The 103,905-nt window shown below is 34.6% G+C and overlaps 1 protein-coding gene across 8 annotated transcripts; it reads left to right on the plus strand.

Annotated features, from left to right (window-relative positions):
* The first annotated feature begins 8,382 nt into the window (after window positions 1-8,382).
* On the plus strand, window positions 8,383-93,665 carry SSX2IP (SSX family member 2 interacting protein). Of its 8 annotated transcripts, none has more exons than XM_074221784.1 (16): window positions 8,383-8,402; window positions 33,276-33,331; window positions 43,695-43,828; window positions 46,089-46,258; window positions 46,458-46,670; window positions 48,949-49,059; window positions 50,707-50,842; window positions 59,155-59,230; window positions 59,324-59,501; window positions 72,971-73,121; window positions 74,491-74,627; window positions 74,823-74,996; window positions 77,792-77,906; window positions 78,735-78,897; window positions 81,303-81,438; window positions 93,526-93,665. In XM_074221784.1, exons 3-16 carry the CDS (start codon window positions 43,786-43,788, stop codon window positions 93,604-93,606), a joined length of 1,884 nt encoding a protein of 627 aa, XP_074077885.1. In that variant the 5' UTR covers window positions 8,383-8,402; window positions 33,276-33,331; window positions 43,695-43,785; the 3' UTR covers window positions 93,607-93,665. The 8 variants fall into 8 exon arrangements, with proteins under 8 accessions (XP_074077885.1, XP_074077884.1, XP_074077888.1 ...); XM_074221783.1 differs by lacking the exon at window positions 8,383-8,402 and adding an exon at window positions 11,439-11,598; XM_074221787.1 differs by lacking the exon at window positions 8,383-8,402 and adding an exon at window positions 11,439-11,598 and having other exon boundaries at window positions 74,826-74,996.
* Window positions 93,666-103,905: the final 10,240 nt, after the last annotated feature.

Genomic DNA, 103,905 nt, shown 5'->3' on the forward strand with positions numbered 1-103,905 from the left:
CAAGAGAGCAAAATCGATTGACAAGAAAGATATCATGAAGGTCTGAGAACAAGTTTGAGAAAATGAGCTTGTTTGAAAGTTAGGAGTAAGGAGAGGAGTCTGTCATTGAAAGGAAAAAAAAATAGAAATAGGAGAAAACCTAAAGGAGGACAGTTTCAAGAACAAATGAGTTGTCTATAATAGAATATGTCTTAGAGATGTACAGGATAATAAAAACTACATAGATTCATTAGATTCAGAAGCTTAATGAGCAATTTTTTGCATCTTGGACAAGAGGTTCAAAGGCTTCCTCAGCAGATGACATTTGAGACAAAGGCAGTGGGAAAACCTACATAATCATTTGGTAGTTTGTGGTTTAATCCAACCCAATCCAACAAGTACAGATGAAATACCTACTTAGAACAAGGCATTGTCCTACAGTAAATGCTAGATGAAGGGGGAAATGGTGTAAGTCTTCAAGCAGCTGACATTGTTCTGTAATGTAATAGATATATAAAGATAGATAAATCTACATTTATTTAAGTAATGAGAGCACCAAGAACTAGAGAGAGATCTGGATAGGGTTTCTTTCTAGAAGTAACTGAGGGATGCAAGACAGGAAAGGTATGGAAGTAGAAAAAGTTGGAGTACTTAGTTCAATAAACAGTTCAGTTTGGCTAGTGAAATGAATGAAGGTAAGTAAAGTAAAATAAATCTGAATTTACGCTGTGAATATTTTGGGGTCCTAAACAGAGGAGTTTGTCTTAAGACTAACGGAGTGACATAGTTATATTTGTGTTTTAGGAAGATGATTTTGGAAGCTTTGTGGTGCTTAGATTGGAGGGTGAAAAGCCTGGAAATTGGAAGTTCCCATGCAAGAGCATAGGGAAAAGGCAATGAAGGTTTGAATAACTTCAGTAGGGTGGTAGCTGAGGGAAAGACAAGAAGAGGATGGATGCAAGAAATATTAAAGAAATTAACTCCTAAGACAGTAGCTGTTTGGATAAAGGAGGGGAGGGGCTGATTCCTAATATGTGAACCAAATGAACAGAGAATATTTCCCTTAAAATAAATAAGGAAGTTTGTATAAGGAGTGAGTTTGGGGGTAAATAATGCATTCCATTTTGAGCAAATCAATAGGATATCTAGGCAGAGATGTCTAAGAGACATGGAGCTGATTATATAGATCCAAGATATAGATAATTGATCTTATGAAAACTGGTGAGATCACTAAGAGGAAAAGTATAGAGAAAAAGGAAAGTCCTGAATAGAATCTTGGAGGGGCATTCATAATTAGGTATTTGGTATGGGTATCTATACAGCAAAAAAGACTGAGATGGAGCAGTCAGAAAAGTGGGGGCAAAAAAAAAATAAAAACAACAAATGGATGCAATAATGTCATGAAAGCTGAATAAGAAAGGAGTATTCAGGAGGGGAGGATGATCAATAGCATGAAAAGTCAAGAAGGATGAGGACTGAGAAAAGTCCATAGAATTAGGCAATTAGGCAATGAGTGATGAGGTTAGTCAGATTATAAGAGGTTAAGGAGGGAATAAGAAGAGAGGAGGGAGAACAGATAATTTTTTCCTAGGCATTTTAATAGAAAAAGGAGGAATGTGATAGAAGGATCAATTCCTATTTAACCTATTTTTGCTAGCTTGGAGCCAGCCACTTTTCTCTATACAACTTCACTTTTGTATTCCCTTAGCATGGTGGTAGATGAGACATAATCACAGGGAGGTAGTGACAGAGAGTCAGAATTATTCACTGAAGATCAAAGACGTAAAAAGGGAATGTGTGACCTATCCCACCCAGGCCAAACAAATGTATATCCCAGTAGTATGCTTCCTGTCACCCTCTGGGGAGGCAGTGGCAGAAGGGGTCTCACTGAAATAGACTAAAGAGATGAGAGTTCAAGGAGATGGCACTTCCACGCCAACTGGATGGTCCCTCCTGTCCAATCCCTATCGACTAGATATAGGGCAGGACCTGGTAGGCAAGCAAAGAAGCTGCCTTTTGAGCCCTCCACTTGGTGGAAGACAACCTCATTTGTGCTATACCTAGAGGTGTGACATACAATATTACCATCTCCTTGCCCTTCTCTGAATCTCAATTTGGGTGGGAAGCATGTAGTGTGTTCAAAGAACAGTTTGGGAGGGAGAATTAGAGAGAGGAAAGAGGAATTGCCTGGATTTTATTTTTCCAGACCCTAGTGGAGGGGCAACAGTAATTGAACTGAGTTTGCTAAAGGACCCCCTGAGAATTGGAATGTCTATTCCCTCCCCTTCATCCTTTAGTGTGGGATCCATATCCCAGGATGCCAATTTAACAGCTTCAAAATCCAGCCTTCTTGGGTAAAATTCCACTGTTCCCATCCTGATTATAGCTCTGATTAGATTTGGTTATTAGAATGTCAATGGTGATGTTGAAGAGAGCAATTTCAGTAGATGGGAAAAAAACCACATTTCTAATGGTTAAGGAATAAGTGGATGAAGAAGTATAGCAAAAGAAATTAAGTCGTAAAAGAAAGTAGAAAAATAAGATTGTTTGCTGGAATAGAGGATTTCTAGACTGAGAGCTGAAAGAAATTTCCAAACCTATATAGCCCAACCCCCCCTCTTTTTAAACAGATAAAGAAATCTATAGTCTGAGGAAGTTCAATCATTTTCCTAAGCTATCCAAGAAGTATATGTCAGGGTTGGGATTTGAACCCTGGGTCCTCTAAGTTGTAGAGTAGTTCTCTGTACAATCATCTGTATTTATTGTCATGAACTCTTTTAGCAGTCTAGAGAAGACTATGAACTCATTTTTAATTTAAATGTATAAAATAAAATACATAATATTACAAAGAAAAAAGTTACCAAATAAGCAAGAGGGAAAAAAGATTTAAGATGCAACAAGATTCTAGAAATGGAGAGCTAGAAGTGGTCAATAGCATAGGTGAAAGTGTTGCCCTAAAAAAAAAGGAGGAATACATGTAGAACTAATATGTGATTTTAAAAAAAATTGTTTTAAAGGTCTGGATATTTAATGATATGCAGAGGAGATGTTGATGAAACAGCCAGATGGGACATGCCTGGCAAAGGCTGGTATCATGTCTTATCTGACCTGTCAGTCATCAGCATGATCTAAAAACAAATGCATGCTCTCTTAGGTTTATGCCTCAAGAATACATACACAGGTACATGGCCATCTCAATGTCTGTCATCCCTTTCAAGATGCTTCTGAATTGTGTCACTGAGAAGGTTTCCCAGATACCTGAAAATGCATTTTGTATCCTTAGGTATTTATGGCTTCTAGGTGCTTTGTTAAATCCACAAGCGTGATACACAAAAGAGACTGAATAATGCCAGGACTATTATGAAAGAATGAGTCACTCACTCTACTCTTCAGGAGGAATGGGTCAGTCAGAGTACTCTTGCCTTGACTTTGCATCATTGTGGAGAATAGAATGCCAGGGCACTTCTGTACACATTCACACTGAATTAGAATTTGTCAGAATCCAAGTCTACTGATGATGGCAAATGTTTTTCTGAGATCAGTGAATATAATTTAGAACTTTATAAAATAGAACACAATCATAAAAAGAGAGTAATTCAGGCATAACAACTCTTTCTTATTGAATTGCCTAATTTTCTTTGTCATTTCCTAAAAATGCTTAGTCATGACAGTATAAATTTTGGTGAGGTATATGGGGAGATTAAATAATATATTCAATCTCTTTTTTTAAAATAAACTACTGATGAAATTTCTTAATTATCACATGTACAAGTTCCCACCTGACTTCATTTCCCTATTAGAATCCAAACTCTTTGAAAGCCAAGATCTGCATCATAGCTTTATTTGAATCCAAGGCACTTAGCGAAGTAAGTTGAACTTGGATTGGAAGGAAGGGGTGGGTAGGAGGAGGCATTGGTCCAGAACTATATTTTCAGCTGTTATACTTGGAAATAGCAAGACCTGAGTTTCAACCTTCACTCTTCCATTTACTTGCTACCTGTTTGACCTTTGGCAAATGGCTAAATCTTTCTGTGCCTTTCTTTCCTCATCTGGGCAAATAAAGAGTTGGGCTAGATGGTCCCATGATCTTATTATCCCAATGTGGAAATTCTTCCTGCTGAAGAAGATAAGAGTCAGCAGGCTTTCTGTAATGAATGTCCTAAGAAAGCTATCTGAGGAGGTTATTCACATGCAATTAATACATTTCTCAAAGAGGGTTTGAATGCTGTCAGATAGAGGACAAGTCTTTGAAAAAAACAAATAGCATCCAACCTTAACCAATTTTGTTAACTTCTAATGCAGGAGAAAGGATGAACATAATTTTTGTCTGTTTAATAAAGAATAACATTGATTTCAGAAATATTTTTAAAACAAATAACTGAAGGATAAAAATACTAAAAGTTAAAAAGAGAATTAAGAGGTCCTCAATAACTTTGAAGAATCTGAAAGGATCATCCAAAAAAGATTTTTAAAAAGTTTGAGAAGCTCTCCTCTAGCTAATCTTCATAAACCTTTCCAAATCTGGACTCTGTCCAACCTGTTATCACTGTTTCCAAGTTATCTATGTCTTTATGTAAGTCAACAATAAGAATGTTGAGCTGCACAGAGCCAGGAATGAATCCCTGGGGTCCTTGCCTAGGGAATCTTCCTCTAATCTGGCAATTCATTAGATTAGTAAGCATTAATTAAGCACCATGATGTGACAGATATTATGATAAGTACTAAGGACAAAAATAACAGTATTTCCCCCCCTCAAGGAGTTAGCAATCTATTGGCAAACTCAATGTGCACATTCACAATTATAAACAAACAGCTGCATTGTAAGTTTTGCAAAATTTATAGCTAGGTGGTAGAGTGGATAGAACATTGGGCTTGGAATTAGGAGGAATTTTCTTCATAAGTTCAGATACTAGCTGTGTGACTCTGGAAAAGTCACTTCTTGTTTGCCTCAGTTTCCTCATCTGTAAAATGGAATGGAGAAGAAAATGGGAAACTACTCCAGTATCTTTGCCAAGAAAACCCCAATGGGGTCATAAAGAGCTGGTCAGGATTGAAACAAAACAACAACAACCATCACCACCTCCACCTCCACCACCTCTTTCCAGGTATGGCAGGAGGAGGAGGAAGTGAACCGAAACAGTGCACTTTTTGGTGAGGGGGAAGCAAAGAAGCATTAGCAACTGGGGAAAATTAGGAAAGGCTTCATGTAGAAAGTAGTATATGAGCTGAGTTTTGAAGTAAATTAAGGATATTAAGAAGAAGAGATGAGAAGGAAGAAAATCCAGATATGGGAGACAGTCTTCTCAAAGATGGGGAGGAATTGTAAGAAGGTTGGGCTAAAATAAGGCTGGAAAGGTAGATTAAAGCCAGGTCATAAAGGATTTTAAATTTCAAAGATAAAAGTTTATATTTACTCCTAAAGCCCATTGAAAGCCATTGAACTTTATTGAGTGAAATGACTAGACCTATACTTTAGGAAAATGAATTTTTGGCAGCTAGGTAGAAGATGAATTGGAATAGGGAGAGAATTGAGGCAGGTCGTCCAGTTTAGAGACTAATTAGACTTATCTTTGTATCCTGTCAACCAATTCCAAACCTATCTAATTGTACTCTCATCTAGTCCACATCCTTCCATCTTATTGGCAAGCATATCAAGAAAGTGTTCTCAAATGTTTTTCTTAATTCTTAGTATACAATGTCTACAGCATGATGCTAATGTATCAATCCAATTATTCTTGTTAGAAAATAATATGAAATTAGTCTAGTATGACTCGTTTTTTGGAAATTTTTTTTCCTTTTTATAGTATTGACTGCCAAATTTTCACACACCATCTGCTTAAAAATATGTTCTAGATTTTACCTGTAATAAAAATTGGGGATATTTATGTATATAGTTTGTAAACTCCAACCTCATATCTATTTGGCACAGTTTCCTTTTTCCAGTCCTGAACATCTCTCAGTGATGACTGACAGTGTCTCAGCCAGTTCTTTAGGATATATGTCCTCTGGATCTGGTGACTTAAACTTATTAAGAAAATAAAAATACTTCTTTACCATCTCTTCATTGTTTTGAGTTTCTATTTCATTCTAATCATTTTGTACTATCCTTCTCAGGGCAATGAGACTTTCTTCTTTGGGACTTATTACTAAAAGCAAAAAAAAAATGGAAATGGAAAAAACATCAAAACAAACAACAAAATTTAAAAATAATCTTTTTTATATTCAGCATTCATGGCCAACCTGACAGTGCAGGACTTAATGGATATTAGTGCAGGTCAGCATTATTATTATGTATTCATTCTCAAATAACTCAGGTAATTTATTTCACCTTCCTTGGGTAACTACCTTTTTTCTAGTTTTTAGAATAGTTTTGTCTATTGCCTTCAGAATTTTATCATATGATTTGAATTAAAAATTCAATATACTTTTAAAAATGCATCTATTACATAAAACAAACTATTTTTGCATTAAGCAGCAAAACACAGGAAAAGGTCTCAGGATTTTCTCAGACCACTGTTACTCATTGAAAACCTCAGTCTTGGGTGGCTAGGTGGCACAGTGGATAGAGCACTGGCCCTGGAGTCCGGAGTACCTGAGTTCAAATCTGCCTTCAGACTCTTAATAATTGCCTAGCTTTGTGGCCTTGGGCAAGCCGCTTAACCTCATTGCCTTTCAAAATCTAAATAAAAAAAATAAAAATAAAGTCTATGATAAATGAGAAAAAATGTAATTTAGACAGCATTAACATATAATCTCCTATATATTCCAATTCTAATCAAATTTGGGCAGTTCAAGTTGTTCCCTGCTTCCCATTTTACCATTTTGCTCACTCAACACTATCATTTCAGCTTAATAAAAACTTATATTTCAATTCTCTTTCCTTCTACTGACTCACAGAATAGTTTCCACTGAAGATGCTGAATATGTTTAAACAGACAAATGCAATAGTCCACATTCAATTCAGTTTTCTTTATGATTGCCTGCCAAAGCTGACTTTCCTGCAGAGGTAGCCCAACCCTGGAGGCAGAATGACAAAAGCAGATATTCTTAAATGGCAATGACTCAGTCCAGGTTTCTAGTCTATTCTAGCATGTGATTATATATCAGAAGGTTGTTTGGTAAGCACTGAATCAGAACTAAAGAAGGTAGATCTTTGTAAGGGAATACCTCTCCTCCATTTACCTGCTCCTCACACTGGAAGGGTCATTAATGATAGACTCATTAGATGACATCATTTGTAATAGAACACAATTATGTATATACATTATTATATTTGTATATTCTCAGTAGCAGAAGCTGTAGTGACTGAAATAATTGCTGGGGAGTCCTAAATAATTGGCAATGGCTTCATTCATTGATTCATTTATTTATTTTGAATAAAATTTTACTGAGGAGATACTGTATACAAGCTCCCATGAAGAATGAATACTTGAATAAAACAGGCAGTCCTATATAAGTTGTGTATGCTTTACTAAGGGAATTAAGATGTTGACATTGGAAACTCCAACCTCAAATCTATTTGGCACAGTTTCCTTTTTCCAGTCCTGAACATCTCTCAGTGATGACTGACAGTGTCTCAGCCAGTTCTTTAGGATATAGGTCCTTTGGATCTGGTGAGAAGGAGCACATCAGCTGGCTAGCTGCTTAGGTTAGCCTCTAAAGGATGTCAGTATTTTGAAAACATTGTCCTTCTCTACACCATGGTTATTTTTTAATAGATAGCTGTCATGAGTCATTAAAATCAGAGTGCCCAGTGATTCTGCTCAATAAAGATGAGTTGGCTGGCAAAGCTGGAAAGATAGGAACCTTGGAAAGAAGTGGATCACTGTATCTTAGAGTTTGGAATAGTAAAGGAAGGACTATAGGACAAACCATACACTTGGAAGACTAGATTTCAAAGAGTTCAGAGAAAGGATAGGTGGGATCTTATTTCTTAAAATTCAACAAGGGAAATTGGGAACAAAAATGATGGGATGCTATTAAGAAAAAAAATCCGATGATACATACACTAGTGATTCTGAGGATAAAAGTGAAAAAAGGTCTTAAAAGACTGATATGGATGCCCAGGAAACTTCTGGACCAACTAAACTCTTAAGAAAGGGATAAAAGAAGTTGAAAGCAAGGAAAGTTTACTGAGGATGAATACAAAAGAGTGGCATGGTCCTACTTGAAGAGTACTAGGTATACTAAAGTTCAGAATAACCTAATGCTTAGGGGAAAGACTAAGGGATAGTATCATGGCTATGATAAAGGGAAAATAACAGATGATGGAGAGAAGACAGTTACTCAACCCATTTTTTTCTTCTTTTTTTTTTAACTAGGAAGAACAATCTCCAGTCTGACATGGTTAGAACAGAAATGATTACCAAGGAGCTGAAACCCAAGATAATTAAGGAAATGATGAGAATGCCTCCTTGCCCTGAGTAAGTTCATAATACCAGGAAAACTAGCAGGTATCATTGACCACTGAGTTGAAATCCCCCCACTAATCTTTTAAAAATTATGGTAAACAAGAGAGCTTCTAAAGGATTGGAGATAGATTAATGTCCTAGTTTTCCAAAAAAGAAATAGGATAATTCATCAAATGGTTGATTAGTGAGCTTTACTTGGATTTCTGGAAAATTCTAGAATATATTGATAAAGGACTGATTTATAAGTATTTAGAAAGGGAAATTGTATTCCCTAAAGGTAGGCACAGGTTTATCAAGATTATACCAAACTATACTGGGTTTCTTTTTATGATTGATTCAATGGATAAGCAAAATGCCATATACAAAATATGCCTAAATTTAGCAGGTATTTGGTAAAATTATCATGATTATCGTTCCGGATAAGATGGAGAAATGAGACACTAAAATCTGATGGAATAACTAATAGAATTTCCTTAGTCCACAAAGTATTTACAGCAGATATGAAGTTGGAGAGGGATGGGTGACACATTCAACATCAAGATTTTAAAATATTGACAAACTGAACAATGGGTCAAGATCCCATAAGTGAAAAAGTGAAAGTAAACATACATTTGGGTAAGTTTGAAAAAATAAGCTACAGAAAGCTCACATTTCTCAAACCACTATTATAGAAGGATGACTAGTCAACATTTCTGTGTTTTATTGGTCTACAGCTTCAATGAGTCATTAAATTGTAAGATACGACTGCTAAAAAAAGGCAATGTAATCTTAGGTAGCATTTAGAAAAGCAGAATGTAAAGAATATGGAGAATAATGATCATGCTATGCTCTGTTCTGAGCAATGTTAGAATATTTCGATAAGCTCCGGTGGAACATTATGCCTGATGGAGATTTTATCTATTATGGCAAGAAGACTAGAAACTATGTCATAGAAAGATAAGGTGAAGGAATAAGTATATTTAATTGAGAGAAGAGAAGAACTTGAAGGGACGAGAAATCTGTCTTCAAGGATTTGACAGGTGGTCATGTGCAAAAAGGGATTAGAATTGTCCTCTTTAGTTCCCAGAAGGCACAAATAGTAGTAATAGGTAAACTGCAGAGGCAGATTTTTGTATCTATGTGTTCCTAACAAATTTGTCCAATGGTAGAGGCTGCCTCTCCATTACTTAATAATAGGGATAGGGACTAAACTGTGATTTTAAATTGGTTTAAGATCTCCAGAAGAGGAAACACTCTTTAACAATCCTAATAGGTACTTTCTTGACAATTTATATCCTTGGAGAGTGGCCTAGAATGTGGAGAGATTAAATGACTTATCACAGTGTGGGCCAAAGACTCGAAAGTTCTGTCTTGTTGGTTTTAAGAACAACTTGCTATCCAATATGTCACCTAAAAGAATCACTTTAAAGAACTCAAATAGATTTTATAAAAACAAGGGATCCTGGAGGCAATCTCTCCAATAGGTTGACCATAGCTTCTTTTTGGTTTATCATTACCGAGGGGAAACTACGGGTAAATTCATGTATTGGACTTTTCATGCTTGTAGTGATTTGGGTATGGTAATATCTAATATGTTGGGATTTAAGAAAGAAAAAAGTAGCCCAAAAGAAAGTTCTAGGTGTATTTAAGGTGATTTTTAAAATGACAACAGGTAATGGTTTTGCTTTTTTTTTTTTTTGGTATCTTGAGTGCTTAGCACAGTGTCTGAACAGTGGATACTTATGGAGTGTGACTTTTGAAAACTGATGGACATGATTGATTGAGGTCTTGGTCTGGGATGAGTATTCCGGGGTACTTTTTGCCAGTTTTCCATTCAGCAACATTCTTCGGAGTAAATCTCCCGAAATTTTCTTTTTTTCCCCTTTCTTTCAATATTCTCTCCTCACCAAATAGGTAGTATGGGTTCCATTTCCCTCTCGGATCCCGACTTGTATTAGCCTTCTATTTCGGGAATGGTTTGATGATGTAACTGGACATTTCTCTTGCCCATTCCCAACATCGACCCGACCCTTCACGAAAGTTTCAGCCCCTTCAAATCGGAAGGTTTTTGGTTATGGAACTTGTCTTTTTCACAGCTCCGATTTCTTCTTCTCACTCTCCTCTGCCTTGAGGAGAAATCTTGGATTTGAAAAATACTCTGAGTCGGTTCTTGAGGGTGACAAAGTTTTGTTCTTGTCCCGATTAATTTTTTTAATGAGAGCAAACTGCCAAGAATCCTATTAAAATGTGAAACGTGTATTTTATGAAGTCTCCTCTTCCTTGCAAAGTCTTTTGGCTTCAATAAAAGTCACCATCCTTTGCATTTTGGAAAGCCATTCGGACTTTTTCTTAAAACTTCCATGTCGCCTCCTTTAAAAGTCTTTCTTCTTGTTTGTTTGGCCCTTCTGAGCACGAACAGAGGAGTATGTAAGACAAACGAAGTGAAGATCAGTTCACATCATCCCCGTTTTAATCTTCCTGGCAGGCCCAGCGCACGCGCGCTAGTCGGCACGTTTTGGTTGTTTCGGAATCACTCGGCCGTGCTGGTGCGCCTCGGGTGCGGAGGCCCGTCCTTCACGTCGCCCACGCTGTCTCCCCTTCGGGCCGCCCGCACGCGAGCATCCCGGAGCCTCCCCTCGCTCCGGAAGCCCACCGCCCCTGTCCTATCGGTGTCCCGCGTGCCAAAACTTATGGTGGGGCTCCAGAAGGCGGGGAGACCCTCCTCGCCTTGGAGCCTTCGGAGCGGGCCTCCCCGGCGGCGCCCCGAGCCGAGGGCCCGCGGGGCAGCGGGCGCCGGGCCGGCCCGAGGGCCCGCGCGGGGCGGGACAGGTGCGCGGCCGCGGCCCGGCCCGAGCCCGCCGCGGAGCGAGGGCGCTCTCCGGGGGAGGGGGAGGGGGCGGAGCCCACCCGGAGGCCCAATCGGGGGCATGGAGGCCGCCGTTCCTCATCGCCTAGCAACCGAGGGAGCCAATGGGAGGCGGCCCGGGTGGAGGCAGGCGCGGGGGAGGGGCGCGAGCCGCGCCGAGCCGCGGTCCTCGGGAGGGGGCAGGGCGGGGGCGGGGCCTACGCTGGGGAGACAGGCCGGGGGGCGGGGCCTCGCGCCGGAGCCTCAGCCCGAGGCGCCTCGTTCTCGGCCCGGCAGTTGGGGCTCGTCGCTGCCGAGGGGAGTCGGGGGTCGTGAGGCGAGCAGCCCCCCGCCCCCCCGCCCGTGGGGGGGGGGCCGTGAGCGGTGAGTGCCCCGGCGGGGGGCACTGTGACGTGCCCGGCGGGGGGCCCCGCGCCCGCGCCCGCCCGGGGGGCGCCCTCCGTGGGGGGCGGGGGGCGGGGAGGCATCGGGCGGCTGGGGATGCGGATGCGGAGGCCGGGCCGGGCCGGGCGAGGGGCCCAGGTGGGGCGAGCGGCCCAGGTGAGGGCGAGGGCGAGGGCCCCAGGTGAGGGCGAGCGGCCCAGGTGAGGGCGAGGGCGAGCGGCCCAGGTGGGGCGAGGGCCCGGGCCCAGGTGGGGCGAGCGGCCGGCCCGGCCCTGGGCGCGGCCCCCGCCCCTCCCCCTCCCCGCGGGGGGCCCGAGGCCCGGATGCGGCGCCGCGGGGGAGGGGCGCGGGCAGGTGCGGCGCGGCCGCGTGGGAGCCTCGGGCGCGGCGCGCGGAGGCTGCCGGGGCGCGGCGGAGCGGCGGGAGGCGGTAGTGGACTGCCGGGAGTCCTCCGGCGACGCCGAGCGGGGCCGGGCCGGGGCGGCCGCGGGGCTCGGCGGGGGCGCCCGGCGGCGCGGGGCCGGGCCCGGGGGGGCCGGCGGGGGGCGGCGGGGCGGCGGCGGAGCGGTGCAGGATGGGCAGGACTAGGCTGCTGCGCCCGAGGCCTGGCAGCCGCCGGGCAGCCCCGAGGCGCCGCCCCGAGTAGTGCAGGGTTAGCGGGGCCGCCGCGGCCGCGGCTGCCGGAGCGTGGCGGGAGAGGGCCCCGGCGTGCTGCCCGCGGCGCTGCCGGCCGCCGGGCCCCGGCCCCGCCGGCCGCTGCCCGCTGCCCGCTGCCCCCTGCCCCAGCGGCACCGCAGCCGGGGATAGCGGCATGTGCTTCTCAGCAGCTGTACCTGGAGCCACCTATCTGCGTCTACACCAACCCGTAGAAATAGGCTGATGGCAGTTTCTACAGGAATGCGCTGTAGACTGTTTTGTAATACATGCTTCTTAGTGTATATACACGGGTATATTACAATATGCTTATTGTTGTGATCTTTACTATCCTTGAGAGTGCTGCGAGGATACATTATAAGCTACTTTTGTAATAGGTGCTTCTTAGTATACACACACATGTATATATTGAAATACACTTATTCTAATATTTACTATCCTTGAGAGAGCTGCGATGATACATTATAAGCTACTTTTGTAATAGATGCTTCTTAGTATACACACATGTATATATTGAAATATACTTATTCTAATATTTACTATCCTTGAGAGTGCTGCGATGATACATTATAAGCTACTTTTGTAATAGATGCTTCTTAGTATACACACACATGTATATATTGAAATATACTTATTCTAATATTTACTATCCTTGAGAGAGCTGCGATGATACATTATAAGCTACTTTTGTAATAGGTGCTTCTTAGTATATACACACATGTATATATTGAAATATACCTATTCTAATATTTACTATCCTTGAGAGAGCTGTGATAAGACATTATAAACTACCTTTATAATAGATGCTTCTTAGTACATATACACATATATGTATATATTAAAATATACTTATTGTACTACTTATCCTTAAGAGTACTGCAATAATACATTATAAACTACTTTTATAATAGATGCTTCTTAGTATATAAACATGTATGCATCTGTTAAAATATACTTGTAATATTTACTATACTTAAGAGTGCTGTGATAAGGCATTATAAACTACTTTTATAATAGATGCTTAGTATACATATGTATATATTAAAATAGAATCATTAATATTTACTATACTTACGAGTGCTGTGGTAAGACATAAACTACTTTTATAATAGATGCTTAGTATACATATGTACATATTAAAATAGAATCATATTAATATTTACCATACTTACGAGTGCTGTGATAAGACATAAACTACTTTTATAATAGATGCTTAGTATACATATGTATATATTAAAATAGAATCATATTAATATTTACCATACTTACGAGTGCTGTGATAAGACATAAACTACTTTTATAATAGATGCTTAGTATACATATGTATATATTAAAATAGAATCATATTAATATTTACCATACTTACGAGTGCTGTGATAAGACATAAACTACTTTTATAATAGATGCTTAGTATACATATGTATATATTAAAATAGAATCATATTAATATTTACCATACTTAAGAGTGCTGTGATAAGACATTAAACTATTTAAATGTTAATATAGTATAACATAACAACCCACTGTATAAAGGATTAAAAAATATATCTTAATATTTCCTCAGTATAATTTCATCAAGAAAAGTAGCTTGAAAGACAGCCATAGGATTTTAAAAAGAATTGAAAGAATCAAGAAGTACATTTATTCATTTAGATGGATTACACAAAGCTTCATAGAAGCAATGGAGATATCGAGACATAACTTTTTCACCTAACTAATGAACAGCAGATTGATAACCATTAAATAATTTGACATTTGTTACTTCATGCATTAGCACACTTGGAATACCATCTGGAAAAAATTTAGAGTTAAAAATTTAGACTTTTGGATAAGATTTAATCAAATTATTTAAAACTCCCTTCCCCTTATGAACTGTGAAATACAACTACCAATTCCATATAGTAACTAGAAGAGAACATTCCAAAAGACTTAGTTATTTTAATTGGGTAATTTCAATGTGCTCATTGTGGACATGCTGTTTTCCTTTCTTAAAGAAGACCGTTGACATGACATGTGCATTTGGTTTAAATAACAAAACAGAATGGTACTCAGACTATTCCCATGTGTTTTCCAATTCCATCTACTCATTTTGTAAATGTTTCTGTTTGGGCCTCTGAGGGTAATAGAATTTTGGAGATTTTTTTCAAGAAAACTTGGATAATCTCACTTTATATAGATTATTAGGAAACAGGTTTAGAGAATTTGACTTGTCAGGGTCACATAGATAATAAAGAATTAGAGCTGCATTTCTACATCAGGTACTTAAATTCCAAATTCTGTTATTGCTACTGCTTTTTCTTCTCAAAAAATATTGTACTCATAGAAAAGGAGTCAATCAATATACATCTTTTGATGCTCATTTTAACTTGAGAAGAACAGTATTGTTATCATGACTAAAGTGTGTAGTTTTTTTTGAAAGTAATTCCCAGGGCTTTGTCTGACTTGGAAAACTCACACATACGCTTGAAGAAAAGTCACACATACAACATTTAAGGTCCTGAAGAAAAAAAGATATAATAGCAAAATGACTAAGTGACTTATAAAGTCAAAGTGGATCATCTAAATAATGAACACTTAAAATAGTTTTGTTGTTTAAAGATGACAAACTATAACCAAGTGCTGTTGTCAGCTTGATTATTCATTCAGTAGTGATTTTCTGTTATGTGGCTTCTTCTCAGTAGCTCCCTAATTACAGCCTGAATCTTAGGCTCCTGAAAGTAAAGGTCAACTAATGGAGTCAAGAGTCAACATGGATGAGATGGGATATCTGAAGCTCAATTAGTAGGGAGTCACATCATGGAAAAAGAGGAGGTGGTAGAGGATGTCTGTATGCTAAATAGAGGTTTTTAAATGATCTTTTGGGTGCCTTCATTAGTGTGAATAACTGAGTTGGATGGTGTCAAGTAGGAGATAATGGTAAATGCCCCTAATTATATAATACATAATCCTTGTATGAGAAGTGTAGAGTGCTCTAAGAAGGGTAGTGGTTCTTTACTGTCTGGGAAAGACTTTTGGAGGAGGTGGAATTTAACTTGAACTTTAAAGTTTGTCTAGGAATTAATTTGCAAATCAACTTGTTGCTAATCCTTCCAAGTTCAGAAGAAGACATTTTTAATGAGGAGAGACAACATAGGGAATTGCATAAACAAATGTATTGGAGGCTTGAAAATGCAGAGTATGTAAGTTCCATTCCACTGGAACAAGTCAGTACTACTTCCTACTGTATATTTTATGTTCAGAAGTAGAATGGATACCTTGGGGAGGTAGTGGGTTTGGGGGAGTTTCAAGAGATATATAGGACTGACATAACTTGTTGAAAAGTTGTATATGAGAGGGAAAGACAATGAGAAGAGTCAAAAGATAACACATCAAAATTTTGAAAGTAGGTCATTCTATGAATAGTGCTGCCACAAATAGAAATAGCCAGAAATCAGAATGGGAGGGAGCATAAGTTTGATTTTGGACCATTGCTGCATTTAAGGTATTAATGGACTAAATACAGAGATAGCTAGACTACAAAGTTGAGGATTCATCTGTGAAGATTCTTGGTTGATGAGAGTACTAGTCTACTGTTAAGATTATAGAGTAAGAAGACAAGACAACTGAACCAAGTATCCCTTTGGAACACCCAACATTAAAGGGTTGGGGAAATGATGTGGGGCCCATAAAGGAAACAAGATAGAGAAGTGGAAAAATAAGGCTATTTCTGAAGTCAGAGTATGGGAGTGCTCTGGTGGCCTTGAGTGAAATATTTTTGAGAAGTCAAGGGGAATAAGGATTGAAAAAAAGAGGGATTAGATTTATCATTTAAAAAGTCAGTAGAACCATGGAGAGGGTAGTTTCTATACAGTGATGGTGAAAAGCCAGACTATGGAAAGGTTGAGTCGGTGGGTGGTAATAAATGATAAATAACTCTTTGAAGGATGGCAATGAAGATGGAGAGCTGGAAGGGACCATTGTAAACATGGGATTGTGGAAAGAGCTCTAGTTTCACAGATGAACAGAGTGTCTAAGCTGCAACACTTAACTGTGACTTTGGAACAAGTCTTAACGTTTTTAGGTTTAAATTGTCTCATCTTTAAAGTGAGGGGTTGCTCTAGGTGATGTGAACTCCATGCATTTTATCTAACTTTTTATCATGCTGTGCATCTTTGGAGAAATCATTTTATCTCATTTAATGTCACTTTCCTATCTAAAATTGAAGAGACTACTTATTTTCCTCAAAAGGTGGTTGTTAGTCAAACACTTTATAAATTCTGGGTAAATGATTAGTGGTCAGTGGAAAGCTGCTTTAGGAGTGGCAGGAGTTGATCATACTTATAATAATAGCTAACATTTTTAGTGTGCTTTAGTGTTTGCCAAAGGACTTTACACATACAATCTTCTTAAATTTTCAGATGAAGAAACAGGCTGAAAGTTTGGGACTTGGCTAGAGTCACAAATAGTAAATTTGTTAGGTAAGGTTTTTTAGGTAGCTGTATGTCTGAGATAGGATTTGAAAGTCAGGTCATTCAAGTTAGAAACTCTTATTTACTCACTATTTCAAATGGGAAAAGGCTGTTGGAGAGAGAGCTTCCCCCTTATGGAGGGAAAAAGGCATGATTGCTGGAATAAATCTGATGGAGATTAAAGATAGGATTTGTTGAAATAAGTATGCTTTTTTCTCTTGAGACAGACTTTAACTGAATTTGCTCGTCAGAGAATTGTTACTATGAGATTCCAAGGTATTTTATTATCATAATAGTTTTAAAGACTGACTGTGGACTTGAACAAGATAGAACCTAATGAATTATATTTATGATTTCTATTCTTTGAGGCTATACAGACTTGCTCTGCTTACTTATTACCCTAGGTAAATGCCATCCTTAGTTAAAAATTGTTTTCCCCTGTGTGAGATTGAAAACTTGTATAAATAAAAAATTTGTTTGCTAATTACTGTAATTTGAGTCCCAAGATAAAGCCAGCACCTTTCAGAATGGAAGTATAACTCAAATATAACTTAGTAATAGACTCACTTAAAAGTCTTGATTTGGGGAGATTGAAATTTATTACTATCCCTACTTTTATAATAACAGTTTTGAAGTTATTTTACTATATGTGAAATCCCATACTTTTTCTTCTTTTACAAAATTTGCTCTCACCTATATGGGCTGACTTTTAAATAAAACCAACTTACATTGAATTAAAATAAAATCTCTTGTTCATTTCATGATTAGTAGCAAACCCAGTTTCCTTTAGAATCAAAGTTGGAAAGGCCTGGTTTTGCCTGGGATGGGAAAGAGTCCACCCCACTCCCCTCTTCCTCCAGAGGCATACACTTACCTCTTAGGTGATGAGTAAGTGTCCCCTGAGGTCATAGGGTGGGGCTTTACCCTGGAACTGTAATCTTGGATAGGCAGCTTTTCTTTAGGGCCTCCTGAAAGTTTCCTCCTGACAACCCCCAAATTGCTCGTGGGGCCAAGCAGAAACCACTTGCTCCTCTTCTGACAGTGTCATTCACATGTCATTACACTGAGTTATGTGGGTAGTTGTAGCTGTTGCTAAAAAGATGACTATAATACTAGTTTGATCCCAGGTAATAATAACTGTGTTCAATACCATGTTAAGTGAGGGGGGGGAAATGAAAGATAAAATAAAACTCTCTATTTGCCCAAAAGGAGTACGAACGTGTACACACACACACACACACACACACACACACAAATTAGGGGGAAAAAGCAGTACGATCAAATACTGTTTGTTCTTATATAATCCATAGATAATTTAGGAGTTCATAGAAAGGAGGCAAGAAAAGGACAGAGTTTTAAAACTTGGATTTAGAAACTCATTTTTCATTAGAAAAAAATTGAATTCAGCACCAGTATTCTATAAGGAAAAGTGATGGAGAATGAACATTTATTGAATATTGAGGGACATTTGATAGCATGGATGCTGTTAGGATTATTCAATAATAATTTAAATGTAAATAATAAGTTTAAATGTAAAATTGACTTAAAAATCACTGCACAGAGGTCTCACTGTCTCTAGAGTTTTACCCTGGCTCCTTTCCTCTGAATTGATTCATCAGCTTAAAATGACTTCAACCTCCTCTCTTTCTCCCCTAAATGGTATTTAAGGTCAGCAAAACCAAGGGTGAGATAGCATGGCATGGTAAATAGAAGACTAAATTTGGGTTTAATCCTTTTGTCTGAGAACATGAACAAGTTGCTTAATTTGTTTCTCCCTGAGAACTTCTAAAATCATAAGATTCAGCTGTTGAGAGTGTTGGCAGTCTTGGCCCTGGACATTGTACTAAGACTGACAAAATTAGAGGTTCAATCTGAAAAAAGAGTAATCTGCTATTTTTGCTTGACCATTATAATCTGACATGAATGATCATTCCTTTGAGACCATATAGTCCAGTTGTCCCTATTTTATAGATGAGGAAATGGAAGTCCATAGAAGGTAATGATTTGCTCAAAGGTCACAATGTAACTTGATAGTTGAGCTCTTGAGTTCAAATGAGGAAGTTTTAATTTGTCATCTCTGGATAGAGTCCAGAGGGTCTATGAATTTAAATAGGGGGGAAAATATTTTAATGTAATTGGTTTCCTTTGTAATTCTGTTTTATTTTGTCATTTAAAATTTTTAAACATTCTGAAAAGAGGTGCATAAGCTTCATCACATTTACAAAGGGATCCCATGACACAAAAAAATTAAGAGTCCCTTGTCTTACATGCATTAAAAAAACAACTTGATTGAATTAATAACAGCTGACATTTACACAATATTCTTTAGGATTTTTCAAAGCATTTTACTTACCTTCTCATTTGATCTTCCCAAGAACCTTGTGAGGAACAACAACTGGTATTATATAAGGATACTGAGGTTCGGAGAAGATATGAACCCAGGTTTCTCCTGATTGAGAGCCATCACTCTGGTCATTGTCTGATCCTTGAAGTTTAAATGTTTCTTTAATTCCATTCACAGTGATGCTTAAAACAACAACAAAACCACATCACCCCCCCCCCTTCAGTGTTTTTAAATTTCAGTATTTTTTAAAATGCCCTATAGAAATCTAGTCACTGCATCAGTTTGTTCTCAGTTTAAATTTATTTTAAAGTCTGATCTGATGTACTTTTCTGGAGCATTTTCTATTCTAAAAATTTTCTAAATATCAGGGACATCAATAATAAAATCCATTAAGTTTTTCCTTTTTAAGTTTGGATTTTTGCTTAATGAAATTCTGTTCCATGGGGTACTACATAATTTAGAAAAATGATGAAATTTCCTATAGAGTTTTTTTTCTCTAATCAATCCATGCACCAATTCCCTTACCAAAGAATTCATGAACCATGCTGCAAGGGTCCCTGCTTTCTTTGAACTCAGCAATCATCACCTACTCAATATATATAATATTCTAAAACACTTGAAGCTTTGGTATATTGTTTTAGGAATTATTTAAGAATTAAGATAATATAGGAGCTAGGCCTTCCTCAGTCTTCGAAATTAAAATGTTTACTAATTTTCTTGGAGGCTTAGTGTTTTTCATTGATTGTATAAAAGTTAATATTGAGTTAAGATTCTAAACTCATAATTAATAATATTTTGGTTATATATGTTGATATTATTTTAATAAGTTAAACACTATAAATATAGTGCTTTTTATATATTCATTTCTACCCTGATAATATCTAAAACTTTATTTGATCCTTTTAATTTTTTTGGAAGTAATAGATATATTATTATTCATTAATTTATTGCTTAAAGCCAAATTAGTTAACAAGAGTCTAGTCCAAAATCCAAATATGATAACCTCCCTCTCAAAGTATTAGTTTCACTACTAGTTGTTTATATAAATGGTGATTATCCCTAGAAAATTTTAAATCCCATACAGTTTATTTTTCCAACAACTAGCCTGGGTGCATTCAGACATGCCAAAAAGTTACCAGCACAATATTTGGAGAACTAGATCCCCTAAAAATATTACGTGTGTGTGTGTGTGTGTGTGTGTGTATGCTATTAAGCATACACGTGTGTGTATATATATATTACAAACAATATAATTGGATTATCTAGTATTTAGTTTATTTGTGCTATAGCCACTGTTCATTAGTGTGGATAACTGACAGCTATATTCTTTGCCTTTGTTTTTCACTATTTTAATCCTCTTAATTGTTAATTCAAAAAAATATATGAAGTAATTGCTGAACTGGACAGAATTCTAATCCTAGGAACTGGACATTTTTTATGATGCCTAGGGTATCTACCAGAATTAATAATTTCTAGGAGTAGGGATCCTAGTTTTGAACATAAGAGATAATGTAAATAAGTGCCACTTATTAATATCCCTGACCCCAGAGGCAGATTTAAGTTATTTTACCAATATTAAATCTTTCTGAGTTATTTCTTATTTAGGATCTAAATATAAAATATGCTATCTGGAAAGATAGACATTCTTTAAATTATATAGCTTCTCAACTTTTGACTTGGAAAAAAAATGAATCCTTAGCTTGTGATATTTTAAAATTTGATCAGTAGACCTTTTAAACCATTTAAACTTCAGTGCAACTTGATAGAAAATTTTATTTTTTGTTTTAAACAATTCTAAGATAAAATTTATTTACACTTTGAAAGCAGGAAAAATGAATTTTCCAACTACACTGAATGAAACATTTAGAATTGGATAGTGCTGCTTTTTGTGCTTTGATTTAAATAGATGATTTTTGTTTTTATTTAACACATTTAAGAGGTATTTTTTAGAGAACACTTAAAGCTGAAAACTTGTTTATTATTGTAGTATCCAGTTGGAAAAATGTAAGTTAACATGCATTTTTTTTTGTGCAGTAATATTGTAAAATGTTCTTGTATTGCTGTATTAAATTTAATTTTGTATATTCTGAATTAGTGCACTCTTTCAAGAATTTAGATTTTATAGATAAATGAATTTCCTATTTTTCCCAGTAAGTAACTGGTTTGAATATTTGAGCAAAGATTAATGTTTTGCTTTTTATGAAATAACCTCTGAAGTGTTTGGAGAGCCAGATGGTATAATGTGACTACAGTGCAGTATTATGAAATGTTATCATATGGTGCTTGCTTTTTGAAGTCCATTTTAGAATTAAAATTAAGTAGGCAGTTACTCCTACTCATGTTTTAAATTTTTTATTTATTCACAACAATGTGAACTTGAAATAAACCCTTAAAGCAGTGTATTTTATCCATTTAGAATAGTAATCAGGATCCTACTAACTATTGTACTGCTCTTTTAGTTGGTAGATGTGAGAAAAGTTTGAGCGCAAAGAGTACAAGAAAATTGTATGGTACGTGGAGGGATGCTGTTTTCCCAAGAAAGATTTAACCCAGAAGTTAGTTCTTTTTATTGTGCTATTTGGTGGTGAGTAGTTGGTTTTGTTTATTGGAATAGATAAGCAACATCACTCAGCATATATCTATCTGTTGTACACATTTTTCCCTTAACTAAACTATTAAATGTTGTGGGGCTTACAGAAAATGTAGAAGGGATGGTGCTAGATCCTTTGAAGAAACTTAAAAAAGCCAACCACTGGGAAACACTGAGAAAAGGAGTCCAACCGATTCTAGTTCTCCATGCACAGTAATACAGAGCATGCTGAGAACCTTCCTTACTGAACTGGAGGAAACTGCTGGAAAGCTTTGGAAAGAAGGTGATAGGAGCATGGTTAGGGAGGACTGTTGGTGGAGACTGGGATGAAGGTCTGGCAGCTGGGAAAGTCAAGAGGAGCTCCCCACTCCCCCACCTCCAGAGCCAGGGACACCTGTGGGGAGCAGGTCCTGTGGGGCTTTGACATCCAGGTAGAACTAGGGGTGCAGTGTATTACAACATAAAACAGTTTTGTTTTGTTTTTTTTACTAGTGATAGAAGCGATGGTGTGTGTGTGGCCTGGAAGAGAGAACTAGGTTGGAGGTGGAAGGGGCAGTAGTAACATGAAGGGAAATAGAGAGGTTTGGAAATGTTCAGTTTGAACTGAATCCAAGCAGAGATACCCTTTAAGCACCAGAAATAAGGTTAGAAACTAGCAAATGAAAGGATATAGGAGTTGTGTCATAAAGAGTGTGTGGCTAGAACAGAGGACCACAGACAGACTTGAAGGATACTCCTGGGACAGGATGAGAAGAAACATAATGATCCAAGTCTAAAGTCATGTCAAAGACCTGTTACAGAGGTCATTTTTTTTTCTCCTCTCCACTCCCAGCCCCTTGGTAAAAAAGAAAAACAAAACCCCTGTAACAATTTGTATAGTGAAGCAAAACAAATAGCCCAAAGTGGCCAGGTCCACAGATGGTATTTCTCATTTTTGGTACAGTTAGTAATTAACTGAAGTTACACAACAGAATTGGTTTTTTGCTAGTAAGTTTATGAACATATATTTTATCTTCAATGGGAACTACATCCATGCTTGCTTCTTGGAGAGACAAAAAGGAAAACCAGTGCTTTAATCAAATCTCTGTTAAATTTTTATGAAATGGACTTCTGTTTTTTAATAATCCATTTTAAACAGTGCATTGGGAAATGAGAAGTACTTTTTGTTTTAGTGAGAGGCACTATTTTAGACACTGCCTAAAATAACTCAAATATTTTCTAATTTATCTGTTTTAAGATATATAAATTCACATTTTTCTCCTACATTTCAAGCCAACTTTTGCTCTTAATTCATTTCTAGCATTAAGTGCTCAAAGCCTTTTGCTCCTGTCCTCAAGGAACATGCATTCATTCAGGTGAGGGGGTGGGAGTCCTGCTCACAGAAGTAGATGCAAAGTAATGGGTGTGGGTGCAGAGAAAGAGCATTAACCACTAGGAAGATCTAGAAAGGTCTCTTGTACCCAGAAGGGAGCTAGGGAAGAGTCTTTCAGGTTTTGAGGGATGAAGGAAGGGAGGGGAGAGCTGGATATTTCCATTCATTCAACAACTACTTCCTGAGTCTTATTAGCAAGCTTCTAGGATGCACTATATTCTTTGGAGAAACCAAGATAAGGTGGGGGGGGGGGGAGCTCAGTCCTGGAGGTGTCTTGGAGAGTAATTTTTATTCACATCTTCATTTTTACTCATCCAGTTTGTGACTAATGTCATATGAATTAATTAAAATTCATTTCTTAAGGACTTAACCATACTTAAAGCCCTAGATGTACAAACTGAAAAGCAAGGCAGTCCCTGTCTCATAGGACTCCCATTGTAAAGGGGTGGGGTGGGGTGAGGAGACCACAAGTTTCAATTTCAAGAAAAATGGAAGGACCCCTGATAGAATTCCAGATTTTCAAAGTTGGAAAGGGACATCAGCTGTCATCTAGTAGTCTACTCTTATTCCCAGGAGCAGTTATGGTTCTCCTCCCTGTATGGCTGCCCTGATAAATGTGGAATATGTATGGGGAAGAGGAAATCCCAGTCTCTTGGACAATCTCATAATCTTGGGGAGTCCTACACTTCTCTCTACAGTAGAACTCGCTGGCTCTTTTCATCAGTACTTGGTTCTGATTGTAAAACAAACTTGCTTGTGTGGAATGATTATCTCTTTATAACACCTTTCCATTCCTGCTAAATTCATGTGCCTAGGGCCAAATAAAACAAATCTTGGGGAGGAGTTACATTAGAGGTACCTTTGTATAATTTTAGAAAGAAATACTATGCCGAGTTTCTAGTTTATTTTACTGAGTACCTATTTTTTTCACCTAAAAATGTGCTAAATTTTTTAATGCGATGTTTTGATAAATAACCATATTTTTTTTTTTATTAAATACAACTTGACCATTATTGCTCAATTCATACCTGTTATTCTGAAATAAATGTTAAAGGAATCTAAAGGGTAATGAAAAGTATATTCTGAAACTACAAAAATGGCGGAACAGGACTTGGAGTAATTGGACTCAGTGAGGTTTTTTTGGACCTTATAGTTCAAAGATTTGAATCTCTATGTTGGAAAAATGCTTTGGAGCTTGGATGGTTATGAGAACGCTGTATTGCTCTCTGCAACCAAACCTTCCCTAGGCCGTAGGGAATACAAGAGAAAACTGATAACTTATTTTATGATTTCTTTGTAGGTTGGTTTTCCTTCCCTTATTGCCATTTCAAGCATAGAAAAAAGTTAGCTTGGGCTACCCACCTGTGTTTGAGTTTGATGAGGGAAATGATTTATATTTATAAAGGAGAATTTTGACCTAAGGACTTTTTTCATATTTGTTTGTCATTCAGATTTACTTTTATTTTTAAAAAATGACAACTTACCTTTAACTTAATAAAAAACCTAGTCTCACACAGTATTTCTTCTGAAGTTTTCAGGACAAAATGAATTTATGGCAGTGTTAAAACTTTTTAAAGCAAAGAATTTTTGTTGTTAAATTATGTTTAAAAATCTCAAGGTTCTAAGGAAAATATAATAGTAGAACCCTGTTATAACAAGCTTTATTACATCAGTTAGTATACATGTAAACATACTATCATTGCCTTGCAAATAAAATTGTATATAACGAATGCTTAGTATGATGTGATTAATTTTACGGTGTTTCTTCTGAAGCTTTTATAATAGAATGATTGTGTGATAGTAAGAACTTTTTTAGTGGAGGTTTTACTTTTTTGTTTGTTTGAATAATTTTATAATAATAAATTTTGAGTTCCTAAGGAGAGAATATATTAGAATCCTGCATATTTATTATTACATTAATATATCCATGTGTACATTTACGTGTATAGTACATATATATGTTAGTGTTTGTTTATACACACAAACACATATACACCTACCCACACACTTACCTATATGTATCGCCATGGATGTATGTATGCATGTATAAACAAATGCCTAAAGTTTTACAAAATCCTAAAGGTTTTAGGACAAAATAACTACAGGTGAGATTTTTGTTATAATGAATCTTGAGCTTCTAAATACAATTTAATAATAGAATCCTATTGTAAGATTTATTATTACACAAATTAGTGTATATATGTGTATATATATAAAAATATACACACACATAGAGCATCATGCCTTTGCAAATAAAATTTTATATAATAAATGCATAAATATAATTTTGACTAGCTTTTCTTTAATTATTTCTTTTGGAACAGAATTTTTTTGATTATTTTATAATGAATCTTTTAAGGAGAATACAATCTACTTTAACAACACTTGTTCTTAATATGAATATGTGAATATATATTTATTTATAAACACATGATGCCCTTTGCAAATAAAATTATATGACATGCTTAATATAATGTCATTAGTTTTTTTTACATTATTTATGAAGTTTTTAGCTCAAAATGATTTTTTGTGGCAGTCTAAATTTTTAAGCAGTTTTTTTTGGTTTGTTTGAATCATTTTACAAAATAATGAGTCTTGAGTTCCTAAGGACAATATAATAATAGAACTTCATTATAGTAATTTCTTCATGAATTAGTATATGTATATTTAATGCATATATAATACACATATGCTATCATGTCTTGCATATAACAAATACCAAATATAATGTGATTAGTCTTTTGCTTTCATATTTCTTCTGAAACTTTTAGGGCAAAAATGATATGACTAATGACTTTTTAAAAGGAAACTTTTTTTGTGTGTGTTTGAATTATGTTAAAATGAATCTTGAACTTCTAAGTAGATTAATAATGGAACCTTATAACAAGATTTGTTATTTCCATGCATTTGTGTATACATGTATATATAGTTGTATGAATGTTTCTGTTTATATACACATTGCATCATGCCCTTGTAAATAAAATTTTATAGAACAGATACCTAATATGTGACTAGCTTTTTAAAAAATGAGTTTTAAAAACTGTTTTAACATGATTTATTACAACATAAATTAATATATTGTGTGCATATATATGTGTTTATATATATATACACACAATCATGCCTTTGCAAATAAAATTTTCTGTATATCAAAAGCATGGTGGTTTTTTTTACATTTTAGGATAAAATGATTTTGTGGCAGTATTAACTTTTTAAAGCAAAGATTTATTTTGCTTTCAATTATTTTATAGCATTGAATCTTTATCTTTTAAGTAGATTATAATGTAGAATTATTATGAAATTACTAACTTGAATTAGTATATATTTATACATAAGTACTATTTTGCCTTTGAAAATAAAATTACAGCAAATGCTTTTTACATTCTGAATCTTTTAGGACAAACTGATTTTGTGACAGCATTAGATTTTTTAAAAATAGATTTTTTTGTTTGAATCTTATTTTAATATAATAATGAATCTTGCTCTTTTATGTAGAATATAATTAAAACTATTAAATTATTTATTTGTATGAATTGTACACATTTATATAATACTGTCATACTTTTAAAATAAAATTATGTATTACAGATTTCTAATAAAATGTGACTACTTTTTAAAAAATATTATTTCTTCAGAAGCCTTTAGGACAATAGGACTTTGTGGCAGTGTTACTCTTTAAAGCAGAAATGTTGTTGGTTAGATTTAGATACTTTTAAGTAAAATATAATAGAAATATAATAGAATTTGTTATAAATATAACCTAGTATAATGTGTGTGGAAATATGTATATTTATACACATTAACATTATGCCTTTACAAATGAAATTCTATATAACAAATGCCTACAATAATATGTGATTTGTTAATTGCAGTTTTGATCTTTTTGCATTTTGGCAGTTTTTCTTCTAAAGCTTTAGGACAAAATAAATATGTCAGTGGGAGCTTTCTAAAGCAGATGCTTTTCCTTTTGTTTAAATATATGTTATAATGCATCCTCAGCTTCATGATTTGTGGTTATATATCTTATTTACACCCTCATTTCTTTGCAAATAAAAATAACAATTGCCTAATATTAATATGTTTAGCAGTATTGCTTCTGAAGCTTTTATGATAAAATGATTTTATACCAGTGTGAATTTATAAAAACTTTTTGTTTGAATAAGGATTATGAATTTTGACATTCTAAATAGAATATAATAGAACCCCATTTTTTAAATAGGACTAATTAACAGGAATTAGTGTGCATGTGTATGAATTTATATGTTTATGTACACAAGTACAGACGCCATCATGCACTTGCAAATAAAATGATAGAAAACAAATGCCTAATCTATTGTAATTCATTTTATAATATTTCTTTGAAAGCTTTTTATAATATTTCTTCTGAAGCACAAAATTATTTTTGTGGCAATGTGAATTTTTTAAAGCAGATATTCTTTTTTTTTTTTGAATTATTATAGTGAGTTTTGAGTTTGTATGGAGAATATAATGATAGAACCCTGTTAAAACAGGATTTGTTTTTATATGAATTTATATAGTTTTGAACTTCTATATTTATGTTTATATATTTTAGTGTATAAAATATATTTGTGCATATAAATATATACACTTGAAAAATATATACCATCATTTTCTTTCAGAGAAAATTCCTAATAGAAATGTGATTAATTTTGATTAATTTTGCAACTTTTAGAAGACAAAATGATTTTATACTAGTGTTTAACTTTAGAGATTTGTTGTTGTAGTTGTATTATGTTGTAATAAATCTTGAGCTAAGGAGAATATAATTGTAGAACCCAATTATAAAAAGATTTGTTATTATATAAATTAATATGTATACATAAGTATACATATATGAAAATATATGCCTTGCAACCCTCAATCCCTTGCAAAAATAATATGTAACAAGTTTACAATATGTGATTAGTTTTAAATATTTCTTAAGCTTTTGTGGAAGCATCAACTTTTTAAAGGAGATCTTTTTAAAAATTATGTTGTAATTAGTAACTCTTGAACGTCTAAGGAGAATATAACAACCTTATTATAACAAGATCTGTTAACCTGAATTAATGTATGTTTTGTGTGTGTGTGTGTGTGTCTGTGTGTGTGTACTCAACATTTTCTTACAAATAAATATATAGGACATGTCTAATATGTGATTAGTTTAACAGTATCTCTTTTGAAACTTTTAGGACAAAGTGATTTTGAGGCAATGTGAGCTTTTAAAAACTTTTTTGGTTTTGAATTATGTTATAATGAATGTTTGATAGAAGGAAAACATAATAATAGAACTTTATAACAATTTATTTTCATGATTCAGTACATACATTTTTGCCTATGTAGGTATACAACCATTGTGCCCTTGCAAGTAAAATTATATAATAAATTTCTAGTTTTCTAGTATATTTTTTTTCTGAAGGATAAAATGATTTTGTGATAATGTGAGCTTTTAAAAGAAGAGAATTTTGCTCTAACATAATAAATTTTGAGCATCTAAGGTGAGAAAATAATAGGACCTTATAACAAGATTTTAGCTTGCATTAATTTCTGTGTGTGTATGTATACACTTATTCCCTTGCAAACATACATATGTATATATACATATATATATACATATATACATATATATGTATATATATATATATATCAAATGTCTAATATGGGATTAGTATCACTTCTGAAGCTTTTAGGACAATGATTTTATGGTAGCTTAATTTTAAAAACTTTTTCATTTATGTTATAATGAATGTTGATTGAAGGAAAACATAACAACTTTATAACAATTTATTTTCATGAATTAGTATATATGTATATCTGTGTGTATACATATGCATTTGTATATAAATTTATATCATCATATGTATACAACCATGGTGCCCTTGCAAGTTAAATTAAATATAACAAATGTCTAGTTTTCTAGTATATTTCTTCTGAAGGATAAAATGATGTTATGGCAGTGTGAACATTTTAAAGGAGAGGTTTTTCTGGTTTGAATTCTGTTGTAACATAATATTACTTGAGCATCTGAGAGAAAATAATAGAACCCTATTATAACAAGGTTTGTTATTTGATGAATTAATATGTACATGTTTGTGTATAATATTTATAAAATTTTATATATATAAAACATATAATGGGATTAATTTTACAGTAATTTTTTTCCTGAAGTTTTAAGGATAAAATGATTTTGTGGCAGCATGAACAGTTTAAGGGAGTGATTTTTTTTGTTTGAATTATGAAAAGGAAAATATAATAGAAACCTATTATAGCAAGATTTGTTATTGAACTAACTGATATATTTGTGTTTGTATATACATCATGTTCTTGCAAATAAAATCTTATAAAAATGTCATAGTGTAAATAATTTTACAATTTTCTGAAGCTTTTAGGTTAAAATGATTTTGTGATAGTGTAAACTTTTTAAAGTAGATTTTTTTGTATTATAAATTTGAACTCAGAATATAATAGAAGCTTAATATTTGGAGATTTGTTTATTGTTTGTATTTTATATATACATATATAGGTATGTAAGTATACAACCAGCATGCCCTTGCAGTAAAATTATATATAGTAATTGTCTAATGTAATGTGATTAGTTTTACTGTTTCTCTTTTGAAGCTTTTAGAATAAAATGATTTTGTGTTAGCATGAATTTAAGGGAAAGATACTGTTTGAATTAAAAATAAATTTTAGCTTAGGAGAATATAATAAAAGAATCCTATTATAGCAAGGTTTGTTATTGCATTAATTAATGTTTATAAGTTTATATACACATGTATATATAGTTCATGTTACTGCAAATAATATATATAACAAATGTCTAATAAAATGGATATTTCTTCTGAAGCTTTTAGTATGAAATAATTTTGTGGTAGTGTGAACTTTTTAAAGTAGTTGTTTTTTGTTTGCATTATAAATATGAACTAAGGAGAATATAATAGAAGTCTAATATTGGGAGATTTTTTTTATTACTTGAATATATATATATATATATACCTATAATGTATACAGCCAGCATGTCCTTGTAAATAAAAAATATAATTGTCTAATGTAATATGATTAATTTTGCAGTAGCTCTTTGGAAGTTTTTAGGATAAAATGATTTTGTGATAGTAAACCTTTTAAAGGAGAAATTTTGTTTGAATTATAATAAATTTGTGCTAACAATATAATAATCCTATTTGAGCAAGATTTGTTATATTGCATTAATGTTTATCAAATGTACACATAAACACCTGCATTCAACCATCATGCTATTGCAAAAAAAATCACATGTAACAAATGTCTAAAATAATAATAAGAATATTCTTCTGAAAACTTAAGGATAAAATGAATTTTTGGTAGTGTGAACTTTCTAAAGTAGTTTTTTTTGGTTTGCATTATGAATTTGAACCAAGGAGGAGACAGAAGTCTATTATTGGGAGATTTGTTATTGTATGTATTTTTATACATGACTATATATGTGTGTGTATGTATGTATATGTGTGTGTGTGTCTGTATACAACCAGCATGCCCTTGCAAATAAAATTAAATGTAATTATCTTAATGTAAAATGATTAGTTTTGCAGTATTTCTTTTGAAGTTTTTAGGATAAAATGATTTTGTGATAGAGTGTACCTTTGGAAGGAGAAATTTTTTGTTTGACTTATAATAAATTTGAACTAAGAATAAAATAATAACTATTTTAGCAAGATTTGTTATTGCATTGTGTTTAATATAACACATAAACACATGTATTCAAACATCATGTTCTTGCAATTAAAATCATATAACATGTCTAAAATAATATAGATATTTCTTCTGAAGTCTTTGGGATAAAATGATTTTTTGGTAGTGTGAACTTTTTAAAAGTAGATTTATTTTTTTGGTTTGCATTATGAATTTGAACTAAGGAGAATATTATAGAAGCCTATTGGGAGATTTGTTATTATATGTATTTTTATGTATGAATATTTATGTATATTTATGTAGACAACCAGCAAATAACATTTTATGAACCTTTTAAAGGGGAAATTTTATTTGTTTGAATTAAAATAAATTTGAACTAAGGAGAATATTACTCTATTTTAGCAAGATTTATTATTGCATTAAATCAATGTGTTTTTATATACACATACATGTACACATAAATGCATGTATTCAACCATCATGTTCTTGCAAATAAAATCATATAACAAATGTTTAAAATAGTATGGATATTTCTTCTGAAGCCTTTGATAAAATGATTTTGTGTTAGTGTGAACTTTTTAAAGTAGATTTTTTTTTTTGGTTTCCATTATGAATTTGAATTAAGGAGAATATTAGAATATTGTAGAAGCCTATTATTGGGAGATTTGTTATTGTATGTGTGTATATGTGCATACATATATATATGTATATATATACATACATACATATATATTTATGTAGACAACCAGCATGCCTTTGCAAATAAAATTAAATATAATTGTCAAGTGTAATATGAATAGATTTATAGGATTTCTTGAAGATTTTAGGATAAAAATGATTTTGTGATAGGATGAACTTTTTAAAGGAGAAATTTAGTTTGAATTATAATAAATTTGAACTAAGGAGAATATAATAGAACATTATTTTAGCAAGATTTGCTATTGCATTAATTAATGTTTATATATATATGTGTGTATATATATATTCAAGTATCACTTTCTTACCAAAAAATATCACATATAACAAATGTCTAAAATAATATGGATAATTTTACATTATTTCTTCTGAAGCCTTTAGGATAAAATGATTTTATGGTAGTGAGTACTTTTTAAAGTAGATTTTTTTTTTGGCTTGCATTATGAATTTGAACTAAGAATATTATAGAAGCCAGTTATTGAGAAATTTGTTATTGTATGTATTTTGATATTTGAATATATATTTATGGAGATAACCAGCATGCCTTTGCAAATAAAATTATATATAATTGTCTAATGAAATATAGACTTAGGATAAAATGATTTTGTGATAGTATGTACTTTTTAAAGGAGAAATTTTGTTTTAATTATAAGTTTGAGTTAAGGAGAATATAATTTTAGAAAATTAGAGCAAGATTTGTTGTTGCCTGAATTAGTATATAATTTGTATACAACTATCACAGCCTCTTAATATGAGTCTCACAGTATTTCTTCTGGAGCTTTATGATAAAATGATTTTGTGGCAATGTTAACTTTTTAAAGGAGAAAGGTTTTTTTGATCTGAATTGTATTAAATGAATCTTTAGAGAAAATAATAGAACTTTGACAAGATTTATCATTTCATGAATTAGCATATATGTATTTATCACATCCTTGCAAATAATTATTTTTATTGCATTAGTTAAAATGTATTTATATTTGTATACAGCCATCATGTCCTTGCAAATAAAATTATAACAAATGCCTAATTTAATATTAATTTCAGTGACACTGAAAGTTTTGGAATGAAATGATTTTGTAGCTATGTGAACTTTAAGTAAGTTTTTTTTTAAAGCTTGAGTTCTGTTGAAATGAATTTTGAGTTGAAGAATATAATAAAATCTTAAAAGGTTTATGTATATTCATACACATACATGTATACATACCCAATCATGCCATTGAAAATTATATTTAGCAAATGCCTATGGAATGTAATTAATTTTATATTTATATACATATGAACTTTTTAATGAGATTTTGTAGTTGAATTTTGTTATAAAGTGAATGAGCTTCCAAGGAGAATATAATAGAACTATTATAACAGGGATTGTTATTACATAAGTTAATATGTATATTTCCATCATACCTTCAAAAAGCAAATTACAAATGACAAATGACTAATATAATGTGATTAATATGGCAATTTTTCTTCTGAAGCTTCTAGGATAAAATGAATTTGTGGTGTTGGTATTAGGAACTTTTTTTAAAGCAGTTTTTTTATTTCAGTTTTTATTGAGTTGGCTAAGGATTTATCCAATATAACTATTTTCAGAAGTAAGAATTTGTCTTTTTGAATGAAATTTTAGATGAGTTAATATTTTGCTATCGTGATCTGTAATCCCTTTTTAGAGGGATTAGTTATAATTTTCATTTACTAAAACCTGCAGTGCAATAGAGTTTGTACCTTTTAACAAAAGATGTTTTTTGTACTGTTAGTATGTGAAACAAATGAGAAACCAAAATAAATTTTTGTCCTTTAAAGGGCAATTTGTAAAATGTAGTAAAGCATTTCAAATAGTATTGCTAAGAATGCTCTGCAATTTGATTTTTTTTCCCTCTTTAACAGGACTATAGTGGAGACATCATTTCTGAATTTATAGATATGGTAAAACAAGTTCACAGGTAAGAAAACTTTTAAAAGACAAGGTATCTTATTAATATTTGATTCATTGTTTTAAATATAAAATAAACCTCAGTTTATTGGCTTACTCTTTCTGGATATGGAAATGTTCACTTTCCTCCTTTGAGAGAAAGGGTTTTTTTTAAAAGTATTTTTTAATTTTGCCACTCCTGTCAGTCAAAATACTTTTGAGCACCATAGCCACCATATATAAATTTATCAATATTCTGTGTCATACAAATAGAAAAATATAAGTAAAAGTAAAGTAAGACAATATTTTTTAAAATTTAGTGAAGTGAAAACTTGTTCTCACAAAGGCACTTTTAATAATTTTTAGAGGGGAGTTAGGTGGTGCAGTGAATAGAGCACCAGCCCTGGAGTCAAGAGGATCTGAGTTCATATTTGACTGCAGGCACTTAATAATTACCTAGTTGTTTGGGCAAATCGTTTAACCCCATTGCCTTGCAAAAAAAAAAAAACTCAGCAAATTAATAATTTTTAGTAAGTTGTTAAATGATTGAGCCTTATTTTTGAAAATCTTGGTTTCACACTTTGGTTTTAAGTTATATTTATGTTTATTTTTATTTTTAATGTTTGTAACTGGAAAAGATAACTTTCTTCTACTGATTTGTGATGCTCATTCACTAAATATGAAAGTGTTTGAAATCTGAGTAAATTTCCTTTTTTTCCAGTGTTAAAATCAGTTGTACTTGCAAACTAATTGAAAGTTGTTGGATTTTTATATTTTTAACAAATGGATTTAACACTCCCCTTATCCTTCTTTGAAACAACTTATGTTTTGAAGATTAGATAATTTTTTTTCCTCTTAATGGTGTTTTCTTTTACTGATTACATGTAACAATAGTTTTCAATATTCATTTTTGTAAGATTTTGACCAAGTTTTTCTCCCAGCTATTTACCCTCCCCAAGACAGCAGAAAGTCTGAGAGAGGTTATAATGTACAGTTATGTTAAACATATTTCATATTAGTCATAGGGTGATAAAAAGAATCAGAACAAAAGGGGAAAAAATACAAGAAAGAAAAAATAACAGAAAAGGAAAATAGTATGCTTCAATCTGCATCCAGACTCCATAATTTGTTCTTTGGAGGTTTTTAATATTTCCCATAATGGAATTGTCTTGGTTCATTGTATTGCTAAGAAGAGTGAAGTCTGACAAAACTGATCATCTCATATTGTAGCTTTTAATGTGTATAATGTTTTCCTGGCTCTGCTCACTTCATTCAGTATGTCTTTTCAGACTTTTTCCTTTTCCTGTAAATCTTTCCAGATTTTTCTGAAATCAGTCTGTGCTCACGATTTCTTATAGTACTTCATTGATTAATATATCACAATTTGTTCAGCCGTTCCCCAATTGTTGGGCATGCCCTCAATTTCCAATTCTTTGCCACCACGAAAAGGGCTGCTATGAATAATTTTGTACGTGTTAGTCCTGTTCCCTTTTTTATGATCTCTTGGGGATACAGATTGAGCCAATGGTGTTGCTGAATCAAAGGGTGTGAACAGCTCTATAATCCTTTGGGTATAGTACTAAGTTGCTCTCCAGAATGGTTGGATTGGTTCACAACACCAACACCAACCAACACCACCTACAATGCATCAGTGTTCTAATTTTCTCAAATCTTCTCCAGCATTTATCATTTTTCTTTTCTGTCATATGAGCCAATCTTATCAGTGCTAGGTGGTACCTCGGAGTTGTTTTAATTTTCATTTCTCTAATCAATTGTGATTTAGAGCATTTTTCATCTGACTATAAATAACTTTACTTTCTTTATCTGAAAATTGTCTGTTCATATCCTTTGACTATACTCAGTTGGTAATTGACTTATATTGTTGTAAATTTGGCTTAGTTTTCTAGATATTTTAGAAATCATATCTTTATCAAAAACAGTGGCTATAAAATTCTTTCTCAGTTTCTGCTTTCCCTCTAATCTTGGTTGCATTGGTTTTGTTTGTTGCAAAACCTTTGTAATTTTATTTAATCAAAAGTATTCCTTTTGTATTTTGTAGTGTTCTCTATCTCTTATTTGACCATGAATGCTTCCCTTTTCCATTGAGCTGACAGATAAACTAGTCTTTGCTTTCCTAATTTGTTTATGGTATCACCCTCATAATTTCTATCCATAAACAATTGATATTTTTCTAATTGTTTACATTGTTGAAGTAACTTTTTGTGTAAAAAAATATTTTGTAAATACTATTCATATATTTCCCAGGTTTGTCTTGGCAAATAGACTCCCAAATGTTTTATATTGTCTACAATTATTTAGATAGGATTTCTTTTCATATATATATAGATATAGATATAGATATAGATATAGATATATATGATTTATGTGGATTTAATTTATGTCCTACACCTATATCCTGCTGAAGTTGTTAATTTGTTTGCTGTGGTTTTTAAGTTGATTCTCTAGGATTGTCTAACTATTTATACCATCTTATCTGTAAGGAGTGATAGTTGTTTTTTCATTGCCTTTTCCTGATTCCTTTAATTTCTTTTTATTCACATTGCTAAAACTAACCATTTTAGTACAATATTGAATAACAGGGGTGATACTGGGCATCCTAGAAACCCTGATCTTATGGGGAAGTCTTCTAGCTTATTATATATATGATTCTTGCTGATGGTTTTAGATAGATATATTTATCATTTTAAAGAATACTCCATTTTTCCTATGCTCCAAGCTGTGCTGTATTTTGCCAGAAAATTTCTGCATCTATTGATAATGAGATAATTTCTTTTAGTTTTGTTATTGATGTGTTCAATTATGCTGATAGTTTTCTTGATAATGAACCATTGCTACATTCCTGGCTTAAATCCCCATGGTCATTGTGTATTAGCCTCATGACAATTTGCTATAATTTCTTTGCTAATATTTTGTTAGAAATTTTTACATTAATATTCATTAGTGAAATTGGTCTATAATTTTCTTTGTTTTGGTGCTTCCTATTTTAGGTATCAGTACCATATTTGTATCATAAAAATAATTTGTTGTAAGACTCTGTCTATTTTTACAGATAGTTTATATAGTATTAGAATTAATTTTTCTTGAAATATTGGTAGAATTCATCTGTTCCTGGAGATTTTTTCCTTAGGGAGTTTATTGATGGCTTGTTCAGTTTTTTCCCTAAAATGGCGTCATTTAAGTATTTCATTTCTTCTTTTGTTAATCTGGTGCATTTACATTTTTGTAAATATCATCCATTTCACTTTAAGTTTATTGGCATACAGTTGGCAAAATAGCTCCTAAAGTTTTAATTTCCTCTTCATTGGTGGTGAATTCACCCTTTTCATTTTTGATAATGGAAGTTTGGTTTGCTTTTTTTAAAATCGTATTCAACAAAAGTTTTTCTTTTGTTTGCTTTTTTTGCATAAAACCAGCTGTTTTATTTATATTAGTTTAATAGATTTTACTTTCAATTTTATTATCCTCCTTAGATTTTCAGAATTTCTAATTTTATATTTAACTAGGAATTTTTAATTTTTCTTTTTAGCATTTTTAGTTTGCATGCCCAATTTATTGATCTCTTCTTTCTTCGTTTTATGTATGTAAGTATTTAGAGATTATAAAATTTCTCCTAGTAACTCCTTTAACTATATATCCTTTAAGTTTGGTATATTCTCATTATTGTCCTTCTTTTGGATGAAAGTACTGTTTCTATGACTTGTTGTCTGATGCACTCATTTTCTAGCATTATTTTTACTTTTCAGTTAATTTTTTTGTCTCATCTCCCCATGTCCCATTATTTTACATAACTTTCATTGATCTGAAAAGTATTCATTGACTATCTGCTTTTCTGCATTTGATTGTGAGGTTTTTATGCCCAATACATGGTCAGTTTTTGTGTGGATGTCATGTACCATTGAGAAAAAGGTATGTTTCTTTTTTAACCCTATTTAGTTTTTTTTCAGAAGTTTATTGTATCTAACTAAAAAAAATTCTCTTTACCTCCTTAACTTCTTTTTTTCCCCTTAACTTCTTTAATCTTTATTTTTTAGTTAGTTTTTTTTTGTTTTGAGGGGGAGGAGGTAGAGACCCCTTACTAATAGAATTTTGAACTTTATTACTTCCTATACCTCATTTAGCTTCTCCAAGAATTTGGTTGCTCTATCTTTTGGTGCATGTGTATTTAGCTTTGATAATTACTTTATTGTCTGGTACTTTTTAGTAAGATACAGTTTTCTTTCTTTTAACCCTTTTAATATTTGTTTTTGATTTTGCTTTTCTGAGATCAGGATTGCTATCCCTGCTTTTTAAAAAAAATTCAGCTGAAGTAAAACATTCTGTTTTCAGTCGTTTACCTGTATATTCTCTGCTTCAGATGTGTTTCTTGTAAACAACATTCTAGGATTCTGGTTTTTAATCCACCCTGATAATATATGAATGGGAGAATTCATCCCATTCACTTTAGCAGTTATGACTAACTCTATCCTATTTTCCAGACCCTGCTTATTATCTCTCCTTTTTCTTTTTCTTCCCCCTTTCCCCTCTTATTTCCATATAAAATAAATTTCTATTCCCCAACTGTGTATGTTTATTCCTTCTCTGAGCCCAATCTAAGAAGAGAATATTCAAAGAATGCTCACTCCCTCACTTTGCTTTTACTGTAATAGGTCTTTTTTTGCCTTTTTATGTGATTATAATTTGTCCTGTTCTGCCCTCCCTGTTTGCTCTTCTCCCAGTACAATCCCTTTTTTTCACCACTTGAATTTTTTTTATATCATATCAGAGTTATGCCCACACCTGAAAACTTGATCACTAATGCATTGTTGGTGGATTACCATTCTGGTAAGCAATTTGGATAATTAAACTGTGTATACCCTTTGTTCCAATATTACCACCACTACTAGGTCTGTAACCCAAAGAGATTCTAAAAAATGTATTAAAAAGATGTACAAAATTATTTATAGTAACTCTCTTTGTAGTAGCAAAGAATTGGAAATTGAGGGGATGCCCATCAATTGGGGAAAGGCTGAATAAATTGTGGTATATGAATGTAATGGAACACTTGTTCTATAAGAAGTCATGAGTGGGACAGACTTGAGAAAAATCTGGAAAGACTTAACATGCTGAGCAAAGTAAGCAGAATCAGGAAAACACTGTACACATTAACCAACAGCATTGTGTGATGATAAACTATGATGGACTTGACTCCTTGTGATGGAGGATGTCATCCATATCCAAGAAAAAGCTGGTATCTGAATACAAACCAAAGCATACTGTTTTCACTTTTTAAGACTTGTTTTTTTCCTTAACTTTTAATTTTCTTTTTAGTGTCTTTCACAATTTGACAAATATGGAGATGTGTTAAGCATGATTGTACATGTGTAACCTATATCAGATTTCTCCCTTTGCAGGGCGAAGAGAGGTAGAAAAATGTGGAACTCAAAACCTTAACAAAAAGTTGAATGTAGAAAACTATCTTTACATGGAATTGGAAAAAATATAATAAATTTAAAGAAAGAATTTAAAGAAAAAACTTATACCCACTCTGTCTATAATATAGTATTGCTATACTGACCTATTACAGATAAGTCTCAAGAGTTCAAATCTTCCTTTATAAGACTGAAAATAGTTTAATCTTGCCGAGTACCATTTATTCCCCCTCTTATTTATCTTTTCATGTTTCTCTTGAGTCTTATATTTGAAGATCAAATTTTCTGTTCATCTCTGTTTTTTCATCAGAAAAGTTGGAAATTTCCCTCTTTCATTGCATGTCCAACTTTTCCCTTTAAAGATTCTGCTCAATTTGCTGGGTAGTTAATTGTTTGTTGGTTGTAATCCAAGCTTCTCTGCCTTCTGGAATATCATATTCCAAGTTCTCCAGTCTTTTACTTAGGAAAATAACAACTGCTGACTATGGTTCCTTGATGGTTTGAATTTGTTTTTTTCTGGCTGCTTGCATGCAGTATTTATTTTTTCCTTGATTTAATAAATCTGGAGTGTTCATTTTGGTATCTCTTTCAGAAGGTGATTGGTGGAGTCTTATAATGACTTTTGCCTACTGGTTCTATGACATATCAGGAAAATATATACATTTCCTTGATAATTTCTTGAGAGATGTTCATTTTTTTGTTCTTGGTTTTCAAGTAGTCCAATAATTCTTAAATGATCTTTTTGAAGTCAGTATTTTTCTAATGAAGTATTTTACATTTTCTTCTTTTTTTAATTCTTTTGATTTTGTTTGACTGATTCTTGATGTCTCCGAGTCATTCGCTTCCACTAGCTGAATTTTAATTTTTAAGGAATTATTTCTTCACTTAGTTTTTGTATCTTTTCTGTTTGACCAATTCTGTTTTTTTCTTTTCTTTTCTTTTGATTTTTGCAAGACAGTGGAATTAAGTGACTTGCCCATGGTCACACAGCTAAGTAATTGCTAAGCATCTGAGGTCAGATTTGAACTCAGGTCCTTCTGACTCCAGGGCCAGTGCTCTTTCCACTGTGCAACCTAGTTACTCCAATTCTATTTTTTTAAGGAGATGTTTTCTTCAATCAAATTTTGTGTTTCCTTTTCCAAGCTGTTGACTCTTCCCCCCCCCCCAAATAATTCTCCTGCAATAATTCTCATTTCTTTTCTGACTTTTCTTCTGTCTCTCTTACTTGACTTTTAAAATACTTTTTGAGTTCTTACAAGAAGACTTTGGGCTTGAAATCAATTCATATTCCTCATTGAGGCTTCACTTGTAGGCATTTTGACTTTGTTGTCCTCTTTTGAGTTTGTATTTCGATGTTCCTTGACATCATAGTAGCTTTATATGATCAGGGCTCTTTTTTTGTTTTTTGCTCACTTTTTAAAGTTGAGTTCTGCTTGCTAGAACAGGATCTCTTTGGGTTACAGACCTAGTAGTGGTGATAATGTTGGAAAAAAGGGTATACACAGTTTGATTGTCCTTTGGAGTTCCAAATTGCTTACCAGATGGTTACATCGGTTCACAAATCCACCAACAATGCACTTAGTGATTGGGTTTTCAGGTGTGGGTATAACTCTATCCAAAGCTTCTTGTCATCAGGGGGTCTAGTCACTGATTGTGCATGTGCCTCAGCAGCTGAAGGCTTGCCCATTGCACCAATCCTTTTGGTTGGGCTGGGCTCCTGGGGCCTGAAGCCTGACCATTGGCTGCTGGGGGCCAGCCCGATAAGCTAGGGCCAAGGGGCCTCAGTTGGTGATTTCTGCCGTGGCTGGAGCCCTCTGTGGGCTTGCCCAGACACCCTCTGCACTGGTGCACTCCCTTTTGGGTCAAATGAGATGGACCTCCAAGTTATGTTAAACTGGGAATTGTTTCACTCCATCTTATTGAGATGTCTGTTGCTCCAGAATACATGCATGATTTAATATTGTTTGAGGGAAACTTGGGTAGAGTTTGGGCAACATTCTGGCTTTGCCTCTGCTGAGATAATTCTTTTTTTAAGTTTGTAATTTATGGGAGGGTTTTGTTTTTTTTCTCCCCTCAAATAAATGATACAGTTGTATAGTTTTCAGCTTCAAAAGCTTAGTTTCTAAGTGTTTTGCTCATAGAGTGATTTGATATAATCATTAACTAATGATCTCAGATTATTATATGCTTATGGTGAGTTTTGTAGTTAACGATAGTAGATATAAATTCATATTTTATATCTTGACAATTTTTTATTTTAGGAGCTAACTTGTCAGATTTGATTAGATTGTAATTTTTATATCTTAATGTGTTTGATAGGGCTCATAGAAACTGTTTGAATTGTTACCACTGGCATTTTCTTGATTGCATTTACCTTACTGTCTTCAGTTTATGGTTTCTTTTCAAGTTTTCTATTTCATGATGGTTTGTTTCTATGTAACTGGAAACATGAGTTGTGGTATTTCTCAGTATACTGAAAGTGAATGGACAAGTAAGGATTCCATCAGCCTCTTGGATTTGGAACTCTTATTCATTCCTCAGGACATTTATTGTTTGACATTTTATCTCAGTGTCAAACTGAAGAATAAATATTAGTAAACTTCATGATTTTTATTTTTAAAACTTTTAAAAGAAATTAAGTTTACTAATTTACTAGTTCCCATAGTAGTTCCTTTCTGACTTCCAGAAGAGCATCTTATATATTCCCTGGGGCATATACATACATATATACACACACACACACACACACACACACACACACACACACACACACATATATATAACTATACTTTGGAAACTTTTGGTCTTTGGGATTAAGAAAATGATCAAGGACCTGAAGATGTAAACATACATTTCTTTTCTTCTCATGTCATACTTTGTCCTGAAATCTAAGAAGAATATATTGAACTTTTTTGTTTGCTGAACATCCTTGTTTTGGAGTATCATCTGTTGAGTCCTGTTCTTTTGTTCTTGGAAGTCTCAGGCAAAAATGTACTGAATAGTTCTGCTACCTAACACCAGTATTCCAACTATCTTATCCTATTGGTTCATATTTAATACTGATTCTATAAAGTAAATTTAAATTTAGAACTAGGAAAATTGAGTTTTTTTAATCTTAAGATTATTATTTTCTCTTGCCACAAAGGTATTATTGAAGTAAAATGCTAAAGATTTTCTCATTTTACTTTTATATTTTGCTTACAAGGAGCAGGGAAGCACAATTATTTTGGCATGATGTTTGCATAGTGTTTTCCTTTTCCTGAATTGAAATAAAATTGGCTATCACTTGCCTTTCACTTTTGCCTAAAAGACAGATATAAAAGTAACTTGGATTCAGTAATAATTTAAAACTGTTAAAGAATAGGACTTAAAATGAAAACAACTCTGATTTTAATAGACTACTATTTTTGACTAGGACTATCTTCTCTTTATCTTGTCATTATTTCAGAGTTGAGTGTAGAAAATGGGGAGGGAGGTCAGCTTGTCTTAGATCTTCATGGCATTTGGAGCTCAATCTAGGAGGAATTTCAAGGCATTGGTTGACTAGTACTTCATTGCCATCCTTCTCATCAAACATGTTTTTTTTGTTACATACTAAGAAGTGATCTTGTTAAAAAAAATACATACCTGCCCTAGTGTCAGATTAACTGAAAAATTAAAATTTTGTTATTAATATTTTATATGTTCTCATTTTTATAAAGTGAGTAGAAAAATAGCATTTTGATAATAGGGAATTTTGTTTTTGCACTGCTGTAAAGAATACTTTTTTAAGGGATGTTAATATGTTTACACACACTTACATTATTACAAGTAGGGTCATCAGTTTGGCTCACTGTTTTGTATTAGTGTTGTAAATAAAATCATAGTTTAAATACTTAGAAAATTTGAAATTTCATAGCAAAGGGGAAGATTATTTTTGATTTAGTACACAGCATCAATAAAAACTCTTTTAGATTCTTAGACTCCTTAACTACCGTTCCAGAATAGTGTGGACTTCCTATGTAGAACAGATTTTCTGATCATTATTGTTTTTTAACCTCTGATGGACATGTATTTGAATCTAAGAAGAAATAAACATAAATTAAAATTCCATTTGTAGGTTGCATCATAGCCTTCAGAGTATGACCTTCCCCTGCATCAGGCATTCTCTAGGTGTTCTGATTTATCTCTGGACCCAGAGGCTCCAGAGGAGAAAATGAGGGCCCCCCCCCCGCCCCCGCTCAAATCCAATTATAGTCTAATTCAAGAATGAAAGACAAGGGGCGGCTAGGTGGCACAGTGGATAAAGCACTGGCCCTGGAGTCAGGAGTACCTGGGTTCAAATCCTGGTCTCAGACACTTAATAATTACCTAGCTGAGTGGCCTTGGGCAAGCCACTTAACCCCATTTGCCTTGCAAAAACCTAAAAAAAAAGAACGAAAGACAAACAATGCCAACGCTTTACTGAATGAAGGCATTTATCACAGATACCTGAGTGACAGTGTAACTTGCAAAATCTATAACCCCCCCCACCAGAAGGGGCACCTACTAGTGCAGGGATTGGGCTGTGCTTTTTAATCAAATAAGGATGATACTCCTAGCTGAGATGCACTGTTGAGCTTCACCATTATGTCTTATCTGAGCAGTGTCTCTGGTTGACAGATGAGGCAGATGTCCAGGGCCATGCTTCTTGTGTCTGCAGCCTCAGCGACCTGTCTGCCTGCAATTCAGCCCCTTCCAGCCCCACCAGAGGAGAATTCCACAGTTTGTCATTTATGTCTATTCTTGTTTTAAATAGTTGATGTTTCCCCTATTTTTTTGAGACTATATTGGTTCTATTGGATATCCACTTTCATCAGTTTTATGGGAGATGCAACTGATAGCCAGTTTATTTGAATTCATTTGAATTTTTTTTAACAAGATCATTTCTCTATATGTAATATCTTATGACTATTACTATTGTTGATCCATATGTTCTGTTTTTAGATGATGCCTACATAAAACATTTTCATAGCAATTGAACTGAATGCATTATTGCTGAGCCCATCACTCAGGTATCCTAGCTGTTGTGGTTGCTATGGGAGATTGGAAGACTATTACAGTGCCAATTCCATCATCAGGTAATTAGTTTTAAAAAAAGTAAAGTGTAGTATCTTGAATGAACTTAAATTCTTATCTGGCTAAAGAGATAGCTGACCAAGAGATGAATGTGACATAGTTTTAGACATGCCTAATACTAGAATCAGTTTTGCTAAACAATGCATTGTTCCAAGTTTTTTTTTCTGTTTTTTTTTTTGTTGTAATTCATTGGAGGACAAGGAAGAGATGAAGGGAAAAAATACATACTTTTAAGATATATAGTAAAATTACATTTTAAAAAATCATTTTGTACAACCTCAACTTGGCCCCCATTGCAGCCAAGTAGCATTTTTATTCCTCCCTCATTACTTGGCTCATTCTTCACAGAAACTATTCCAGAGCTTCCCTTCCTATATAATCCCTCCTATACCTATCTTTCCCCTCTTCCTCTCCCTCAGCTGAGGCCCTTACCCTTCACTGAAATAATTGAAGCCATTTAATAATCATCATCTTCTTTTCCAACATCTTCAATTCAGAACCCTTGGACATCATTTCTGCCTTCTCCTTTCCCCATTCTCTTTGCCCAAACCAAAATCTCTACATGTCCACTTGGGGCAAGAACTATCCTGCCTTCTTTGTATCCCCAGTGTGTAGCCTAGGACTCCACACAGAGGAGGTCCTTATTAAATGCTTATTGACTGACTACTTCTTTAGAGCTTTGATTTCACTAAGATTAGTACTCCCCCTTTCATGTTTGTCCATCTGGTATAGCTCTCATCTATTCCTTCCTGTAACTCCTTCTGTGTCCTTGAGGATTTTATCTAGAGCTCTTAAAAGTGCATCAATACCAGTGGATCACATGGGTTGTCAAATGCTTATCCCTTTCTCTCATTATATGACCAGTCCTTTTTTCCCCCCAATCCTAAATTATAACAGCTAAGATTCATATATTTTTTTTATCTCCATATTTATGTACGTACACACATTATGGGTGTGAGGTAGGTACAATAAACATCATCTCCATTTTTACAGATGGGGAATCTGAGGCTTAAAAGTGACTTGGTGATAGTCACACAGAATGTGTTAGATGGGACTTGGATTTCTTGTTTAATCTAAGTCCAGGACTCTGTTTTACACTCTGTGCTATGAATTAATCTAATTGTCATTTCAAGTAAAATTTAGAGGGTGTTCTATATTACAGTAAAAAGGTAGAGTTTGAGATTAATGACTAATTTTGGACATAAAGATATTTTTGAAATTTTCTGCCTTCTAAATACTCAGTGACTATATATCACAGTTTACTACATATATTACCTCTTGCTACTTCTGTTAAATTAACAATTCTTTAAATGCAGCATTCCATTCCCTAAAATGCTCTCTTCCATCATTTCTGCCTTTTAATTTTCTTTTAGGCCCAATTCAGACCCTACCTTTGACAGATCTTTCCCTATCCTCCCAGCCTCTAGGGCCTATTTTGTATGTATCTTGTATACATTTACCCATTGGATCAAGGCTGTCCAAAATGTGGCCCGCCTGTGGGTTTACTAAATCCTTTAATAAACAAAGCCAAGCTACTGCACAGCTCTCACTAAAATGGCAAATCAAAATGTATTGTTTATTGTTTCAATAAAAACTTTTTAAAAGTAAGATTGGACAGCCCTGCTTTAGATTATCAGCTCCCTGAGGGCAGGGACTCACACATACTTGATCAATAAATGTGTTGACTATCTGACAATTTTTATAAATTGTGTGTGATGTGAATTGAGTAGATTTTTGTCATTCATTAGACCCAAATTAAAGGAAAAGATGTGGTAAGGTTTTGTTGTTTGTCATTTGTTCTTGAAGAAGACCATGACATTAGGAATGTGATGCCATGACATGCAGTTGAATTGGATTTAAGCGTGAGTGGGGTTGAGTTGGGCATAGTCACCAGTCTCACTTTCTCCTCTGGGAGCCATCTGAGTCTTATGGCCATATATGGATCAGGACTACTGAAGATGACTCTGGATGCAGGAGACCATAGTGATGCAGACTATAGAATGAATCTCTATGGTATAGGAAGGTAATTTGTTAATAAAATTTACTTTATTACTCTAATGTAATGGTGGTTGTGATAGAAGGAGAGAGAATGATTTAAAAGCTATACACATTTGGCCATTCATGAAAATTAACATAATGATAATTTTTTAAAAACTCAAAACTATTATTTGAAAATACTCTTTAAAATCCATATAACTTTGAGTGCTTTTTTACTGACTATTCTAAATAATTTATATTAAGTATATTTTTCTTGACTTTCAGAAAGCAAAAATATTTCTCGGTTTACCTCAGAAACCAATATGTCTCCTTCAAGTTTATACTCACAACGAGTTCTGTGTCCTTCACTACCTTTGGCAAAGAGTGTGCACAATTTTTTCAGGGCTTTCTGCACAGAAGAGAATGTTGACCAGAGTATATCTTATCTTGATCAGGTAATTTTAAAAATAAAGTGATGGTAGAAATCAGTTTATTCAACCACAGTATCTAATATCTCTGAAAACAAATTTTATAGCAAGAACCAAGTATGTTATGCTGCTTTAAGTGTTTTGGGGTTAGTTTTGAAAGTCATTATCTATGTCTTAAGTTTGTTCAACAAATGCTTTTAGAAAAAAAATATTTTTCTCCTACCAGGAGCTGACTACTTTAGGTTTTCCTTCATTATATGAAGAGTCCAAAGGTAAAGAGGTTAAAAGAGACTTAAATATAGTTGCAGTTTTAAATTGTATCCATGAACTACTTGTACTTCATCGAAAGAACCTCCTAGCTCAGGAAAATGTGGAAACACAGAATATGAAACTGGGAAGTGATATGGACCATCTGCAGAACTGCTATTCCAAGCTGAAGGTAGAAATTATATTCAATCTGCATTCAAATTGTTATATAAATTAATGCTAGATATTTTCAATTGTTTTATTTGCCTGACATGTTAAGTAAATTTTATTGATAATTATCTTACTATTGTTGTTTGTGTATTAATGCAGGAAGGCAGTAATTTCTACATCTTAATATTTATAATGAAGATGTTTCCTTTATGAACCATTTTTGTGACCATCTGGATATAGCAGAAACAGTTAAAGAATAATAATGATGAAATTTTTGATTTTAAGGAACTTGTTTCCTAATAGAGCAGTTGACACTAATAAAAACAGTCCTTTTAAGAAGTTAGAACCAAAACCCTGAGATATCAGTATTCTTATTTAAAGGACATTTGTACCAAAGAAAGCCAGTGTTCAATGTAATAATGGGCCAGTAGTTAAAGTAATCATAGATAATCACCTATTTCTTTTAGAAGTCTCCTAGACATTCGAAAGATAAGATTATGATAAAGTGTTAGAGTAGCTTTACTTGTTTCTTTTTGTAACAGGTGAATATTTTTTTTCCTGGGTCATTGATCTGTGCTATCACAATAACAATTTGCTTAAAAATTGCTGAAAAAAAGATCTTTTGAATTAGTTGTATAGAGGCTGTCTCTTAAAAATCGCTCATCATTCTACTTTATTACAGAAAAAAATCTTTAGAATTAGTTGTATAGTGGCTGTCATGTATTTCTTTTATTATATAATATAATGAGAATCACAATATTTAGTCTGAATCTTAATACAGTCTTATGATCATCTTCTTTTTAAAGACTCCTGAACACCTCTTTTCTTTCTTTGATTCTTTTCTCCCTCTCTTTATCTCTCCCTCCCACCCCCCCACCCCCCCAAAAAAAAACCTTCCTTATATCTCTCTGGGGCTGTTTGCCTGCTTTTCTTGAACACAAAACAATTAACTTTTTTTTATACTCCTTGGCAGGAAAATGGTATACTATGTATATTGAGGTGGTGACTGACCTTTGAACATCAGAGAGACTGCTTCTTGCTTAGCTTCTAATACCTGCTGCCTGCCTGGTCTTTTATAGTCTAATAGTAATAGTGTCAGTTGCTTTTTTAGACCATTTTCTCTTGAGTTCAACTCAGTCACAGTAATATTTTTCTTTTTGTGTTACTTAGTTTTAAGAATATTTCCTCATTCTATAACATCCTAGAGACCAGTTGGGATATTTAGCTCAATGTATTAAGCTAATTGGACTGAAAAGTTCATAGTTTTAAAAGTACCAAAGAACCTTGATCAGTCAGCAACTATTTCCCCACTGGACTGCCAGAATGGGAAGTCTGGAGATATTTAGAAGTTTTCTAAAAGGTCAATTCAGAATCATCTGGTTCTGTGGTGCTAGAGGATATATGATAGTTAATTATCTAAGGAACTTCACAGAATGGAAATTTATGTGGAAGACCACAGAACTACAAAATAGATCCCTGAGTTCTCCTCCAGCTTTGTTTTCCAGCTTTGAAATTAGACAGTAGCTGCTATGAACTCAACTAAAATGCTTTCCTCTTGGACCCAGAACATAAAGGGGAAGCAGTAGTCTAATAGTTGCATTTCAAAGGATTTTCATCAAGTGGGTACTTAAGATGTGACTTTAAAGTACATTTTTAAAAACCCTATGAACACCAAAACTTCTGTACCCAATGCATGTTGTTCCCTCAAAGGTGGGCACTTTGGGTTGTGCTTTATTTTATTTTAGTCATGTTCTTGTGTAAAACATTTTTGTAATTTCTATTTAGGAAATTGCTTTTAGAGTTAATAATCTGTGTAAGAAAATGAGCTAAATTGCTTTATAGTCACACCTAATTTTGATTAAAAAACGTATCAACTGTCTTCAACAAATTTGACTTTTACTCATTTTTGCCTGTTTCCCAAACCAAATTGAACCTGAAGGAATAAAGATTTTATCTCATTTAAGAATGTTCAAAGACTGGGCATTATCTTTGAAGCCTATTCCAGGAGTTGGAAAAAAACATTTTGAGTAATGGTATCATTATTAAACTGTTGTCACCTTTGGAAGTGCTTCATTTGCAAAGGAAGACACTCCTTTGACTGTATGCAGTCTGCTGTTTAATTCTAGTTGTCTTCCTCATTTTTTGGCTTGTCTTCATTTTAAAGAGAAACTGAAAATAGACTGCATCTTCTATTTAGATAGCAAAAAATGTCGATGTATCTATAACTTAGATGCTTTATATTAAATTAGGTTTGAATTCTATGTGAATTTTACTTAAGGCTTTGAATATGGATGTTTTAGGAACAACTAGAAACATCTAGGAGGGAAATGATTGGGCTTCAGGAGAGAGACAGACAGCTGCAAGGCAAGAACAGGAACTTGCACCAGTTACTTAAAAATGAGAAGGATGAGGTGAGTCATAGCTATTATTGATCAAGTCTTTAGTGAAATTTTTTTTTCTAGTAGTGTAAGGTATATGGATTTTGTTTCTATTCTTTCCTAAAAGTAAAAAAGAACAAAATCTCATAGTCTCTCTTTGCCAGTTGGTGTGCCATGTTTCAGTTTACTCAATAAAGGTTCAATTCCAGATTGACCATCCTATTTATCCTAGCTAAGTGATTGCCCTCTCCTAGCTAACTGCTTTTTTGGCTTATTTTCACTTCCTCTGAGAGTTCAGTCTCAAATGTCTAATATCCACCAGAGATTTCCAACTCTCCTGCCCCATAGTCCTTTTCACCTAATGATTGCCTCAACAGTGCCATGTAGTAGTAGTAGTAGTAATTTATCAGATTTTAAGCGTTAGTACAAAAAATTACTGAATATCCTAAATGTCATTTTTGTCTCCAGGCATGTTTTAGTTCTAGCTTTGTATCTCTAAAGCTGATGACTTGAAACTTAAGTTTATAGAATTGGTTATTAGAGTTTAGAATTTTTATTTATGCATAAGAAAGCTAAAATAACCCTGCAACATAACCCTTGATATATTATAATTCAGAAATCCAGAATGCCTGTTTGTCTTCAATAATAGTACAAGATGAATTAAGTATAGTTAATTACTAGTTTGAAAGAATGTTTTAAAACATTTTTTGGAATAGTTTTATCTCAATAGCTGTATATCTAGTAATTGGGTGGTAATTTAACTGAAAATCATGTAATACTTGGAATTAGACAATTTTGTTGCATTTTGGCTTGAGGATAGTAGCAATCCAAATGATATTCTTATTTTGAGAGTGATTAGAGATAGAATATCATCTGTAGTCATAGGAGTCCTCTTCTTGACATATACTATACTAAAACTGATATGGACACAAGAGTTCTGGATTTTTTACCCCATATAGGCACTGGATTTATATTATAATTTGTGAGTTGTTCTTTAGAACTGGGGGAAAAGGTTGAGCTATTAATTGTGGAAAAGTCTTATTGAAAATAGGAAAACTGTGGCCTATAGGTGTGTGTGGGCAGGGGGTTGTGTAGCTAGAAGAACTTTATTCTGAGTTGAATAATTAAAACTATCTAGCACTTCTTCAACATTGAATAAATTAAAAAACTTTAAGGATTGTGATTCATCCAGGTTGTAAATGCAAGTTTATTAGTGGTTTGGTGAGTTCCTCTGGACAATGAATCTCTTCACCTAATGGCTCACCAGGCCAGGGATGAGCTCTTTGAACTTAGCCAGGCTGTTCCTTGGACAGTAGACACAAAGCCTGTTTGCATCTTTGTTTGAAGTCTTCATTACAATTATATGAATCACCTTTGAGATTCAGGCAGTCACCTGCTTGCCTTAATGAGACAGAATTTCATTTGATAGAAGAAAGTTAGGCTTACAACTAGTACAGTGTTTTGCACACAGTAGGTATCTGAATTATTTCTTGAATTGATGTAAGATTAATTTTTTTAATTAAGATTTGACCTCTTTCCAATTAATAGAGATTGGTGAGATAGTCCTCATCCAAAATACCCAAGGGAAAAAAGTCTTTACTTTCACTTTTGAAGTTATTAATACAAATGCATACATTGTTTAAAGGAACATCTATTTAAAAGCAAATGCCTTTTTTTAAGGTACAAAAATTACAGAATATCATTGCGAGTCGGGCAACTCAGTATAATCATGATATGAAGAGAAAAGAGCGTGAATATAACAAGCTAAAGGAACGTCTTCATCAACTTGTTATGAATAAAAAGGATAAAAAAACAGGTAAACATCTGACAAATAAGTGGTAAAGAGATAAAGAAGTTGTGATTAATGGGGGGATGTTTTGATTTGAGAAATCAAATATAAGGGACTATGCACATTAGAGTGTTGTGTTTTCCTGTTTTATATGTATATTCATGGTTTTAGGTGAAGAAAATCCATAAAGCAACCAGGGTATTGATTTATGGAAATGGAAAATTTCCTGCTTTGCCTTCGAGCAGCTCATAGTTGTTTATTTTTCTAACATTGAAGAGGAAGTATAGAAACATTAAACCTTAAACATAGTATAATATAAAACAGTCTGCTCTGAATTCATTTGGGTCAAGACCATTCCAAAGCATATTAGACAAGAAACCTTTATTTTCCTATTGTTCCATGGTCTTTAGAGTGAGTTAGAACGGGGTTGAGAGTAAATTACAGATTTGATAATGGGAAGTATTTTAAGGTAAATTCCATAAACACTAAGTGCTTACTTATGTGCCTTTCATTGGGATAGGTACTGGGGGAAATAGATAAGTGAAATATTTGTCATGTGCCTCAGGGACCTTATAATTTAATAGAGGGAAAAATATAATTTAAAGGGCTACATATTGAAATTTTAAAAGGAATAAAGGAAGAAATCAGACCAAATTGTTTTGTCTGAACAATTTCTCTTGCTTTTTTTTGTTGTTGTTGTTGTTTTTAATTTGTTTAGAAAGCATCTGAAAGCTCTTGTGTACGGCAGTATTGCAACCTTTTTTTATGATGTGGTTTTTCAAAAAGAATTTTCAATTAATAAAGATTCATTTTCACTTCCTCCCCCTTCTGCCCCCATCCCTGTTAAAGAACAAAAAAGAAAACGAAAACCCTTATAATGACTATACATACCTATTCAGACTAAGCAAATTTCTTATTGATCATGTTAAAAAATGTGTGATTTCCTTCAATGAGTCGTCCATCACCTGGTCATGTGATTCATCTGTAGTGATTTGGTATAGTGGTTTGTTATTGCACAGATCAGATTGTCTAAATTCTTTCAAAGTTGATTTTCTAATGTTGCAGTTGTATAAATTGTGTCCCTGCTGTTGCTGCTTACACCATTATACATCAGTTTATATACATGTTTCCAATTTATTCTGAAGCTGTCCATTATTTCATCATTTGTTATGGCACAAATAATAAGTTATTTGTTTTGTCATTCCCCAATAGATAGAATTACTGTTTTTAGTTTTTTTGCCATTACAAAAAAGAGATAATATAAATATTTTTATTTAAATGAATCTCTCCCTTTTGTCTTTGATCTGTTTGTTGTATAGCTGGTCAAACTATGTACAGTTTAATGACTTTTCAGATACCTTTACCAATTGTTTTCAAGAATAGTCATGTACTATTAGTATTCTTGTTTTCCCACAGCCACTCCAATATATCATTTTTTCATTTTTCTCATCTTTGCCAATCTGATAGGTGTTGATGTAGAACCATTGCCTTAATTTGCATTTCTCTAATTAGGGATTTTGAGCATTTTTAAATGGTCTTTGTGTTCTTTCACCCCACTACATATTCTTTGATTTACTCCAGGCAAATGACATAAATTTGAATCAGCCCCTTATATTTTGGCTGTGATAATCTTTATCAAAGTAGTTTTCTCCATTACTTTTTTTCCTTTTAGTTTTAATTGCCTTGGTTTTGTTTATGCAAAAAGTAATATCTATAACAGCACTTGAAGTTTTGTAAAGTGTTTACAAATAATATCTCATTTTATCATCTACACAATATTTTTAGATAGGTGCTGTGATTATTTTTGTTTGAGATAAGGAATTTTGTGTAATCACAGTTGTGCCTTTTATGTTTGATCCTATCCCTCATTTGACCATGGACTCTTCCCTTATCTACATATCAGAAAGATAATTTCTTTCTTGTTCGCTTCTGCTTTGCTGTTGAAGTCACTTTTTATGTCTTAAGTCATGTCTCTGTTTGGAATTTATCTTCATCTATGATAGGAGATGTTCATCTACATCTGATATCTGCCACATTGCTCTCCAGGTTCTATAGCATTTATTACCAAATAGTACATTTGGAGGTTTGTTGAACACGATGCTCCTGTGGTTCATTTGCTCTATTGTGTGAAACTAATCCACATACCGCCTGCTTCTGTTTTTTAACTAGTCCCCAATTGTTTTAATGATTACTGCTTTAGAGTATCATTTATAATGTAGATCTGGTACAGGTAGGTACTGCTAGATCCTGTTGTTTCATAATTTCCCTTGACATTCTTAACAGTTTGTCCTTCCATATGACTTATTTTTTCTAGCTCTATAAAATAATCCTTTGGTAGTTTGATTGATTTGACACTGAATAACTCAATTAGCTTTTATAATATTATTAAATTTATTTTACTGCCTCATACTACCTGTGAGCAAGTAAAAATCCAATTATTTAGAGCTGTGTTTATTTCTGTAAAGAATATTCTGTTGTTGGATTGGTAGTTCCCGATTTTGTCTTGATAGGTGGACTTCCAAGTATTTTATGTCATTTTAATTCAGATTTCTCTGTTTTTCAATGATTTTGGTAATAATATGCAGTAGTACATACTGATGGTATCTGTGGATTTATTATATTCTATAACTTTGGCTTTTAATTCCATGGACTTTATCCTGCAATTTTAACTTATTATTTCAGTTCATTTTGAGTTGACTCTGGGATTCTTAAATAATATAGTAATTATAATAATATAATACATTTATCATCTGCAAAAAATTCCATCTATGGTATTTCCCCCTTGACTGTACTTTATTCTCTCAATTTTTCTTTATCTTTTTATTAACTAGCATTTCTGTCAATATGTTATAAAACAGTGGTCTTAATAATGAATAGTCTTGCTTTTTCCCTGCTATAATTGGAAAGGCTTACAACTTTTCTCATTTACATTTAATATTTAGTTTAAATAGATTTTAACTGTTTGCTATGTTAAAGGAATTTCTAATTTAAAAAAAATTTAATAGAAACATTCAATTTTGTCTTAAGTATTTTCAGCATCTCTTGAGATATTATGTGGTTTTTATTATTAAAGTTATTAATGTGATTTATTATATTTCTGAGTTCCTTACATTGAATCTATGGCTCCACATTCTTGACAGAAATCCAAACTGGATATAGTGTAAAATCTTGATACTGTATTGTAGCCTGTTTATTAATGTGTTATATTAAGATTTGGCATTAATGTTCATAAGTATATTAGTCTCTAGTTTCATTTCTTTACTTTTATCTCTCCTTTATTTAGGTATAAAGACCATATTTGTACCATGTAAAGAAGTTGTAAGAATCTCTTCCCAATTTTTGCAAACAGTTAATTAATATTAGGATTCTTGTTCATTGTATATTTGATAAGATTTATTTATAAATCCAGTGAGTCAGGGAACAATATTATTGGAAGTTCATTTAAGACTTGTCTAATTTCTTTTTTGCTAGTTTGAATCTATCATTTTACATTTTTGCAAGTATTCACTTTACTCTTAAGTTAAAAGTTTTGGCATATTTTTATACAAAATAATTTGTGATAATTATTTACTCTTCAATTGTGAATTTTCCATTTTCCATTTTTTTCTGGCTTTTCTTTTTTAAAATAACTATCAATTTTATTAGTTTATTTTTAAGCAGTTTATCAAGATTTTTTAACCAGCTTATCAAGGTGGTTTTTTTTTATCTCTAATTTTCAGAAATTACTCTAGTTATTTTAGTTGCATGCCCAGTCCATTGATTTATTTTTTCTTTCTTTTGTTGTTGAAAGTTTTTAGGGCTATATTTTCCTCTAAGGACTGTTTTAGTTGCATTCTAAAGCATTGTATGTTGTCTCTATTGTCATTTTAATTGAAATTTTCGGGGTGGCTTGGTGGCAACAGTGGATAGAGCACCGGCCCTAGAGTCAGGAGTACCTGAGTTCAAATCTGGCCTCAGACACTTAATAATTACCTAGCTGTGTGGCCTTGGGCACGCCACTTAACCCCATTGCCTTGCAAAAAACTAAACATTAAAAAAATAAAAAATTAATTGAAATTTTCTATTGTTTCTTTAGTTTATTTCACACCATTCTTTTTTATATATTTGGTATACAGTTAACTTTGTGTTTTATCATATAATTTTTATTCAATTCAACATTCTCCTTTTTTTGATTTTTAGAGGTGATTTTTTTTTAATGCTTTGGTGTGTATGACTGGTTTTTGTTAAGGTGCCATATATTGATTAAAAAGTATGTAAAATCCTTTCTGTTCTCATTCAGAAATCTTAAGATTTACTTTTTTTAAAAAGTTCTATTCATATACCTAATTTATTATTGTTTTGTTATGTTGTCTGGGTCTAAAGGAGTCCATTTGAAGGTCCTCTACTATAATAGTTTTTTTACTGGCTAGTTCTTATGATTCAATTAACTTTTCCTTTAAGCATTTAGATGCTATGCTATTTGGTATTTATAATATGTGCATATATACATATATATATATATGTGTGTGTGTGTATATGTATATGTACAAATCTATGGTGCCTGTAAAACTCAGTTTCCTTGGTTGTCTCCATCATATCTCTTTGCAGTTTGTTTGTCTGAAATCATGTTTATTCCCCTCTTCTTTTTACTCCAACTGAAGCATAATAGATTTTGCTACTGTTCCACATTTTAACTCATGAATTTTTTACAGTGTTGTTTTTAAGTGATTATTAGTTGGTGTTATCTTGAAGCTTTTATGTTATTTCAGGTAACTAAAGCAGATTGAAAGGTAGTAATGGAAAATCCTCTATTTCAGGAATACTGTAAGGTTTGCTAGATTGACAAGGAGGGCCTCAGATTGAGATAAGTGGCTACATCTACTTTCAATTATTTTGGTGGGGATGGTTTGGAGATTTGTGGCTACTGTTGGAACTTGGAATAGTGAATGAATGTTTGGTGCACTTTTGATTTCCCACCCCTGGGGAAACTTGCACTAAATGTAGCTAAGATAGAGTATTTTGATAGAAGATTGTTAGGAAGTTTTAAGATTGGTTGATTGCTACTTGTGAAATGACTTGCGAGCCAGTAAATGAAGTACAGTTAAATTTATAAATGCCTACTATATGCACAGACCTATGGTAGGTACTGTAGATAGAAAAACAAAATATCAATGGTAATTAAAAACAAACTAAAATTCTGTTACTAGCATAGCAGTTTCGATATTTCTTCAAAAATGTTAACTATTTTTTAATAAGTAACAATAACTTGGGCTCTGGTTGGGCAAGGAAAATTAAATTCTTGGGGATCATAGCTGTCAAAAGTATTTAAGGGGCAAAACATTTTTAAGAAATTATTTTATAGTTTCCAGTTTTGCAGAGTGTATCTTTGCTTCATAAAGCTCTACTTTAAGAGCATTTTATTGGCAACATAAATACCTTTATAATAAGTAAACTGAAAGTTTATGAGTATAATTTTAATTTATAGCTCTAAATTTTAACTATATACAAAGTAGTTAAAATGTGTTTTGGAGAGGGGGGAGATGGAATTTAGAAAATGTAAAAAAAATGTAAAACCTGAAATACTTAATATGACTATATTCTAGGATCCTAAAATGTATATTTAATTATAACCAATTATTAATAACAGTAGTGAGTAGCATTTTATAGAAGCTACAATTTTTGTTGGGCACAGTACTAAGACTATTACAATATTATTATTTTAGAGGTGAAGAAAAGGAAGCTGACATGCTTCACACAATCATTAGATGTCTGAGACTAGGTCCAGAGTTCTGTCCACTGTGCCCACCTAGTTGTCTAAATAAATGTGTACCAGTAGGATTTAGAACTGGAAGTCACCATCAAGATCAGCTGTGAAAATCTTTTAAGATTATATTAGCTGATGGAGCAGCTAGGTGGCGCAGTGGATAGAGCACCCGCCCTGGAGTCAGGAGTACCTGAGTTCGAATCTGGCCTCAGGCACTTAATAATTACCTAGCTGTGTGACCTTGGGCAAGCCACTTAACCCCCATTGCCTTGCAAAAAAAAAAACCTAAAAGAAAGATTATACTAGCTGATGACTCTTGTAGTTTTGAGATTTTTGTATTCATTCTACAGAAGGAGAAGGATTCAATAGTATATAATTTATACTTTGAAAGACTCAAAAATGCTCATTTATTATTCACTTTGCATTCACATGTATTACATAAAGAAATGAGTATTGATGAGACAGCATGTGTGATATAAGGAAATGGAATTGAAGAGGTAAGAGTTAAAATCTCTGTAATTTATTAATTGGAAAATCAATTTCTTGAGAAATTTAGTTTTCATCAGTTTTAGTTTTCTTTAGTTTTCATCTAAAATGATATATGACCTGTCTTGATCAAACCTAGAAAATTGCAAAGCTTAAGTCATCTGTCATTAAAACATTTCAGCCTGACTCTCCACAATGAGACACAAAAAAAAGATGGAGAATGCCTGTTTGTCCTTAATATGATATGAATAGTTGTTTGGAACAATTTATCTTGGATGAATACAGAGCAGGGATTAGAATTGAGAGTAGCCTAGTTTAGATTCTTTGAGAAATTATGATGTTCTTCAGTGATTTCAAACTTCTCCTTGAAACTTGTTTCATTTTTAACTGGTGAGACCCTGGGGCTGTGAGTCATTGGATACTACATTCTCTGAAAAATCAAAGCTTAGTCATCCAAAGGGATATAATACAGGGATGGGGGGGGGGTGAGGGTGGTGTGTATGAGAGAGAGTTTGTGTGTGTGTATGTGTGTTTGTGTCCAAGAAACATGGCATAAAGGTCATGGTGAGCAAGTTATCCAGCAAGGACAAGAGATAACTGATAGATGGCCTTATAGTTCAATAACTGAAGCTGATGTAGAAGAAAGCTCCTTGATGTGTTGGTTGGAAACCTCATCACATTCTCCCCCTGTACCACTGTGTGTGTGTGTGTGTGTGTGTGTGTGTGTGTATAGGAGGGCATGGACAAAAAGCTCAAAGATTTAAAGGATTAAAGAACCCAGATATATTAGGGATTAATATTATTTTATTTTTTTGGAGGGGAGAGAGATTTTCTCTTTTTTTAAATTTTTCATTTTTTCCCCCAAAACAAGTTCCAACATTCACTTCCAAAACCTTTGAGTTCCAAATTTTCTCCAAATTGAGAAAGCAAGTTACTTGATAAAAGTTGTGTAGTCTGTAATCTGTATTTATTGAAAGGAACATTGATGAGATCATTGGCTCTTAGCATTTACACTGCCTTCCTTACATTAGGAGGATGAAATAAATTAATCTTTTCAAGGTACTTTGTAATTGGTAAAGGGTTTAAAATGGTAAAGCATCTTTTTTTGTCCTCAAAGCTTAGCTGTAGGTTTTGGGTAAACAGTTGCATGTGAATATGTTGTTGTACATTTTTATTCATTTGATAAAACCTAGAGACCCCTTTGCAGAATAAAGTTTGAAAACACATAAAATTAAATATAGAGGAAAGTAAGTATTGAAATAAAAATAGTTATTTTAAAAATAGACTCCAGATTAAGCATCCCTGGTCTAATTCTTCTTTTACAGAACAGCTTTTCAGATGCTCGAAGTTAGCTGTCCTGTATTCCTTCCTCAGAGTCTTCATTTCTCTGGACCCTATGTTTGCAGGTCCTTCACCCAGACCCAGGAGCCTGAAGCTTTTTTTTTTTAGGGTTTTTCTTTTTTTTTTTTTTTTGGCAAGGCAAATGGGGTCAAGTGGCTTGCCCAAGGCCACACAGCTAGGTAATTATTAAGTGTCTGAGACCGGATTTGAACCCAGGTACTCGTGACTCCAAGGCTGGTCCTTTATCCACTATGCCACCTAACCACCTTGAGCCTGAAGCTTTTTGCCTTCTTGGTCTCTCTTCTGGACACTGTCCAGTTAATCATTGTCCTTCATTAGAGCAGCATACCCAGAGGCAAAATCAAAAAGAATTTATCACTTCGTGGTGCTGGGCATTTATTGTACCTCAGTAGAGCCTAAGATTATTATGTGGATTATTTTTGACTACCATTTGGAATGAAGGATATTCAACACATAAAATGGAAGGTCATAAAACACAAGCTTATAGAAAAGCTCTTAAGCTTTATTCTATTTATTATTGGGCAGTAGCTTTACCTCAGTCCCTACCCCTCAACTTTTCTGTTTTATCTTCCCTTTGAAAAGAAATTATGAGAGGAAAGTGGTTGAATCATGTAGTGTGGAACCTGATAAAGATTCAAATTGATCTATAATCTTTTCTTCCTCCCTACCATTATATGTATAGATTCGAGTTTCAAAAAGTGTAAAACATGTAATAGTAACATGTCTCTTGTTTTTTTCTTATTTGTAGCTATGGATATTTTAAATTATGTTGGAAGAGCAGATGGAAAGAGAGGTTCCTGGAGAACTGGCAAAACTGAAGCTAGGTAACATTTATTTACAATTTACAAATTCATGTATTTAATCTCAAAGTTCCTTTTTGTAATATACTGCATGCTGACTGCACCCTTCTCTCCCAGGAATGAAGATGAAATGTATAAAGTTCTGTTGAGTGACTATGAACAACGCCAGAAACAAATTCTGTTGGAAAATGCTGAACTCAAAAAAGTCCTCCAGCAAATGAAAAAGGAAATGATTTCTCTTCTGACACCACAAAAGCAAAAACCTAAAGAAAAAGTTGAAGACACTCCTGGGACAGTGAGTGTCTGTTGACTTTTTTCTTTTGTCCTACTTTTTTGGCATTATCTTCCCCTATCTCTCTGATCCTTCTCCTCTCTCCCCTTGGCTGATTTCTTCCTCTTTCCACTCAGCATCAGTAAGGATGGATGTCCAGAGAGAATCAGGTTAAGGAGGCATCTCTGTGCGCTGGGCGCTCCTCCCAGGCAGGCCTACACTCTCCCCCTCACAAGTCCGATCAGGTGACTCACAACAGGCAGGGGTCCCCATTGCTTGAAGAATCACAGATTCTGTAGGCTTCACATTCAAGGCTCTTCAGGTCTGGCTCAGGCTTTCCCATTTCATATATCATTGTCATGCTGTGCTTCTTTCTCAGTTCTGGGCATTTATTTTTGATTCCTATTGCTAGAATGGGTTATTTCCCTGTGGCCTTGTAAAGGTGGCCAAGCGGATCGAGTGCAGAGTATGAAGGCATGGCCTGTCCACGGACAGTGACATTTTGGGAGCCCCGGTCAAGTCCCTCCATCTCTTGTTTGTTTCAGTTGTTTTAGGTCTAAAGGAGACAGTAGCAATGCTACCTTGGAGAACTGTTGTGAGAATGCTTTTTAATATGTTGGCACACAGCAGGGGTGAAATGATCCATTGATCTCTTCCAGGAAAGAACTGTACAGTCTTGTCCCCTCTCTCCCATCTTTTCTGTTTCATGCCTGGGCTTGATGGGTCAGAAGCACTTAATCCTTCAAGCCTTATTTATCTCTTCTAAATGTGTAAGCTTCAGTGGAAAGGGGAAAGTGTTGATGCCCACAGGGCCTCATACAGCTCTTTGTAATATCTCATGGGGAAAATAGCCTCTCAATCAACCAACATTTATTATTAAGGCAAGAAGACAGAAAGACAAAGAATTAGACAGTCCTTTCCCTTAAAGAATAAGAATCCAGGGAAAAAGAACATGTACATATCTAAGTGTTGGAAAATACACAGAGGATAAATTTAAAATAAGTACAAGGTTGTTAGGGAAGATATTTGGAGTTAAGGGATCGAGATGAAGATGAGTCTTGTCTAGAGGGTGGTTCTCAGTGGGGATGGGACAGGTGGGTGAGAGATAGAGTCATTTCTGTGCAGTAGCAGGGAAGTCAGTACAAATGAATGCCACACAGTACATGTAAAACTAACCATATGAAGACCAGAAAGGTGGGAAGGGACAGTTGTGTCAAAAGATTAAGATGCCAAACTAATGTATATTTGATCCTAGAGGTGGTAGCAGACCCTGGTGTTAACTTAAACTGGGAAGAAGGCAAGCTATGTGGCTTCATCAGAACTTAAGGAAAATCAATTTGGTGGTATTGTAGAGGATGAACTGGAGCAGGGAGAAGACTTGAAGCAAGGATGCAGAACAGTTCATTGTAATATTCCAGACTAGAGGAGATGGTGTCTCAGTGAGTAGGAGGCATATTTGAGTGATGATATGGAGAAAGAAATGTGATTTGACAACTGTTTGATTTTATACCTCTAGGATGAGGGACAGTGAGGAATTGATGATATCAGATTAATGAACCTGGTTGGTGGAAGGTTGGTTAATGCCCTTGAACAGTAAGTATGAAGGCAGTTCAGAAGAGGGTTCTATTTGGTGTGAAATGAGTTCTGTTTCATACTTGTTGAATTTGATACCATAGGACAATCCAGTTCAAAACATCCAGTAGGGATTTGGGTTCTATTTGGTGTGGGATGAGTTCTGTTTCAGACTTGTTGAATTTGATACCATAGGACATCAAGTTCAAAACATCCAATAGGGATTTATTAATTCAGGTTTAGAGCCCTACAGAGAGAATAGGATATAGAGATTTGGGAGTCATCTGCATAGAAGAAGTAATTTTGCAGTCATCTGCTTAAAAAAAAGAATCTATAGGAACTCATTAGATCATCAGGATTAAAAGACCCATCTCAGAAGTAGGTGTTAAGAATTGTAGAATGAAAGAATTAAACATAGTACTTGATTTGAGTGAACTTGAAAAAGAAATGTTATTTGTAAGATTTTTAAGCAATTTACAGCTTATTGCTTGCATTATTTTAATCTACTTGTACTTGTTTTTATTAGTTGTTTCAAGATTAGCTGCATGCAGAGACATAATACTATTAGCATTTTCTATCCTAAGAATCTGTTTTATAACTCTTTCTTAAAAAATCCTTGGGATGGACTTTATACTTTTCTAAGTATTTTCATAGATATATAATATCATTTTGATCTGATGGCAATCTCATAAGATAGGTACTGCTTGATTTTATAGATACTGCTGGTATACAGAATTACCAGCTAGTTAATGATAGAACCAGCACTAAAATTTACTTTTACTTGACTCCTAATTTGGTCTTTTCATGAAATAATTTTGTTTCGGAAGCATATGGTTGTTACCCAATAAAAATCATTCTTCATTTAAAAGAACAAATTTAGAAACCTAATATTATATAGTAATATAATCAAATTAGCTTCAATAACTTTGTTGAGATGAATAATTTCAGGGATTCTTGTAGGCACTGATTTCTTTGGTATAAGTGAAAAATAAAATGGCTCTTAGAAATCTTATTAGCTGTGTAACCTTGAGCAAGTCATTTAACACCTGTTGTCTTACCCAAAAAAAGTGAAGTTTTTTTGTTTTTAATACTAGTTATTTTCCCTTAACTGCTGCCATCCTTATTGAAACCTTTCTTATAACAAATATTTTAATTGATATTTTATTTTTCCAATTACATTCTATGAAAGCTTTTCAATATTCATCCACAATGTTCATCCAACATTTTTTCCTACCCTCCCTTCCACCCCCCCAGCAGTGAATGGGTTAGTAAACACTGTACATATACATTTGTGTTTAACATATTTACATATTAGTCATTTTCTCTATGAGGAAATAGGACTAATAAGTCATGGGATAGGAAGGGAAATACCTAAGAGAACTATTTAAAAAGTGAACAGTGTTCCTTCAGATTCTGTAGTTTTGTTTTGTGTCTTCTATTTGGATGGCGTTGTCCACAACAGGTCTCCTGCTGAGAAGAGCTGCAGGCATCAAAGTGGATCTACTTGCAGTGTTGTTAATATGTACAATGTTCTCTTGGTTCTTCTCCCTTTGCCTCAACATCAGTTCCTATAATTTGTTCCGTGCCTTTCTAGAGTCTAGCTATTCATAGTGTCTTATAGAACAATAGTACTCCATAATATTCATAAATTATAGTTTGTTCAGCCATTCCCCAAATGATGGGAATCCCCTCAATTTCCAATTTGTCACTATAAAAAAGGACTACTCTGATTATTTTGGAATATTGGGGCTTTTCCCATTTTTTTATGATTTCTTTGGGATGTAGACCTAGTATTTGGAATTCCTCTTTGGGCAGATTGCTCTACAGAATGGCTGAATCAGTTCACAACTCCACAATAGTGCATTAATTTCACAATCCTTCACAACCTCTCCAAACCGTGATCATTTTCCTTTTTTTCTCATCTTGGCCAATCTGATAGATGTGATATGGTACCTTATAGTTGTTTCAATTTTCATTTCTCTAACCAGAACTGATTTGGAGTTTTTCATGATTTATGGATAGCTTTAATTTCTTCGCTTGTAAACTGTTTGTTCATATCCTTTGGCTGTTTATCAATTGAGAAATGACATATGTAACCTTATAAATTTGATTCAGTTCTTTATAAATTTTAGAAATGAGACCTTTATCAGAACCCATAGCTGTGAAAATTACCAGCTTTCTGTTTTCCTTCTAATCTTGGCAGCATTGATTTTATTAATGCAAAATCTTTTAATTTATTATAGTCAAAGTCATCCATTTTTTAATTTATATTATACTCTATTTCTTTTTTTTTAGGGTTTTTTTTCAAGGCAAATGGGGTTAAGTGGCTTGCCCAAGGCCACACAGCTAGGTAATTATTAAGTGTCTTGAGGCCAGATTTGAACCCAGGTACTCCTGACTCCAGGGCTGGTGCTTTATCCACTGTGCCACCTAACTGCCCTTATACTCTATTTCTTGTTTGGTCATAAATTTCTCCCTTTTTCATAGATCCAACAGTGTTCTTGATCTGTTCATTGGTCTATGGTGTTGGTACTTTATTTATATCTTAAATCCTGAACCCATTTTGACCTTACTTTGGTATAGGATATGAAATATGGGCCTTGGCCTAGTTTTTGCCATTGTATTTTCCAGTTTTCTCAAGAATTTTTGTTGAACACTGAGTTCTTATTCCAGAGTTTTAATGTCTTTGAGTTTGACAAACTATATATTATTGTAGTCATTTACTACTTTTAATGAACGTATCCTAATCCACTGGTCCATCACTCTATTTCTTAACCAGTACCAGACAGTTTTGATGACTGCCACTTTATAGTATAGTTTTAGATCTAGTAGGGCTAGTCCACCATCCTTTACATTTTTTTCCATCAAGATTTTGTTGGGGGGTTTTGGCAAGACAGTGGGGTTAAGTGACTTGCCCAATGTCACACATCTAGGTAATTATTAAGCGTTTGAGATCAGATTTGAACTCAGGGCCTGATGTTCATCCACTGCATCACTTTAGCTGCCCCTTCCCTTGATATTCGTTACCTTTTGTTGCTCCAGATGAATTTTATAATAATTATTTCTTGCTTGTAAAAAATTATTTGATAGTTTGATTGGTATGGCACTGAATAAGTAATTTAATTTGGGTAGAATTCTCATTTTTATTATATTAGCTTGCCCTAACTACGAGCATGTGATGTTTTTCCAATTGTTTAGATCTGACTTTGTATGAAAAGTCTTAACACATTTTAGCAGAGTCAGATGACACAACAGTGGATTCTAATGTAGACATTGTTTACATAGTTACCTCTCCTGAGAAGAAAAAGTAATAATTTCATTCCAATGGGAGATGACCATAGATGCAGAACTGGAAAGCAGTTATTGAGTCTGACCCTTTGATTTTGTATAGGAGGAAGCTGAAGGTCAGAGCCGTTCCCTGACTTGCCAGATGTAGATAGGCAGTAGGAGTCTGAGGGGTCGGAATGGTTTCCGGTGCTCCTGCCCTCACTTTGCTTCTTGCTTCATTGACATGAGAAATTTGGTTCCAAATTATAGTCACCCACTTATGTTTACAGATTTCTTCCCCCTTCCCCCACTTTCTGTCTCTGATCTTTTGGGGGCTTATTAAATTTCTGGGCTAAAATAAGGTTTGAACAGTTAAGTCTTTTAGTTTCATATTGTTTTCTAGAATGGTTGCACTAATTCATAGGCCTACCATGAAAATATTTTTTGCTTTCCCCTTTTCAAAGCAGTTTTAGTATTGCTTTTCATTTTTCATACCTTTGACAATTTACTTGGTGTGTGATGAAATCTCCAAGTTGTCTTAATTGCACTTCTCTTGCTGTTGAGATGGAGCAAATTTTCATTCTATTGTTGATCATTAGTCTATGTATTTGTATATGTGTAATTTTGGAGTTTCCTGTATGTACATGGAATAAATTTTTGTCTGGTTTCTGTCCAGTTTAGTTTTCTCAACTGTCCTAGGGAGTCCTTCCCCTCTTTATTTGGTTTTCTTAGGTCTATCAAATTTTAGACTGTTTAATAGTCACTTATTTCTGGAGGTTACTTTACAGTTTGCTCCACTGATTTGTTTATTTAATTAGTATCAAGTAATCTTGAATATTACTTCATTGACCTCTACACTCCTGCCTCTTGTTGGTTGTTACCCTTTGAAATTCAACACTTTTTTTTGTTCTTTCAAATGAATTTTGTTACTTTATTTCTATGAAATAATTTCCTTGAAAAGTTGGTATACAACTAAATCTTTTTTTTAGGTTTTTTTTTTTGCAAGGTAAATGGGGTTAAGTGGCTTGCCTAAAGGCCACACAGCTAGGTAATTATTAAGTGTCTGAGAGCATATTTGAACCCAGGTACTCCTGATTCCAAGGCCAGTGCTTTATCCACAGCGCCACCCAGCCCACCCCTCAGTTTTTCTTTTGGTTTTTAGGGTTTTTTTTTCACCACTAAATCTCTTAATTTAGGTGTACCATAGTCATTTTTATTAGGCCAGTATGATTTTATCTTACACAAATGTGACTGACTCCCAATTATTTTTTTCTGTAAAATCATTTTTTTGTTTGTGTTAAAATCCTGAGTTATCTGTCATGAGGTAGCTGTTAATCATATGCATATATGTATTTACATAGCTCTTAATCATTTCTGAAACCCACTCATTGTTTATTCTCTTTTAAATCTTTTTCTTCCCCTTTCTGTAAGAACATTTTAAAGAAGGCCTCCTGCATCCCCATTCCATTCTGACATTTTTATTCTCCCCAAAGTCACACATTTCTGAAGTTCATCATTTTGAATGGAATTTCATTTTTCCTGGGTTTTGTTGATGCTATACAGAAGTATTGATGATTTTTATTTTGTTTTATATCTTTCTCTTTTACTGAAACTTGTCTCAATTATTGTTTTCTCTGGAGTTTTCTTAGCTATTTGAAACTCTATATCATTTTTTTTTCCCTCTCCCCTTGATAGTATAAGATTTATCTATGTGGGTGGGTATATGTATGTATGTATGTATATATATATATATTTATGTTTATTAATTAAAGAAGGTTTACATGATTATGCTTGTTAATTTTTTAAAGAACATAAATGAGTTCTGTCTATTATGTTCCTTTAGTTTTTGTTTATGTGAATGTTAATCTTAATGTTGAACCATTCTTGATATATAGTTTTTAATATAAAAACAACTTAGTCTTAGTAAAATAATAAAATATGATTAGTTTTTCTTTGCTATATCATAGTTGGAGCTTTGCTAAGGTTTTATTTCACAATATTTGTGATAATTTCCTAGTGAAATTGATCTCTATTTTATCATCTGTTTATTTCAGAATTCAAGGTGTTTGGTATTGTGCCATGTTTTCCAATTATTGAGATTGTTTTTTGTAATATTAATTCGGACATTTGATAACAATTTACTTATAAATCTGTCTATTCAAGGGAATTTTTTCCTTTGTTTATTCCTTTATGGCTTAGTTTATCTTGCTTTCTGCAGTTGAGATATCTTTGTTAAGTTGGTTACTTTATATTTTTGTAAAAAGGCAAATCTAATCCCTTTAAATTTTCAGGTTTTTCCAAACTATAAAAGAACATAGTAATTTCTAATAATTTTTCATAATTCATTGTGAATTCACTGTGTTCGTTTTTTATTCTAATAATGTTTTCCCCCTAATTTTTCAGAAAATAGTCATGGTTTTGTTTTCATTTCTGTCATCTTTGTTTTCAATTTAATTTCTTTTCTTCTTTTGACAATTTGGTTTGTGCTTTCTTAAGAGTTATTTATGCTTTCAAAGATAATTTTGCCACTCAGAACTATTTTAGTTCTACATTCTCAGATTTTGGTAGTGTTTTTCATAATTATTAATCACTTCTTTGATTTGTTCTTTGATCCAAGTATGTCATCATTCACTTAAATTAGATTTGCATCTTTTTTCTTTTTTTCTTCCTGCTTTCTCATCCTAAATCCCCTCTCAATACTCTGCTTATCCCACTCCTCATTTTTCCTTCCCTTTTTATAGTTAATTACCCTGAAGCACGTTCCCAATTTTCTGCTATTGTTTATCATCTTTATCCTCTCCTGAAACTGCCCTCTGAATACCAATCCTTTTCTCCTCCCAACCTCCCTGACTTAAAAAAAAGAAAATCATGAGGTAACATGGGTTATAGTAGTCTTTAACTTTTCTGTTCATGTCTTCTTCCTTTCTCCTGAATTTTTTATTCCCCCCCAGATCATCATAGTCTCTTTTTTCCTTTTTTTTTTTTGGAAAGGCAGTGGGATTAAGTGACTTGCCCAAGGTCACACTGCTAGATAATCAGTAAGTGTCTGAGGTCAAATTTGAACTCAGCTCCTCCTGACTCCAGGGCTGGTGCTCTATCCACTGCACCACCTAAGTGCCCCATCATCATAGCTCCCTGATGATGAATTTTATTTTCCTTGTTCCTTGATCAGTACAAACAAAAAATTTTCTTTTTCAAATCTAGTATAGCTTTAGAAATGAGATAATTGACTTTCTCATTTTGACTTACTAATTTTATTTATTTACATTTCTTGTGTTTCTCCTATTTGAATTATTTACACATCAAATAGTCTCTTCATTTTTTTTGGAGTCTTCCAAGGAATAATTTTAATATCTTATATTAAAAGTGCTTTTTTAATATAATCATTATGGACTTAGCTTTGTTAGGATATGTTATTCTTAGGTACATCCCAATCTTTTTTTTTTTGCAAGGCAAATGGGGTTAAGGCAATCCTTTTAATTTTCTGAAATGTTCCACTAGCTTCATTTCCTTTTGGACAAAAAATTAATCCCAAGATACTCAGATTTGCTTTCTTTGAAAGCATAAGTACTTTTGCTTTTGCTTGTTTGTAATTTTGTGATTTTGATGGATGAAATTGTACAATTTACTGCACTATGGTAATAGTTCAGACTCTATACTCCTGTTTTTCTGGCACTCCTTTGACCCAACCCACAGGTGTCTGGTCATCCCATTCTCCAGGTCAGTTACTCAGGTATTCTGACCTCCTACCCCACCCTCTCTTGGGATGGGGTGCATATTTTTCTTTAGATCTATATTTTGAGTTATTCACCTGTCATTCTCCTTTTCAGAATTTCAGTTCTTTGGCAAGGGTGGGCCACTTACTTAAAATTGTCTTGCCTTGCTAGATTTTTTGAATCCAGATCTTTCCTTTTTACCAAATTGCCTTATTGACTTTTTTCCAAACGGTTTTAATTATTCTAGCTCTTTTTTCAACTATCTTAGAGTCTCTAGGGTTTCTCCCATTTCTAGAGGACCTATCAAATTTGTCCTCTTGCTTTGTTTTTTTATAAGAGTTTTCAGTATTTTCTATTATTTAATCTTTCCTAGTTGTTTTATGACCTGGTCCTGGTCTACCTACCTATTTTTCTTTCTTTGTTTCCCTGCAGTTTTTTCTCCTGAGAAGTTTGACTTTTCCCCCCATACTTGGTCTAGCCATCTTGCTTACTGCTCCTGACTGTATCTGTACTTTGTGGCTTCTGTTAGCATCTTTTCTTGGTCCAGATCCTTGAGTTAAGAATGGAATGGAATATATCTAGATATTTTCTGGGTGGAAATTTCAAATTAGGTGTGTGCTTCAGTTGGTGATGGGGTGGAGGTGTGAGGTTAGAAATTATCTACCCCAGATGTGGCTGCAAAGGAAGCTGGTGTCCAGAGTAAGGGAGCTAGGTGTGGGGAGGAACAATAATTCTTAACTCATCCTTTTACTCTAATTTCAGATTAGACAGTTTTTATATTGCATAGAAGTGTTTATCATTTTCTTACTTCAGTTTTAATAATATGTTTGGCAAATAATTGATTTTTTTAAACTTAGGCATATTTGTATTGCTGGTACAATTTAAAATATCCTTAGATGCTGCCTAATGGCTAAGTAAATGTCTCATAAAAACCTAGAATTTTAAAATGGTACCTGTAGATCCTATTATTTATTTAGCCCCTTTCATTTTACAAATGAGAAAAGTGAGACCTAGATTGATTAAGGAATATGCCTACGGTTTAAACTAGCAGTTTATAGCTTAGTTGGAACTCAGGTCTTTTGAGTTTGTAGATATTTTCTATTACAGGATATTCTTTGCCTAATTCTTTGCCTAATTCTACATGCATTATTTTGAGATAGTGACTTTGCTGAGATCTTAGTACCACATCCCTATGGCCCCTATTATACATAATTGGACCTCATGCTGTCTAATAGGATTTAGAATTTGTTTCTCAGTTGCTCTCTTTGAAGGTATTCAGTGAATTAATTTTTCTTAATATAGTCATTTGATATGAAAAGCATTTTTCTAAAATATCAAGTTCATAACCTGTGATCAAAGTACATCCTGTTCTGGGACAGGTATTTTGGTGAAAAAAATTTGAGTTATTCCATCTAAAAAATATAAAGACGTGCTCTCTCTAGTCAATATGGATGTTTTCTATATCTGTAGAGAGGCAGCAGTGGTTTATTAAGGAGAGAACCCTGGACTGACAGTCAAACCCAGTTTCAAATAATTATATCTCCATTTCACAACATCTCAGAACCTGTTTCCTCATGTTAGAGATAGGGATAACTCCTGTGTCAAGGACAAGACCCCCTGAGCTCACAAACAATTGTTTTCACCTTGAGTTGATATTGAAGTCAGTTCTGGTTCAAATTCTATTATTTATTATTTAAATGATCATGAACCTGAGACTTAGCTTTTGAATCTTACTTTGAATCAACTTTCTTAGGTTGTAAACTAGGAGGCTGAAATCTGTATCAGGAGAAGGGTGTTTTCACAGCAATGAAATCACAGATCCTTAACATTAATGCAGTACATTGTGTGACTTTATTTTTGCTTCCAAATAATATAGCTGCAGGTGTATCAGACTCACAGAGCACTCGTATGAAGACTTACCCACCCCCCCCCCCCCCCCCCCGTTAAAGTATATTCAAAAACGCTAGCTCTGCCACTGTTTCCTTTGGGGGCTAGTTATTGTTCTTAAGCCAGATCTTTCTATAAATATTCTCATTTGCATAACCCAAGTCTTTGTCTATTTTGATGGACTCTTACTCTGAGCCTCATTCTAGAAACTTATGGTTTTAAGGAGTGGCAGGGTCCTGAAACCTATTAAAAGTCAGTACATCGGGCAGCTAGGTGGCACAGTGGATAAAGCACCGGCCCCGGAGTCAAGAGTACCTGGGTTCAAATCCGGTCTTAGACACTTAATAATTAAACTAGCCGTGTGGCCTTGGGCAAACCCCGTTTGCCTTGCAAAAAACCTTAAAAAAAAAAAGGAAAAAGTACATCAATGAAGGCAGCTCTTCTGAATCATTTCTGGAGCCCCTGACTTTTTAAAATGTATTTAATGTTTTTATTCTGTATTCAAATAGTTTTACATTTTCATTTTTTATATATTTAATTTTTATTTAGATGATAATTGTATCTTGCTGCTTTTCCTAGACTTGTGTTGCTCTTGAACATTCAGGAATTTGACTAAGACCAGTAGTAACCTTATGCCTGTAGGGTTACACATGACCTGGATTAGCAAAGGCCCCTCAAATATCTTCCCTCTGCCTCTTGTAGGCAGGTCCACGAGATCTTAGACTGGGGCAGGAAAAATAGTTAACAAATGTGTAGCAGAGTGTAGACTTCGTTTGGGGGTCTAAATATTTAAAACCCAAGTTTAATGGTAGAACTCCTTTTCCTGTCTTCCTTTTCTCCTTGAAATTTAGATTGCTGCTTTTTCTTAAGTATTATTTCTAATTGCAAAATGGATAACTGTACAGGGCTTTGTCTTTCATTTTATATGCATGACTGAGTCATCTGTAGACATGCAGTGATTAATGCAGTGATTTGTTACAAGTGAACAAACAATATAAATAAGTGCTCACGGTTTTTGAGGCTGTGTGCTAGGTAAGCCCTGAAGAGACCAAGATATAAACTAGTGAGTTTGTATAGAGGTAAGATTTGGTAAATATCAAAGAAACACATTTTCATTTTAAACTTCTCTTGGGAAAACCTAGAGATTCTGAAAAAGTAGCATGCCAATAGTTTAGTGTGGATGAATTTTTTAAGTTCTTAATTTTAACTATGATAGATAAGGGTGAGTTCAAAGTTCCCTTAAACATGATGGATGAAATTTTAATATAAAATAACAGAAAACAAATTTGATGCCTTTAGTAAAATGCAAATTTTTTTCATCTCTGATTTTTAGGAAAATAAAAGTAAATTTCTGGTTGGTCATGTAAAAAATATTTTATCTTGCTCCTGTTTATTCAGGTAGACTTTAGGAAGGACAGTATTTGGTTTCTGATGTTTTTTGAACTGCTCAGGTTTAGCTTCTCTTTGATTTAATACTTATTAACATCGCAGGAAATCTCATTAAATACAACTTGGCGTAATTTCCCAAAAAAATGTATCTATAGTTGTAACAATGTAGAAGTCATTGAGAAAGCAGGACTAGCCAATGGTGGGTATTTTGCTTCTTTAAACAACTAAAGGAATTTTTTTCTCATTCTGTTGTTGAGGAGAACTTTATTTGGATAAATGTTGGTTTGATCAAATTTAATTTCTATCAGAGGAATAAAAAAATAGTAAGAAATTCATTAATCATCCCTTTTTTTACTATGAAGTATTTATATAGTGTATAGAACTTCAGAGTTGGAGGAATTTTCTAGAGTGTCTAGTGTCTGGGGTCATTTTGAAGAGAAGACAACTGGATCTCAGTGACATGAGGTCCTTGCTTCCCTTGGGCTGCCATCTGGCCATCTAAATAGAAGGCAGGACAAAAAAAGTAAATGTTTATGAATGTGGGCCTTGTGCCTGAGCCCTCCCTCCTGTAGATTGAGACACTTTGAGACCTGGTGGATTGTTTTCTTTGGATTTGACTGTGATTCTTCCTCGAGGAGGAGGCTCTCACTAGGTCTCCACCTTGAAGGCAGAGAGAAGATTGTTCAGGGTTCCTTGAATTTGCCCCTTGAGTTGCCATAGTTTCCAGAAACATTGGCCTCAGATGTGTCAAGAACAAGATCCTGGAGCTGACAAACGTGATTGTTCACACCCAAGCTGGAATCTGTGTCCTTGGGAGTCATTCAGTCTGCCCTAGGCTGAGAGAATGTGCTGCTGGGACCCTGTAGATAAGCAGACTCTCCTATCTTCATTGTCTGCAGTTCCCAAGGAAAAAGACTGGCATTTGTTACATTTTGCTCCTCTCCTTGGGTAGGAGTTTTTTTTTAATCTCTCTCTCTCTCCTCCCTGCCATTGAACCCTATCCCCTCCCATGCTGCATCCCCTTAGACATGCTAACTAGTTTCTCTTCCTTCCTTTGTCTTACAGATAAAATGTGAAAAGTTAAGTAAAAAAAAAAAAAACAACCCTGTCTGGGTTGCCAACCCATGGCATGTTCATTTCTCTTGTATTAAACCTACTTTTCATATGAGTTTTGTGAAGTTATACTCAATTGTTGACTAGCCTTGTGTCTAGACTAGACTTGACATCCATCCTGTGTCCTGCCTGAGGCCAGGGCTGCAAGACTTGGGATCTACCAAGTACTCCTCTTGCAGTCCCCTCGGGGCACCCCTGAGGATCTAAGACTTGGTTTGGGAAGGAATCCTTGGGGCCTTTCTAGTGTGTGGTAAGACCTGCTTTGGAGTCATCAGTCACCTGGTGACTATGTTCTGTCAGCAGAACTAAGTTAGGGAGAGAAATGAGACTCATGACTTTGGGGCAAAAGTTTTATGTTTTAAAAGTTTCAGCAGTTTTTCCATGGTTAACAGGAGAAAATTAATTTACAAAAGTTCATGTAAAGTTGACAGGAAAAACTGATACATTTTATCAGTTTGAATTGATGATTTATTATTGCTTTATCCTGTTATTTTTGTTTTTTTTTTCTAATTTTTCTAGTTCTATAAATCTTACCCTTTATTTGTATAGGTCCCATCAGATGTTGAAGAAGATACTTCAGAACTAAGCAGAGAAAATATGTGGGAACTCTCCTGTGAAACTGTGAGGGAACAGCTGACTAATAGCATTAGAAAACAGTGGAGAATTCTGAAAAGTCATGTTGAAAAACTTGATAACCAAGGTGATTTTGGCTTGTCCATTTTAGCTATATTGTGACACTAAAAATAATAACACACTTCCCAAAGAAATATTCAGATGAATATGTTGATAAATCTTATAGAAACACCTCTGAATACAAATATTTATTATAAATGTTATAGTGATGTTATTATGTTCATATGTGATATTTGTTAATTTTTAATACTTGTTGAATAGGTACTTAGGAAACTAGTTATGGGGTCACATTTGAGTATATACATCTGAAACAAATATTTAAAGCATGATACTTTTAGAAATGCAAAGTTTTGTCTGTTTTTAGATGTTTTATGTTGTTTTGCCTGGAGAAACATACTTTTGATATACAGTGAGTTTTCTTTGAGAAAAGCACATTTGGGTGCCTGCAGGGGTGAATTCAGGTCATTTTGTTTTCTAAACATTGTAAAATCAATTTAAAAAACTATAAAATATTAATTATGTTATATAAATTGACATAGTATTTCCATCTTTATGTCTTAGACATTTTTTAGTGTAGATTCTAGAATACATTCTTAATGTGTGTTTACTTTAAGCAGAAATTACATAGTTTTAGTTATTAATAAATTGATTATTGGGCAAGGCTATTTATTTGAAGGAATTTTGTTGTACAGGAGAAAAGGTAATCATAAATTGCCCAGCTATAGAACTTAGTGCTGACAACTATCTTAAGTACAGAAGAATGACTAGTAAAATAATCTTTATACTTCTAGTTTCCAAAATAAATATATTAAAAAGTAATATATTAAATATGTATTACTTGGATTTCAGCCATTATCAGCAATAAATAAACTCTTACATTTTACATAGGTTTAAAGTTTATAAATCTTGTCTTCAATAACAGAGCAAGCATATCAAATAATATTTTCGTGTGCTGATGCCTATAATAAAGGAGTTAGGCCCAAGTTAAATAATTTGCTTTGAAATAGAACTGGCAACAAAACATAAATTCAGATATTTTGTTACATAATTTTGCTATAATATCCACAGTAGTAAAAATTACCTTTTTTTAGCCAAGATAAGCACTTGGACAAAATGAATAGGTCGTATATTAGATGTGTAATTTGTGGGAAACTAATATATAGAAGTTAATAATTTTTAATATAGTAGGTCATGCTAGCTATAGTTGCAGAGGAATCCACTTGTTTCTGTATGTATAGGGTGTTGAAGACATTTGATCTTTAAGTTTAGGTTTCAGGTGGGTTTTGACATTTAGAAATGGTTAAATTTTATAAGAATTCATGAAAATCTTGAATGGCAAGAATCCTCAGATGCTTATTATTTTAACATATGCATGAAAACCTTAGATAATCCTTAAATACTTTTATACCAATGTTAAATGTGTTTTTGAATCACAGTATCAAAGGTACATTTAATAGCCTTTAAGGATGAAGAAGTTATCTCAAGACAAGATCATGAACAGGAAACTGAGAAACTTGAGTTGGAAATTCAGCAGTGCAAGGAAATGATCCAGACTCAGCAACAACTTTTACAGGTATATGCCAGTTACCTAGTTTAACTACCGTGCCCTGAAGGTAATGATTTTTTCTTTTAATAATACTTAAAACATTGAACTTCTTGCACTGGTTATTGTTTTCCAAAGTAACTTGTAGGAAGGGTTACTGCCAGGATTTCCACTTTGGAGAGGTGATTATAATGGAACTTTAAAAAGTTTTCTTTTAACTTGTAGCAGCAGTTCACCACTGCATGTGATGATGATACCTCCTCATTATTACAAGACTGTTATTTATTGGAAGAAAAAGAACGTCTTGAAGAAGAATGGGCCTTGTTTAAAGAACAAAAAAAGAACTTTGAGAAAGAAAGACGGAGTTTTACAGAAGCCGCTATCCGACTAGGACTAGAGGTATTTAAAGTTATATTTTTATTTAAGGCAGTGGGGTTAAGTGACTTGCCCAAGGTCACACAACTAGGCAATTAAATGTTTGAGGTCGGATTTGAACTCTAGTCCTCCTGACTCCAGGGCCGGTACCCTATCCTCTGTGCCACCTAGCCACACCTGGACTAGAGGTATTTAAATGACTATATCCAAGGAAGTTTCAATCATGGGTTAGATTTGGAGCTGGTCATATCTGAGTCACTCAGAGCATTTAATATGATTCTTAATGTGCTAAAAATATAAACTACTTCCTACAATTTCAGGTTTTTCACCTCATTTGAATCAAACAGATGGTCTTAGCTCAAACTCTTAGAAATAGGGGCGACTAGGTGGCGCAGTGGATAGAGCACCAGCCCTGGAGTCAGGAGTACCTGAGTTCAAATCTAAATAATTACCTAGCTGTATGGCCTTGGGCAAGCCACTTAAACCCATTGCCGTGCAAAAACCTAAAACAAAACAAAAAAAGAAATAGAATACTCTTGGATTATTATGGAATTTTGTTTTATGGTTTAATTCATATTAATAAGCTCTTCACTGAATCTTTTGAAAACTTCTCTTCAGACTTTTATTTTTTTTTTAGAACCAATTTTGGTTAAAATAAGAAGCAAAATAATAAGAGCCAAGTTTAGAACCAAGAACCAGGCTTAGATGTTCAATGACCACTCATTGGTCTGATCCAAATGCTATTTGGCTTGGGACCTGGACACTTGCCTGTGTTGTGTCTGACATGATGACAGACCCGTGGATTGGGAGTTCTGAAACTCCTCCTGCTCAAGAGATCTATCAGGGCTGGAATTCTAGGGGTGGTCTGCCCTACCTAGGCTCTTTAAGCATTTCTAATGGATTCTAAATAGGAGCTCTGTACTGATCAGTGACAGTTTTTCTAAGAAACAGATGTCCAGAAAGTGTAGTATAGGACAGGCTACCTTCTTCTGCTTGATCTTTTTTGATTGTATTTCTGTTATCTCTAGGAAGGAAAACAAGATTTATTTATACTTATACTGTATTTTTCTGCTATCCTCTGCTCTGAGGTTATTGCAGAATATGGGAAGAGTGTTTCTGGAACTCTCATACTCATAACTGCTTAGGAGCCACTTGTAACCATTTCTTTAGACCCTTGTCCTTTACAGTAGAATGTAAGTATGCCAGTTTTTAGGCCTCACTATATTCTAATCTTTTTTTAAAAATTTTATTTATTTAAAGCAATGGGGTTATCCAAGGGTACACAGGTAGCCAATTATTAAGTGAGCTGAATTTGAACTCAGGTTCAACTCTGGAGTCAGGACAGTGCTCTATCCACTGTGCCACCTAGCTGCCCTCTAATAATCTGAAAGGGACAATTTAATGAAATGCAATGCATGATATCAGTAAAATGCTTTACATTTTTTTCTAACTTAATTTTTAGCATTTTTTTTATCTTATTTTATTTTTTTCCAGTTAAATGCAAAGATCATTTTCAGCATTCATCCTGTGGCAAGCTTTTGAGTTCACATTTTTCTACTATCTTTTCCCTCCCCTTGGCAGCAAACTGTCTGATATAGACTGTACATACATGTTTAAGATTTCCATATTAGTCATGTTGTGAAATTAAGGGGAACTTATAAACATGAAGAGGGAAATACAAAACATCAAAAAAGTTTTAAAAAGTGAATATAGTATGCTTTGTTCAGCGATCAGAATCCATAATTTTTTCTCTGGATGGGGATGGCATTTTCCATAACTGGCCTCTTAGAGGAGCTGTGTCCACCATGGTTGATCTCACAATGTTGCTGTCAATGAGTCCAGTGTTGTTCTGTTTCTGCTCACTTCACTTAGCATCAGTTCAGTTTGACATTCATTCTTTAAAATTGTGAGTTCCTCTTTCCTTCCTCCGACCCCTTCAGCCATTTAGAAAGGTACCCATTATATGTATGAAGGCTTAGAAAATAAAGTTCCATATTAGCTAGCCATGTCAGCACCTCTTTCACTCCCCCCCCCCCAAAAAAAAAGAAGAGGAAAGAAATAAGAAATGAAAAACAATGCTTCAATTTGCATTCTAGGGGTGGTCTGCCCTACCTAGGCTCTTTAAGCATTTCTAATGGATTCTAAACAGGAGCTCAGCTCTCTTTCTGGTGGTGGATGGCATTTTTCATCATAGGTCTTTGAGAGTTACCTAATTGTTTTGATCAGTCATACTTTCTATTTAAAAAAACATCCCCCCTTTTATTGTTGCTTGATCTTCACAACACTCTCATGAAGATGGAACAGGGCAGATATCTTCATTTTACAAATGCGGAAACTCAGTTTGGTCTTGGTGTGATTGTGAAAATCAAGATCACACTGTGAGTGGGTGACTGACTGAAGACTCAAGGCTTTGTCTTTGAACTAGCCTTAAAATTCTCTCAGTACAAGATCTTACCTACCATTGATTACTGACAATTTACAGAAACATAGAATCTGTAAGTGAATTCTGTCACCCAGAACTTTAGATTCTTAACCATTTTATATTATTTGCATGTTATATACCACTCTGCCTTGTATTTTTAAACTGCTTAATTCAGAGGACATTCATAATTGAATACATACAGTAAATGGAGGGCAGGTAAATTTTGCCTGTAGTAAGTTTAAAGTCTTTTAAATGAACTAATATTTTTCTTAGATTTCTAAGAAACTTGAGCCTAATATTTTCAAGAGTATCCAGGGAATATAAGTAAAACTGATATGTATAGAATCATATGCATAGATATCTATATTTCATGTTTATGTGCTTGTGTCTCTCATAGAGGAAGGCCTTTGAAGAAGACAGGGCTGGTTGGCTCAAGCAACAGTTCTTAAATATGACTTGTTTTGAGAGTAAGAACTCAGAAAATGGAAAACCTCAAAGTGCCTTATCAGGAAGTAAGTAATATGCAAATGAAGAAAAATAAACTTGAGGATATTTCATTTGGGTGCAAGCAATTACTTTGTTAAGTATTTTTGTTTTTTCAAAATCAGTTTTAAATTTTTGTGTTTCTTGCTGAACATAAACACATGAGTAGAGATAACTAACTAAATACTGCAAAGCCTTCAACTCAGATGTGGTATAACTCCTTCCCTTGATGTGTCCTCCCCTGCTAGTAGAGCACAGGCTGGGACAGAAGGCAGTGTGACCTCTGAGCTTTGGCTTAGCCAAGTTCAGAGAAGCATTACTGCCAGGTAGGTGGGCTCTATTAGTCCAAACCACTTGTAGTGATCATTTCCTAAAACCCAGAGGGGATTAGATTTGAATCAATGGAAGGAATCTCCACCCAGCAGACTTTAGAGAGCCTTTTGAAATAAGTTCAGAGCAACTCATTTTAAAGTCTTAATTCAGTTTTTGGCAAGTTCTGTGATTTTTATCATTTAAGGGAACAACTTCCTACATGGAGTTCAGTGAATCATATGTGGATCAAATAAATTATAGGTTATAAAATGAACTGAAGATTTAGTTAAATGAGTTGGCCGAAGATACATACGTAAGTATGTGTCATTGTGACAATATTTTAATCAAAGAATTCACTTCAAGCTCCTTCTCAAATGTATATTTTAATAACACAGAAGAGCCTTCCTGGGGAGGTGGAAATCCTAGGACCAGAAGGATCCTTACAAACTCATCTCATTGATCTCAGGTCTATTAGTAGGCCATTTCACATGATTACTCTTTCTGAAGAAATTAATATTTTTCCTTTTTTTCTTATTCTTTCTTAGGTTCTGATCAGGACAATCTAACATTGCACTCCAAGCTTGGACAGAAATCTTATTCAGTGTCTAGCGAGGCTTCAATCTGCATATCTCAATTCCCTAAATCTCTGCCTGCTTCCCCTTCTACTTCAGAGCTTTTCCAGACAATTCACCATATGTCAGAAAATAGGTATTAGTCTATATTTGACCTTATTTTCATATACTTTTAAAAAGTGCTAGATTCTTGCATTGCTGAAATAATGGAAAACTTTGTGTTGTCCATAGGAAATTATTTAGCATATGATCAAATATAGATATTGCAGTTACTTAAATCCTTTTAAAATGCAGTGATTTGGAATGATGTATCATCTATTTTTAAATTTCTTTTAAGGAGTACCCTTTAAATCTTTATAATAGGAAAACAAGGGACATATATCAGTCTGCTAAATTTGAGTGGTGAAGAAGAGTAATCTGGGGGCATCTATTGATAGGTTTTAGATTTTCCCCAGTCTTTTCCCCTTGTCTCAAATTTAAGATCCTTTTATGATTTTCATTTTGTCTGTTCTCTTGGGTTCATAGACTGCACCTCAGATTGGGCTGTTAAGAAAATGCTTCATGTATGATAAAAGAGGGAAAGAGTGAGCAAAGGAAGAGAAGGGAAGGAAATATAGCTGAGCTGAGTCCTGGGAGAAGCCCAGGCATCAGTTGAGGGGATGGGAGACCAAGCCTGGGGTGGAAACTGCCAGGAATCCAAGTGGGTGCCCTGTGAAAGGGAAGCTGAGGAGGGAAAAAGGGCAAGAGAAAATATCTCCTTCCCCAAGCAGTCATGGGGTTGGTGGCCTTATGAAAAAGGGGAAAAGAATAGCCTTCAGTATGAGTTTGTAGATGATTTCAAAAGAAGAATGAGACTTATGGGGGGAAAAGTGTCAAAGGGAAAAATGTGGAATCATTCATAATGTTAGCAAGAACATGAGGTCCTTAGTCAATGGAAATAGATCATTTAAGGAACATGGGGTGTTAATATTTGCTTGATCCTATCCATATCCAAGACAAAATTCGAAAGTTAGTGAAAATGTATCTGTCTGTCAAAATGGAAATAGTATGAACTTAAAAAATACACTTATGAGCTTTTTTAAAAAAACTTCCTGCCAGAAATATACAATAAGAATTGTGTAACATTAATTATTGTTAAGTATGATTTTACTTAACCTATAAAAATTGAGGATTTTCTTTTGAGAGGAAAGTTTGAATTTTATTATAAATAAACAGCATGCTTAGCTTAATTGTCTTCTTTCAAAATTATCTTTGAGTTTGAGGAGTAACAAATTTATATCATGGGAAAATGGATAATTTTCCTCTTCTGGTATTCTGAAGATAGCAATATAAAAACATTTGAAGTGGATATTATTGTCTTATTCCATACTTGAGGGGCCCTTTGAAATTAGATCAGAGTTATAAAAAATTTTTAGAAATCTTAAAAAATTGGTTTTAGAATGAGATGTCAAAAATATATTTATTTATAAAACAACTGTAACCTTAATATAATTTCACTATGAGTCAGAATTCAGTAAGAAAATGTCTTAAATCCTCTGGTATAGGGCATTCCATTATAGAATGACCTAAAAAATTTTAAAGTAATTTATCATGTATCATTTTGGCTTGGAGTTTAAGGACAGTGTCTCAGGGAGGTATATATTTGTTGTAATATTGGCAGATTAAGAAGTTCTAATTATTAATAGGAATGGCCCTTATTTTTTTCCAATTCTGGTTTTCATTATTCAAGACAATAATTTTTATTTGAAGCCTTTCCATGATCTCTTTGAGCAGTATAATCAAAGAATATAGAACAGGGAGAGGGATTTGATTGGAAACATTCATCCCACACAACTCATTTTACCATGATGATATTGAATGCTGGAGGGACTTAGGTGTGTAGCAGAGCCAGGATTTGAACCCATGTCTTCTAGTTCTAAATAAAGTGTTTTCTCTCCTACATCAGAATTAATTCTTAAGAGAAATGCTTCATACTATTGCAGATAATGTTATAATCAAAACAATTTCTATTGAAAATAGTATTATAGGATGTTTAGTTGATAAAATAATAGTGCCTTTATTTTAAAAATAAAATAACTTTCATACATTCTTGAGGGACAATAGCACTTTAACACATCTTAGACTTTATTATTGAAATTGGGCTAGCCACTTTAAGCAATGATCTAGAGAAATATCAAAGTTTTTATGTGAGGAGGACATGAAAAGAGTGGAGTTTAGTGGTAGATTATATTTATATGTAATCTAATATCTATCTATAAAATCCTTGGTCTTCAGAGGAACAGTTTGCCCCCAGAATCAACTACTATTTATTGTGGTGTTTTTCTGGGGGCCAGGAAATAAGGGAGTACAAAGGTATGCAAATACTATACTTCTTCCACTGTTTCTCCAATTAATCTGTAATTTTCAAAGTCTTTGAGATGATAGGGAATTTTTAAAACATCTTAGAAATAAAGCCTTTATTTATAATTTTGTAGTTTAAAAAATACTTATTTACAAATTAAATATAGGAATATTAACTTCTTTTTTTTTTTACCCCAACAGTTCAAGGAATATATTGAATGTAACTACAGAAGAAAATAAACCAAATCAGTTTGGAAGGGAATACACAAGTCAGAAGTGGAGCATGGCATCAAGATCCGACTCAAAGGAAGGAGGCTGCTCTGGTTCACGCTCTTTGGCATGTACAGATTCATCCATTGAACATAGAGATGGCTTACCATAGATCTGTCGAGAGGAATGTGCTTGGTTAAGTTATGTGTTCATAATTTCTTTGCAAAGTGGGATATGATTATATTTAATGGTTTTAAGAAAGTTTGTCTGAGTTGTTTCTTCTGACTTTCCTATTCTCTGTTCCCCAAAGAACTGAAATGTTATCTATTAAAAAAGATACAAAAGCTTTGGATTTTAAATAACAGAAGCTTATGATTCTGTGAATAAAGGAATGTAGAGACATTTCAGATGGAAATTGAAGCACTAGAAAGGAGCGTTTCCTTTTATAGGTCAAAAAAAGTAGCACTTTTAGGAAACCAATTATTGTAAATGTTTAATTTTTCTCAAGTGTAACTGGCATTGAAAGTTTTGCCTTTACTTGAATGTAAAATGTAGATTTTTAACAAAGCAAGCTCTATATTTATTACGTCTTGTGTGATTTGAAATTGCCTCTTTCATATGTTTTAAATTGAGATTTATGTATGTTTTGTACATAGTTATACATGATTATGTTAAGATGCTTTAAAATTTAATAATTTCATGCATCCATAATCATAGTATTTTACATGCCAATTTAAACCTTTTTTTAGTAATATTCTGTTTACAGATGTATTTAGGGCTATTGCCATATTAAAGGATTGGACTTTTTAAATCTATCAGAGCAATAAATGTGAAAAGGCTATTCTTATGAAACTGATGTTTATTACTGATTTTTTATTGCTTACTGTAGAAGTTAATTACTTGGGTTTTAAACCATGGATCAAATATTTGAAAAGACTTTTTATATGATTATGTGTGTATCTATATATGTTGTGTATATACATAGAAATTTTTTTATACACAGATTTTTGAGGGGTGGGAAGAATAAAAAACAGGACCATTTTAGAATGATATTTCTAAGAGATAGAGTAATGATTATGGGGTATTTGTTTGACTGGTACAGCAGCAATTATCTACCATTAACTAGAGCATCTGTTCCAACTAAAGGTGTTGTGACCATGTGTCATTTTTAGGATTTACCATTGAGGCATTTTGCCTAACATACTGGTATAATGAATGTACATTCCTATTAAATGCAGCCTTTCTCATGATTACTGTAGAGTAGAAAGAGGGAGGAGGAGGAAAAGAACTCAAGGTTATGTTCTTCCCCAAGGAGCCCTCCCATAGCTCCCAGAGAGCCCTAGGACCTGACCTTCAAGGACTCTGGACCTAGAGAGGAGGAAACGATGACTCTCCTTTGTGCTTCTCCAGCATGAAGGAGTGTTCCCCTGTTGTCTGCATCCCTCACTTGTTTTGTGGTCGGTGCTTTTCCCTGGGGTTTTCAATGTCCTCTGGGAGGACTTCTTCAAGTCCTTATAAGTACCTTTTCTGATTTCCCTCACTTGGTGGCTTTTCCACTTCCCTGACGTGAAACCAAATGGAAATGTAATTGATGGCGCACTGGCTCTGCAATGAAGAGATCTGGGTTCAAATCCTACATTTCTGATGCTCACCACTTGTGTATCATCCACTTAACCTCCCAGGCCTCTCTAAAATGACCAGTGAGGTCCCTACTAGCTCTAGATCTGTACGCTGGTGGACTCTTCTTCTATCATGTCTTGTAGCCGATCAGTTGCTGAAGTTCTAACCATTTGACTTGTGCAGATTTTCTCCTGTCTGTCAGCTCTTCCTGCTGCTAACTCCTAAAGTTTTGATCCTTATTACTCCTCCAATCCTTTCCAAAGATAGATTGATATCGAGAGCCGCCTCTGCCCAAGAATCTTCACTACCAAGTGCCAACTCCTTAGCTTGTCCCTCCTGGTGCTCTACAATCTGCCATCACTATATAGTTTTCTTTGTAATACTCTGTCATGTTTTCCAATCAAACTAGATTCTGTTTTTCAACACTTCCTGAGCTTTCTTGTCTCCTTGCAGTTGAAGAACTGTTGATAATGGTTAATCATTTCACAGCCCCAGGTGAGCTACTGTGAATGTACAGCAACAAAGGATGCTCCACCCTGATGGACCATCGATCCATTTATCTTATACTTCTTGCTCCCTTTCTTTTACTTTGTTACTTTCTATCTTCCCTTCCCCCTTTATTGTCCATAATGTGAAATCAGGGTACATTTAAAAAAAAACATTTCAACATATCTGTTGAGATGTAAGTGAATTTTTTAAAAAGACTTCCTGTTGGTAGCAAGGTTTAACAAAAGTTGTGGTAGAATCAGTTGTGCTCATCACAACTAGTACCAGAACACTACAAAGTCTTTTCAGTGAAGTCCACAGAAATACAAAAGGATTGACCTTCCCATCCACAATAGAAAAATAAAATGGATAAAAAAAATGCCCCGACTCTTGACAGGGAGGAGGGAAGGGAATAAACCTTTAAGCCCTATTTGGTTCCAGGTGCTTGGCTATTTGATAAATATCTCTTTTGTTCCTCATAACAAACCTGTGAAGGGAGGTGGTGTTACCTCATTTTACATTTAAAGGAACAGGCAAATAGAGTTCTTGTGACTTGCCCTGGGTCAAGGGCTTCCTGTCTTCAGACTCAGCCTCCCTACCCACTGTACTACCAGCTGCTTCTAGCTGATGGACAGTTGGACAGTTAAATTCATCACTATCTTCTACAAGCAATGCAGATAGGCAATGAGCTAGACATAGGACTGATTAGGAGATCCAAATAATGATGTTTTAGAGATACTGTGCAATTTTTTCAGTTACCTTGTTCAAACTGCTTACTGCCTTGCAAATCTTTTAATACTACAATTTTCAAAGAATTACAAGGAACACATACATAGGGTCTATAGCAAGTTGATGTGTCTAAATAAGAGAAAATATCATTAAGGACCTGTATGGCCTAAAGTAAGGTGACAATATTATAGGAAGATAATAGACATTGTGTGTCATCTTTGAGATGGTAACTACAGAGTGACCATTGAAGTTTAGATAGATATTTCATAAAGGACATGCATCATGGGTCATGGGATGAGCGGACCAAAGAAAAGCAATCAGCTCATTGAGAAGAATCTTCAGACCAATGGAAAAACACCCACCAAAGAACTGAACAGTCAAATTTTATGTTCCCTATTTCATATGTAAACTTATATAAAAATTAAGTTGAGCAATTTCATTTGAAAAAAGGAATTTTAATATGTATCTGACTCTTGCTGTAGGGTTGGTCTTTGATTTAAAAAATACAAAATCATAAAACTTCTAACCGCTTACCAGTGGAACTAATATGCTCTGTCCAAAGGAGCAGTTTCCCTCAAGTTCCAGACTCTTCTGACCCCTAACAACCTCATTTTTGTCAGTATTACTATGTCTAAAAGATCTTTTGACTAGGGTCACAGAGACCTCCTGGTGTGTTCAAAGGTCCACCAGCCTTTTCTAAGTATTAAACCATAAAAGACTTGTTAATGTCCAAGTAATGGACATGGGAAATTTTAAAAAATTCTCCGGAACTTAGAAGAAAGTTGTAAATGCTTGCAAGTCAACTGAGACTTCCCAGTTTTCTTAAAGAAAATAAACACAATCTAATATAGATAACTGGCATTCAAATGGAGTTTTCAGTTTGTGAATTGTCAAGATCCTTTATACCATATCAGAATCTTCTATTAAAGCAAGCTAAGTGGTTTTTATAATAGCCCACAATATTATAACACCAAGAGGTGAAAAATGCCTGGAATTGGTCCATTTTCTGACACCAGGAGCTGTATTTTGGAATTACCCTTGTCCAGGTTCCTTTTGTTAGACGACCCCCCCCCCCCATTCCATTTGACATTGCCATTCTAGAGTGGTGTTTCAGAATACCTAATTTCAAATGGCAGAATTCAACCAGATCTCTCTAGCCATGATAGTCACCAGAGTACAGATGTTAAGTATACAGATTCAAAAAACACCAGCTCATAGGGTATGTTTTTTCCTCTAGTAGTGTACATCTCTAGTCCTCCTGATCCATAACTGACCTCTGGCCTGGGAGGGCTCCAGAAGAGAAAACGAGGCTGTCAACTTTGTGCAATAACTCCTTTCAAATTTAATTTGCTTGCTTATCATGCCATCTCCCTGAGGTCATGTCTTCTTCATCATCAATAACAATACAAGTTGAAATGTGACCCAGGCAAAGAAAAGGTACAAATGAGAGAATATAAACATCCCAGAGTCTTGGAATCTATTCTCATTTAAAGGAAATCATGGATGATTCAGCAAAAGAATTAAGAAAAGAATATCAGGAGAAAGTGTCATAAATAGAAAAGATGGTTCTCAATGTCAAATACAAAGGCAAAGAAGGATGAGAAGATTGATAAAAGGTCATTAGATTATGAGTTAAGAAGTTTTTGGTAACTTTGGAAAGAGCAGTTTCAGTTTTGTGATGAGAAAGGAAGTCTGACAAGGATTAAGAAGAGAATTGTGAGATGTTGAAACTGATAATGATGGCTTTTTTTTTTAAGGAATTGGCTGAGAAAAGGAGATATATCCCTCTAGTGAGGATTTTTTTCAAGAGAGACAGGCATTCTTGTAGATACCAGGGAAAGAACTGGAAGACAGGAACCATTGGTTGAAATGGCAATGAACAGGAAAAAGTAAGGAATAGAATCAAGAACATAGAATAAAGAATAAAGGGATGGTTCTAGACAAGATGGCCTACTTCAAACATGGGGGAGAAGGGAGGAAGTGGTATGGGAGTTTTAAAGAGAGAAATAGCGCTTTGGAATATCCATTGGGAAGAGTCTTGATTTGGGAGAAGTAAAATAACTCCCTTGTAGTGAATGGGCCCAAGTGCTGTGAAGTGACATAAATGGGTAATGCCACCCAGTGATCTCAGTTCAGTGTCTCCTAGAGTGTGAATAGAGTGCAGGAGGAATATGGTGAAAGTCATCAATAGTTAGATTTAAGGCAGGAATGGAGATAGAAGGATTCCTATCAGATTTCAGAAGAGAAAGTCATGACGAATACAAGGAAGATGAAGGACTAAGAAAAGACCCCTGGATTTAGAAATCACGAGTTTATTGTTGACCTTGGAGAGAAAAGTTCAATTAACTTGTGGAGTCAGAAACCATATTTCAAGAGATGAAAAAGGTAATAAGTGAAAGCAATTAGGGGTTGGTTCCTGTTGAAGGTGAGATTTTAGTTGGGACTTAAAGTTGAAGCAGAAGAGTGAGGCATGGGGAATAGTCAAAAAAAATGTCTAAAGCCAAAAATGGAATAGCCAAAATATGTTGGGGGGGTAGTAAGATAAAGAATGAAAAAGTAGGAGGGGGCTAGATCACATAGGGCTTGCCAAACAGCATTTTGGATCTGATCTGAGAAGCAATAGGTACTGGAGGTTATTGAGTAGGGATGTAACATGGTCAGACCTGGGCTTTTAGGAAAATCACTTTGGTAGCTGATTATGAAATGAACTGGAGAACGACTTGAAGCAGGCCATTGCAGTAGTCAAGGTCTACACCTTGGGGGTGGCAGTATCAAAGGAGAGAAAGGAGCATATGATTCTAGGGAGGTGGATTGATACCACCTTGGCAATGGACTGGATATGGAAGGTGAGAGATAGTGAAGAGTCTGAGATGACACCAAGATGGTGAGCCTGAGGGACTGGGAGGAAAATACTGTCTTCTTTAGTATAGGAAGGAGAGGGCTCAGGATAGGCTTTGGTTAAAAAATGGAGATAGACCAATGGGGTGTCTATCAGTGGATAGACCACAGAACCATAGAGCTCAGTAATTTGGTATTGGATAAAGTGGAAAACATATTACCTAGAGAAAAACTTCCTATTGGATATAAACTTCTGGGAAATCTGGAAAGCAGCCTTACAAAAATTAGACTTAAACTAATACTTTATACCACAGTCCACAGTACATTGAAAATCAATACATGTCTTTAATAATGAATATCATACTAAAAAAAAATAGAAGAGAAACATCATTTACCTCTCATAGCTATGGGTAAGTGATGTATTCTTAACCAAACAAGAGATAGAAGCAATTATAAAAGATAAAATAGATAATATTGATTACTTGAAACTGAAAAGCTTCTACAAAGACAACATTAATGCATCTAGGATAAGAAGGGAAATGGTCAAATGGGGGGGAAAATCTTTGTATTGAATTTCTCCGATAAGGGTTTCTAAGATACTTAAAAATATTTGTATGTACATATATAGACATATTCATGCATATATGATTAATGGCCATTCCCCAACATATAAATGATCAAAAGATATAAACATGTCTCAGAAGAAAAATACTTTTAAATCCCTAATAAGAAAAATTCAGTTCAATACAACCCTAAGGTTTTACCTTTCACCCTCTAAACTAACAGAAGTGACAATGTTGGAGGGACTGTGAGAAGACTGACATACTAATATACTATTGCTAAAACTATGAAATAGCATAATCATTTTTGAAAGCCCCAATTTTGAATTATATAAAGTTTTTAAAATGTCCCTGCCCTTTAAATCAGAGCCTTTCAAAAAAAAATCTCCTTATATTGAACTTTTTATGAGAGCTAAGAATTGAAACAAACAGTAGATTCTTATCAATGGAGGAATGACTAAACAAATTGTGGCACTTGAATTCAATGAAATATTCCACCTTGCTGTGAGAAATGATGTGCGTCATGAATGCAGAGAGGAGTGAAAAGATCTCTGAACTGATGCAAAGTCAAGTAAGCAGAGCAAAGAAAACATCATAGCTACAGCAATGTAAAGGGAAAGATGTGAGAAATGATGTGCGTCATGAATGCAGAGAAGGGCGAAAAGATCTATGTGAACTGATACAAAGTGAAGCAAGCAGAGCAAAGAAAACAATGTAAAGGGAAAGAGCCATAAAAATAAATTTACCAAATTATAAAGTTCAAATGGGACTTGAATGGAAGAGAAGATATTGTAACCTACTCCTTGGTGAAGTGAGAGGTCCACAGGTGTTTCACATTGCATATATTTTTGGAATTTCTCAATGTATTGATCATTTAAGTTGATTTTTTTCCCTTGCTAAAAAGCAAACACCCATCTCTCAGGACTGTTGGAGGAAGGGTACATGAGATACCCTAGTGATGCAAGAGGTTAGATAGAATGAAAAGACCTGAAGTCTGATTGCAAGGACTTAAGACCGGGAGTAAGAGGAAAGAAAGGGGAGGCACCGATTGTAGATGTCCTTTTTGAGGATTTTAGCCACACAGGGCAGAAGAGATATAGGATGGAAGGATCAAGTGCAGATTTCATAGAGATAGGGGAGACATGGACATGCTTGTGGGAAATAGGGAATGAGCCTGCAGAGAGAGAGAGAGAGAGAGAGAGGGGTTAGAAATAAAGAGTAGGAATGACAAAAAAGGGCAGTCTGTTGGAGGAGCTGAGCTAGAACGGACTCACTTGAAAGAGGTGAAACGAGTCGAGAAAGTTCCTTCTGGAGAGTGGCAAAAGACATCTGAATTGGAAATCGAGGGGATGGCCATCAATTGGGAAATGGCTGAACAAACTGTGGTATATGTACATTGTTCTATTATAAACCAGGAGGGATGGAATTTCGGAGAAGTCTGGAGGGATTTGCATGAACTGATACTGAACGAGAAGAGCAGAACCAGAAAAACACTGTACACCCTAAGAGCAACATGGGGGTGATGATCAACCTTGATGAACTTGCTCATTCCATCAGTGCAATAATCGGACAATTTGGAGTTCAGCAATGGAGAATACTATCTGTATCCAGAGAAACAACTGTAGAGTTTAAACAAAGACCTTTAATTTTTTTTTAAAAAAAGTTATGTATTATGTAATTTTGCTATTTCTTCAAAAAAAATTTTAAATAATTTTTTTAAAAAAGACATCTGAAAGATAGACGAGGAAGAGGAGAAAGGGACCTTCCAGTGAATGATCTAATTTTTTTTCTGTAGAATATGAGGCAAAGTTCTCAATTGAGAGGATCATGTTTGAGCAAGAATGGAAAGATTTGGAAGAGCTGCTTTGCAAAGTCCAATATTGAGTTGATAAGGGAGATGAGGGACTAGTTGAGTTTGCAGTGGTCTCACTACTCACTACTTTGTATTATTTTTCTCCATCCTTGTTCAGGATCATGTGTATAGGAGCAAAAGTGGGGAATAGAAAACAAAGCTGAGGTCTGGCCAAGCATAATAGGGGATAGGAGGGGGCTTAAGGAGGGGGACATTGTTGAGTTAAATTAGACCCTAAGAAGACCTGTGAGGGAGAAAGGGATTAGCTAGGGTAGGGAAGATGACTTGGGGAAGATTGGAGGGGTAAATGGATTGGAGATCATGGTAGAGATGATTAGGGTTTTATGAGGGAAGGTAGAGGGAGAGGTGAAAAGCCTTAATCATGATTGTGGGGCAGCTAGGTGGCAAAGAGGATAGAGCACTGGCCCTGGAGTGGCCAGGAAAAAAAAAGAAAAAAAAATTATGATTGGGAAGGGACAGTTTCAGAATTCTGGAACACAGAAGTGGCACATTTGTGGGTGATGGCAAGATCAAAGGTATGACCATCTTTGTGTGTGACTGAGGGTGGATGAGGAACTGTTCATGGCAGATAGAAGATTGATATTTGAGGGAAAAATCAATGTCTATTGAAATCTAGTGTGAGGGCAGGAATTGGGGAGGAGAGAAAAATAGTGAGCCCCAGAGATCAAATTCTTTTTTTTTTATTGTTTATTTGTAAGGCAGCGAGGCTAAGTGACTTGCCCAAGGTCACACAACTAGGTAATTATTACGTGTCTGAGGTTGGATTTGAACTCAGGTCCTCCTGACTCCAGGACTGGTGTTCTATCTACTGCACTGCCTAACTGCCCCTAGGGATCAAATTCAATGAAGAAATAAGTAAAAGACAGTCCCTGCCCTCAATAAGCTTACAATCTAATGAGGGAAGACAACACACAAAAGAAAATTAAAGAGCCAGTGTGGAGATGACCAGGGGCATCCCCAGAATCAAGGCATGTTCAGTGAGGTTAAAACCAGCCAGAGCTGCTGACAGAAAATGGAGAATTATCTGGAAAATTCAGATCCCAGTCCTCTATACAGGAAGGCTTTGGGAAGTACTTAGTGCTCCATCCTACTGCGGCCCTCCAACAAAGAAGAGAGGCTGTTGAGAAAATGGAGAAAGTGTTTATCAAAAACTGCGGCAGTCAATGTGGAAATGTGATTTCAGGTGATAAGTTTATCCTGATGTTCCACAGAATCTTCATTTCATAGCTTTCCTCTCTTAGCCGGTTAATTCTTGATAATAAATAATACTCCTTAATAGGACATTTTAAATGAAATTAGTTACCCTGAATACCTAGTAAGACTTCGTACTCTATCCTATAAATTTCCTTCTCTGAGATCTGAAATGATAACCTCTAGCTGTTAAAGAGAATTAACCTTTTTAAATTTAGCTCTCATAGTTAGACAGACTCTTGGTGAAAATGAGAACACTGCAGCATAGTATAAACAGGGGATTTAAAAGCAGGGGAATCAGTGGAAAAGATGTCATTGGAGAGATGACTGGAAGAAAAGATGGAGGGGTGATCAAACAAGTAGAGAAATAACCTGCCTAGCCAATATCTGCACCATGTTGAGGGAACTCTAGGACCAATATTTTGGATAAATTCCCCCATGTTAATTTAAAAGAAGAAATGGATGGGTATTTGGAGAGAATATCCACATTACTAGATTTTTTTCAATAAAATGCTGTTTAAGACTGATGTATAATTTTTTCTTTTTCTTTCATTTTATTTTTCATGAGGTTGCTCTTGGAGGGGGAGGGAGGATTACTTTATAAGAGTGTAAGTAAATTTTAAAAACTAAAATAAAATGCAGTATAATTCAACCTGCAAATAGTGAATTGAACCCAGCTGGGTTGTATGATGACTATGTTTGTCTTTCTCTCTGCCTAAGATATAACAGTCCCTTTTAATAAAGGTTTGCTGATTAATTTTTTTTTTAGGTTTTTGCTAGGCCATGGGGCTAAGTGACTTGCCCAAGGCCACACAACTAGGTAATTAAGTGTCTGAGGTTGGATTTGAACTCAGGTACTCCTGAATCCAAGGCCAATGTTGTATCCACTGCGCCACCTAGCTGCCCCTCTGATTAATCTTTAAAGTTCAGATAGCTCCAGTATCAGAAGTAACAAAGGAAGTCAAGTTGTGACCAGTGCAGATGGCCACTTGCTGTAGCTAAAGAATCAAACTCTAGAGGGTTGCATGAAGCTTAGGGAGATGCTGTCCATGGTCACACACCTAGAAGGAGGACCTAAGCCCAAGTCTTCCCTACCCACCCTGCCATTCTGGAGGACAGAGATAGCATAAATAAATGAAATAAACAGATAAACCAAAACTTTATTCTTGCCACTCAGCCTTTTTACTGCAGCAACTGGCCAAATTGGTATGCTTGGGTTTCATCTCATTTTATTTCTCCTAAAGACCTTAAGAGAAAGTGCTAATGAGCAGTTTAACAGCCTCTCAAACACTGGAAATTCACCCAGTGTCCCCAAGGGACAGTCTAATCCTATCCAACAAATGTAATTGAAACATATTTCTGGGTTTTATACTCCTTAAAGGAGAGTTAAAGGACAGATGGAAACATTTAAAAAAAAACAAACTATTCTTGCCAATGAGTTTCAGCTCCTGTCCTGCTCCTAAGAGAAATGAGATCGGTTTTGAAAGACACCATATAGAGTTTTAATAAAATTTGAAAATGCAGTTTAAAGTGCTACTGCTTCTACTATGCAATGTTTCTCCAGGCTACTGATGCTCCCTCTTATCTTAGATGTGTCTTTTGTGATAGAAAGAGTTGGTGGAAATTCAGTGAAGAAATGTGAACAGAACAAGGGGCTCCAATTGGGAAGGTTTAGTTTTGAAACCTAAGTTCTGATACCTTAGACAAAATCACTTTAAGTGAGGTATTTCACCTCTAAGGCTCAGTTTCCTCACCTGGATGATGGAGACTATAATTGCTTACTTGATAGGATTGTTTGGGAGAGCCAAATGAGAAAACAAGCATTGTTTTGTAAACTGAAGTTATTGTATATGTGTGTATACATATATATATATGTATATAAATATATCTTCATGTGAACATGCTCATATATATGTATATAAATCCAGATTAGGTAACCAATCAAATCCATTGGTGAGCTAGGGGGGATGTCTATCCCAACCATATGAAGACTTTCCCAGGTGGAAAGGACAATGAGAATAATTGGTTCCAATGACCTTGAAGATGACTGAAGCAAGTTCCTTGGAGCACTTAGAACTTAGTCAGACATGGAAGACACCAAAGTCATCCACTGCATCAGACCATCACCAGTGGTCTTGACTTGTGCTTTGTCACTGGACTTTGATGAATCTGGAAGAGTGAGTTTGATAACTTTGTGCAACTCTGCTTCCCTGAAATCCAATTCATGTAGTACATATATCTATTCATATACACACATTGATAGGTAAGAAAGATTAGATTAGATAGATGATAGATTAGATAGAAAGATAATTGATAGATTAGATAGAAGATAGATGATAGATTGGATAGAAAGATGAGATTAGATAGATTAGAGATATAGATGATAGATTAGGTAGAAAGATGGATGATAGAGAGTTGATAGAGATGATAGATGATAGGTTAGCTAGACATATAGATTAGATAGATGATTAGATAGAAAGATAGATGATAGAAAGAAAGAAAGATGGATGGATAGATTAGATAGAATTATTTTTAGCCTCATTAGGGCAGATTGAGATTTAGCCTTTCATCTGGTAATCCTAGAATCTTTCCCACTAAACAACACTCAAAATGCAGTTGCTCGTGTGTTGTTACCATCATCCACCAGATCTGGATTTTGCCTAGAAGAGCTCAAATTCTTTTATTGATAGGTTATGCTTCAGATAGCAGTGGAGAGGGCATTCTATTTTGAACATAACATTCTTCCAAGTTAGTTTTTGGGGTTTAGGATTTTCTTACAGAATTTGATGGTGTGCTTTGTCCAGCAAATTCTAGGCACTTGACTCTTGATTCTTGGTTAAGTCATCTTTGTACATCGTATAGGGTTACAGTATGTGGGTAATATATGACTCTAATGGAAAGTATTATTTGATTTCAGGAGCATGGGACAGGAGCATGCCCCAATGAGGCATGGCTAATAAACTACGCAACAATAAAGAAGAAACAGGAAAATAATTAAATCAACAAGTACAGAAAAATAAAGCATTGCAGAGAAAAAGGTTTTTGTACATAATAGTTTTGTTTAGCAAATTGTTTTTGCTTTGTTCTGTTTTTTCCCTTATGGTGAATAAATCAAATCATTGCTTGGTATTTAAGTCTAGTAGATGGAGACCATACCTAATTTTCTCTTCTGTAGGGCTGAACATGAAATAGCACTGATGGTTTTGGATGTGTCTGCAGTCATCTGCCTAACTTAAATTAGCCTGGTTAAATCTGTTCAAATGGTTGATGCCATGTCACTAAAAGCACTCTATTACCAATGTGAGGCAATAACAGTAATAACAGAAAATGACAACAAATCTGGCCCCCTAACCTGTTCCTTCAGCATGGGAACTTGAACCATTTTTTTATTAAAGATTTTATTTATTTTGAGTTTTACAATTTTTCCCCCAATCTTACTTCCCTCCCCCACCCCCACCCCCACCCCCACAGAAAGCAATTTGTCCCTTTGTTACTTTGTTTTCATGTTGTATATTGATCCACATTGAGTGTGATGAGAGAGAAATATCCTTAAGGAAGAAACATAAAGTATGGTCTTTGTTCAAACTCCACAGTTCTTTCTCTGGTTACAGATGGTATTCTCCATTGCAGATGGCCCCAGATTGTCCCTGATTGTTGCACTGATGGAATGAGCAAGTCCATCAAGGTTGAACATCACTCCCATGTTGCTGTTAGGGTGTACAGTGTTTTTCTGGTTCTGCTCATCTCACTCAGCATCAGTTCATGCAAATCCCTCCAGGCTTCCCTGAATTCCCGTCCCTCCTGGTTTCTAATAGAACAATAGTGTTCCATGACATACATATACCACAGTTTGCTAAGCCATTTCCCAATTGAAGGACCTTTACTTGATTTTCAATGCTTTGCCACCACAAACAGGGCTGCTGTGAATATTTTTGTACAAGTGATATTTTTACCCTTTTTCATCATCTCTTCAGTATAGACCCAGTAGTGGTATTGCTAGATCAAAGGGTATGCACATTTTTGTTGCCCTTTGGGCATAGAGGAACTTGAATCATTAGACTGAATCTCCTTGAAAGTTTGTTTTCCCAGTCCTTATATGTGGGCATCTTTCAGACAAATATCTTTCTAACACTTAGGCACAAATACAAAAGTCCATTTGGGAGCAAAAGGGAACCTGGTGACCTGCAACCCAATTTTCCTCCTATTCCTCTAGCTTGTGGCATCCATGGAACAAGAACAGCCCTTTCTGAACAGCCCAGAAAATAATTTCTTAGACTGTATTCTCAGATGACTTTTGTAAAAACAGTGCAGTGCAAACAGTAGGTGTTTAATGTATACTTCTTGACTTGACTTTATGTTTGCCAGCTTGTAGCTGAACAACCTTTTCACCTAAACTAAGTATAATTCAGGATCGAATAGAGAATCCCAGAAAGAGATCCAAAGGTTATCTCTCTCCTTTCTTCCCCAACTTGACCGCCATCTTCCTCTTCACTACAGTATCTGTTGTGGTACTCTTTGGAAATGAAAGTATGAGTCTGTAGAATTGGAATGGATCTTACCTCTTGCACAGTGCCAGAATATTGTCTGAAACATCACTGCCAGAAAGTCATTTCAGCCATTCTCTAAACATTACCAGTGGTGGAAAGCTCATTATTTTATGAGGCAGCCCATTCCAGCTGGTAATTGTTAGAAAGTTCTTCCTTCTATTGAGCCAAATTAATTTTCCTATCCCTTCCACTCATCAGTCCTAGTTCTGCCTCCTGGGGCAACAGAAATAAGGCTACTTTAAAGAACAACCGAGGTAACAATAGGAACCAGCAACAAGAGGGACTGGGAATGCAGAAGCAAACTTCGATACAGAATGGAGGGGAGGAGGGGAGGAGGGGGGATTATTCCAATGACCAGAAAAGTCCAGGTTCTGCCTCTGTTTTGGTCAGTACAAAATAACAGCTATATCTGTACAGAAAACAGGTGAGTCTCCCCAATAGATGAAAAGGGGAGAGGACAAGAAAAGTACCCCTCTCCTCTCTGGCTGGTCAAGGGCAATGATGCAATCCTTGAAAGAATGGAAATAAAAGCTTCGAGTGGAAACAAAGGAATCCAAAGAGGTAAGGGTAAGGGCAAACTCACCTTTTTGAGTGTGAAAGGTAGAAGACATGGAGGCTTCATGAGCTTGGAATCTAAATGATAGAGTGGGACTTGGCCTATTGAGTTACTCCTATTGGGCACCATATAAATGTATATTCCCTCCCTCCTTATTGGAATTCTTACGTTCAGTAAGTAGAAAGAATAGCTGGTAAATTCTGACTTGCCTTAATAGCTCAAATTTCTATGGTTTTGAGGTTGGCAAAACTTTACAAATCATCTCTCTTGATCCTTACAACAAGTGTAGGAGGTAGGTGCTATATTATCACCATTTTATGGATGAGGAAACTGAGGCAGATAGTTATGACTTGCCCAATATCATATTCTTAGCAAATATCTTTAAAAACTAGGGTAAATGGTCATAGAAAATAACATACTGTATTTGGTTCTAAAAAAATAAAGATCTGATTTTTAAATGAAAAATGGCAGAAGTCAGCATTTTTGTTTATAGGCAACAGTGTTAAGTGACTTGCCCAAGGTCATACAGCTAGGCAATTATTAAGTGTCTGAGGTTGGATTTGAACCCAGGTACTCCAGGGCCGGTGCTCTATCCACTGCACCATCAGCTGCCCCGGAAGTCAACATTTCACAATGAATTGCATTCCATTCAATAGCATTATAAAGAGCCTACTATGTTCAAAGCACTATGCTAGACTCTAGGCTTAGAAAGACAAAAATAACAATATTGTGATCTTCTCGACCTGGACAGCATCCATGTTTTCATTTTTTTCTGCAGTTAATTTCTATGAATTGCTAACTTATCCTAGTCCTCATAGTCAGTAGAGGACCATTCCTGTTGTTGGTTAAGTCTCTGCTCGGCCATAGCATTCCAATCAGTATCTCTGGAACCTCCTCTCTCCTCCCGCTTTTTAAAAAGTTTTAAATATTTTAAATTTTGGCATAGGAAAAATTCTATATATATATAGAATATATCCATTTTAATTTTGGTTCCCATCTCAGGTGACATATTTATTCTTTAGAATAATTTTGTCAAGGGGGCGGCTAGGTGGCATAGTAGATAAAGCACCAGCCCTGGAGTCAGGAGTACCTGGGTTCAAATCCGGTCTCACACTTAATAATTACCTGGCTGTGTGGCCTTGGGCAAGTCACTTAACCCCATTTGCCTTGCAAAAAAAATAATTTTGTCAAATCATAAATGTACTCCACCCTAATTCTACACATGATGTTACATCATGATCCTGGCTAGTAGTTTTTCCCAACTTGGAAAAGAGCCTTTTAAAAATGTCTTACTTGGAAAATAGTCTTCTTAAAAAAATCTTTTAGAAGATGGTAATTTTCCAATTTACATATCAGATGCACATTGGTTTCTATATGGCTACTTTGCAGGATCCGGACTCTATCAGACTTAGCTGTAAAGAATTTCTACTAATAAACATTCATACCATAAACATTCAAGATATTTTCAGATTATTCAACAGAATTTTCTTTTTTGAGAGCATCCCATCCTCTTGCAATGACTTTCCTTATATAATTTTAGGTGATGGGATCCTTTTCACCTTTTTTTCTAAACTATTTAGAAACTACTATATGAGCATTTAGAAAACAAAGTGTAATATGCCCGACTTTCCTTTCCTTCTAGTTTACCCAGGTTTGCAATCTTAGAATCACAAGTGACTCTTCCTTCTCCCTTACCTTCCTGACATCCCCCATATTCAACAATTTGCCAACTAAATTGTATTGTAAAGAAGAGGGTTCCAATGGAATTTCTTGAAGCAGAAAAGTGACATGGATGGACCTTTGCTTTAGGAATATCAATTTGACTTTCCCATTGGAGATGGGGAAGGCTGGAGGGATAAAATGCGAACTTTTCATCCTGGGATATAACACCATTCTATTTATCTTCGTGGGCTTATTTTAGTATTTAGACTACAGCCTAGTCCACCATCTTCAATTTCTTTGTGCCTATAATATGCTCCTCCTTCATCTGTGCCTCTTAGTCTCTCTAGTTTATTTTAAGGTTAAGTCCAGCTGCCATTCCCTACAGAAGGTCTTTCCTGATGTCCTCAATGATTACTGCTCTCTCTAATGTGAAATGACCATAAATTTGCTTTTCTGGATGCAGGTTGTTTTTCCTCTACTAAGTTGTAAGAGCTTTCAACATTGGATGAAATATTAGGGATAGACCTCAATATTTTCTACAAACGAGATATGGAGGATCTCATTTTTTATAAGGAATGGATCTTTCATTTGGAATCTTCACAGCTCTCTATCCACCATGGCAGTGATGAACACCTATGTGGCAAAAAATATGCATCCCTGTCTAATGCATTTGTACACTCTAGCACCTAGTACAATGTTAGACTCATGGGTTCTTAGGCTCATAGGATCCTAGATTTCGAACTAGAAGAGACCAGTAAGTCTAATTTCCTGATTTCTGAGGAAACAGGCACAAAGTAAGGAAGTGACTTTTCCTTGATCTCAGAACTAGAGAGCGTCTGACAGAAATATAAGCAAACTTAGGTCTTCCTAATACTAAGCTACAGTCAATCCACTATGTCAGTTAGCTTACCTCAGTGCTTGCAAGATTGGTTCTTTCTTGACTTCAATAATCAGAGGGTCATTGAATAGAGCTTTTTCTGTGATTGCATTTATCAAAAAGTCCTGTATTAACTTATACTTGAGAGAGTTTTTGGTGAAGGATAGTCTTTGAGAGTGCATTTGCTCAAAAGCTCCCCCCCCCCAATCAATAAACAATCAACAGAGAAGGGAATCTTTCACTCTCTCCACTTTCTAGTCTATTGTGTGACAATATCGGAGCATCACTTATAGAAGCATTTCCCTTCAAACTCCTTGCCTTCCATATTTTCATCCAGACTTTTTTGTTATGGGTAGAGATGATTCTCATCAAAATTGTGACAAAGATGAGAAAGTAATAGTGTGATAGTTATTGATTGAATTTTCTTGAATATTAATATTGTGCATGATTTTCATAACTTCTTTTGGAATTTTGTCTTCCCTGAGATAACTTTTTATTAACAAGTCTTAAAGATTTTCAAGAATGTTCTATATTTCATCCATTATTTTTCAGTATATACATGGTCTGGTTCATTGACTCTTCCCAACTTCCTGTACTTATGTGTGATTTTCACTTCTTTTTATATTGCATTCAATATAAAACCTGAACATAATACTTAAAACTTAAGAACCACATTTTAAATAAATATTTCCCTGACAAATAATCACTAAAGTCTTAAATAAAAGGCCTATAGTAACATTTTTAAAATATTTCATAGTAATGATTATAAACTTATGAGTAATATTATTATTACCAATTTTAATTTAAAAAAAACCTAGATCTTAAATAAAAGACCTAAATAAAAGAAAAACTGAAGACTTAGGTTTCAGATGCCATGGTTCCACTGCTACAGATCATCAGAATTTATTGTTATAGTGATGTTTGCAGTTTTAAAAAATATTAATGGATTCTTTTAGTCCTTCTACTATTCTTAATAGCAGGAGCAGATGGGACACACACTAAATTAAAATATTTTTCAAAATTTTCTTTGCTTCACAGGATCATAAATTTGAGACCTCAGAGTTTTTAGTACAACTTCCTCATGAGATGAGAGGTGATTTACCCAAAGGCACATAGTGGCAGAATGAGGATTCAAACCTAGGTCCTTAAACTATAAATTCATTCTTATTTTCACTGGAACAGTTTTCCTCTTGTCATGATCAAAGAATCAACACCTAGTAACCAATTGCAGGTGTGTTATTGGACCTATTTTTCAGTTGTGGGTTAAAACCCCAAACAGACAGATTCTACTGTTCCTGTAAGCAATATGGTATCATGAAGTGGACTCAAAATTGGTTGACTACATCAATGAACCCAAAAGGTAATCATTAATTAATTGATACTAACTTAGAAGGAGATGCCTTAGTAGCATGCTCCCAGGATTTTAGCCTTGGCCCTGTGCTATTTAAGATTTTTATTGATAATTTCAGGAAAGGAAGGCTTAGATGAGATGAGGTGCTTAATCAAATTTCCTAATAATATAAAGGGAAAAGTAACTCATTGGACGACAGTCAGGAATCATAAAAATTAATCTTTATGTCTCAAGATGGTGAGCCCTACATTTCTTTTATATTGTCTGTGTTTTTGTTAGTGTATTTCCCAAATTTATCATGGTTCATTTTAAAACTCCAAAAGTATATGTTAAGACTGGAATTGTTTTAAATATCTTTCCCACTCAGATTTGATTTCAACATTTTAATAAGTCTCTTAAAGGGGTCAATTACAGCCTTCTTTGATAGTTGATTTTTTATTTATGCTGTGCCTTTTTGCAGAAAAGCAGGGCATTTGTAAGAATTCCCTTTATCCACTGATTCAAAGTAACCTCTAAATTAAAACTGAAAGCCTTCATTTTATCTTTCTTTAGTATACATTAAGAATACACTTACAGGGGTGGCTAGGTGGCGTAGTGGATAAAGTACTGGCCCTGGAGTCAGGAGTACCTGGGTTCAATTCCAGTCTCAGACACTTAATAATTACCTAGCTGTGTGGCCTTGGGCAAGCCACTTAACCCCGTTTGCCTTGCAAAAACCTAAAAAAGAAAAAAAAAGAATACACTTACACTTGTGTAGTCCAAATGACATTTGATCTCACTAGAGAAAAGTGACATGAGATGAAGGAGTTTAAAGGGTTTCTTTGTTTAATATATTTCTATTTTATTTTTAATGCATTTTTTTATTGCGATGGTGCCTTTCCTGCTTAAAGTCATTCACTTATCCATACAGTGGCCTTTCAAAAATTTCAAGACAACATCGTTTGCTCTGAGTCTTTCTTCCTTTGAGGTTTATCCCAGAATTATATTAAATGACTCATAAAATGTTTCAGTCAATTCCCTCTTTAATTTGAAAGCGTATTTAAGTCTAGTTAAGAGAGCAAGATAATAAGTATTGAAGTTTAGGCAAAACCACAATCCTGGAGTCAAGCTCCCCTCATCTTCCTGAGCTGTGTGACCCTGCACAAGTTGTTTAACCCTATTGCTTTAGTTTCCTCTCTAAATGAACTAATAAAACTTGCATTTTAGAGAAGCAAATGGCAAACCAAGTATCATTGCCAAGAAGACCCCAAATGGGGTCATGAAGAGTTGGACATGACTGAAAATGACTGAACAAAACCACAAGGTGACTTAAATCACCTCAGTAAAAAAAGTCACATTTTATATTAATTAATATTAATTATTATATTAATTATTCATGGTGTTGGTGAAATGTTTTAAAGAGAGAACAATTTTTCATGTGGATTATCAGTATTGTTCTCATAATATATTATTTACGTTTGCAGTCATGAAAAAGCTATGAGTATGAAATTGAGTCAAAGTTGTAATCATTAACAAAGGCAATATAAATGTTATATTGAGTGGTTTGAGGCAACTTGTTCAATAATTGCAAATTGACAAGAGATTTATTTCTACTACCTCTGGACGTTTTCGGTATGTTTCTTCTGTTTTTCGGGCAGCATATTGCGTGATTGTGATTGTAGATATTCTTTAATGGTTCCAATGCCTCAAATGAGGCCATTCAAATGAGCTATGTTCTTAGTTACTGAAAGAATTAGCAAATGTGATTGTTAAGCCGTGGTCACCAATCTTTGAACAATTATAGGCAATGGGAAAAGAATTTTAAGCCTAGAAAAGGGCAAAGGTCATGCTGATTTAAAAATTGTAAAGAGAATGGAATTAATGTTAGATGTCAGTGAGCTTGACTTTGATTCCTTGCATAGTCTGAAGCATATTTTTTAGGAGATAGTAAACTTCTAGAAAAGTGAGCAATGATTACAATAAGCCTATAGGGCAATATCAAGACCAGGGCATGCCAGACTAATCTTAATTTCTTTTTGGATTGATTTACTTCTTGTGCCAGATCCCAGGAATGGTACAAGCATTATTTACTTTGTGTCTTATAAAGTCACTTTCTCTCATCCTGTGGAAAAGTTAGAGACATCTTGACCAAGGTATAGTGTAGATAAGTTGATTCAAAATTGGTTGAATGGTCAGACCCCCAAAGTAGTCATTAATGGCTCCAAGTCAGCCTAGAAGTAGGTCTCCCATCTAATGTCTCAGGGATCTGTGATGCTCGAGCAGAGAGTTGGTCTGGAAGAAGTCCTGGGTGATATACTGATCAAAATTTTTAATGATCCCCTAACTAGGAAGGATACAGTACATAAACGACAAAGTCAGAATCCCCCCAAATCTTGAACAGACCAGAATGTTAAAGCAAATCTAATAAGATAAGGTTCTAAAAGGATATATACAAAGTCCTAATACCAGAGTTTACAAAATAAACTTTATAAATACCAGGGGTACTGTTTATCTGCAATGGATTTACTCAAATTGTTTTCTTTAAATCATATTTATTCCTTTGATTTAAAATATAAATCCATTTCCTAGGCAAGTTGTTCAACTTAATGAATCTTAATTGCTTATATTATTTTTCACATCACAATTCATGTATTGTCTCCTTAAAATGGAGATTCCTCAAAAAAAGAGACTGTCTTGATTTTCTCTTTGTCTTTTCAGTACTTTGCACATAGTAGATGCTTAAAAGAATGCTTATTCATTCACAGAGTTGATTTGAGGACATGAGATGTGCTACTTGAACCATGTGGTGTTTCCTATTAAGTGTGGAAACTGTCAGCTAAGGTTTGACTTCTTCCAATCAACTACTACAAACTAAAAAAGGTTTCTTACTTTAAAAGTTAAGGTTGTTTAACTGAGTTTCTCTGTAGCATTTTTTACAAGCGAACTTATTTTATTTTTAGTGATTTGAAATGTATTGATATCTTTTGATATCTTTGCCAATTTCTTGGGAATGAGATGCACTCTGGATTGTTTTGATTTGTGTTTCTTATTAATGAATTGGATCAATTTTCATGATTGTTAATAGCTTACAAATCTTGTTTTGAAAATTGTTTGATTACTTATTCGGATTTAAAGACGTTAAATGTGTCATACATACATGTATAAACTTTTTATGTATTACGTTTATATACATTACAACTTTTGTTATATATTTTGAATGTTCTGAAAAAGCATTCACAATGACAGAGTCTGTGATGTGCCGGAAAAAAGAAATTTAACTAGTAAGATCTCACTCATTGAAAAATACTGAAAAATCAATAATCTATGTGATATACAGTATTTGTTATATGGTAAGATGAGGAGGGGAATGAAGACTAGATCAGCACAGTTAAAATAGAAATGCAACATTTGGCAGCTGTTGCAGAATTGGCATTCACCTAACCTAACACTGAAAAAAAAAATCTGTTCATCTAGGAATAACTTGTCCACCAAATAGCCAGGTCACTGTGCTCTGCCCTTTTTGCCCTGTTTACTGTGTTTTGCTGCAGAAAGATACTGGCCATCTGGATTATCTGTGTTCATCAATGTACAGTTCAAATATTATTTTGAAAGGAAAATATAGTCATTTCTAATAATTCACAGAAATTTTTAAAATAGATTTAGAGATGGGATGAATCTTATGAAAACTAGAGAGTTCAACCTCCCCCTTTTATAGATGAGGAAACGGAGGCTTAAGCTTATGGTCTTCCCAAGGCTATACACTAAGGAAGTATCTAAGGTAAGAGTCAAGCCCAGGTCTTTCTGATTGCAAGTCTGGTATGTAATCCTTAACACTACCAAACTGACTTAGAAACAGAGTTCAGAGTTCAGTCCAGAACATCAAATCCTTTTCTTTCTCTGAGATATTCCAATTCCTTCTTTTTCTAGGTCCTTTTGTAGAGTACTAGTTCTTTCCACTTGCCACAGCCTTTGGATTCATCTGGAGGGTTTGTTCTGTCCTTCAGAGTTTGAGACTATTCCTGGTCATCTGGAAAATTACGAAAGCATATGGGTTTGGGGCTTTCTTCCCCACCCCTTTCTTTTTTGAGCTCCCAGGCTCATGGATATAGTGATAAGGGACTCAATCTAGAAAAGACCAGAAGTCTTTATCCTGTCCTTACTACCCTTAGTGAAATTTCAGAACTTCCTCAGTCTCGGGAACTCATTGGGTTGAATACTAATTTGATGAACATGATGAGAACATCTGGTTTGGGTGACCTCCTCCAAGAAGCCCTCAAATTTCCTCAGGGCTTCACTGTGCTATTAAAGACTTCATCATATAAAGA

The sequence above is a fragment of the Macrotis lagotis genome, chromosome 2 (assembly GCF_037893015.1).
Source record: "Macrotis lagotis isolate mMagLag1 chromosome 2, bilby.v1.9.chrom.fasta, whole genome shotgun sequence".
Classification (NCBI taxonomy): Eukaryota; Metazoa; Chordata; class Mammalia; order Peramelemorphia; family Peramelidae; genus Macrotis; species Macrotis lagotis.

Excerpts from the sequence above, each read along its gene's own strand:
- SSX2IP (XM_074221784.1), top strand. The coding sequence starts at position 43,786 with ATGGGAGATTGGAAGACTATTACAGTGCCAATTCCATCATCAG. Across the intron at positions 77,907-78,734 it reads TCAAAGTGCCTTATCAGGAA|GTTCTGATCAGGACAATCTA; the intron begins GTAAGTAATATG and ends ATTCTTTCTTAG. Across the intron at positions 81,439-93,525 it reads GCTCTGGTTCACGCTCTTTG|GAGCATGGGACAGGAGCATG; the intron begins GCATGTACAGAT and ends ATTTGATTTCAG.